The 143424-nt window shown below is 42.5% G+C and overlaps 1 protein-coding gene across 1 annotated transcript; it reads right to left on the bottom strand.

Annotated features, from left to right (window-relative positions):
• Positions 1-29100: 29100 nt before the first annotated feature.
• On the bottom strand, positions 29101-92000 carry slc39a10 (solute carrier family 39 member 10). The gene is made up of 14 exons (XM_080752991.1): positions 91967-92000; positions 73455-73532; positions 68502-68680; positions 66021-66145; positions 64736-65347; positions 63322-64089; positions 61140-61317; positions 42727-42902; positions 39362-39526; positions 36823-36943; positions 36011-36337; positions 34870-34950; positions 29761-29951; positions 29101-29257 (listed from the first exon to the last, which is right to left on the bottom strand). The coding sequence occupies exons 3-14, from the start codon at positions 68656-68658 to the stop codon at positions 29105-29107; spliced, it is 3054 nt and encodes a 1017-aa protein (XP_080609117.1). The 5' UTR covers positions 68659-68680; positions 73455-73532; positions 91967-92000; the 3' UTR covers positions 29101-29104.
• Positions 92001-143424: the final 51424 nt, after the last annotated feature.

The following is a 143424-nucleotide window of genomic DNA, read 5'->3' as shown; positions in this document are numbered from 1 at the left end:
TTTTCCCCTCTACACCAAACCTCTTTGCCAAAAATAGCCGATCTACAAGCTCACAACGCCTTTTGCAGCGCAAGGCGTTGTGAGCTTGTAGACCGTATATGAAATTACAATTGAGGGAAACACTTTTATCTCATTAAGTTCAGTTTGTTCCAGTTGTGGACTTCAGGCCTATTCAATCTTGATGCAAGAACAGCTGTTCACGCACACACACACATGCACGCATGCACGCATGCACACACGCCCGCTTGCGTGTTGGATCCTGAGGCACACACATGGAACGCCCACACACACGCACACAAGCCATCTTTGAATTATAATCAACGGAATCAGACATAACACTTTATCTAATTAAATCTGGTTTGTTCCACTTGTGCAACTCGCAACTCTTCAATCTTCATGCAGGAACAGCTGTTCAATCAAACACACTTGTGCACGCACGCACGCACGTACGCGCACGCACGCACACACACACACACACGCACGCACGCACGCACGCGCACGCACGCACGCACGCACGCACGCACGCACGCACGCAGTCCCCTAGACATTGTGAATAGGTGTGTCATTCACCAAACACCTGCCAACAGCATAGACAGGAGCTTCAGGACAAACAGAGCCTAGAGAGGAAATAATTTAGAAAAGTTTAAACACCCCCCCCCCCCCCCACACACACACACACACACACGCACACACACACAAGCACACGCACACGCACACGCACACGCACACGCACACACACACACACACACACACACACACACACACACACACACACACACAAACTCTCTCTCTCTCTCTCCATCTCCACCTCTCTCCCTCCTCCCCTCGCTCGCCCATCACAGATTGCCTCTCTTATCTCTTAATTACGTTGCTTAATCTTACTACGGGTCAATGAGAAGCCGCTCCTACCCTTCCCTTTCCAATAAAAAACGGGGAAAAAAAGAAATGAAAGGGGGGGGGGGGGGGATGCCAAATCGCTTCCATTATTTCGGTGGATAACATGATAATGACGCGGTGCGGATCGAACGCCCCGCCTACCTGATGAATGGAAATAACAGTGAGTTCCTCTGGTTACAAACAGCTTCGAGAGGCGCACGCATCTGAAAAGGGAACATTGCTAAATTACATTCTTTGTAAGTGGGAAAACTTGCAGAATGGGCAGACTCAGCGCCGTTAGAAGTTGTAAACCAGGGGGCCAGGCCAGAATAGTAAATCTTCGTCCCCCCGACTTTCGGCCCCCACTGTTGTGCTCAGATTCGTTGCTCCTGAAGTAGCTCAAAGTGGATCAAAAACTCCATATTCATATAGGTCCATATTCTTAAGGTTAGGTAAGAATCAGAGGCGCCAAGTTTTGTCCACGCCGCGGGGGGCTGAACTGAAGCCATATTGAGCGCTACTCCCCGCCCGTTTGCATACATGCATACATTCTTACTAAGAATGAGCCAGCACATGTTTATGTAAGTGACTGACCAACAGCTGGGGTCACTCTCACCCTATTTGTGGCTCTTTTCAAGGTTTGGGTCAAGATAAGCCCTGTAATAATTGACAGAATGGCTCATATAGGCCTACCGTAAGTAACACTGAACATGTATGTTTGTGTGTGTGCATGGACGGATTAACCCCAGCGAGGGCCCCTGGCCTATAATTTTTTAGGGCCCACACATTTATTTTTTAATTAAAATAATACATTTAATTTGAGTAAATTGTCAATGACCATGCGGTCCAGTTCCCCTAAGGGCCCCTGGCAACGGCCCCACCGGCCCAATGGTTAATACAGCCCTGTGTGTGTGTCTCCCACTGGGTGAGCCGGCAACGGGCTCTCTCATTCTCAGCTGCTGTCTGTCTCTGTGCCTAATAAAACTGATGGAAGAACCTGATTACCTGCCTGCTTCTCTCGTCTCTCCTCTCCAGCACAAGGCTAAGAACTATGCACAGCAACTTCGTACTTAATAATTCAGTCTAATATTTGTGTCACAACTCTCCGTTGTAGTGTTTCCAATACACTCCCAAGCTCCCAAGCCACGAGGGGCGTGAACTTTGGTAACAACCCCAGCCGATTCCAGTCCTCGCATATCAAACCGGGGGTCCCTAATTAAAAAAGGTTAAGAATCACTGACCTGCTTCAGAAGCAGCGAAAATAGACGATCTACAAGCTAACAACAACTCATTTCTAAAGTGACAATTTACTGTAAGGACTTTTTAATACCTCTAAAACTACAAATTAAACATTGGCCAAAATAGACAGAAATTGTGAAAATAGCCGATGTGAGCATGTAGATCTGCTATTTTCACAATAGAACCATGTTATGCAGAATGTAATGCCTCAACTGCTCGTCAGATGGGGGGTCCCCAGTTAAAATATGATTATTTGGGGGGTCGCGGCCGGAAAAGGTTGAGAACCACTGCTGTATGGAACACTCAGATACAGAATTGTTTATTTTGCTTTAAAGTAAAAGCTGTGAGTACTTCCACCACTGGCCAGAGTGCTGCTTGGCAGGGACTGGGATGGACCTATAGCTTTGGCAGGATGGACTGTGTGCTCCGTAAACCATCTCTGTGGAATGCAGTGCTTTTATGTTTGATTCAGTAACATCTTGGTCAGGGAGGGAACAGACTGATTTAGTAGCATCTTGGTCAGGGGACAGACAGACTGCCCAAGCTCGTCTTCTGCTAAGCGTCTCATTTATCTCCTGTTACTTTGATTGTGTTGATGGAGTATTTATATGTTACTGTTTTTCTCTTTCTCTCTTTCTCTTTCTCTTGCGCTGAAAGTGTGTGTCTGTGGGATTTATAAATATTTAAACCTATTAACAAGGATCCATTGGAACACAGGTTCTCTTTCCCTGAAAAGTATCTGTTTGCATGTTCTCCCCGTGTCCCCTAGGGTAGATCCCTCACAAAAAAACATGCAGTAATCCTGGTCTCTATACTGCCTCCCCCTCGCCAGTCAAGGGCGCCTGATGGAGGAGAAAGGAACTGGTTGGCATAACGTGTTCCATCCAAGTGTTCCATAACGTGTTACGTCCAACCGGGGAAGCTCCCCCCTGTCAGGCGAAAAGAAACGGATTGGACTCCTCATGCATAGAAGGAAGCATGAGGTCAGTCCGCTGCTCTCCCCAGGTTGGCAGAGGGAGTGTAGCACCCAGGATTACATTAGATACAGAGTCGAGATAGTTGACACCGGGTGAAAAATGGGTTACAAAATCGTGGGATAAAAATTTAAAGAGAGAGAGAAAAAAAATGAATATGCACCATTCCGCCCAAAGGATTCAGGTTCATACAGTAAATGTAGGCGTGTATGTTTACTTTAAACAACCTACTTGCCCTTCATCGGCGGATTATGGGTGTGTGTGTGTTTATTTGGCATACTCCTCATAGCTACACCAATGGGAGGTCTCCTCTCCTTTACACCCCCCCATGGAGAAACACACTCATCCAGCCACCCTCACTGTGGGTTTGAAAGCCTGCTTAAATGAAGGCCGTGGTGTAGAATAAAGAAATATCCAAAGACATGTCAGCTGGTGTTTTGCTTTACACAGTGCCTGCCTTCTGTACATTCATAACAGGTGTGCGTGTGTGTGCGTGTGTGTGCGTGTGTGTGTGCGTGTGTGTGTGCGTGTGTGTGTGTGTGTGTGTGTGTGTGTGTGTGCATGCGTGTATGCATGTAGTTAGAGTAGATTTTTGTATGGTTAAGTTGAGCTTACTCTTACAAATTATTATGTTATTTTGGAAAGCAACAACAACGTTGTCGGGTATCGAGATATGTTTTAATAATATATATATATATATATATATATATATATATATATATATATATATATATATATATATATATATATATATATATATATTTAAATTTACGTTTCTGTTGACTGCAAGAAAACATTTATGTGAAATGTTATAGTGAAAACTATACCAAGATCACAATTAACTTTTATTTAATTGAAAATGTTTAAAAGTATGACTTTAACCAACTGGCAGTTGAGCAGCACAAGAACCAATATTATTCTTTGTACAGTGCAAGGCTAAAATGGGTGAGTATCTGTAATGTCCTCTATACAGAGAGCCATTTGTAAAATGTCAGAAATCAAAGCAAAGTGCATTGATTTTTCCTGGTTTGTTTTGGCTTTTTTTTCTCATAAAGGATATTGTGCCTCTAATGGAGAAAAGTGGGGTTTTTCCGCTATCGTGTTTGTCTAAACTTATTGTCTAAAAATGAATGGCCAACGTTGTATGATTCAGTGAAAATAACAGGGTCATGTCAGTAGCTGTTTCAAGCCGATACTGAAGGTCAAGATTGATATTCATATTATCAGGAACAAGGTGCAGATTCCCTCTGCCACTAGCGATCAATGACACGCACACACATTCTTCATGTCTTTTTAATTAAATAGATGTCTCTCTCTCAATTTTCATGGAAACAAATATAGCAGGTTGATAGTTCATGGACACCAAAGGATACTACACCTTCTCCTCAACACTGACAAACTGCCTATATAGGCCTAACTTCTGAGACAGAGCAATATTTAGCGAGTTGTTTGGCCTTGCACAAACACACACACACACACACACACACACACACACACACACACACACACACACACACACACACACACACACACACACACACACACACACACACACACACACACACACATACACACACACACACACACACACACACACACACACACACACACACACACTACTAGGCATGCATCTCTATGCAGTATGCAGGTATTGACCGTGTGTACACATGCATTCTGACATTCACACAGTTTCCTCTTCATTCAAGTGTCCTCTTTCATCATCCATATTCAAAAAAGCCTCTTGACATTTTGCCACAGAAAGCGCTGGACCACTCCCCCAGTCCCTCCGCTCACCGCAGCTCCAAAACAAAGCCACGGAGAAACCCATCGAGAGGACCTTTGTTTTTTTTGGGGATGCGTTGACATTTCCCTCCTCTACCGCACGTCTCTCGTCACATTTGCAAGTAAAATCCCGCTCCGCAAAATGTCACGGAGCCGCACCGCCCGCATCCACTCGCCCGCCCGCCTACTCCTCCAGTCTTCGGTGTGAGTTCCGGCGAGCGCATGTTACCATGTATTGAGAAAGCACATCTTTTAGTACACACGGCTCAAAGAACGTCCGACATTAAGCAAAGTTCAGCTCATCCTCTTGAACACATCAGAGGCGGAGTCTTGAAGTACGAGGCGATGATGGGGTCCTTTGAATGTCATTGTGCGATGAGTCCATGACTTCCCGCCCTCACAGTAAGTGTATGTTCTGTCTTTCGGATCCGATGTGCTTGTATAGGTTGGCTGTTTTCGGCAGGGCACATTGTCCAGCAACCAAGTATAAACCAGGTTTAATTTACGGAGGACACGTGACAGACTGAGGAAGCTGCATCCCCAAATTCCCCAATACTTTGTTAGCTTGTAGATCAGTTATTTTTTTGTCCACTGTCATACTATACTCATTGGCTTCCAAAGTCCCACAGGACCATTGGATCAGCGCTTCTGGTTCTGGCTGGAGCAGCTCCTCTTGTGACTGTAGAGTCCAATATGGGAGTGGCAGTCCTTCTGACACAGCTCACAGATGAAAGAGGTGGCAGGTCTTTCAGCCTGGTTATATTTTTTGTGGGCCCTCTTCTCGTCCCACTGAAGCAGCAGGTGTTGTTCAAACCTCTGAAGTCCCTTCTGGGTTTCAAGCCTCCAGGTGTATCTTTGTTTTTTAGTGGAGGCTTCCCATGTGGTTGTGTTGATGTGTGTGGCTTTTAGGTCTTGCTTGCATAGATCTTTGTATCGTAGCTGTGGCCGAAGCGAGCACTCCATAGAGGAGGTCTTTAGGGATTCTGCCATCCTCCATACGGCACACATGACCCAGCCAGCAAAGATGTCTCTGTTTAAGGAGTTTGTACATGGAGGGTATTTATACTATACTATACTATACTATACTATACTATACTATACTATACTATACTATACTATACTGTACTTTAATCGCCACCTGAGGGCGAGGGGGCCTTGTTAAATGCTTCTTGAAAAAACATCAAAGAAATAATACTGTACATTATGTTAAGGTTCCCAGTTCGACCCCCGGCACTGTCCTGTGTAAGTGTAAGTGTCCTTGAGCAAAACACTGTACCCTAAAGGCCCAAACTGCTCCACAACAATGTCGGTGTAAGTAAGACAGACAGACAGACAGACAGACAGACAGACAGACAGACAGACAGACAGACAGACAGACAGACAGATTGAATCATTCCTTCTTCACTGGGACAGTGTAATTGATCGACTGTTGACCTTTAAAAGAAAAAGCTAAATGGGATTCTACATTTCTCTTTGTCCTGCGACTTGTGTTAAAATGAATGTTAATTAATAAGACAAGTCGGAGGAGCTGACTGACCTGTGTGTTAATAGACGATCAAGCATGAATGCCTGCGCCTTTCAGTTCACAGCCATTGATGCAGAAACATCTCTATCAATTACAGATTCATTGTGACTCATGGGTTTCTGACACATTATCTCTTGTCAGTGATTTCGACATTATACTTATAACGACTTATTAATGGAGACAATGTTCTGTGAAAGAGACTGAATGGTTCATCAACTCTCCGCGTCTCTCAATTATTACGCTGTGACTCCTCAAAGTTAAAGTTAAGACTGCACGTTGTGCATCTAGAGGCGGTGATACTTGATGCTTTTACCAAATGGCAATAAAAGTTTGCAACACACCGTGGTCAGAATAAATCTGTAATTCAACCCACAAGATATTCCTGTGATGTAAGCTGTGACAATAAGGCAACTGTAGCCTGTTGATTGATTATTATACTTTATTGTCAGCCTGGTCTGATATGTTTCTTGCAGCACCACTACAGCATGTGCAACACCAAATACAAGAAACAAGAGAGAGATACATAATGTACGTTTAACATAATATCACAATCACATATTTTATATCCAACTATGAATTTGCCAAATGTCCCTGCATGCTGACATCACTGATACTAAACGGTGTCGCCATGTTAATGCCCAACTGACATCAACAAAGCCCAACTGCCATCACTGACTGACATCACTACTATACAGTGCCCAAATGTGGAGATGACATCACAGACTGGCCTGGACACGGAACACCATATATGGGCATTAAGGAGTGCCAGCCAGACGGACGGATACAACCGGTATTGCACAGCTGGACATCGATGGTGACTATTCTGCCCAACGGGCACCGGTCTGGTTTCTCCAACATTACTTCTGAGACTCCTACATTCAATCCCTCATCGCACACCCCCAGGCACAGGACTAGTATTTTATATTATTTTAATTTAACATAAGCCTCTCCCCGTGTACCCTCTAAAGTCCTGGGTGTTAACTTAACTCTGAGACTGTACACTCTTACAGAGTTGGTTAAATCGATAACGTGCCTTCACTGCCTCAGAACTGAATGATAACTGTAGAAAATCCATGACATGTCTCTTTGTTTACACCCTGAAGCATGTTAAATGACTTTCACAGCTCCTTGGCAGTTTAGTTTGAGTCACCTTTAAAAAGTCATTACGAGACAAAATGTGTGTAATAAGGCACAGCGGGGCCACCCGCCGTCGCTAGCATTTGATATATTTGTGAACACAAGTCTAATCTGCGCTACACTCTATTTTATTTGGCATTTTCTCCTCCAATGCTGTGGCAAATGCAACCCCCCCACCACCCCCACCAAACGCCATCTTTTATTCATGAACTAGCATTTACATAGTCATTATTATAAATGTCAGCAATCTAAGGAGTCAACTTGTTTTTCAATGAGCCTTATTATTCTCGGTGTTTCCTGGTGTTACATTAGAAACCCACCTTGCTGGGTTTGTCTCTGCATGTGCTCTCTTGAGGTGGCAGCATTGGCTCAGTAGAGCAGCTGTTTGGGAATGTTTCCCGGTTTGATCCCGGGCTCCACCGGGCCTAGTGTCGAAGTGTCCTTGAGCAAGACGCTCAAGAACCCCTTACTCAGAGCCTTGCATGGTTTCCGTGTGTGTGTGTGTGTGTGTGTGTGTGTGTGTGTGTGTGTGTGTGTGTGTGTGTGTGTGTGTGTGTGTGTGTGTGTGTGTGTGTGTGTGTGTATGTGTGTGTGTGTGTGTGTGTGTGTGTGTGTGTGCGCGCGCGTGTATGTGTGTGTGTGTGTGTGTGTGCGCATGCGTGTGCGTGTTTGTAATGCACATTGTGGAGCAATTTTGACAAAGGTGCTAATACATTTTAGATGTATTATTACTACAAATTAACACATAAATGTTGATGCTCATATCAGTTATACTTTGTAAATCAGATGCATGCGGAAATTCACAAGCTACTATACTGAATATGATTAAGACATAACATAGAGGGAACAACGGAAATCTCACTGTGGTATATTATCAACCTGTGGGTACGGACCGCCAGGGAGGTCCCCAAATTATTTTTTGGGGGGGTCCCCAGATAATTAACTTAAAGGGATATTTCACTTTCAAAAAAACTTTTGGTAATTTTATCATCTAATCAGGCTTTTATGAATACCCTGAACAGTTTTTAATTAGCTTGATTGAATATTTAGATATTTGATGTAAATGTTACCAGGCCCTCCAGGCCCAGGGCCTCTCCCCACACACACCCATTGTAGCTTCAAACTTCATTTTAACCATGATAGATTCATTAAAAACACCCATTATTTTTTCTGGTGACTCATACTACCCTCCTAATATGTGAGCAGGCCGTGTTTTTTCAATAACCTTTTTCATTTATTTTTAATAATTATCTTTTTTCCATTTTCCCAAATAATTATTAAAAATAAATGAAAAGAATTATCAAAAAACATGGCCTGCTCACGTATTAGGAGGGTAATATGAGTCACCAGAAAAAATAATGGGTGTTTTTAATTAATCTATCATGGTTAAAATGGAGTTTGAAGTTACAATGGGTGTGTATGTGGAGAGAGGCCCTTCCACTGCTCCCTGTTGAAAGTGGAATATCCCTTTAATCTGAAACATTTTTTTCTCACTCAACAGTATGTGTATGGAGGGTATCTGCACATTTTTCAAGTGACAATTTCAGGACTTTTTAATACCTCTAAAATAACAAATTAATCATTGACCAAATTGTCAAATATTAGAGGCAGAAATTGTGAAAATAGCTGATCTACATGCTCATAACGCCTCACAACGCGAGGCGTTGTGTGAGCATGTAGATCGGCTAAACCGTTTTATATAAAATGTAATTCCTCAACTCTTAGTGCTTGTCAGGGTTAAAACATGATTATTTGGGGGGATTTTGGGGGATTGTGGCTTGAAAAGGTTGAGAACCACTGTGGTAACACGCCAACAGTCACTCTCTCAGTTCATCCCGGGTGTCCTCACATCCTCTCTAGAGTCTCCCGCCTGCTTTTATCAGTATCTGTGATTCTGTGCCAGACGTAAATATTTGATCGGCTGTCATTAAAATGTACCATGGAGACATTAATTAGAGGACCGAAAAATAAACTCCATCAATATTTTATATCTGTCCGTGGGACGATATCCCAAATAAAAGATGTGGTGGCTCTGACACAGCAAGTGACACACAGCTTGACACCCCTGGGCAGCTTTGGAGCACATTCTGTCATGTGAGATTATGAATCTACAAAGAACCGCACAAAAAGGCTATCCTTTTTCGCCAGGGCTGATCCATGGGCAACTTTAAGGGATTATAATACCACTATAAATGATGATAACGATTAAGTCCCATAGTCTGACCAGGTTTATATCTTGGTCACCCGTCTGCCAGTGGTCAAAAGGGTAACTGGTGAGGCATAATCTCGATATTCCGGCGTCCGATATTCCGGCGTCAGATAGTCCGACGTCCCATTAGTCCGACTGTGGGTTAGGGTTAGGTCTCTGGGCACATACATGTACATTTTTTAATTTACATGTATTTCATAAACGGGGGCCAAATACATATGCAATTTGGCCAGCGTTTAATTTGTCATTTTAGAGGTATTAAAAAGTTCATGTTGGTTTGTCTACTGTTGAATGAGAAAACAATGTTGCACATTTAGGCTAATCTTCTGAGGACCCCCCAAGTTGCACATTAAGCTAATCATCTGAGGACCCCCCAAAATAATTTGGGGACCCCCCTGGGGGTCCCGACCCACAGGTTGAGAGCCACTGCCCTGAACTACCAGAGTATGCTCACAATTTCAGGCACGGACATCCAAACTGCCACAAAAATGAATAAAAACCACCACTTAGGCTCCACAAGTTACAATTAGAGCGCAACGGAGCCTGGCGTTGATTCATACACGGCGCGTTCACCAAGATTAATAATGGCTTCAGTCATGTGTGAACTTTATTAGCAAACTGATACCGTCCCATCAGTCTCAATGACCGATAAACATAAGACGCTACGAACGGAAGCAAACGGCTATTTGTCATTGGCTGGCTGTAACCCCGGCACCATTAGCCAATGATTATCCATTACCAGTAGCTTGTGACCAGTGGCGGAAAGTAACTAAGTACATTTACTCAAGTATATTGTACACAGTCAACACAATCTTGAGGTACTTTTTCTTTACTTGAGTATTTCCATTTCCCATAATTCTACTCACTAGCCAAAAAATACATTTTAATCAACTACAATTATTTGAAAACTTTAGTTACAAGTTACTTTGTAGAATTTAGATTACTAAACGCACATTACCCAATTACGTATACAGAATCTATTTGAAAATAGACAATATACATGCTCACAAAGTGTCCCATCATGTGAGCTTGTAGAACTATTATTTAAGGAAAACAAATGTGTGTGTGATTGAAACATTAACTGAAACAATTTAATATATATTGAAACATTCTATCAACACAAATCTTGTATAGGGGTCCGTGGCACACAATACTTTCAGATGGGGGTCCGTACATATTCATTTGGGGAACCATGACATTAGTTTAGTTTAGTTTATTTGATTAACTCACATACATTCATACATGTACAAGTCATACATCCACATAATCATTGTTTCAGGTGATGAAAAGGAATAGGCTGAAGCAGGAAGCTTATCCTACGTATTCATGAAATAAAATACATTGATTAGTTGTAAAAGTGTTCAAAATTACCGTCTAAGGAGAATGTTAAATAGAAAGCATTTGTAATTTCATGCCCAAAATACTTCGGCCTAATAACAGATCAAGGAGTGCCTGTTCATCATGTTCATGATTTAGGAAGCAGTAATATGTTGAAGGATTTTACAGGCTCACCATATTAAAAGAAAAGAAAAGAAAGGAATGACATGACATGGAAAACGACAACCACTGTGATAAGCACCTTAAAAAAAAAGAGAGGTGAACTTGTGAAAGAGTTTTTGTTTTTCTCACTTCAGACCAACCACCAGACACACGGAAATGACCCAAATCCTACTGACGTCACAACATAAAAAATAACTCCACAAACACTCCATCGAACCAAGTCTGTCTGTGTCTGACGTACAAACCATGTGCTCCACTCTCCGCAAAGTGCTCCACAAGTATGTTTTTCCCCCGATTTCTTTTGGTAGGGTTGAGTGAGTGAGTGTACCGAGATGCTTCAGTCTCCCGGGAATGAAGTGCGAGAGAGGATGAAGTGAGGAGTTATCAGGACGCGTAGCTTCCCGTGGGCAGGCACCAAAGGGCCTCTCCAAACCAGATAAGAGTCCCCATTATGTGGCTGTCTCTCACCTCTCCGGCAAGAAGCAGTCCTTCCTCTTTTATGTGACAATCTTCCATCTCCCATGGTGTCTCCGTCACTTCCAAGTCGTCTCCGGAACGCTGCTCATGTGCAATGCGAGTGCCGGTGGTGGTGGTGTAAATTAGATGCAAATGCTATGCAATCCTCCACACACGGCGTGCACAAGTGATGACTGATTTCCGATTAGATCGCCACGTTCGCGATTACGACGTGTTCGTGTGTTTACACATGGATGTACTTTGTATTTGCATATTATGTACCCCTAGGCGATTCTAGCCTCTTCCAGCAGGGGGTGCACGACCTCTATTACCTCATGCACGCGCGCAGCGCGCGTGCACGACGTTCGCGTGCGCGCTTGAAAAAAATTGCGGATATTAGCGGTTTTGTAATGTTGTTTTAGCGGATTTCTGCAGTTAATTTTGTACCCAAATGTAACACAATATAAACAAAAAAAAGTGTAAAACAGGTGCTTCTTTTTCTAGACACCATATGTCTATCTATAGGATTTATTTACTTATTTTGCAGACAGAGGCAGCACAGCCAGGACATATAAAGCCAAACATCAAGTTAATCATCATTCATCAAGCAATCAAGCAGTCATTTACATTGGTGGTGTGGCACAACCACACCACCAAAGATCCATAACCAGCAGCTACCAATATTTACAAGCAAGTGAAGCAAGCATGCGCGCTCGCTCGCGCGCGCACACACACACACACACACACACACACACACACACACACACACACACACACACACACACACACACACACACACACACACACACACACACACACACACACACACACACACACACACACACACGGAGGAGAAGAAAACAGGCTGGCTAACTCCACAGTGAACAGATAGTTAAATAAAGCCATGTCTTACCTTAAGAAAATGACAAGAAAATATCCAATGTTATATTGAGGTGCCCAGAAGAAAGTGTTATTCCTTGGAGGCACAGAACACATCGTGTAATCCAGCCTCGTTGAGCAGCGCCGAAAACTTTAGTTCACGTATGGTAAATGTAAAAGCTATCCACATGTCCTATGGATGTCTGTAGTTAACCCCAGGTAGCATATTCCACTGTGAAACAACTGTTTAATTCTGTTATTTAGATAAATCTGCAGGTGTCATCATCTGCCGTTTGTTTTTCAGCTGTGCTGTCAGAGACGTTCAGACAGTCACTGTGATTGGTTGAGAAACCAGTAGTCCTATTACCTCCCGCCCCCCATTTGCTGTGATTGGTTTAGAAGTCATGCTATGGGTGCTTCAAAGGGTCAAAAAAGGCGAATTTGAGATGTTCTCCTCTTAATCATATTGCGTGTTTATTATGATCAAAAAAATCAAAATGGCCGCCTGGCGGCCAGGGGGTGCACGTGCACCCTAGGACACCCCTTAAAATCGCCTATGCCTGTGCTTACTTTGTTGTTGTAACTGTATTGGTGTGTGTGTGCGTGCGTGAGTGTGTGTGTGCGTGCGTCTGATTGCTGATTGGGGTTGTGGCAACCCAGGGGGGGGGGGGGGTGGAGGTGAGATTCACAATAAAACAGATGACACAGCGTCAGTCAGACTTAGCCAAACTTAACAATGAGGACATTATATTCAATCAAACAGCATTCCATAATCCAATCCAATCCATAAGATTCAGAATAATTACACAGCCAGATGAGCCACAAGGTATTATCTTTTGCTGTTGACATCCATCTTAACAGGGTGCGGTCTGTTACCAAAGTGAAATTATGTCCCAGTAGATAGTACTTTAATTTGTGTAAAGCCCATTTAACCACCAGACACTCTTTCTCTACATGCAGTGGAATAATTACATTTGTGTTTTTGTAACTTACGGCTAATATAGACGACTGGGTGTTCCTCCGCATCATGGACTTGGGACGGGACCGCCAATCTCTGTCCCAGAAGCATCAGCATGCCCAACGAATGGCTCCTAAAAGTTTGGGGTCCGGAGGACTGGCTCAGTGCATAGGGCCCGTTGAAGAGCTTCCTCTGCTTTGGCGGTCCACACAACATGATGCGGGAGGATTTTCTTTGTCATTTCATGGAGGGGGACTGCAATGGTAGCAAAGTGCGTTATAAAACAATTATAATAGGTCACGAGGCCCAAATAGGTTTTTACCTGCATGGCGCTCTGTGGCCGGCTTAGGCCAGGTTTTAATTGCCTCAACATTTTGGAGTTGGGGTTTCACACAGCCTCTTCCAGTTGTGTAGCCCAGATATTGGGCCTCCTCCAGGCCCAGGTGGCACTTCTTGGGGTTGGCTGTCAAACCAGCTTGCCGTAGGGCTTCCAGGACCGCCCTTAGATGGCCTAGATGGGAAGTCCAATCATGACTGTGGATTATTATATCATCTAAGTAGGCTGCCGCGTACTCACGATGGGGCCAGAGGATCCTGACCATCATGCGTTGGACCACAGTCTGTCACTTCACAATGGAGCTCATTATGGCTAGTATAAGAGCAGATTGAATTTCTTCGCTCTTTGGTCCATTGCCGGTACTCACCGCGAGTCAGCGGTAATTCCTATAAGGGTTTCCACATGTCCCTTCCACCGCCTCTCCCCAAATATCTGCTTGTATTTGGTCTTGGAGAATGGACATACATATCCTCTGTATCTGTGGACGGTTCAGGTCGGCGAGAAGACCCCAAAAATTGGGATGCCGTCACTGCAAAACAACTGGTCTCTCACTTGGGATGGATATTGGGACCCTGATATTGTGGCAGCCGGGAAAGAGAGCTTGAAGACTCCAGAGGGCCACATCGCATTTACTATTGGGCAGTTATCTCATATTTTAACTTTTTTTGTAAATGTACTTCTTATTAAAGAATACGGAGGATATGGGTAATTATAGTAGGACATACCGCATTTAGACACGTGTGAGCCTTGATTATTAAGCACTTTGTTTGTGAAATCTGAATGTTTGTGTAGCTGTAAGCGGCAAATTAAGTCGCTCTGCCCGAAACAATGTCAATCTGGAACCATGATGGTCGTGAGGTACGACCTTCATGTTTCAGGGCTACTGCTGCAGCATCTAACCCTTACATGGACCTGGACATAGTCTATGACTATGACCCACCACTGTAGAAGTGACTCAAGTCAAATTCCTGAGAGGAGAGAGAGAGAGAGAGAGAGAGAGAGAGAGAGAGAGAGAGAGAGAGAGAGAGAGGGAGAGAGAGAGAGAGAGAGGGAGAGAGAGAGGGAGAGGGGGAGAGGGGGAGAGGGAGAGAGAGAGAGGGAGAGAGAGAGAGAGAGAGAGAGTGAGATCTTGTCTATAATACATAACCACAGCAGGAATCGGCATTATCTTGAACCCTGTGAGAATGTTTGTACGCAAATAAAAGCATTTTGAAATGAATCGAATCCTTGTAGGCAGTGCGCGCACGCACGCACGTGCGCGCGCACACACACACACACACACACACCACACACACACACACACACACACACACACACACACACACACACACACACACACACACACAAACACAAACAGGAAACCCACCAGTGTTACAAGCTGTGGTAAAAACTCATGACCGGGCGCTCGCCACAGCAGGAGCAGTCATCTGACTCGTCTGATGGTCAAACAGACAGCATTCCTTAACGGTGGAATAAACCTACACACAGAGGTATGGGAACAGTGCTCCTACTGTATCCACTGTTCTGGCTACTGCACTGTGGACTGGCATGTGCACACAAAGACATCAAAGGGGGCTTGAGCCCCTGCCCTTTTATCCGTCTGTGAAAAGTGCCCACTCCAGACCATGAATGGAGTTTTCACTATGGTGCAAGAAATGCAAATGCCCTCTTTCCATGCCACGCCAAACTCTCCTGAACTTGAATGCAGCATCTTTATGTTGAAAGAATTGCCCTCTGTGTGTAGAAATCCATGCCATTACGCCACATCTCCAGTATTGACTTGCTTATTTGTTATCAAGCACTGAAAATAGCCGACCTCCAACTCACAACGGAGCTTGGAGGTTGGCTATTTTCGATATTTTCACCAAAAGGCCCTTTTAGACATTTCAGCCCCTGCCTCTCTAACACGTTCTCTGCACGTCCCTGACTGTGGACACGTTGGCACCATGCCATGCCTGAGAATCCAGAGGACGGCCTGAGCTGAATTGGAGGTAAAGCCCCGGAGCACAGACAGCCCAGAGGGAGAGATGACTGTGATCCTAGCAAGAAAGACAATAGATCATCAGGCAACGCATTACAATAGAATAGAAAAGAAGATCAGATGTTTTCCCATTGAGGACACCCAAATGCATATGTATTTGGCTGCAGACCCCCATGGTCCATCTGAAAATATGTTGTGCTTTAATATTCCATGTACTTTATGTATGCATTATAGCCTGTCAAAATCAATTGGAAATATTACATTTTGATGTGGTGTCATAATTAAACTTCACTGACTACTACCCCCCCCCCCCCCCCCCCCCCCCCCCAGCTGCTTAGTTGATCCCAGCATCATGAGCACAACCCAGACACTATGAACCTTAAACTGGATTCATGAAGGTGGAAACACTGGAGGATTTATTGAGGTGTGTGTAGAACAGTGTGTGTCAGGCACGTGCACACAGACATGACAGGGGGCTTGAGCCCCTGCCCTTTTATCCGTCTGTAAAAAGTGCCCTCTCAAGACCATGAATGTAGTTTTTACTCTGGTGAAAGAAATGCAAATGCCTCCTTTACGTGCCATACCTGAAGCAGCAATCAAGATAATTGCCTTGTCCAAACTCTGCTGATCTTGAATGCAGCATCTTATGTTGAAAGAATTGTCCTCTCTGTGTAGAAATACATGCCGTTACGCCACATCTCCAGTATTCACTTGATTATGCTTAGTTCAGTGTGGTATCACGCACCAAAATTAGCCGACCGAAAAACATGTCGCGCTGTGACATGTTGTGAGCTTGGAGGTCTGCTGTTTTCCATATTTCCACCAAAAGGCCCTATTAGAGAATGTTGCCCCTGCCTCTCTAACATTCTCTGCACGTCCCGGACTCAGACACTATGACCTTAAACTGGATTCATGAAGGTGGAAACAAACGCTGGAGGATTTATTGAGGGCCTGGACAAGGTGAGAGAGAGAGTGTGTGTGTGAGGGGGGGGGGGGTGGGGGGGTGGGCGGTGGAGAGAGAGAGAACAAACTTTTACGGAGAGGGAAACGACGCACTGGGCGGTCGAGGGCAGAGAGACAAAAACACACAGAAGAACTGATTGAAAAACCGATAGAACAAGCAACAGAGAGAGTGAATGCAGACACAGAGAGAGGGAGAGAGGCCTGCATATCAGCCCCTTGCTGCGGGACTCTCAATCAAAGCTTCCCGTTAAAGAGCTCATCTTCTAATGTCTCCTACTGGGCCTTCACTTCACACACACACACGCACACATGCACGCGTGCGCGCACACGCACGCACACATGCACACAGTACACATAGTTCAGGAGTCACATCTTGTGTGTGTGTGTGTGTGTGTGTGTGTGTGTGTGTGTGTGTGTGTGTGTGTGTGTTTGTGGTACTGGTTATGTGTGTGTGTGGGTGTGTGCGCGTGCATATTCCCGGCCGTGCTGGTGCCGCGGCAGGGTGCAGAGTGTGAGCAGTCAGCTACTTAAATGTATTCCTGTCTGTCTTCCTTCATGCCACAGTGCACAAACACATCAGAATGTGCATGTGACGTGCCTGTGTGGGAATAGTAAAGACTGGGAACTGTTTTTTTACGAATCTAGTTGTCCAGAAAAGGGTCTGTCTGTCTGTCTCTGAACCGTTTTGCACTACATTTCTTCCTCACACACTGCTGTTAGGGCGAGGAAGTCTGAATGCTGTACATACTATGCTTTAAGCAAGAGGTTCTCTACCTGAGGGTCCGGACCCCCAGGGGTGTCCCACAATTATTTTGGAGGGTCCCCAGATGATTAACTTAGAGGTGCGTTCGGAACCCGCACCGGGTGTGTGCTCAGTGTAGTGAGTGCAGTGGGCGTGACGTTGGAGAGTGCGTTCAGTGTGGCTTATTTACGAACGACCAGTTTTAACAGGCAGCTGTGTGCTTTTTCACTCTGAACTCTGAGGTAAACTTTCTGAAAAGCAGCAGTTGCTGTATGCTAACGTAACGTTGCTATTAGGAGATGTAGGTCTAATTCACAACATTGGCATACCTGCTGTTAATTTACATGTTGATGTGTGTGAAACTATCAAGCCCAAATGACCAATTAAGCTGCAAGTGCTGTATTTTGTGGTAATTTCCTCCATTGTTAACAGCTGAGAAGCATTCGAGACACGGCCATGAAAACCAACCAATCACAACACCGCACCACACAACCGCACCACACCGCCAAACCCCATCTTCTGAGTAGGGTTGGTGAGTGCGTGCATTCAACACACCAGTGCGCCGCGCACTGGATTTCCGAACGACAACGCACCAAGTGCACCGAATAAATGAACGACAACATGGCACACCAGTGCGTTGAGTGCGCATTTCCGAACGCACCGTTAATGTGCAACGTTGTTTTCTCACTCAACAGTAAACAAACCAACATAAAGTTCAAGTGTATAGAGGGTATCTGCACATTTATAAAGTGACAATTTAAGTACTTTTTTTCTAAATTAAACATTGGCCAAATTGTCAATAATTATTAGAGGCAGAAATTGTGAAAATAGCAGATCTACATGCTCAGGCATTGTGAGCATGTAGATCTGCTATTTTCACAATAGAACTGTGTTATAGTTGGGACTCTTCTCACTTCCTTCAAAGGAGTCACCAATACAAATGAATGCTCTGTTCTATTTCATGTAGCACAGTGGTTCTCAAACCTTTTATGGTCCCATGGTGCATTGAGGTGAACATGACTGGAGGCGCCGTAGCAGCTGTACTTCGGGATTTAGGAACCAGCCGTAGTGTGCTAATCCTGAACTAGTTCAGGATATCGTTTTATATTACATAACACTAGCGCGCATTGGGACTCGCTGATGAAAGAAAACTCACTGTGCGTGATCCCTTTCGGCGATGACGTAATCAGGGAAACGTGTAATCTCCACAGGCTCCTATATCATTGCAGCTGCAAAGAACAGCTCTATCTCGGAATCTTTCTCCAAAAATGCTTCGATCGCCGATAACCGCTTTTCTTTTTCACAGCGACACTGGGCTGCGCCGGTCGGCCGCGGCTACAATTGTTCTTTTTCGTGTGAAAGTAAACATCCTGATCTACAATCCGGATCCAGGGGCGGAGCGTCCGGTTAAGCTGAGTAAGCGGCCGCGTACAGGCCCGCGGACCCGCGGGGCCCGGCCGTCAGCCTCCGACTGACCGTCAGTCTCAGTCCAAATGACCGTCAATCTGCCTGACCGTCTGTCGGAGTCCCCCTCCCTTGCAATTGGGTCCCCTTTCTGTAGCGCGCTGCCTCTGTTACACCTATTTCCTGTTATATTAACCTGGGTAAAATGTCATGCATAGGGAAGAAGTAAATGGGGACACTTTATTGTGAAGGCCCGGACAACAGGAAGAGCATTCACAGACAGACAATCAGACAATGTTGTTTACGTTTAGTGAGAAGTGTAGTGATGGCTGCAGTGGAACCGCACACTTTCAAAAACTAATTTGTATCAATTAAAATATACCACAGACACTTTCAAATGAGACAGGCAGCGATGCACAAGCAAGCAAGGCATCAATCATGACGGTGGACATTGACGGGTGACGGGGCCCGAGCATTGTGGCTCGCATACCAGCCCGGTTCTGAATTGTCCCGCTAGTGTCCGGATCTGGTGAATTTCCACAACATGGACACGATCGTGGCTTCCGGGGGCTCTTCATAATAAAGCGCAGTGAATGGTGGCAGCGTGGCACACTGTTTGGATGATTACAAAAATAATACCACTCAAAGTGTGTTAAGTACAATACTTCAGTACATGTTCTTAGTTAATTTCAACACTGCTTTCTTATGACGTATCAGCTTATTTGAAACAGAGCTGGTTTCCATCTCTATCCAGCTGGTAATCTCCTGCGAGGTATCTCTCCCTTTCCTTTCATCACAGAACAATGTAGTCTGTGGGCCCCAGAGGAGAGAACGAACAACCAGTTGTAGAATAATAATAATAGCACTAGTTGTGGTTACACCCAGAAGGGTTTGGACTGGCGCAGTGCACGTTCACTCGCACGCACGCACGCACGCACGCACGCACGCACGCACGCACACACACACACACACACACCACACACACACACACACACACACACACACACACACACACACACACACACACACACACACACACAAAATCCTTGCTGCTTTTCTGAGTGGATGTTTTTTCTTTTTTTTTGTATGAATAGTATATTAAGTACAAGATGGAAATAAATGATATTGCCAGGAGCCAACTTAGCACAAAACCAATGGACAAACTTATTGCGGCATGAGTTTTTGACTACTTCTTTCTTTTCCTATTTTTTGGTTGTCTGTTTTTTTTCTAGCCTCTCCCTTGCCCTCACAACGTTATGAATAATGCACAGGACTCTGTTTTAATATTCAGATATTTCGGGGCAACTTATTAACGGAATCCATTTAGGTTTTTTTCTCTTTTTTCTAAGAGTAGAACTTAATTAAAAATGTGTTTATTATTTTGTGGTGGTGGGGGGGGGGCAGACTGACTCTGCTGTGGATGTCTTTGAAATGCAAATAGCTCTGAAGCTGCCCGTTATGGACACAGATGAATAGTTCTCTGGCTGCATTTCAAACTTTTTTTTTTTTTTTTTAAGTAGAATGACTTAGGGATTAATTTTTTGGCGTGGTCCAGTTTTATTCCCTTTGCCGAACCAATAGGTTCCTTTAAATCCCATAGTACTTCGTTTACCAGGATTTTCACTAAATGTTTGCCCAAGAATAGAGATGCTACTTTAGTTTTCAAATGTTGTTTAATGTCCTGTGAGGCTGACTGCTTCTCTTAACTACAGCATCAGATGTTTGTTCCTTTTAGCATAGAAAATCCAGATTAATTTGGCCTTGCTTCCAATTTCTACCTATGAAACCTGTATTGGTAATATGACCGGGGCAGAAAACAAACTCTTTGCCCTCTAGCAGTGTAATAATCAGACATCCCAAGTCTCCTGGAAGTTGCGGGAGTCTCCCAGAATATTAGCGTCTGCTCCTGGACACCCGCGAGTGGCTCCTGCAAATGTTGACCGCTCCCGTAAGTGCCATCCATGCCCGGGAACATAGACATAGAAAGGTAGACTCCTCCTCCGCTCTGGGGCGTTGGTAAAAGAGGACTGGCAAGCTTCCGGAATTCTGAAGGACGCTTCCTTGGGCGTCACAGAATGGGACGCTCGGTAGGCCAATCAGATGCGGGACTGGCGCTGGACTGGCGGGACTCCCTCTTTCCCACTGCAGGGGGCAGAGTGCCTTCCACAGTTCCGCACTTCCGCCAGTCTTGTTTTACCACTAGCGCCAACTATAGCGGCGGAGGTGGTATAGCTTTTTATATCTGTGCCCGGGAATAGCGGCACACATGAGCCACACACAGTCTGACACAGACCGGATCTGCGACCCACAATGCAATTTCCTTGTTCTCATTCGTCGTTGAAAGGTGAATCTGGCAAATGAATCATTGTCATTTGCTGTGGGAGATGTGGGCGTCTAAAAGTGACCAACCACTGGTCTCAGATGCAGAGGTTGAGAGAAAAAAAAGTGTGTCTTCAAGTGCGAAGGCAGGGGTATAATCAGCCGATAACCGTCAGGTTATTTCTTGGACTGTTTGTTAGCCTGATTATCAGACTGGAGCTTGGTGAAGCAGATAACTCAGTGGAGTGGACAGGGTCTACTATGGTCTGGAGCCAGGCTACTGCTCTGTAGCTTTGTCACCAATAGTGTGAATGGAACATAACCAACTGTGTGGTAGGTTCCAAAACCTTGTCAGCTCCATACCCACATAAAAAGAGACATTTGGAATATCCCAGGGACCTGAACTTACAATGCATTATGAATTTCCATAACATCCAGAGTAATTCATAAACTACTGGCAGTAGCAGTGTTCTACCTGGAAATGTACAATGTTTCTAGGAGAAAACATCTTTCTAAGGACATTTTATATAATAGGCTACTCATCAATATTTTATTATCTGGGTTTTCCAGACATCTTTATACTGTACTCTAGTGACTAGTTGTTTACCAGCATTTGGTTGGTGCATTGTATAGTGCATTGTTAATTTTTTCTGCACATTCTTATTTAGTCTTAGTCTTTTGAATAACACACCATTTAGTCTTAGTCCTGTCTTAGTCCTCTGTTGTCTAGTCTAATCTTTTGGGATTACTCTTATAGTCTTTTAATCTTCGTCTTTTGGGCTAAATATAACCACATAACTCTGAACAAGTCATCGTCAACTAAACCATACACAAAAGATGTACTTGGCTTTAATTTCATTGCAGTTACATGCCAGTGTAAAATTTTACAGCCATTAGTCTTAGACTTGTGAATAACAAAAAATAATAGTCTTGGGGCGCCCGGTGGCCTACTGGTCTAAGCGCATACCATATAGGCAATGATGCCTGGCGGTGTCACCGGTTCGATTCCCGATCCGGATGACCTTTGCCGCGAGTCTCTCCCCATCTCTCCCCCCGTTTCCTGTCAGTCTACTGTACTACGGTATCCAATAAAAAAAGGCATAAAAGGCCCAAAAAACAAAATCTTAAAAAAAAATAGTCTTAGTCTAATGCAATTGTTTTAGTCTAGTCTAGTCTTATCGACGACAAAATATCAAAATCTTGTAGTCTTTTAGTTTTAGTCGACAAAATGAACACTGGGTTGGTGGAGGGAGTCCCCCAGTGAATGGTATTGTCTGGTCTCTGGTTTGTCTGTTTTTGGAAATGGCTACACAGATTGACATGAACCTCAGATTGGACTGACCTCATGCTTCCTTCTATGCATGAGGAGTCCAAGTTGCTTCTTTTCACCTGACAGGGGGGAGCTTCCCTAACCGGTTATTCTAACCAGTTCCTTTCCCCTCCATCAGGCACCCCAGCTGGCCAGGGGGAGTCAGTATAGAGACCAGGATTACTGCATGTTTTTTTTAGGGTACCTACCCAAGGAGACACGGAGAGAACATGCAAACTCCACACAGAAAGGCCCCTTTGCCAACCCCACCTAGGGTCAGATTATTTTCTTTGCATTTCCTGAAAAATTGATATACAAAGGTTTCCACCCAACAGGGAAGATATGTTTTCCACATTTTATTTTCAGTTTTTAATGGGGAGAATGCACAGACAGACAATCAGCAAGAATGACGCAATGCATTTCATATCCAGGTTTTTCTAAACAATAATATATACAGCCAAATAAAAACCTAAACGAAACCATGGACCTTCATTTCTGACACAGAAGATTTGCTGCCCAACGGACAGTAAAGAGAGGAGACAATTCTTTGGGGCTTTGTGGCTGTAAATGTAGCTCCGTCCTCATCTAAACGCCTAATCTATGCTCCGTCGCACGCCGAAAACAGCCGAACCTACAAGCTAGGGATGGGGGATATGGTGATAAATATCATTGAGATCATACAATGTCTCCACAATATGCCTTATCAGAGATATCATACACGTATATATCGTGATACAATGAGGGAGTCTTATAAAAAAATCCTGTTCAATTGTTAATACAGATTCATTGCAGAATTCATTTATATGTCATGGTCTCCCATTAACTTGGACAGTATACAAATGGAACCAAATGTTTGGTTTCATTTGTATACTGTTAGAGTTACATACTTGTAAGGGTCAATTTAGACCTCCCAAAAAGGTTTGTGTTACCTTGTAGGTGGTTAATTAACTTGAAAAATAACCATAGAAACCAAAATGAAAAAGAATCGTGACAATATTGTGTATCATGTTACAGGTTGGACAAATATTGTGATATTGTATTTTTCCATATCGCCCACCCCTACTCAATGTGCCGCGGATGTGGCGCGCTGTGCTTGCGGGTCGGCCGTTTTCGGCGTGCGTCACCGCCATGCAACGGAGTATAAATCGGCCACCATTTAAAAAAGAAAACACATGACACTTATTCCCCAAGGATGATTGATAACAGAAAATTAAAACAAAAGTATGGACTTTTACTCTTGTAGCGGTCATTTAAATCCTTCTCCTTCAATGATAAAACGATCCTTATCTTAGAAATACAGAGTGGTACATTTTCAGGTAGCATTTCTATTTCTTAGTAGTTACATTTTGGAATAGAGAAATGTAATTGCCGTTTGTGCGAGTGGGAGAGAATTTAATTAATCTTCAACCTACTGTATATCCAGGTATAAACAAACTGTACTGTGGTTAAACATGAGAACATAAAACAGTTGCATATTTTAACACTTTTCAAATGAAGGCAAAATGTGGCAATAAAGCGCACATTCTAATTGTATAGTTCCCCGGAAACCTCTAATTTTGAATGTAGATCTCATATGTAGTGTGGGTGGAAAATAGCCCATGGGGCCCTATTTCCGTCCATGCTAAACCCTAAACCCCTAAACTTATTTGCCTTTTATTAGTATTTAGAAAAACGTTTTTAAATACTTCAATTAGCCGATCTACATTGACACGTTGTGAGCTTATAGATCAGACATTTGAACTATTTTAAAATGTTTTTCAAAATAGTGAAAAAAGGCAAAGCAGTTTAGGTGTTTAGCATGGACGGAAATAGGGAAATATGTCTTCTGTGCATTTCCACACCTGTGATGTCATGCACATAAAAACGATGCGCCCCATGACGCGGGGGGAATGCATTTGACGCCACAGGCCTACAGAGACATGAGTATTTTCCCCCATGCTATACATATGACATCAAAACAACGGGATTTAGTTTCAAAATCAGTTAAGTTTCCCCTCAAGTGGATAATACAATATGATTGGCAGCCAACCAATACAAATTATTCTCAGCCACCAAAGACCTCAATATGATCTTCACCATCAAATCATGAACATAATAAGAGGTACTGTATATAAAAAAAACCTAAACGAAAAGTAACACAAAATCGTGAATGTCTGATCTTCCTGTACAAAGAGGAAAATGATTTACACCCAACATAACGTCTGTACCATTCAACTCATGCGTCATGCATGACTCAGTCTGATCAAAAGTACATTATTTTAATGTGACAAAGATGATGATTCAAACCCAGTTAAGACAAAGGCGAAGAGATGTCACACGGTGACAGGATAAAAGGACGTCTCACAGCTCTCGTGTGTGTGCGACTTCCCACAAACAGGTTGAAGCCAGCGGCTAGCTGGCCTGCGTACAGCGACATGAGCAGCGGAATGAATGAACAGCCAATGGAATGTCATGGAGAGGAGGCGTGGCAGAGACGAGCAACAGCCACTGTTTTTAAAGCCGACTTTAAACGTACCGCCGCTTGACAGTGTCGCGCTGCCGAAGCGCGAGTAGGCAACACAGTCATACAACGGCGTATAAACCGAGAATTAGCGCATAGATCTGTGGGTAGGATAAAGCCGTATTTATGCCCCATTCACTCAAAATACGTCTTTGTTCAAAAGTTAAACCTTACTGACAATAAAGAGTTAGTCGCGGTGCAGGAGATGATTGACAAAGCGGCCTTATCATCCTCCCCATCTGTCTCCAATTCATTATGTTACCCTGACTTGTATCTATGCAGTATACTATATTTAATTACTTGAGCCAGCAGAGTGCTTAAGTACTGCGTTCGGCTGAGTATGTAGGGTATGTATGTATGTGTGTTTCTGTGTGTGTTTAACCCTAGCCCAATCAGGGACCAGCATTTCTGGCAACGTCATCATTAACAGCAAATGAGGGACCAGCATTCCTGGTGATGTCACTGGCATTGCCAGTGGTGAGCGCACTGCTGCTGCACAAGTACTTGTGCACAAGACGCAAGTTGGTACCTCGACAGTGTGCAGTTCTAGTTTTTATTTCAAGGATCCACAGTTTTGGCCACAGACCCCCATAACTCAAAAGTGTACAAATGGAACCAAATTTGTGGTTCCATTTGTACACTCTCTGAGTTACAAACATGTAAGGGTCCATTTGGTTCGTAACTATCACATTTAGGTGGGGGACACCCTGGAACCCCCTTAAGGACCCCTGTTGGTCCACGGACCCCACTCTGAGAACCACTGATATACAGTATGCGCTTGAGTTATTTTTGGAGCATAAATTCGGCTTTGTTTCTCCACAAAGGGGCCAATCATTTTGGCGCACTTGGCAAAAGTGTTTGTGCACCTACATCAATAAAAACAAAAGAGAAACATAGAATTAGTGATTTAAAAACATAAAAGGAAAAAAAGAAACAACAACGGCTGAATGTCTGGCTGTCGTGTGCTTCCAACGAGGAGGGATAAATATCCGTTTAAGTGCAAAGAATGCTAACAGTAGGAGACACGTGTACAGTTCTGATATGATGGCTATTACTATCGCTTGGTCTGTTCTAGATTGTCAGGATCAACAAGTAAACTAATTTAGTTGTTGACAAAAGTACTTTGTAAATCAACAACTTTAAAAAGCGTGAATGATTGGATTACATTTCAGCTGCACAATAGCTGACGTCTTTGAACGATCAGACGCATTTTTACAAAACTTCATTCGTTGATCCTAAATTTGACTTGCACAGCACTGATGTGAAAATGTGTACTCTCCCTTAGCCTGGGTGCCAGCCTGTTCGCTCCGTTCCACGATTTGTTTTGTCTCTCCGCATCACAGTCTGGAAAGCCTCCTATCTCCAAGGGGAGGTGGGACATATAAGCGGTATTCACACATCCGTGACTTCCGATTGGTCTTTGGTGATGTCTGTCAAACACACCAGTGTGCTGAGTGTGTTTATGATGACGTTGCTACGAAAACCTTACTCTGATTCGTTGGAACAACATCCAATCAGCAACGATGACGCATACGTCACAACTTGCTTCCTGAAATACGAGTCAACTGAATAATTTCCAGACTGTGATGCGGAGAGACAAAACAAATCGCGGAACGGAGCGAACAGGCTGGCACCCAGGCTAACTCTCCCTAGTTCGACCAAGGAACTGTCGCCAGCAGCGCGGTCAAATCTATACAAAGCACCTCTTGAGGACTTTACTCGCCAACCTCCATTAACTAGTAAACTACAAACACTTTGTATGCAAAAGAAAAGTTCTAAATTCACATTTTAAGCTGCTGACTGTAAAACTAGATAATACAAACGAAACAAAACAAAACATAAAAGGCCTAACAAGGATATGTCTCATTTTGGCTACAGACGGATTGTCAACCCCCTGAAAACCAGCGGCCTGACAACATTTTCTGATAATTAAACAAAACGCCAAAACTTTGTCTTTCGTCTCTGATGATCTTTGTGAAGGCCTTGGCAGCAGCATTTCTTAACACTATGCGCATAACTTCAATACTTGTGATGATCATATCACATAATATAAAATAGCACAATTACCAAAATATAAGGTGTCTAAATATATATATATATAACAGAGAGAGACTTTGCCACCATCTAAAGCCTGATTTATACTGGGTGCATACGTGCGTACGATGGTGTCGCTTGCCAAAAGTAGCACATCTACAAAGCAACTCAATACTTTTTTGAGATTCTAGATTGTCTATTTTCGGCATGCGACAACGTTGAACAACAAAGTACGAATTAACACTGAGCTCTAAGACGCTTCATTTTATTTAAACTCCAAAGATTTGTCGCCGACAACAAGTTTTCAGAACGATAAAGCAACGGCTATGGACTGCTGTTTTCATCGATATTATTGTTACATTCTGCCGCAGTGCCTCTTCAATGGGCAGAGCAGGGCTCAGTGGCGCCGCTCCAGTGGCCGAGGCTTGGCACTGCCATCGCCCGGTAACGCAGGACGTTGTGATACAGAGTGGGGAGTTGGGTTGACGACGGGCTGATTGATGACGGATGACGGGCGACATAAACAAGCCACAGGTGCACCAGACATGGTTGATGGGACACAGCACAGGGTTGACAGGGGAACCAGGGAGCAGGGAGGGGGGACAACGGCACATAAACACCTAGGCTGAGATGGATGAGTGGCGGGCTGCTGGGCTGAGACAGGTGCCTCTCCGCAGGGGGGCGCTGCCTGCATCTCCTTAAAGGCCAAGATGCAACTTATTTGCACGCAGGTGCAAACAAGTACCTGACTTAAGTATAAGTCAGATACCGTACTTTAAATCTCGTGGCACTGTTCACATTAGCAGACCGTCCACTGTCTACCAACCACAGATGATGATGAGACTATGATTCATGGCTATGATGCAAACCTATGAATTTGATGACTATTCACAAGGGCATTATATGATCCCATCAACGGGACCCGCTTAAAATATGCCTTCCTGGTTTGGGTTTGATCCGTATTTTCAACATGAGAACACCACAGGAATTGAATTGTTGTTTTTTTTCCTTCTCTTTTTCACTTCTATGGTAGCTGTTATTATGGCCTTGGTGATAATAAGCTCTGAGCAGAGCTGGATGTTTTCTTCAAGCATTCCTTCAAGCAGCACAGCTCTGTGGTTCACAGAGAACGAGGGGAGGGAGGGACACAAATCGACGCGGAGCACAACGTTTAACGGGAGGAGGGGAGGGGGAAGTGTAAACATCAGCGGCGTGGCCGTGAGATGAGGAGAAGCCACTGGCTTCAGGTTTGGAATGGACATGAATGAATGAATGAGGGGCATGAATGAATGAATGAGATTCAACACACATGCAAAGACTGGACCGGCGGCAACATGGCAAACAAAGTATGCTTAAGGCTGAGAAGCACGACATCGACACGTCCTTCTGGAAACCTCCCTTGGCCCAAAAAGACTCCCCCCTCCTAGCTCTGGTCCAGAGCGTTAGTGAGGTCTCACTAAAGCTCTGACAGGTGGCTGACTCACAGACAGGACCAGGATTTCTCTGCGCTACGAGGGCTCAACTTCAGTCAAAATAAACAAAACTACTTCGCTACTCAACTAAACAAAGGTAGTTTTGCTAAACCTCTCAGCACCCCACCCACTTTGTAAAATACATTATTTTTGTCATGAAATAAAACGCATTCCAAATCGACCGCAGCTTATTTCCGGGTTGTGTCTGCGGTGGCGCGAGGTGGGTGCATTTTATTTCATGACAAAAATAGTGTATTTTACTGACTGGGTGGGGTGCTGAGAGGTTTCCCACCGCAGAGAATAGACTTTCAACAACACAAAACTACCTTTGTTTAGATGAGTAGCGAAGTAGTTTTGTTTATTTTGACTGACGTTGAGCCCTCGTAGGGCAAAGAAATCCTGGTCCTGTGTTTGAGCCAGCCGCGTGTCAGACCGTTAGTAAGACCTTGCTAACGCTCTGGACCAGAGCTACCCCAACCCCACCCCACCCTCTGTCCCCCTGTGTTTACTAGAAGCCAAAGTCGAGGACAATTTGGTCTTCAAAGATGGCGATGAGCAGCATGATGGCGAAGCCGGTCAGCAAGCCCATGTTCTGTAGGACAAAGTGACCCATGTGGCAGCGCTTGTGTTCCTCGCTGTCCCCGTGCAGCATCTCTGGCAGCTGCAAAAAGGAAGAGAAAAACAATGATTTGGATGTAAAAGAAAAGATTTTCTTAAAGTAGCACTGTGGCTTCATTGGCAGGGTCACTTAGAAATCCCTTTACAGATATGCCAACAATGTTGTTTTGTTAAGATAATAAGTGTTAATTGGCTGTTAGAGCATTGTTTCTCAGACCCATTTTTATGGGTCACGAGTAAATAATAAATATATATATATATTTTTTTGTTTCTTAAAATAATAAAATAATACGTATATTATTTCAAAAGTTTAAAAAGAAGTTCATAACTTTTCATCAATTCAAACTTAATTCCAACATTTTTCAAAAGTATTTCATAGATAAAATTAACCCAAAAAGATCACTTAATGACCTTTAAAATCGTTACACCCCTGAACATTAGGATTCAAACGTGACTAGGTCCAGGCTTAACTCGACCTAATGTTCCCCGAAAAATGAAACCGACTGTTATAGGCATCACGGGAGCATAAACCATGCCAGCTCTTACCATATCCACCAGAGCCACGTAAAGGAACATTCCAGCAGTCACAGCAAATATCCAGTTGGTGACGTTGTGCGTGTTCTGGCCCACGGCTATGCCAATCAGCATGCCAATGTAGGCCATGAGCGCCGACAGCAGGTTGTAGACAATGGCCTGTTTTACGGACATCCCCGCCTTGATCAGCACGGCAAAATCACCTGTCGGCACAGGGGGGAGAAGTCGTAGACTTGGGGTCAGGTTTGTTCAGTTCATTCACATGCACCAAGGTTATTATAGTTTTTTTCTGTGTGGAGTTTACATGTTCTAGGGTAGGTACCCTCACAAAAAACATGTAGTAATCCTGGTCTCTATACTGCCTCCCCCTGGCCAGCCGGAGAGCATGATGGAGGGAAAAGGAACTGGTTGGAATAACGTGCTCTTTCCACGCGCTACGTCCAGCCAGGTAAACTCCCCCCCATCAAGTGAAAAGAAGCGGGTTGGACTCTCATGCATAGAAGGAAGCATGAGGTCAGTCTGTTGTCTCCCAAGGTTGGCAGAGGGAGTGTAGCGCCCAGGATTACATAATTGACACCGGCTGAAAAATGGGTTACAAAATCGTGGGATAAAAATTATATATAAAAAAAAATATATATATATATACAGTATTTTCTGGACTATAAGGCGCACCTGACTATAAGGCTCACTGTCAATGAATGTTCTATTTTCAAACTGTTTTCATATATAAGGCGCACCTGACTATAAGGCGCACATAATAGATGCTACCGTTGCGTTATGCATCCAACAGATGGAGCTGTGCTAAAGGGAATGTCAATGTCAATGAATGATCCATATATAAGGCGCACTGGACTATAAGGCGCACTGTAGTTTTTTGAGAAAATTAAAGGCTTTTAAGTGCGCCTTATAGTCCGGAAAATACGGTATATATATATATATATATATATTTTTTTTTTCTCCATTAGGTTTTATTTAATGTGTTATTTATTTCAGTTTACTTTTTGTTTTGTGAAAAGGCTTAGATTTAGTTCCTTTCTTATTCGTTTTAAGGGATAGTCAGGGGTGAGATTGCAAAAGCTTAGAAAAATAGTCAAGAAGCCAATCTTCAATGCGTCACAATTTCACACATAAGAATTGCATCAAATGGCGGTCTTTGGCCTAAATAATGCATATTAAAATGTGGGTCCTTGAAATTAAGTTTGATCAGGAACGGAAGACACAAACAAAATAATAATAATAAAATAAAAATCACTTGCTCTAACTTTAACACAGAGATTTCACTGTGTAGCTGCTATGTTGGTGTTTTGTCTTTCATAGATTAAATGTTTAGACTATCAATTTTGTGTTGCCTCCCATGACCCCAGAAACCCTGGGAATCCATCAACAAACCTGTTGTTTTAATCTTGGAAATAACGTTTCCGTTGATAAGGGCATGAGCGATTTCTTTCCGCATCGTCTCTAAAACTAAAATACTTTGGGGCTTTTGTTGGAGGGTTTCGTTTTCCTGACGGCAGCAAAAACGTGCCTGTCAATATGTCAGTCAGCGTAGATGATAAGCGCTCCCCCGGCGCTCGCTGCTCGGTAAACAAGGATACGCTGACGCATTCATCCCCCCCACACGCATGTCACGCACTCTTCTGTGACAAAACAAGGGCCTATTGACGTTTAAAGTTTAATTCAGCTAGAGAGAACATTCGTGTTTGTACCTTAACACCAGGAGGTGGGTGGGGTGTGTATGTGTGTGTGCGTTGATATTTGTTTTGCTATACTTGTGAGGGCCAATTGTCTAGTAGAAATTGAGAAACAGACATTGTTTGAGAGGGTAAAACAATGTAATGAGAATAAAGATTGCATTTTTCAAGCACTCGGGTTGTGGGTTTGAATCAACCGTGGTGCAGCCGGTTTTGTCGGGCGTCTATGCGAACACAATTGGCCCATGTTCAGGGGAGGGAAGCGAGGAAGGTGATATTGGTCATTGCATGTACTCTGCTGGGGTACCCCCGCCCGGGGCACCTGTCAGCAGGGAGTGTTGGGCGGGAGGAGTAGGACGAGACCAAGGCTCTACGTCCTCCCGGTGGGTGCTCCTCACTGGCAGGTGAGTCGGTAGGATACAACAATACGTCCTCCCGGTGAGGGCTCCTCACTGGCAGGTGAGTCGGCAGATGAGTCAGTAGGATACAACAGTACGTCCTCCCGGTGGGGGCTCCTCACTGGCAGGTGAGCCAGTAGGATACAACAGTACGTCCTCCCGGTGGGGGCTCCTCACTGGCAGGTGAGCCAGTAGGATACAACATTAAGTCCTCCCAGTGGGGGCTCCTCACTGGCAGGTGAGTCGGTAAGATACAACAGTACGTCCTCCCGGTGGGGGCTCCTCACTGGCAGGTGAGTCGGTAGGATACAAACAGTACGTCCTCCCGGTGGGGGCTCCTCACTGGCAGGTGAGCCAGTAGGATACAACAGTAAGTCCTCCCGGTGGGGGCTCCTCACTGGCAGGTGAGCCAGTAGGATACAACAGTACGTCCTCCCGGTGGGGGCTCCTCACTGGCAGGTGAGCCAGTAGGATACAACAGTACGTCCTCCCAGTGGGGGCTCCTCACTGGCAGGTGAGCCAGTAGGATACAACAGTACGTCCTCCCGGTGGGGGCTCCTCACTGGCAGGTGAGCCAGTAGGATACAACAGTACGTCCTCCCGGTGGGGGCTCCTCACTGGCAGGTGAGCCAGTAGGATACAACAGTACGTCCTCCCGGTGGGGGCTCCTCACTGGCAGGTGAGCCAGTAGGATACAACAGCAGTGACAACACAGAAATGTGTGTGGGGAGGAATCAATTGGCATAAGGACTACATTTGGGAGAAAAAGGGGTAAAAATAAATAAATTAAAATTACTGTCCTAAAATGTTCGTGTCCTCACAAGTACAGTAATATGTGTGCATGGGTGTGTCCGTGTGTCTGAGATCAAGATGAGAAGAGAATTCCAGACCTCAGATCAGCAGTAATGATGAGCCTTATTGTACAGTGTTGTATAGCCCTGCTATGTGTTAAGTGATAAATGGAGCGGTGTCAGCCACGCCACCACAGCCCAGGTAGTGAGTGATTAAGTGCTGCCTACCTCCCCCTTGTGTTGACTAACAGCATCCTACTATTAGTGCTGTCTGGACGGGTACAAATGTGGAACGGCCCGGGCCACCGCGCCGATGGAAAGAGTTTGTGGAGCAGAAAAACCAGACTAGTCATTGGTGTTTGGGCGCGGTGCCGACGCCGGCAGGAACTGTTACGAAGAAGTGCTTTTTTAGTGGCATCGCACTGCTGCCATGTGTTGCTATCTAGGCTACAAGTTGTTCTACATAAGAACAAAAGCTTTTTCATACACTCAACACCCCCCACACACACAGCGCTTCCCTTCCTTTCCTTTGTGTTTTTATGTTTTATACCCTCAGCAAATATATAATTAATTATTAAGGAACACAAACCCTGTCTCCCACCACGGTGACATGTAAACGTTGTCATCATCATGTTATTCACATGTTGAGCCAGCATCTAATTTGCAGCCTCCACCACCAACCCGCTCCATACAAGGCCAGTGTTTAACAAAAGCCGGCAGGTTTTGACGAGAGCGCCTCTCGGGTTCCACCTCCAGACAAAAGACGCCCCCACACCGCCCACCCCACCAGCCGAGGCGGCGGCAGCAGCAGCTGCAGCTGGGAGGCAGCGTTGATGATTACGAGAGCTCTTTAGCCTCCCAGAGTGAAGCTAATTGGCAATGATGTGTGTGTTAATTGCGGTGGACGGGGCGGCGGGTGCGTCTCTGGGCGCATGCCGGAGCGGAACCGGGGGACCAAGAGAAGGGAGCCTGAAGAACTTTGAAGTGCGACGCGGAACGCAGTCCCACCCCTTCCATTCCGTCGTGCCTCTCTTTAACTTTTCGCTGCCTGTATCCCAGATGATGTGATTGATGGATAGAGAGAGGAGTTGGTAATATATTCATTGCGGTAATTAGCAAGGAAAAAGAGGCCGCTCGTTATACACTGTGCAGGGAATGTAGGCCACCCCCTTTTCTCTTTCTTCTTTCTATTCATCTCTTTCTTTCCAAATCCAGGCCGTTTCCGCTGAGACTTACTAGAGCCCTTTTCTACATCTGGGATGGCAGAGATTGAAGAGGCTAGAAAGGCTACATGCATACATGTGTAATCATGACTGGATGTGAAGGGACATTACTGCATGTTTTCTTTTGTCCTGAGCTTTAGTTTCTCTTGTACACTTTTGTCCAACGGAGATTAAAGGGAGCAACCAGTGGCAGGTGTGGGGAGTGGGTTTCAATGTGGAGGTTTAGTTGGGCACCAGAATGTGGAAGTAGATTGTGAAGTGTGTGTGTGTGGTGTGTGTGTGTGTGTGTGTGTGTGTGTGTGTGTGTGTGTGTGTGTGTGTGTGTCAAATAGGGATGGGACGATAAGAACATTTCATATCACGATTATTGTGGCAAAAGAAATCGCGATTTACGATATTATCACGATAATCAAAATCCATTATCCAGGGGCGGAACATTTCCAAAAAATAGATCTACAAGCTCACAACAAAGTGACGCGTTGTGAGCTTGTAGATCGGCTATTTTTTGGCAAAGACACGTGATAGAGAGTGAAAAAAGACTGTATCAAGTATGTACATTATAAGTACCTTTTACCAATTATAGAGTGTTTAAGTGGTACCGGATAATGCAGCTCGGCAAATAAAAGGTGAATTGATCCCAGTGCATGACGGAGGACAATATCACGATAAATTAAATCTGTTTTTTATCACGATAAACGATAATATCACGTATCGTCCCATCCCTAGCGTCAAACAGACAAACATCTGGCTTGCACTGCAGCTTCACGGAGCTCTCAGCAGCAGCCCCATGCAGTCATTATAGGCCACTGTGAGACGTCTGATGCTGCCTCGTCTGTAGCGACACCAAAGGTGGGCAGAATACAGCCGTGCACAAAAGGATCTAAAATTGAGATATCTTAACAGGTACCGAGCACATGCTTAATTTGCAGCACAGCATGTTGGCTTGGGCATACAGCTTCCGCCGCTGTCTATAGATGTCTTTGTTATCTGTGAGGTCATTGGAAATAATATGACTTACCCAATTCATGAGGCAACTCGTGGCAGAAGACGGCCACAGAAGTGCTGATGCCTCCTGTAGTGTTGGCACTGAACGCTGCACCTGTAAAAAAAAAAAAAAAAAAAAAAGAGATGTCAACACGTCGAACAGCCTGAAAATGACAGTTTAATTCCTCTTGAGTTTACAAAATGGATACATTAACCCAGGATTTTACTGTGTGCGTGTTAATAATGTGACAATTAAAGTAATTATAATTGTGATTATAAGAATGGTTGCCAGTTTGCCTTTATCCAAGTGAGAGATGAGTAAAGTTTGTCTTTTTCTTTTTTTCTTTTAATTGGGTTCCGTTACGATGGAGCTTTTAATCAGGCTTGAGTCTAACCGTGGCCGATGCTAAATGCTCAGAACACATAATCAAAGATAATTATTTGACTGATTGAAGCTGTGACCAAATGGGGGTAGGGTGATGGGGAAGTGAATGTTTACTGGTGAAAAATAATGGCCAAATAATCACGTTAATACTTGCTCTAAGTACAGCTGAGAGGTATGCATAATTGCGAAGCCACGTCTTTGTGGAGGAGATCAGAGACGGTCACTGTCCTTTGGCTGAGTCTGTTAAGTTAGGAACTAATGAAACGGAAAAGACTTTGAACAGAATATCTTATTCGTATAAATGATGGCTGGTAGAACTCCTCCATGCCTGTGTGCCTGGCCTTGATGATGACAACACACGATCTATCTACAGTTTTTCAACTTTCTGGATTCATGTTTCTCAAGTATTGACTGGAGTACTGACTGACTGACTGACTGACTGACTGACTGACTGACTGACTGACTGACTGAAGGCATTTGTGGAAATAAGTACCAGGCCACAAAGGCTTTTTATTCATTTTTTCCATCAAAGAATCTACATGGAAAACGTTGAATAGAAGATGTTTTATAATCAACTAAATTAACTCTGATCAACCACTTAACACTTGAGATGCCAATATTTTTGTAATATGGTCGGCCACGTTTGAAAGTAAACATACTGACCGCCATTACAACATTGTGAATTTCCACAACATTGACACGATTGTGGCTTCCGGGACAAAAATAATAGCATCCCAAGTGTTAATGGGTTCAACAGATCAAACAAGCGTTGGGACTCAAACCAACCCACCTATGGCCAGACCATCGCTGAAGTTGTGCATGCCGTCGCCCATGATCACCATCCAGGCGATGCTGGCGATGCCCGCGTCCTTCATCTCCTGGTCCGAGTGGCAGTTGGCGGCGTGTGAGTGGCCGTGCCCGTGGTGGTGCCCGTGCTTCTTGGCGTGGCGTCCGTTCTCCTTGACGGGCGAGGAGGCGTGGCCGTGCTCGTGGTGGTGGTCGGTGTCGGCCGGCGCCAGGGGCGTCTTGTTGGTGGGAGAGTCGGGAGGCTGGAGCTCTGACAGCTGCGTGTCGTTGTGGCCGTTGTCGCACGACGAGACCACGGTGCCGTCAGGACCTGGGGGAGGGGGGGAGGAAGGTTAGGGCACCAGGGTAGGGCCGTCATGATTAAGACATTTTACATGACGATTAATTGTCACTCAAATACTTACGATTAACGATTTAATTGTGTTTTTGTTGTTGACAATTACATTTCTGTTTGGCTTTTAAGCTTTGAAGTTGCACATGGCAGATATGACACATGACCTAAATATACAAAGAAATTACTGACATATTTGACAACTTTATACTTAAAAAAGAACATTGATAGTGGAAATAGACGAAAAAAGTTTTTCCTCACCATAATATGTGATGTCATTCACACGTTCATTCATTCATCCAACCTTCTATATAAATCAAGGCTTTCCTCGTAATACGCACAAATAAACAAAAACTAAACTAGTAAAAATAGTAAATTCTTAAAAGTAAACTTCCTATGCAGTCATAACAAAATAAAACAAAACCAATTAATATTTCCTATAACTATAGTAACTGGTGTAGCACCTTCGGTCAGAGGTTTGAGGTTGAGCCACTCTGCGTCTGAGCGGCGGTTCAGTTTGTGGTCCGACAGCTTCCTCCCGATCTTGGCCTCGTCGCCCCTCCTCTTCCTGCCGCACAGACGTCCCTGTGAGGAACAGAGGCCATCAGTTCAGCTGCTCTCCGTGGCATTTTAAATTGGGACGTTTGGCACCGCGCTCGTTTGGGGTTAATGACCCTGTTTTCTCAAGAGCGGCGCTATAGCGGCCTCAAACTTAGAGAAGTGGGCTGACACAGGTAGGGCACAGGAAAAGGAAAGGCCCCTGGCCTACAACACACCAAAGTGACTTGTCCTGATTACTACAGACTATGAAACAGCCAGGAGATCAGTAGGGTCAGGTGTCGACTCCGACTCCAAGTAGCTGTGCACACGCTAAATAACTCCCTGCCAGGAGGTGGCAGTATTCTGCAGTGTAAATAAAAGCCAAGGAGGGTTTCAGAAGCATTGCACAACAAAAACAGACAGACAGCATGTCAATGCTACGCCTTAGACACACACACACACACACACACACACACACACACACACACACACACACACACACACACACACAAACACACACACACACACACACACACACACACACACACACACACACACACACACCGTTTCAACTCTTCAGTATTTACAGCTGTCCTGCATTTTTTCCCCCGTTTTGGTTTCTTTCCCTGTTTTGCCTTTCTAATTTGTATGCTTTGTATCGTATTTTTGCAGAAACTTGCAAATGGCAGGAAACCACTCCATTACCATTGAAAAGCAGAACCACCTTCATAGGTATATTTAAACTTTCAAAGCAAGAGGTCATAAAAAAAAGAGCTTATCCACAAGCTCAATGTTCAGCAAAATCCCCTGAATATAGACTGTCTTGCCAATGGCAGTACGTGTGACGTTTTGAAATGGCACATCTGTACAAGTGTGTTTCTGTCTGTATCTCTCTCACCCACCCACACACACACACACAACCAGAGAGCACTATCCCCCTGGCCTACTCTTATCGAGGGAGACACCCATTGCTTTAGTTGTTCGCCAGACCCTTTCGAGTACAGAACCCTCAGTACCACTGACGGCCGTGTGCACACCGGAACATTCTAACAACATATTTTGTGCCACAGATATAGACAGACGGCCCGACATCAACTTACTGTAAGTGTGTCACAGCCTTGTTATGGGAAAGGGAGTATTTTCTGCTCCCCAGCGGAGGGTACATAACTACACCCAGCAGATGGCTGCTCAGATAAGGCATGATGAGCGCACAGGCCAGAGCTGTTAGGGGTTAAAGGGATATTCCACTTTTGGTCATTATCGTCTACTCAGGCTTGTGTGGACACCCTGGACAGTTTTTAATTCGCTTCGTTCAAGATTTAGATATTTGACATTTTATCAGACACTCCCTATCTAGGGCCCATTCCTATATGGGCCCTGGATAGGCCATGTTTGCCCATTCATATGTACGTATAGGAAGGGGCCCTGGGTGGCGAGTGTCAGCTAAAATTAATATCAAATATCTAAATATTGAATCTAGCAAATTAAAATCTGTCCAGGGTGTTCACAAAAGCCTGAGTAGACGATAAAATTACCAAACTTTTTTTTGAAAGTAGAATATCCCATTAACACATCGGATGCCCACGTGGTGTCTACAAGTCAATTTCTTTGATGTCGCTGGAGGCCCACGACGCGTTTGACGCGTTGTACAGTAAACTATACTGTACTGTAGCTACTGCACTTGGCTACCGCGGTGATGAAACAAACTCCATTTCCCAACATGCAGTGCGCAATTACGTCACCCGGACGTGCTGTGTGTCTCGTTGACTTCCTGTTTAGCGGCTGCACAAAAATCTCCTAATCTAGCTTTTAAATCACTTTCATTTCAAAACGGCAGCCTCTTCTACCTGCCGTAACACAAACACTGTGGCTTAGAAATTATAAAAAACGGTCCTGACTGAAAGAAAAGATTTTCGCGAAATAAACAGGACATACTCGGATTACATTTACTCGGATTACTTTTCTCGCCAGTACTCTCGCCGGTAGGTAAAATGACGCGTTGCCATGGGCACCAGCAAATTAAGACACGTTAACCACGTGGGCGTCCGATGTGTTAAGCAACTTGCTCAGGGACACTTCTACACATGGCTGGGTGAACCTAGGGTCGAGCCAGCGGCCTTCCAATTTCTAGACAGCCTCTCTAAGCCACTCGGATATAAAAATCTGCCCACAGACAAAACACATGGTAAAATCCTGAACAGGGACGTGAAGACAATGTTAGAGAGGCAGGGGCTAAAACTTCTAAAGGGCCTTTTTGGTGGAAAATCGAAAATAGCAGACCTCCAAGCAGACAACCCGTCGCACTGAGCTTGGAGGTTGTCTATTTCCGGTGCGTGATACCACACTGAACCAAGCATAATCAAGTCAATACTGGAGATGTGGCTTAATGGCATGGATTTCTACACACAGAGGGCAATACTTTCAACAGAAAACGCTGCATTCAAGTTCAGGAAAACAACTCACCCCTTGATCTTTGTAGTGCTTGAACATGCCGATGCAGTGTTCGATGATGAAGAGGAGGTAGATGCCCGACAGCGCCGTGAGGCCCTTCCACACGCCGTCAAACTCCACCAGCATGCTCTGCTCCCGAGGCGCTCCCGGATTGCTGTGGTCGTGCTGCCCCTGGGACTGAGAGAGCGAGAGAGCAAGAGGGTTGCAGAGTGGGGATAGGGATAGAAGGGCAAAGATAAAGCCTGGTTTTAAACTATGCTTTTGACTTTTAAGCCAACAACACTAAGCAAGCGTTGTTAGCTTGAAAATGTGTTATTTTTAGCTATCAACACCACTTGTGCGACATAATCTATACCTGCGTTGTAACTAAAAACTAAAGCGGTCAAATGATTGTAGGGGAGTGAAAAAGTACAACATTTATCTCTAAAGTGGAGTGAATAGGTACAGTATTAAACTCAGAGATGTAGTGGAGTATAAGTAGAAAAAAGTGTAAAAAAATATATATAAAAAAAAAGAACTTGAATCAATGCACTTGGTTACTTTCCACCACAGTCAAGCAACGTGGTTTAAGTAGAGCCTAGTGGAGGATGATTGGAGGTAATTGCGTGAGCGGGACTGTACGCAGGGGGGCAGCTTGGCAGGGAGCAGTGAATTGTTTTACGGAGCGGTGGTCAGGGTAAGTGGCAACTGGTGAGCGACTACTGGACCAATGGCTGAGACAGAGGACACGAGAGTGCTGTGGAACATAGGAGGAGGATCATGCCCCTGGGTCAACCCTGGCTACTGGAGGGCCATTGGAAATTAAGTTTCATTCCACAAATGAGATGAAAAGTGAAATTCAAACAGAGCTACAGTATGTATAAAGGCTGGGAGATATTAGGAAAACCTTTGAATACCTCGATATCAATATTACTCGCTATATATTAGTAAAAACAATTGCATTATATTGTGTTTAATGTTTTTTTTTCTGCTTTAGGTCCACTGCCTGCCTAGTCTCGCGTGGCCAAAATGTTGACTCCGCGATTTGGAAATGCTCCCGTCATACAGTCTGGTGCATCGAAAGAAGAACGATGAGTACCGGTTAAAGCGGAAGTGAAGCCTCCTAGTCACTTCCGTTTTCCGGCTCACATTGCACACATTTATCATTATATAAATAAAAATCATATAAGCATGTTTAGCTTGCTGCTTAGCAGAAATGACATTTTAAAATATATTTTCTTGAACGGTAATGCCCGTTTCCATTACTCGCCGTTCGGGAGCTGCTGTTCCAGACTCTATATAGCATTCAGAGATTGTGGAATAGTTGTCTGGCTACGCGAGACTACTGCCTGCCTAACCCACATATCCATGCATGCACATTGTACAGTAAATGCCTTATTTCCATGTTCTGCTTTTTTGCATGTGCCATGTGCATGCATAGTGTGTCTGTTAATTAATGTGACACATACACCAATACCTAATTTCAAGCCGTCTTCATCGGTATGTATACCTCACATGTTGATACCTTGATGAAGGTACAATTTCAATATATTGCCTATAGCCTTAGTCTGTATCCACTCCACTAACAGACAAAATTAACTTACTGCATCGGTGTTACTGAAATATTGGTGTACTAACCAAACCACATAATAAAAGGTATAAATGAAAACCTGCACATATAATTGTAAAGCAGAATTCTGAAGTGAAAGTTAACACAAGGTTTTATAGCTTTTCTGAAAAAAAGTAAAGAAAGAAATGGCACATTTGAACAAAGTGAAACTTAGTGCATATTATTAGACTTTGATCCTGATATATATATAGAGCAATTTCTCCAAGTATGAAATAAGTGTCTAATGAGTGTCTGGATGTGCGTGATTTCATCCGAATCGAAGGAAACACAATGTATTCACTTCTAAATGAGAGTGTGACATCCAAGAGCGCAACGTTGTCACACCCAATTAGACTGCAGGTTTTGTTGGAATTGCTCACAGGAGGCTGTTAGCCGATTGCGCTTATAATAATATCCACCCACTACACCACACTGTTTTAAGAGAAAAGTCTGTGGTGTTTTTTCTTTTAGCTCTCAGAGACAAGAAAGAGAAGGCTTTTTCAGAGCGCTTTTATTTCTAACATCTAAAACGTGGGGTTCATTCGTGGGGCGCTTTCTTTCTTGATGTTGCTCATCTGTGTCACAGACCCGCTGGGATGAGAGCAGAGAGCACCAAGAAAATACAATAACTTCCACTGTTTTAACTCGTGTTTCACTTTTACCACCCAATTAGTCACATCACACCAGTTGCTCTGCATGGCAGGAAACTGTGATGAGACGCATTGATACGGCAAAACCTTCCACCGCACCGGGTCTTGTTAGGACCGAGTGGTCTGGCTTTCCTGGACAGTTGGGTCAATATTTCTCAACTTGAATGAGTCTCTTGCAATGCTCAAATTCAGCACCATGACTGTGAAGTGTCTGCCGTTTAGTCAATTTGCTTTAGATGCCTTTGTTCCCACTGTATCAAGCTTAGCATTCATTGCTTTGCTCAGAGCTAACATTCTCGAAAAAGGCAAATCTTTCTGTTCGCCCACGAGGTTGGAAGAGTCCTTAGATTTCATTTCATAGTAATGTTAAACCGTTAAACCAGTGTTCTTGAAATCCCCTTGTTTGGATGCTAGTATTTATACTATACAACAGTATAATAAACTTTTTAAACACTTCCGGGCTAAACAGTCTCATGCACGAGCGAAGAACTCACATGGGACATTTTTCAGTGTTGAGTGACTAAGGACGATGCATACTCCACTTTTAGAGCCAAGTTTCAAACGGTTCGGTTCTATCAAAACTACAATATGACGTCATGACGCAGAAATCCTACTTAATTAATGGACTTTATGACTAAAGCCCAGCGGATCTCAAAAGATCAGTTCACTTTGACTCAGATGCAATATAAAATGATTTATTTACAGCGCTGTAACATTCACACATCAGACATATTGCTTCAGGAAGGAAAATAGATGGACTCACTTGCCCTCCCTCTCACAATTCATTATTAATTCGCTAAAACAAAACATCACACTTTCCTCTCTGCAGAGCGCATTAAAAGCCAAGAACCTTATCTCTTTCACACAGCCATGAAACAAAGAGGCCACTATGTGGCAACTATGACCACCTTACCTATCCTCCCTCATCCCTACCAGCAGCTATGTCTCAGCGTCATGCAGCACATCAAAAAAATATAATAATATATAATCCACCTCATTCATTCAGAGGTTCGGGTACCATCATTACGTCAGCTCTTCGGTGCTGCCGAGATGTTGTGACACCCCAAACCGGTTTAAACTTGTCTCTAAAAGTGGAGTATGCATCGGCTCTTAGTCGATTGTTGTGTGTTGGTACTCACATGGGGCAGCAGGTGAAGGAGGGCGTCACCGCTCAGCGTGCCCACTGCCAGCGCCACCAGGAAGGTGAGCAGGTACTTGAAGCAGGACTGGTTGAGGATGGGCACCAGGATCACACCCAGCAGGGACAACAGGCTGATGATGGTGATGGACACAAAGCCCCACACCCACACATACACTGAGAGAGAGAGAGAGAGAGAGAGAGAGAGAGAGAGAGAGAGAGAGAGAGAGAGAGAGAGAGAGAGAGAGAGAGAGAGAGAGGGTTATTTCAAAAGGTAGTTCAATAACAGGCTAAGAGGAGAAGGGTCTATCTGCAATCCCCTTCTGGGAAGGCCTAAAGCCCAATTCATAATCCACTAGGACAGACGAAAAAGTTCAGTAACATAGACCAGACCAATACTGGGCCCTGATTAACTCTTCAGGGTGAGGAAATGGATTCACAATTGAGCGGGGCCAAATCTGACCAAGGGCAAAAAGCGAAATTTGCAGCGTTGGATTGGTCGATTCCAGGCTACATTAGAAGGGGAGTTCCCATAGAATGGGCATTCCCTTAAAGTGCCTGCAGTGCCTCATATAACCCATGCTCTGGTAAAAGACAACAACGTTCAGAGGGGACTCAACTCCACGTCCTTGGGAGGGAAGAGGAGGCCAAAAGCAAAGGCAGTAAATTGATATTTCAGCAAAATCCCCCGTCGCCTCATTTTTCATTCAAGTCTGCCGACAGGAGACGTGAAGCAGAAAGAAGGAAACGAAAAAAAAAAAATCAGAAAAGCACACTGTCATGCAAAGTATCTGTCAGCGCTGCCTGCCAAGGCCAAAAGGAAAAAAGAAAAAGAAGAAGCTCCTAGCGCTCTCGTTACAGAGGGCAAAATGTTTAATGTTGTGTGAAATTCAATGTCACACCAGAGCTGCTGGTGTGTTTGCTAAACCGTTACCAGACCCTGCACTGCTGGCATTCAGATATGGCAGTCTTATTGACAGAGAGACAGCAGTGTGTGTGTATACTTTATATGTGTGAGGGTCCAAACGTCCCCACATAGCACAACGTAAGACAAATTGTACAATTATCCATTTATAGTACTATATGGCCACGGCTACTATGATTAAGGTACAATGATCACAATGTGCTTGCGGAGGATGTCTAAGGTAAACACACGTTATGTATGTACGTATCTTTTCGCTCTCAAAACACCATATAAGGCCTTTATTTAACTATTTCAAATGGGGGAAATGCATCTGGTATATATTTAATAACTATTCATTTAGCGAATGTCTGTCCATCCGGCATTCGCCGTCTGACCGTCTGTCTAAACAGTGTTGTCACCATGGTAACAGCTGAGTGCTGAAACAATGCCCAAATTCGGAGATGAGCGTGCTGACATCACTGAGTGATAATAAACAGTGTCACCAGCATGGCTGTCTGTCTGCATGCTGACATCATTCTCTGACATCAAAGTACTGATATCACAGACTGGTACAACGGGTATTGCACAACTGGACGTGACTGTTCTTCTGCCCAGCGGGCACCGGTCTGGGTTCTTCAACATTACTTCTGATACTCCTACATTCAATCCCTCATATACTGTGCATACCCCCCGGGCACAGGACTAGTCTTAAAGAGATGTTTGTTCGGGATAGTTCCTTGGATGTGTTTGCATGACGTTTGTTGTCCATGTTGCCTTTGGGGGTTAGTTCATAGTTCATACCATAGTCAGCCTTGTGACTCTTTTGCCCTATCATACTATTCTTCAGATTCTTCCTTTTCGAGCAAAATGCAAAACAGAGGTCTGCAGAATGTGATGTAAACAAACCTTTTACATTTGATCAATTCATGGCAGAACCAGTCACATTCCTTCTGTCGTGGGAGTTTTTTTATCTTCTGAAAAGCTTGACTGTCTAAGCGTTAAAAAAAGAAAAGAAAAAAACGTTAGGGTGGTTCATAGGGAGGTCACCCTTGTGATACGTTTTCCTTATCTTCCTGTTCTTTCCCCTCCTCCTACAGCAGGGGTCAGCAACCTTTTTGAAATTAAGTTCCATGTTTTTATTTTCTAGATACAGTAGTGTGCCATATCAACATAGATTTGAATAACACCCCATCAATATATATATATATATATATATATATATATATATATATATATATATATATATATATATATATATATATATCTTTTTTTGGATTGTTATAACAATCATTAGACTCTCCCCGACTCGCTCCCAGTCAAAGTTCCAAATTGTAATGAATGTAGAATTATTTGCAGGATGTAATTTGCTGACTTAATTTAATTGACCTTGTTTAAAACAATGTTTGATTTTAAAATAAAAATCCTCTCTCACACTTCTGCCAGTGTGCCAGTGATCACCCTCCCCTGTGCCAATGTTGGCACCCGTGCCTAAGGTTGCCTACCCCAGAGGTCTGCCGAAAATTATTTAAACAATTCACATAGAAGGTCACAATCCTTTGATATTATTGTGTTTTTTTTACATTTTAGAACACCTTACTTACAATTTCATTAACTCTGGTATCCCCATTTAATATATTCTGTGATGCATTGTGAGCCTGTAGATCAAACATTTTCCCTATTTGTTGTGTGACAAAGTGGTAAACACACATGTGTGTTTACACGCACAATTACACTGTCAGCAACGTAGCTTAACCCATTAGCGGGTACACATATCTCTGTCTCCACTTTAACCATTATTTTATGCTTTAACTATAAAAAAAAATAGCAGATATACAAGTTCACAGCACGGCACCGAATGCCGCGCAGCGAGCTTGTAGATCTGCTATTTTTGAAAAATCTTGAAAATGTGTGCAAATCTTTTTAAAGCAGACATTTGTAACGCAAATCCTTCTTTCTCTTGGTCCCTGGAACTTTCAGATGGGGGTCAGTGGTCAAATACATATAATTCTAGGGGGTCCTTGACATGAAAAGGCTTGAGAACCACTGACAGAGAAACAGGTTTTTCAGAAACTGTTAGGATTTCTTATTTTCTTTAGGTATTTTTCAGCCTAAATGGCAGAATGGCGAGTTAAGTGCCTTGCTCAAGTGCACATGGATTGGACAATAACTGCTGGGTCATGGACATCACTAGGCATTCACATTTCTGTACACAGTATGGCAGTTTAAAAATTAGGGAATAATGCATAGTTGGCACACATAAAGCTTCACTCAATTAAACAACAAGACAAAAAGGCTGACACGTCGCCTAAGGGGGAAAATGTCTTTGACTAAATACCAATTATCGTTTGGGGAAATCACATTATGGATGGTAGGCAGACATGCAGCCTTCCTCGTCCCTAATCAATCCCTAGCGATGCGAGTTGTGAAGATGAGATATAGGAAGCGGCTTGGCGTTTGATGGAACAGCCATGGAGGGGGGGAGTGAATCAAGCTGTTCCTGTCCCATTAAACAGCTGGAGGATTTAAAATCATTACAAAAAGAATGTCCCCAAAGGCAGTGAGTCCGCTTCGAAAAAAAAAAAAAAAAAAAAAAAAGCACAAAAAAAAACAGGAGGCTAGAGTCCCCCCTGGGAGGGCAATCCTAATGAAAGAGGCAGGGCTTGACGTTTTAAGTGCTAATTACACAGCCATTAGCCATTAGCTTTTGGAAGCCTGCCTTGTAGCCTTGACACTGCGACAGTTTGACATAAATAGGGGAAGATGGTTGTGTACACATCATCTATCCAAGTAATAGAACTTGTGTTACCGTTTCTCCCCCTCCCCCCTTGCAAACATTTTCACTGTAGCTTACCGAGTGTGTTCACAGCACATTTAGTGCTGTCAGTTCTGAAGGAGCACTGAAGCACCAACCCAGATAAACCGAATACCAGTCTGTTCACCCTCCCGGCCGTTCGCCTTGGGCGTCTATTTGGCGGAACGGTACATGGTCTCTGCCTCATTGCCTGGTATTCCTAAACGTAACCTCGTTAAACCTAAGTTTTCAAATATTTTAGTGGAGTAAAAGTATGTAACTCTAAACTGTCTAACCCTAAACTTATTTCTCATCTTATCCTCAGTAAAACAAATTATACAAGTATACAAAAACCACCCCACCCCACCGTGCGGTGAGCGTGAGATCTGCGTAAAAGAATTAGGGCAAACAGCCGGGAGGGCGAACAGATTGGTTACCGATAAACCCATGTTTACTGTAGGTGTGACTGGGTCCACACAGGTTATCCCAACCAGGTCTGCCAACCTATTCCCCACTAGGGATTTATGTGGGGGGTCCGATACTGCTCAGCTGTGGTATTAAAAAGACAGAACTTCCTCTTTGTATCTCTATGTTTCTATTAAGGCAGCTCCACTGATCAGAGGAGCACTAGCAAATTGTACCAAGAAAAGTGAAAAAAAAAGAAAGGATTGTGTGGATTTCTCCCAGAGATAACGCCCGTCATGCAGCCACCTCAACCTTGCATGTTGCGAGGTAGACTGAAAGCAACACGGCAGGCAAAACAAACGTTCAGATTTCAAAAATAAAGTGCTTACCCAACTTCAGAGCATACGAGCGGAGTGGAGCGCGAGCGGCGCGGGGAGCGGAGCGGGCCGTTTTTGACGTGAGCGTGAGCGAGCGACTTTTCAAACGGGTCTGAGTGGCTTCGGAGCGAGGCTTTTCCTCCGCTCCTTGGAGCGCAGACCTCCTCCGCTCCTGGCCGACCCTGTTGGGGCCACGCACCGCAGGTTTCCAACAAAACAGTGCCGGGTGCAGTAGTGGCAGTGCAGCCATATGTCGTTACCGCGGAGAGGAGAACAGACAGAGAATTCCCTTCATCAAGATTTCACAAAATGTATCTATATCATCCACACAAGTAGGCTACAACTAGGCTATGTTATAATAAGTAGCCTACCTTGTGTCAGTTAAGCCAGTCAAAGGATACGATTTTAAACGCAAGTGAGGCTGATTTTGCTGAATGAAAAACACACGCCACGACTCGCCTCCCTCTCTCGGTTGTGGTGATTAGCCTAATCAATAACCAACAGGATTTAATATTGCCCGTCTTAAAATACAATGCCTTAGATTGCCTAGACAGATCTCCATCAAGCCGAGGCTCACATTACCGCAGGCGTTTGTGTTGGATGGGAACACACTGGCGAAGGAGAAAGTGTTTCGGACTTTTTTTTGCTGCTTTTTGACGACCCTGAGCGGAGCGCGGAGTGAGCGGTGAGCGATACGCAAATCGAGCGGAGCGGCGGAGCGGGGGGGAGCGGAGCGGCGGGGGGCGCGACATGAGCGAAGAGTGAACGGTACCATAGACCCCTGGAGCGCGGAGCGGCTTTCCGTCCCGCTCCACTCCGCTCGTGTGCTCTGTACCCAAGTTTCATTTCAGAATAGATGCTGTTCAACCAGAATTAAACGCCACTCCCGTATTTTTAAATAAAAAGCATTTTTATCAGATTGTTTTCAGTTTTCCCTTGTATTTCTGGACCGGTTTGTGCAAGGCCACGTCCACATCTCAGTGTCAATAGATGGGGTTGGAAATACAAGGGAAAACAGAAAACGATTGGATAGAAATGCTTTTTATTAAACAATAAAGCGTCATGTAATTCTGGTTGAAAGGCATCTAATGTCAACCTGCACGTGTCAAATCGTTCTTACAAACAAACATTGGGCCCGATTCACCAACCTACTTACGAACGTTCTTACGAAGAAATTTGTTCTTAGACCCTTTTAAGAAGTTTTTTAAGAAGATTTGGCATACACCAATGTTTTCTTAGCTGCGATTTGTTCTTATGTTAAGAAAAAATCTACGCACACTGTAGAGCACTCTTAGGGTGGCCTTTTAGTTCTTAAGTGTGTCATGCTGTGCTAAAATAATTTATTCTTTAGGTTTCTTCAATTCTACAGTTGTATAATAATATGATTTAAATCACCAAAATATTTGTATCATATCTTTAGAGCAGTGGTTCTCAAAGTGTGGTTTGGGGACCCCCAGGGATCCTTTAGGAAGTTCCAGGGGGTCCACTGTAAAACGAGGAAGAGTTTTACCATTTTAACCCAGTTTTAAACTTTGTTTGAAAATAGCCGATTTACAAGCTCACAACGCATTACCATTACAGCCCATTTTGAGCTTGATCGGATATTTTTTAAACACTGATAAATCTTGAAAAATCTTCCCAGGCAGAAAATATTTTCAGGTGGGGGTCTGCAGAATGCATGTCAATGTGGTGGTCCTTGACATGAAAATGTTTAGAACCACTGCTTTAGACTAGTTTTCAACAGGTCTGAAAATTGCATCCCAAACCAAAATGCCCCCCCCCCCCCCCCCCCGCCAAACCCTTCATCGCCCCCCCAGCCCCCCCCATAACCCAACTCCCTAAACCCTCACCCCCATATCCCAACAGCTGCCACACGCCCATTTTCCTGTCCCCTTCCTACCTGAAAGCCCCCCTTGCACCATATCCCAACCACACCCCTACCCTACTTCACCCCATTACATACCAAGCAGCAGCTAACTTAAAGCCTCTCTATACCCACCCACCAGCTTTCAGTAATACAATGTTTTATATCCACTAATAATGCGATTTCCAAACATGAAATATGGATAACATTCTAATTTCAGCAAATTTACCTTGATGTCTATAGTGAAATAATAAAATACATTCAATCATTAAATACAAATAATTAGCTGTTCACTTCAGAAGTACATAGTATTGATATATATCTTTTTAATGTTTGGAGTCTAGTGTTCCACCATCTTTACACTTTAGGGATTCTTGACTTCATTCTCTCAACTTTATTTCTGTGAGTGATTTCTTGTGATTTCTGTGTACAGCAATCAAACACAGGTGTGACTGCAGAGAGTGTCATGAAGTCGTGCCTTATATGGGGATTTGTGGGTTGCTCCCTATGGTAATAGGGATGCAAATTAGGATATGTGGGGCGTCTACCTATGATAATTAGTATTAGCTGGCACACCCCTTCAAGTTACGAGGATTGGCATTCATCATGAAAAGAACATAGTTAAGAACAATTTTGCCTTCCTAAGAACGTTTCATGAATCAGACTCAACTTCACTTAGGAATTCACTTAGGAAGAAATTTAAGAACAGGTTAAGAAGAAAGTTAAGAACTTATTGGTGAATGAGGCCCATTGGTAGCAGCTTCTTCCAACACGTCTGTTATAAATGAGCCCACTTCACTGAACATGCCACTGTGTTATCTTGTCACAACACCTCAGAGAGAGTGGATCAACATGAACAAGATGGGGGATGTGTGTATGCTATTCCCACTGACAAATTATGAAAAATCACATTCTGTCCTCCCCATTATTTTATCTAAAATGTTATTTAATATTTTTAATTGATTAGAAAATGTTTAAGTTATTGACAAAACGTGTAAAATGTGATTGAGGACCCTAAATGTGTCTGTCTCTAGCGTGTATTTGGTGTTGGAGGGCTGCTCCAGCTGAGAGGGAATGAAAAGGAGAAGCGGAACCGAGGAGAACCAATGGCCTGTGTCCTATGTCCAATTACTAGTCTCCCGCAAGCTGTGGCTCAGAAGAAGAAGGAAAAAAAGGCCCTCGGTGTCGCTTAGGCTCTCCTAATTGGCAAGGCGCAAAAAGAGAGACAAGAGGGAGGGGAACTGCGGAGGGTAGGGTGTGAGCGGCGTGGGGAGTAGAAAGAACCCAAAATGCAATTTTCTGAGGACCCCCAAGGATGTCAGTGGGAGGTAAATGAGTGTTAGCTGCCTTGGCATGTGGTGGTCTGGTCCACCTATGGTTGTGTCTTCTTGGTGCATCGTGGGAGAGAGCATCTACTGCCTCCAGTTCTCTGCTAATGAGGAGTCACCGGCGCTGCCCTTTTGGCTTCTATATGCCATCATCGAACAATGTCATCAGCACTTTTTTTATTTTATTTTATTATACAGTAGCTGTCTTCAGTGTTAGCACACTGCTGCCTAGAGCTAGAAGTGTTGAGGCTGTCTCTGGAGTGTGAGTGTGTAATAATTAAAGATTTAACAGGAGGGTACTGTCGTAGGGACTTCCTCCATTCCCGGCCTGTAACTTTTAACACATGCTTGGTCTGACAGCATTATTCAGTTCTTTAGTGGAAAACTTTCTAGACCTTTATTTTTTTTTTACATTTTCTTAATAAGTACAAGTCTGGAGGCATTCAGTCCCACAAGACCTCACCATGTGCTTTGGTATTCATTTGGTAGTGGGGAGAAAATAGCACAAACTGGAAAATAATAAAAGGAAATGCTCTAAACTGGAATTGAAAACAAGAAGAGGTCTTAAAATGAAGATACAAGAGTCTGTAAAAGGGAAATGGGTTTAAAGTCCAAATAAAACAGCAACTTACTTCCTTATCATGACATTTTTCAACAAAGAAAAAATAAAATCAGGTGGGTTGCCAATTACATCCAATCAGGAGAGAGGACCCATACACAACATTTTATAGTGTTCCAGTTCCAATTTTGTCTGCTTAATTTGTGCTGACATCACTAGCTATTTAACTTGTTTCTCTTGAATGAGTTCACTCTATACAGCAATGTTGGCCATCAGAATATAATTTAACAATGTAAATGATTTTTTTAAATATTATTCCTTTAGATTTTATCCAAAAATCAAGCAATTCACAGTATCTCTATAGTCATGTGATCAAGACAGATCCGTCCGATATTTCATATTCCATCCTAATTGGCTAACATTGGCTTCCAAAGTTTGCAGGATTGGTCCGTTTTGAACAAAATGACTTAAATCATGAACGCAGCTTGTGATTACAGAGAAATACTGCACTCACATTCCCACTAGGTCAAGGAACAAATGCCACTCGTTTCACATTGGCCTGGTATAGCGCCACCAGCAGGTCGACTTTTGCCAAACTCAGTTTTTGAACAAATTTCCTCAAATCATGCATGCAGTGTCACATTGCCTTTAAGGACCGAAGAAGACATGGCACCCCTTTCACATTGGCCTTCCCGGCGCCACCAGGAGGCCATAATTATAGCTGACCTGGTGGAGACCTGTCCTCAGAAGAGCACTGCTTCTAGTATAACACTACTTTTATAAAAAATATATCACTTTGATTGATGGAGGATGTTATTGATTGATTCAAGCCTAAATATGCCTAAAAGGCATATTTCATTTGATCTCGACTCTTAACCACTTAAAGCCTACAGTATATACTTCCCTCTAGTCTGGGCTCTATACTAGGGCCACTAGTATTTCCCTACACCTAATCTCTTTGCTGAAAATATCAGATCTACAAGCTCACAACACCTCACAAACACAAGGCATTATAGGCTTTTAGATCTGCTATTTTTGACACTTGTTTGACCCAGAGTAGGAACCTTGGGGTTAATGTGGTAAAAGGGGCCAGGTATAATGCCAGGTAGTGTAATGCTAGCCAGTTAGCTGTAGCCAGATGGCCTGTATCTATCTATTGTGGCTAGTCGTTTGCTCCAAACCGTAGTACCACACACACACACACACACACACACACACACACACACACACACACACACACACACACTCACACTCACACTCACACTCACACTCACACTCACACTCACACACACACACACACACACACACACACACCTCAAGGAAAATGCTGACTTCAGTTTAATGCCAATGTATGGCTTGTTATTTTTCCCCTAATACTGAAACTAGGGCTTTTATACTGTTGTTTGCAGCAAGCCTTCGACTTTTATGGTTTTATGAGAATTTCATGACCAGGCATTCGTTAACTTTATAACATTGATTTGTCAGTAAATTCTCATAAACCACAGGCCATCATGAGGCCCCAGAGTTATCCTTGCTGTTTGGTATGCAATGACATGCTCATCTGTACCTGACACGTCTGAATACGCCAATATAACCTCCCTCCCGCTTGTGGCTTTTCTATTTGAACGGTATCAATTCAGCGATGTGGAAGCAAAAAAAGAAAAAGGGCTAATCAATACTTTGAAAAAGGATCACCAAGCCATTGCCACTGGAAATTATGAGGAGGGATAGAAGAATACAGGAAGGCTGTAATATTCTATTATTTTATATGAACTGAACGCGTCAAGATCAACCCAAAGTGGACGTTGATCTTATGGCCGGCTTTACACTGCCACTGAAATCTAGCCTGAATCAGATCTGAGTCACATCAAAAGTGGAATCCGATTTTTTTTAAATAGTCTAAATCCAGACAGGTCACATGCAGGTCACATGAAATCAGATTTTGAAAAACCACATCCAGAGGTGGTTTCAAATCCGATCCGGATCTGAGGACATCTGTCTCAGTCTGAAAGCAGTAACCACATCCACCCCATAGAGTTATACGCAAGTCACATGCAAGTCACATCAAACTGTCCAATCGTCACTTGCTGCGCGACCAGAGCACGGAGCGCCACTGTAATGACGTCATTACAGAGCGCGAGTATTTACTATTGATTTGATTTCAGCGCGCTGAGCACATGAGAAAAATCAAACCTCGGTTCGAAGTGAAACGGTGAATCTTAGTATAGAATTGTCTGGAGAGCCGGTATGACAGCCGGTATAATAGGTTTTAAAAAAATATATAAAAAGTCCTGCTTGCTGGTCTCTTAGTTGTTTGTCAACTGCATCCCTCTATAATTATTTCAGTTTCTGTTATCTTTGTGGCCTACTAAATTCTTCAACTTCTGCTAGATTTTCAATCTGCGTTTTTAGTCAATCCACTGACATGAAAATGTCTTGCGCGGCTATTTGTCATTACAAGACAGATAAAACCTGAAGGCCAAATTATCATGTGAAGCTTGACCAATCCTCAAAGTATCCATTCATCTGACCGGGAGGGACACCGCACACATATTTTGGACGTACAGGACAGATAAAGCCTATTCATTCTGAACTGAAATGACCATATATGGACATGGGACACACATTTTGCTTTTTGAAAAAGCCTATTCATTCTGGACTGATATTTTGCACGTACGGGACAGGAAAAACCTGTTCATTCTGGCCTGGAGTGACCATATATGGACATGAGGTGACATACATTGTGTTTTTGAAAAACCCTGTTCATTCTGGACTGATATCACCATATATGGTAATTAAACGGACATTCTGTTTTTGAAAAAGCCTGTTCATTCTGGACTAAAATGACCATATATGGGCGTGATACACACAAAGCCACTCATTGGAAGCGGTTTTCACCACTTCAAAAACAAGAAAGGAGAGAGAAAACACGTGATCTAAATAGTTAAACCAGAGAGAAGAGCGAAACACAGGAGTAAAGAAAAGAAGAGAGAAAAACAATATTGTATGTAACGTGTGTTAGTTTTGGGTTACTATGGTCTATAATGTCACATTTCCTGAACATGATCAACTAGGGTCAATGTTGTGACGTAACGGCATGACGCCGACGTTGTTACCACGGTAACCACAGCAGATAATATGTCGCCGCAGGGCAGCTTTGGGCTGACGCTGTCAAAATCAGTCTGAACGCACAGATCAGATCTGTGTCACTTGCAAATGCAATGTGAAAAGTCGGGCCAAAAGATCAGATTTGAGAACCAAATCGGATTTGGGCTGGATTTGACTGCAGTGTAAATCCGGCCTTAGAGGGAGAACAGAGGCCTCTTTGACATTGTGGTGAACCCATTTAGACCTGAACAAATCTGTGTCACTGTGTCACCATTATTTTATGCTTTAACTATAACAAAAGGATCTAAAAGCTCACAGCGCGGCACTCTGTGCAGCGCTGTGAGCTTGTAGATCTGCTATTTTTCAATAATTAAAGCATGAAATAATTCTAGGCCTAAATGAGTTAATTGTTCTCCTTCTTTTAGGGCCAAAATACATTTGATCTTGTATGTATGACATCATGAACCTAGCATTCTGTCCCCATAATCAGAATTGTGTGGTTTGTATGCACCACATACTGTATCTGGTAGAAACACACAGAAAAATGCTGGTCTGCTTGGTTCTTTTAAATCAAAGCAATGAAACAAAACAAAAACACTTGGGTTTGCTGCTGCCTTTTGAGATTATTTTAATCATTCTTCTGCACTGTAATTGTACACCTCATTCTGTCTTATTCTGTTTTCATATTTTTATTATATTCAAATGTCCTCTTATAGTGTGTTTATTTTGTCTTTGTCTTAATAATGTAAAGCACTTTGAACTGCCTTGTTGAAATGGGCTGTACTGTACAAATAAACTTGCCTTTCATTTTCTTTTTAATCTCCCCCTTTTGAATTGTCTTATTTTAGAAGGCCATGTTTGTTATGAAAGGTGATTTTCTTCTTTTAATTGGTCTTAAGTCACATGCCAGTGGAATCTATGGAATGCGACGTGTGCTGCACCACTCTATTAGCTACTGTGATGCTATGGTATTAGCTAGTGACAGGTTTGTCCTTACTACTACTACTACTGGGCTGGAGCCTATCTCACGTTTCTGTAGCACAAGACAGCTTAAAGGAAAATTCCAGGATAAAACATAACCCCCCCTTAATCTGCCTTTTACCACGAGTGTACATACCTGCTGTGATGGATTTCTGTTATTGTCGTCCCCATTCAAAGAACACGGGACTCATCGCGAGCCCTCTCCACAGCAAAAACAGGGCTAAATATTAGTCCTGCTAAAGCGCTAAAACATAACCCCCCCTTAATCTGCCTTTTATCACGAGTGTACATACTGTACCTGCTGTGATGGATTTCTGTTATTGTCGCCCCCATTCAAAGAACACGGGACTCATCGCGAGCCCTCTCCACAGCAAAAACGGGGCTAAATATTAGTCCGGCTAAAGCGCGAATTTTCACTGCTCCAAAGGCACTTTTCTCTTCATAAATCTTGTATTTATAGTTCCAAGTGACGCAGTAATCCAATGTTTTATCCCGACTTTTTCCTCGGAGGGGAATGGCGACTGTTTACATTCCCAATAGCACTCAGAGAAGAAGAATGAAGTCTCGCCGTCTCGCGATATTTCCAGTTTTACAGTCTATGCTCTATGGTTTAACTTATTCCCATGAATATATTATTTATTATCATATTACAGCCAGTATACACAACAAGGCATCGTGGTATAAAAAATAAAAAATAAAAGAAAGCAGAAGAATATAATCTAGTTAGTCTGTTGATCGCTAGAATCTAGTAATTTGAATGAGAAGAAAAATAAAAAGACACATTTCTGTGGTCGTAAGGTAATTTTACCTAAAGTATATTTTGGTGAGGCATTGCACATTATTTCAGAATGTCTTGAGGAAAAGTCCACATGCCAGCTGACAGTGTTCCGGAAACTGTTCCAAAAAGGATAGAACCGTTTCTGGTTTCTTAAAGGAGAATTTTGTCCCAGAAGGCAATCTTAGCTTTAAAAGTACAAATGATTGTCCAGCTGTTCTTTTTTCAAAAGATCTGTCTTACCCGACCAGGACTTCAGACAGGAGCAAGTGGTTAAATTGTTAATCTGCTTATTTGTCTCACTCGAAAGTCCATTTTTCCGCTACATGTCTGCGGCAGATAATGCCTTGAGTCAGTAAACATTGTTTATTTCCACCCAGCGCCGCCATTATTGTCGTGAAGCCGTGAACTTCCAACTCAAGTCAAAATGTCATCTCTCGCGTGACTTCAGGCTGTGAATTCAACCAATGCAGTGTGATAAATGTACTTTTGAGCGAAATAAATAAACAGATTTAAACAATTTAACCACTCGCTCCAGTCTTAAGAACAGCTGTACCATCATTTGGGGGAGCAAATAAGTATGTTTAAAGGTAAGATAGCCTTCTGGGCCAAAATTCTCTTTAATGATGCTATATTAACTAATTTTGCTGGGGAGCCCCTGGAACTCCCTCAAGGACCCCTGGGGGTCCCCGGACCACACTTTGAGACTCACTGGCTTATAGGATGTGGGCTTTGGTCCAGAAGATCACAAGTCTGAATTCTCAAAATAGGAAACAAACTTCCCTTTGTTTATTTTTCTCACAGCAGTTGTCTCATTAGCTAAAGCCAGAACGTGTGAATGTGTGCTACTGTATGATTATGAAGCACACAGTAATGTGCTCAGCAAATCCTCCCCTGGAGGAATAATGTTAAATAATAATAATAAAAGAAAAAAAGTCCTGAGGTTTTACGTTTGTGTTTTTAACCTCTGAATGAGATTACTTACTTATCTTTATTTTATTATTGTTTAACTTTCGTAATTCAATATCATCATTGTGAATTAGAGTAATTCCTCATTGGTTTCTTACTTTAAACTAAATGTATAAGATGTCCTAATGAAGACTGCTGTGGTGATGATATCGACTTTAAATTATATGTTTTTCCTCCCCAAAATGTCCTGACAGCAGATCTTTCTCTAGGTTTTTATATTACATTCCCATTGATCCAGGAGCACCTTGAAGACTTATAGCCTACTCTTTTCCCTTGTTTTTTATTTTATTTGTATTTTTACGATAATGTTGACGATGGAGATGATGGTGTACTGTAGAGCCAAGCATTGGTGTGCGTGACGCGAGATGGTCAAAGGCAATCTTGAAAAGAACCAACAGCCAGATCATGTGACTCGTTGTACAGCGCACCGCAGATAAACAGCGGGAGTGTCATAAAAACTCATGAAGGGGGGCTGCTACTTGCCTGACCTTACGACTGGTGCACGGCCATCACAAGCCTGTCATTTTGCAATCTCAGGGCCATTACAAGGCTGCGGTTTTTCCATCCCGTCTATAAAAGTTAATGATGCATCGGTGTTGGGATGGGGGGAGGACGCAGGAGGCATGAAATTGGTAACCAACAATGGCCAATAACACCGGGTTTTGGGCTCTCTTGATTGCATTCTCATCTTACTTAAAAAAAGGCAAATAGCAGCACTTTTCAGGACTTAAGTATCTTTCGTTCCTGTGCCCTGAGACAGTTTGAAATGTACTCGTGAGCAACGTGCGCTGATCTGTGTCATTTAGAGAGAAGAACTCGTCCCTGCTCTGGGCTGTGCTTCTGCACCAACAACCACACAGAGAATTCAATAGAACATAGCAAGTGCACTGCAAAATCCTCAGTTTTCATTAACTCTTAAGACAATCCAGGCGATTTGTGACTATCTGAGTCACAAATGGATATATCAACACTGAGGATTTTACTGTGTGCATCCAGGGGGGGACAATGGAATATTTTATGTAACAGTTCAATTATTACCACCATAAAACTAATATTTTAGCTCAGATAAGAGGCAGCAGTGGCTCAGGAGGTAGAGCGGCAGTTTGGGAATCGGACGAGTCCCGGTTCGATCCCCAGCTCCCCCTGGGTTAGTGTCTAAGTGTCCTTGAGTCACTGATCCCCTAACTGCTCCCAATGAGCAGGTTGGTGCCTTGCATGGTTTCCTCTGCCGTTGGTGTGTGAATGGCTGAAGGTAATACACATTGTAAAGCGTAAAGCACTTTTGACTCACAAGCTCCCTTCAGGAGGGCATTAGGTTATGCATCTTTATAGCATTATGTTATGCAATCAATGGCTTAGAAGGGTTGATACCGTGGTTTTCATTATAATACAAGAGTTTGTTGTGTCTGTCTCATATCTTTTCATGATGGCCTGTTAGACAATCTCTTCATCATTTACCAGACATGCAAACAGCCCCAAGGTGAAAAAGGTGACAACTTCTTATCGGGATAAAATGTGCGCCTCAAAAGGTCAACATTTTTGACCTTTTTTGGGTCGGGTTGGGTGAATTTGCACAATTCTAACTCGGTTAAACAGTGACTTACTCATACATATCATACATATACATGCAGCAAAATTGGACTTGTTGCCTATACCACCGATTGTTCTAGATATAATAAAGAAAATTAAATCTACAATAATATAGCCTACAGATATACCGGTAGTTATAGGAATATCCTAATATTTAGGGACTTGCCTTTAATAGACAGGCATAGACAGTGACACAATGTGCACTGTGAGCTTGTAGATCGGCTATTTTAACTACTTCTTAAATAGGCCTATTTGTTTTCTAAGATCATTTCTTAGATCATTTGTATTTTATTTATTCATGAAATTAGAAAAATAATTTACTTATTTTTTTTAATCATGAAATGTTTAGCTTTTTTTGGGGAGGGAATGTTAGAAATAATTAAAAACGAAATGTAGGAAACCAAAATTGAAGGGACCCATAAAATGTGTCAGGGACCCAGTGTTTGGGAAACACAGTTGTAAATCACAGATGATTCATTTAGTGGATTCTCCTGGCTGACTTTTTGCAATTTAGCTAGCCATCATCGTCAAAGAAAAGGTCGATCCATTTCACTTGTAACTCGAGCTCAGTTAGTCCGTTCTTAAGTTGAGACCAGACTTTTTGTGACTTGTCTCAGCCTCCTTCTGTAGGCAGAAGTCACGGCTCTCTAGCGTTAGCATGTAGCTAATAAGCTATTGTAGCGCATCATCGTAAAATCAACAAGGCTATAACCGATAATATCACGTCACGGCATCGATGCAGAATAGCGCACGACCGCGATGCAAGCGAATCAAACAGCCAATAGTCCACAGTCACTCCACAACTACGGCAACTTTGCGAGCTATGAGACTTTGAGCGCTCGGCTCTGTCTGTGGCTCGCAGTGCAGTCAGTCAGTGTTTACTTTTAGCGCTGCCAGTTGACGACGACGTCACATGCAAGAGAAGGGACTCAGGAAGCGCTTGATTTGTTAAAAAATAAAACGACCCACTTCCCCATCCACCTTCAACACTATTGTACTGACAAAACGGACGGCGCCGAGAATAAGAAATAAACGCTCCTCTTCTCACTGCTGCTCTAACGACACGACACCCCCCCAGGCCCCCACCCCCCTAAACATTTTTTTAACGAATCTGCACGATTCACACAAATGACAAATTTGGATTCAAACCGGCGATTTTCGCCGAAAAGCTACACGTTTGCATGCCTGATTTCCGGTATGCATTGTCTAAGTATTTTCGGGTTTAGTGTGATTTTACTCGTACGTGTATCTACCAAATTGTCTTCATCATTTCCGGTATTCATTGTCTAAGTATTTAGTGTGATTTTATGTGTACATTATTCTTAGGCTGTGTATCTACCAAATTGTTTCCAAATGCCAGAGTTGAAAATAGCTCTCAGCTCTCGGTAAGCAGATAGAAATGCCACATGTGAACACAAAGGGCAGAACATGCGCTGCAGTCCAAGCACAGCTAACTCAGGTTCGTTTTACTAGTCTCTAGAGCAGGGGTCTGCAACCTTTTTGACATGACTTGCCATATTTTAATTGGTAGATAGTCAGTGTGCCTTTTCAAATTTGCGTTTAATTACAGCACCACATGAAAATGAAAGATTTCCAACAGATTCTGATTGACCATAAACAAAAAAAAATGTTCTACTTCCTTTTGAAATATTCACATCCGGACATTGTAATTTGTAAGGATCATTATTTAGAATCAGAACAATATCCTCCTAATCTAATATCCATTCCCAAACTCCCTAAAGAGAGTTCAGCGTTTGAATTAATGTAGAATTATTATTATTCATATTGACTTGAGTCCAAAGCAAGAGGAATACCATGCATGAACGTGTAAATTAGAGTGGTAGCATCGTTTTACTTCAACAGTGTTGATTCAGAACGGAATGACAAGAGCTTCTGTGATTGTATCCCACGGTTATTGTTTACTGAAGGGTCTAAACAAGGCTGTGACTTGATCCATTGTGCAAATAGAAGCTCTACAGTACAGTCACGTCACTGATGAGCTTAAACAATGTGTCAATAGACCTGTGAAACACCCCAGCATTAGTGACATATTGCTCTAAAGCAAAGGTCTTCAACGTTTTCAGGTCAAGGACCCCTTAGTTGAGAGAGAGATGAAGCAGGGACCCCCACAACCTTCTCATAGATTCCATATAGTTTCTTCGTTTGACAGCACAATAATCAGTGTATTTTGGATTCATGTCAATCTGTGTTTTCAGATATTTAACCACTTGAACCGTCAATACTTAATAAACTTGACCTTTCACTCTGTAATTAGTCTGTTCTTTTACCCCTCTACACCAAACCACTTTGCCGAAAATAGCCGATCTACAAGATCACAACGTCCGCTTGTAGATAGCTAGTATATATACTACTTGTAGCTAGTATATATGGCAACTACTAAAATGACACAAGAGGCTTTCCCAGCTAGAAAGGTATAACAGCGTGTACTGTAGGTGTAACAGAGGCAAAATGGTGACTGTGTAAATATGGTCAATGGCTCTTCTTACTAGGGGTGGGCTATATGGTGATAAATATCGCTGAGACGATACAATTTCTCCACTTATGCCTTTTCAGAGATATCGTATATATCGTGATACAATGAATCCTGACAATACAAATCCTGATACAAAAACTCCTGTTGAATTGTTAATACAGAGATTCATTGCAGAATTGATTTCTGCATTTTGGTCTAAATCAGTAGCTTAGGAAAATATCATCCCATTGCCCACCCCTATCATGGTCAATGGCTCTTCTTCTTCTTACCGGGGTTGACATGCTCCAGGGCCGCCTCCTCCACCTCCATCTGGTGGTAGTGGTGGATGCAGACCCTCATGTCTATCTGGTAGAGCAGAGCGGGACACAGGAAGGTGAACTGCTCGGGGGAGATCAGCGAGTCAGGGCTCAGACCGTAGTAGGACAGAAGCTGGGTCAGGTTCAAACACTGCAGGAGGGAGGAGGAGGAGGAGAGGTGGAAAAACATGTCTTACTTCAGTAAATGTATCAATACTGCAATATAGAAGAAATATTCTGTTGCAAGTAAAAGTCCAGAATTCAAAATGTACATAAAGCACCAAATGTAAATGTGCAAATTGTTTGAAAATAGCAAGGTATAACATAAGGGTTTTAAGTGAATTAATGTTTTATGATCATTTATATCTGCAAAGTAACTAGTAACGTAGTAAGTACATTTTTCAAATAAACATAGTGAAGTAAAAAGTACAATATTTGGATCCGAGATGTAGTGGAGTAGAAGTAAAATAAATTGGAAATACTGAAGTTTAAGTACAAATACCTCAGAATTGTACTTAAGTACAGTACCTAAGTAAAAACACTTAGTTACTTTACACCACTGAGAAGGAGATAGACTTTATCCACGGTCGAAGGGCTACAAATGGGTTTTACTGCACTACGAAGCTTTGTAGTCAGGGGCTTTGATACATGAACACACTTTGGACGCTGCCCCAGAGTAGCTCTGCTGCTGGAGAAATTAGGGATTAAGTGACTTGCTCAAGGGCACAATCATTACCAATCCTTTAACACCAAAAAATATAATGATTAAGAGACCCTGGGGGGAGAGGGATAGATTCAGGCAGAGAGGTAATTGTGCTTGGTGTTTATCTACTCTACCCAGACACTCTGGCAAGTAACAAACTATCATTTTTGTCTGCTCTGTTCGGGGAAAATCTATTTTGATGGCAAATAGTGAATTTGGGGTGGGGTGGGGTGGAGGGATGCGGGTAGTAGTGTTACTAGTAACTGTGGTCTGAAGATAAAAAATGGCCTTGGCTTGGATGTAGATTTAAAAAAGCAAGCATCACTGCAACAGGGAATCAATTCTAGTAAAGTATTTGCACATGACAGAAAAGCATGCAGACCCAAGAAGTCATGAATCGCAAACTCAAAGGCCTATATATTTTTTTTTTTTTACATTTGAAAAGTTTTTCTCTCTTTATCAGTTTTGGAGAACAGCAGAATACTCTTTGGATTTGCGGCACCGCTTGTATATGCCAATGGATTTCTGTCAAATTACCATGGAAGGCTTTCCCCTTCATTCTATAATAGAAATGGAAACTCAGTATGTGGTTTGGAGAGAAATTGAGGTTTCAACCTCATTTAAGTACAATCATTGGTAACAATCGTTGCTTTAAAGAGACTGTTGCCAATTTAACCCCACCCCCAAATACAAAAAAATAATAAAATAAAACTGAAGTGAAATGTGAAATCAATGGGACCATATCTAATTATCCTTCCACCATTACATATTGGACCAGCATAACCAATTATCATGTCAGAAATGTTAACATCAAAATAATGCATTTTTTGAGATATTTCAGCTACAGCTAGTTCATTGACAAGTATCCTAATTTATTTGTCTGCTACTTAAGGTAATTGTTCTGGTTAGAAACATTCCAATACAGAATAATCATACTGCTTGCATGCATGCATACAATACATTCAACAGCACCCTTTCATAACAATCCCTGCTTGTTCCACTGCTTCTTGCATCTAGGCCTAGGCCTGTAACAATTATTATATAATTGTCTAATCACAATTATTTGAGGTAATCACAATTGTTTTTTATAATCGTTTCCATGTTGAGAAATGATCATATAGTTTCAAACACTTTAAAAAAAAGTAGTGGAAATAGCAGATATAAAAGCTCAGCAAGGTTGTAGATCGGCTATTTCCACTATCAATGTAATTTTTTAAGTATAAAGTTGTCAAAAAGGTCAGTAATTTCTTCTTATATTTATGCTATGTGTCATATCGGCCATGTGCAAATTCAGAGCCTACAAGCCAGACAGAAATGTAATTGTCAACGACAAAAAACACAATTAAATCGTTAATCGTAATTATTTGAGTCACAATTAATGTCATGTAAAATGTCAATCGTGACAGCCCTTCTTGCATCTTCAAAACTAAAAGTAAAAAACGGAAGTCTTACCTCCTCGTGCTGGTGAAAGATTCCGTCCGGATGCCCTTGCAGAGCTGGCACGGTTGGCTTCACAGGCCCACTTGGTGCCTCCCTCTTTTTCTTACGGGAATGACTGCTATGATCATGGTCATGGTCTCGATCATGGTTGTGATTCTGTTCGTGATTGTTATCACGGTCGTGGTCGTGATCATGTTTGAGCCTACGCTGCCCTACAGCATGGGCTGCCGCAGTGGTGGGCTTCACTGGCTCGCCTGGTGCTGCTAGTGCCTCCCTCTTTCTCTTATGGGAATGGCTGCTGTCGTGGTCATGATCATGGCTGTGATTCTGTTCGTGATTGCTATCATGGTCGTGGTCGTGATCATGTTTGAGCCTACGCTGCTCTACAGCATGGGCTGCAACGGTGGGCTTCACTGGCCCGCCTGGTGCCGCTGGTGCCTCCCTCTTTTTCTTATGGGAATGGCTGCTATCATGGTCGTGGTCATGATCATGGTCATGACTATGTTCGTGCTCGTGAGTCTGTTCATGATTGTTATCGTGGTCGTGATCGTGTTTAAGCTTGTGCTCTACGGTGGGTGGCGGGGGCGAGACGGGTACGGCCGTCTTGTTTCGCCCTCGTTCCCGGACCTTGCCCCCCCTGGCGGGCTTCCGGCCGGGCCTCTTGGGCCTGCTGTCTGCTGCCGGGACGGTGGGGACATCGGAGACCTCGGAGCCGGAGGAGACGAGCGACGACGGGGTGCCCGCTGCTGTGGTCTCTATGGGCTGCTGCTCCTGTGGGGCCTGTGTGTAAGTAGGCGGTGCAACGGTTAATGGAACAAATCCAAGTAATTGATTATTTAACCCATTTAGGGCCTGGAGTTATTTTATACTTTAGGTATTGAAAAATAGCAGATATACAAGTTCGCGATTCTTGAAAACAATTTGCAGATATACAAGCTCACAGCACAGCACCGAGTGCCGCGCTGTGAGCTTGTATATCTGCTATTTTTTTTTTTTTTTTTTTTAAATAATGATTAAAGTAAAAAAAATAATAATAATGTGTTCCCAGCCTAAACGGGTTAAACATAATTTAAACATTGATAATCCATACATTTATAAAAAATATCTATTAATAATCTAACATGTCTATTTTGGACATATATTACGTATATTATCAAATATATTATATTTTTCAAAGAAACAAAAAATAAAATCTGAAAATACGTGCAACTGATCTACAAGCTCCCAATGGGCTGCAATGTGACACGTTGTGAGCTTGTAGATCGGCAATACTTACTATATTAATAATACTGTGTGACTAAGAATATGAATAGGGCTTTAGTGGTTAATCAATGTGTCGATATATACAAAATGGGCACTTATGAATCTATTATCCAACGAATCAAAAAAGGAAGAGCTATGATGAAAATAACAGTTGTAGGCCTACCTGCGAGGGCTCCAACTGAGTGGATGGTGGCTGCTCCTGGCGGATGGGAGGATCGTCAAGGCTCTGCGTTTGATGGGGAGGTTTGCGATGATCGTGATCGTTTTCATGTTCGTGATCGTGGTCATGCTCATGATGACTGTGGTGCTCATGGTGGTGTCTGTGATCATTTTCTTCATGTTCATGTTCGTGAGCGTGAGAGTGTTTGTGTTCGCCTTTCTGGACCTTTGTCTCCTCGCGCTCATGGTTGTGTTCTCCTTCGTGCCCGGGACTGTTTTCATGATCGTGGTCATGGTTATAGTCATTCTCATGTTTATGGTCATGGTCCCTCCTTGGACCAGTGCCCGACGGCGGCGGCCTGGCACCGGTCGGCACCTGCCGGCTGCCCTGTGTGGGTCTCTGTTCTGTGTGCGTGTGGTCTGGCCGTGATTCAGCCTTCTTGTGCTTGTGCCCGTGGCCGTGGCCTCCTTCATGGGTGGGTAAATGCGAGTGCAGGCCCTCCTGCACCTCCAGCACGTCCAAGTGGGCGACGTGGTCGTGGCCCAGGTCCTCGTGCTCCAGACCCACCACCTTCAGCTCGCCAAGGCCCAGGCTATTCAGCAGGCGTTCGAAGCCCTGGAAGTAGGGGAAGGCGTGGGCGATATGGAAGAAAAATACAATATCACCATATTTTTCCCAAGCTGTATCACGATACACAATCTCACGATTATTTTTAATGTTGGGTTTTTATGGTTATTTTTCAAGTTACTTAACAGTACAAACACCTACAGTTCAAGGTAACAAAACTAAAAGAAAAAGGAGCAACAGAACATTTAGACCAGTGGTCCTTAAAGTGGGGTCCAGGGACTCTCTGGGTTCCTTTTGGGAGGTCTAAATTGATCCCTACAAGTATGTAACTCTTATACAGTATACAAATGAAAACCAAATGGTCCCTTACGGGTATACTGTCAGAGTTAAGGGGAGACCTTGACATTTTAAAGTTTGAGAACTACTGATTTAGACAAAAATCTCTCTTCGTACCTTTTGGGAGGTCTAAACTGACCCTTACAAGTATGTAACTCTGACAGAGTTAAGGGGAGACCTTGACATTTTCAAGTTTGAGAACTACAGATTTAGACCAAAATGCTGGTTTAAATGAATTCTGCAATGAATCTCTGTATTAACAAAACAGGATTCTTTTATAAGTCTCCCTCATTATATCACAATATATCCGATATCTCTGAAAAGGCATATCGCGGAGACATTGTGTCGTCTCAACGATATTTATCACCATATCGCCCAGCCCTACCTGGAAGTCCAGCCTGTCCTTCTGGCCGTATCGATTGAACAGCTGCTGGATGTAGAAGCGCTGCTCTTCCTCCAGTGTAGCCTCTCCCGGGGGGCTCGGCTTGGACCCCGGGGACAGAGTGGTACCTAAATATAGGGATGGCGCTTGTTAATTTTTATTGCTAATGAGCACCTTATCGATCCTGCTTATTGAGCCGGGCTTTTATCGAGCCCACTATTGAGCGTTTCCTAAAATTTTGTGGAAAGGTGTGAGACAAATTCTGAACAGAACTGGTACGTTTTTTATTGGCCAGTTGTTGTGACTGAGTTTGTGGCTGACCACCATCTATGAAGATGACAATTGACAAAAGTAACAAATATTATCATTAAATATCATTAAAACAATCATTCATTAGTGTGCAATAAGTGTTAAATGGCTTTATATTATGAATAGTATTGTAATAATTTCTTGATCGCCTCTTGTCTTGATTGTAGGCTTGATAAGCCCAAAGCGTATTGATACCGGCAGAGTTGGGATCCGTTACTCCAAAAAGTAGTGCACTACATATTACATATTACCTCTGAAAAAAGTAGTGCCTTACACTACTTCATTACTTCCTGGAGAAAGTAACTCGTTACACTACTCGTTACACTACTTTTGCGTTACTCCATAAAAAAGCCTGAGATGCATTGCCAACATATATTAGATGTATTAAATATTTATTATATATTATTATAATATATAATACAATACAGTTATGTTGTTCAATGAAGTGAGCAGGGCTCACTGGTGGTCATTTGAATGAGTCTAATAATAATAATAATATTAATAATACGAAGTTATAATAATTAATCAAAATTATAATAATTAAATTATTTCTGAGCCCCTGTGGCCTTATTTAGCTCACATATGAGTTTATTCATTTATTTATGGACATACATGGTTTCCACCTGACATTATAGCCTATAGTTCTGTATCCATATGTCAGTCAGTTTAAGCAGATTTCATTCCATTTGGCTCCTATGAATTTTCCAGTCCAGGGGTGGACATGACCTGGCGGAGATTCTCCCCCCACAGAGCGCAGCAGGTCATATAGTAATTATTATAATTTGTATTAGTAAGTAGGTAGTTCTGTAGTCAAATACAGCTGGGGGGCTTATTACCCCAGGGGGGGCCTATTCCCCCACTCTACCCTACTGTAGCAGGCGAAAGTGATGGAACTACAATGAGATGACTCCGTGTGCAGCAGAAGCACTAAAACAATGTCAAACTAATTCTAGCAGCGGAAAACTTCCCATTTGCTTAAAAAAGCAACATGCAGCGATGGTTTTGCATAAGGAATTATTAATTGTCCGTCATCATCAGCTCATGTCAGAGTCTCAGAGCAAAGGTGAGGTGCTCTTTTTCCCTCTCTCTCTCAGCCTACCGTACATTTCCAGTAGGCTAATTCATTCTTGTGGCTCGCTGGATATTTAATACTCACTATTTGGGGGTTTTAATGTATCTTGTCACGTGTAGGATATTAATCTAGGCTGTGATTCAAACGTCGGCTTTGCGCACCTCGTGATGCGCTGCCGTGCCACTCTTTTTTTCTCTTTTCTCTCTCTCTCTCCCTTTCTCTCATGGGCAAAAGGTAACTCATTTCTTTGCTTGATATTATAAATATCCGTATTTGGGGGGTTTGCTGTTTTTAGTCCCTTGTATTAATCTATATGCGATGGTTATCAAATGTCGGGTGGCTGCTGGCTGCGGCTTGATTGCCACAGTGTCACCGTGACCTGCTGCTGCGCTGACAATCAAATGTGTTATCAAATGTGTTTGATTACCTCTTCTTTGGTTAGTTATTTTAGATAAATGGCAGTTCCAATGTTTTAAAAGACAAGTGATGATGTTTACAATCGGTTCCTGCTGAAGGCAGAAGCAGAAACTGCAGGCACGAAAGTAGCGAGTAGCGAGTAACGCGACCAGGCAGTATTTGTAGTGTTATTATTATTTCGGAGGAGTAGTACCGTTACACTACTCGTTACCGAAAAAAGTAGTATTATTACAGTAACGCGTTACTTTGTAACGCGTTACACCCAACTCTGGATACCGGGTACTCAATACATTTGTTATCGGGTTTGTAGTGGGCCCTTGTAGGTTCGCCAAATGGAGACATTTTCGGAAAATCCAATTGCTGTTTGATTCTTGATGAACAAGCTTGTCAAGTTGTCTCTTGTCAGCAGCGTGTGTGTGTGTCGCAGACAGATGCATGCATGGTTACACAGACATTGGTGACCGCACAGAAATGTGTGACTGCAGGGTGAATAGTTGCATGGTGATGTTACACAGACATTGATTTCGGGGCTTTTGGTGTGACACACGACGCAGATTGACTTTTTATTTTATTTTATCGGTCACCATTAACCGTTAGCGCTTACCGGTAATCAAATTCTTAACGGTTAAACGGTAACGGTCAACTGTTGGCGATCCCTAGGCCCTTGTTTCCAGCTCCATCCCTACCTAAATATGGCGCCTGGGAGATCTGCCGGTCGTCGTGGGTGTGGTCGTGGTCGTGGTCATGGTGGTGCTCCTCTTCGCCATGGCAGTGGTTACACTGATGGAACAGGAAGGTGAGCACGCACAGGAAGCAGAACTTGGTGTGCACGTGGACTCGCATTGTCCCCTCACTTGCTGGCCCCCTGTGGGAGAAGGACAAATTGATTCAGTGAGCGAAGAATTTATTAGAAGGTTGCATAGGAAAAAGTAGTTTCATGACAGTAAAAATCACTGGTACACGGTCAACTAAATGGAGATCCTAGTAAGCTTTCCGGCTTATTTACAACCACTTTATGTACTGTATCTCATAACACTGAAAGACAGACGGATAGAACACAGTACTTTATATAGGATATCATCAATAACAAAAGGGAAAACAACATTCAAAAAGAAGAAAAAAAAGGAAAAGAAAAGAAAAAGAAAAGGAAGAAATTTACAGTGGAAAAGGTGAGGTAAGTATGGGCTAAGTCTATTACAGGTTTCGAGTAGCAGCCGTTTGTAGGTGACTTTTCAGACCGATTTTGAAGGAGGTTAGGGATTTACACTCCCTTAGGGCTTGCGGTAGGGCGTTCCACATGATAGTGGTATAGCAGAAGAACGAAGTCGTTCCTTGAGTAGTTTATAATACATAATAAAGTACAGTAGTATCAGTCCAACTGAAGTCCAATGAAAAAACAATGAGGAATTAGCTTTAGGGCAATGTTGCAAAAACACTGATGATTTAATAAGCAGGATATTTCCTGCAAGGGACAGTGCATAGCAGAAAACAATAGACCATATAGGCTAGAGACCACTCGATAAAAACACAACATGATTCATAGCACCTAGTTTCCACATGAAGCTCCCAGCAACAAGTTGGATAAAGATAACAACTGGACAAATGAGCCCCCAGGAACACAATAAACTCTCCACTGAGAACTGTGTAACTAATTGCTTGTTTTTCCCCTCCAACTCTAAAAAAGCCAGAAGCAACAATATCACTCCAGTCAAATGATCCTCATAAGGTCTCCAGTGGAGCCTGTGGGTGCTTGAGTAAAGAGAGGGGGAGGGGAGACAGCGGGGCCATGGGAGGGAGAGGTTGTCTAGGGAAGACTACTTAATAGTAGTAACAACAATAATTGTAGAAGCCAAACTTTTTCTTAAAAGAGGAGGCAGAGGCAGAGAGGACCACACAAGCCTCTAACAAATTGCCCACCAGGGGTATACAGAGTCGGAAAGCAACTCTGAGGGTTCAGCTGTACCCCCCACCCACGCTTGCTGTGGACATGTAACGAGTTCACGCTTCTCTGAGGCAGCGAGCTTGTTAGTGAGCCGGCTGTACTGTACATGTGTCACCGGAGACTTGAATGGTCATCGCAGAGGTCACACAAACCAAGCTAATGTTGAAAACAAAAAAAATAGGAACACAGGTGTCAAAGCAAGCTGTAGCCACAGATTGCACACATGGTGTTAACAACGCCGAAGACAACAGGTATGGCAGAGTAGTGTCAAGCCACACAGATTGGGGGGAGGGGGGGTGTGAAAGCGAGAACTAACTTTCCGAGCACAGAGATTCCTAGAGAACAGTAATGCAATACTGCACAAGAGCCTCACTCACAAATAACATAGTTTTAAAAGGTGACACTGATGACCCTTGTGCAACTTCAAAAGGCAATCAACAGCACAGTGTAAAGCAAAATACCACAAAATAAGTATCCATGCCACACCTCCCGAAAACCCATTTAAGCTATATTATGCTCTCGAGGTTTCTTTTTGGTTTTATAACCCGACTTTTAAATGCCTGACTCTGCAGAAGATTCGGTATCAGCAAAGAACTACTAAGTAAAGTGTTATCGGCTTTGTAGGTGGAACTTTTGGCACAGAGGGCTCTGTGTGTGTGACTCAAAGCCTTGATAAGGCAGCAGACGAGATCAGAGCTTATCAGTCAGCTAACTATTAGCTTACTATGCACTTCCTTATGTGTGCACCTTAGCAGGGCCAAGACACGGTGCACAAAACTATCTCGCTACGTCAGTTCACAATATCAAAGAAAGCATTACCATGCACTGCAACTCTGAGGGTGTACAAATGAAACTAAATGCACCCTTACGGGTCCATAAATTAACATCATGAACCATTAACTATTAACAACTAAATATATTAAGAGCAGCTTCGACAATTAAATCGCCCCATTGTACTTCAAACTTAATTAAACTAAAATCAAAATAGACACACAAGGCCCGTCTCATTCACTTTTTTTAAACTGCTGCTATTCAGCACCTTTAAAAAATTTGAATCCAAAAGAAAGAACAAGTACTTCAAAATGCTGTCCAATAAAATCAATGACATACAGTTGAATGTATAAGGAGGCTTCAAATTCCATTAAAACAATCCGTGGAAAATTGAGAACAAGGCTACTTACTGGTGCGTGTGCCTTCCTTTTCCTTGACCGAGTGGTGTGTGAAATTGAGTTGGGTAGAATAGCGTTGTGTGTGTGTGTGTGTGTGTGTGTGAGATGGTGTTATTGGCTCTAGGTCGCAGGCAGACATACAAGCCTACTTCACGGCTGCCAATAAGACAGTGTTTATAAACACGAGGCACCACTGACCTATGAACCCACGACTACTCGAGATGGGATGGGGCAAGAAGACCGGAACCTATTTTAAGCGTGCAAGCCCGCCTGCAAAACAACAACACAACGTGGTGTGGTCACCGTCTGAATGACATCTTTGTGGTAAATATGAAATTAGAGGGAGACAAGCGAATCTGTATGCAGTTTGCAGTAGATGTAATTTTAAGAGTTAAGTAAACAATAATCTCGTTCACGGTAAAATAAGCATTATAAATTTGTTGTAATAATAATATGATGAGTGAATTGTGACTTGTTTACTGTAGAAAAGAATCAACCGAGACTCATCTAATGTCAATTAAATAAATGCACTTTACAGCCTCAAGATAATAACTCAGCTAAAAAATATATATCAAATGACATACCGTATTGTACTGTATACTCTCAAGCCAGACAACTTCCACAATCTTAAAATTCTACAGTCTAATTTTGCATCGTAAAGGTTATGCACAGGAAGGACCTCTTTAGACAACTGCAAAGGCTAAATGGAACTTGGGGAGGACATCCGCTTTGTCTTCTGCAAATTGTCACATGTCTGTCAGGAGAGACCATACACTGTCAGCAACACAAGACCAGACAAGGGAAATGACAACTCAATGCCATAATCCTGTGACTCCCATTGTAAACAAAACCAGTAAAGGGACGTTTATAGTTACGTATGCTTGATTTTGTGTACGTTTTGGGTGAGAGAGTACGTACAGTAAATTCGTCGACATGCATAGTTCCTCTACGTTATTCACGTGCCGACCCGCTCTCCGCTCCAATTCTGCTCCCGTTGGGGCCGCGCGCCACATGGCGCACACACGTGTAAACCGAAGCATTTAGCCAAAATATGTAGAACCACAGAATATTTTGACCCGACGTGATGTTTGGTATAATACGTGGTAACAGTCTGGACTGGTTCTGCTGTCTGTCTGCAACGTTATCGCGGTAAATGCAACTCCGCGAGGGTACAGATTTAACCACATGCATCCGGACCCGGAGTAATTATAACAAAACACACGCTCAGATATTGAACACAATTCCCAAGTAATAAATGAGCCGCTGAGCTAAATCATCTCTTCTTGTGTGCCTCGCTGTCTGTGTTGTGTGTTGCTGCACTGACTGTCAGTAGTGCACCCGCCTCGATGTTGGAGGAGAGGAGGTGTGAGTGTGTGTGCGTGCGTTGTACCTTGCTCTTACTGTACTTACTGTACTCTGTACTCTGTTCTCGTTTTTTCTTAATCTTTTTCATACTTCTCTAACTTTGTAAATAACCTTATACTGCTGTGCTGCCTCTGGGCAACTGATTTTCCCCCTTGGGATAATAAAGGTATCTATCTATCTATCTATCTATCTATCTATCTATCTATCTATCTAATGGATTTAAATCAGCACATTTAAAAACAACTCTCACAGCACAACCAACGTGCTGTAGAGACCATAAGTAAGTAGCCGTTCTCGGGCCATGTGGCTCATAGGCCAGGAGCCTACTGTACCTCCTGTTTCCATAGCGTGAGGCACAAGTGTTAAAGCCAAAAAATAAATACAAAAAAATCCCAATATGTGATTTTTTAAAGATGGCGCACGCAGCACACATCAATATTTGGGGTGTTTCCCTGAAGTTCTGAACTGCCTTCACTGAATGTGACTGTGTGCCAATCCATGGTTCAATTTATAGAAGTATCTTCTGAAGTTCTGTTGTATTCTATGCTAGTCTGGCACAATTCAAATACTCATATCTTGAAATTTGTATGACTTGGCTGGGGATTAAAACCCTGCGACCTCTCAGACACAGGGTGGACAGTCGGACAATATAGACCGATTATTCAGAGCGGCAACCATAACTGCGGTGTCAAGCGGCATCTATGTGTGTGTGCGCAACACGGGAGCACTCTGGAAAAAAGATCTATAAACACAAGGCCACTGAGCTTGTACAGACCAGAGGAGGTAGCAAAAATACAAGAAACACAGACATCTGCGTTTCTATTAAAAGGCCACCAGGTCATGATGTAACAGCACATTACCTTAAGTAATTCCTCTGTATTCAGGAGGTTGTAATCACAACATGTCCTTCTTTCACTACAATCAGGATTGACGATACCCACATAACACTTACATTTAAACCAACTGTTATTGTGTGTTATTATTTTCTAAATCCTGGGAATAGAAATGTGTATAGGATTAGGAGTCAATGTTCTTCACAGTAAAGCTATCATCAAATGACATGTTTAAAAAAAAAAAAACATCCAGTTATGTGACAATATGCAAACAAACCAAGTAAAATACAGCAAGATGAGAATATGGTGGATAGTGGTGACTTGACTTACTGTAATTCTTTCCACCTTCTTGGCCCCCCAATCCTGATGCTGTGAGGGGATTTCTTCTTCTCTTCACAAATATGCACCCTGGACAGAAAATATTTCAATATTATAAGAATGCTTTTCATAACATTTCAACCACAGCTATAATATACATGCCACACACACCTACAGTCTACACAGAACAGTTTCATGTGCGTGCATGTACACGTGCGTGCGTGCGTGCATGGGGGGGAGAGAGAGAGAGAGAGAGAGTTAAAATGGAACACAACCATTGGGTATATCCCTGCAATGTCTGCATTGACTAACCTTGACACATGAAAACTGTTTTACTCACTTCAATTGCACATATTTTGTTTTGATCGTATTGTTGCGACCACAGGTCCTATGGGTTTGTCTGTGGTTCTATGGGTTTGTCTGTGGTTCTATGGGTTTGTCGCTCAGACATCATGCTCTGATGTCACTCTGTGTGTGTGTGTGTGTGTGTGTGTGTGTGTGTGTGTGCGTGCGCGCGTTACTAGTATTGTATTGTGTACACTTCTGCTTTGGCAATGTAAACGTATACTATGTGTTCTCATGCCAATAAAGCCCTTTGAATTGAATTGAATTGATTTTAATTGAATTGAGAGACTGGCCTGTATAAAAAGATTTTGTAGTACTTAAAGGGGCACTCCACCACTTTTCAACCTATGTTCATATATTTGGTCCTCACTCAAAAATAGCTTTTTTCTTTTTTTTTTTTTCTCAGAGGAGGGCTGTGGGCAGGTCAGAAACCCATAGTCTTGTGACATCATCGATTGTCAGTCCAGCTTATAGAAACTGCAGGCTTTCTATTCCTGAAAAGTTGCAATTTTAAAGTGGAAGCCATTGTTCTCGTACGGAGCCCTGGATCGGCCTTAGCAGGAAAAAAAAAATTTTTTGAAAAAAAAAAAAAAAAAAAAAAGAATTTTTTTGAAAAAAAAAAAAAAAGCTATTTCGTGGCCACGAAATACTATTTCGTGGGCACGAATTACTATATCGTGGGCACGAATTACTATTTCGTGGCCACGAAATAAGTTTTTTTTTTTTTTTTTTTTTTTATTCGTGGCCACTAAATACTATTTCGTGGCCACGAATTACTATATCGTGGGCACGAATTACTATTTCGTGGCCACGAAATATTTTTATTTTTTATTTTTTATTTTTTTTATTCGTGCCCACGAAATAGTATTTCACGAAATAGTATTTCGTGGCCACGAATAAAAAAAAAAAAAAAAAAAAAGATGAAAAAAAAAAAAAAAAAAAAAAATCGTGGCCACGAAATAGTAATTCGTGCCCACGATATATTAATTCGTGCCCACGAAATAGTATTTCGTGGCCACGAATAAAAAAAAAAAAAAAAAAAAAAAGATTTCGTGGCCACGAAATAGTAATTCGTGACCACGATATAGTAATTCGTGCCCACGAAATAGTATTTCGTGGCCACGAATAAAAAGAAAAAAAAAAAAAAAAAAAAAAAACGTATTTCGTGGCCACGAAATAGTAATTCGTGCCCACGATATAGTAATTTGTGCCCACGAAATAGTATTTCGTGGCCACGAAATAGCTTTTTTTTTTTTTTAAATGTTTAAAAAAAAAAATGTTTTTCCTGCTAAGGCCGATCCAGGGCTCCGTATTCTCGCGATAATAAAAATCTAAATATTTTTTTCAAAAATATTGATTAATTTTTTTTTTCGGAAAATGATGATGTCACAAGACTATGGATTCTGAACTTCCCACAGCTCTCCTAGGAGTCTTGGACTGAGTAGAAAAAAATTGTGATATTTTATCATGAACATTAGTGAGGACCTATTATAAGAAGACAGGTTGAAAAGTGGTGAACTACTCCTTTAAGAACAAGGTACCCCTTAATGAATGTAGCCTATACATGATAAAACAAATACTTAACTGGCTTTCGCTAGCTAATATTTGTTAAACCTCTGTGTTACATAAGTGCGTAGTAGTAGTAGTAGTAGTACTAAATCTACTACTAGGGTCTCCATAGTGCAGACCATCGGTGTTCCAGTTATGAAGTGTTTTCTTTAATGTTTACTCTCGTCCAAATGTGCCATTCAGCTGCTCATCAGCTGCTATTCACTGGCTGCCGCTACCCCGAGTCACTGGCCAATCAAGATGATTGCATCCATCAAGACCATGCTCACACACATGATCACTCAATTGTGTCCCTAATAGACGGTTGTAAAATTCTGTACTAAATCTAATTTAACAACAACAAAATCTTGGCATGATCTTCTCAAATGGGGGGTCTGCGGCCTATACCCGACACAGTTTGGGGGTCCTTGACTTGAACGTGCTTGAGAACCACTGACTAGCTCTGAATTTAGAGCCGTTATACTAGCCTAGATCAATAACACGGATGAACAAAGTTAAATTGAAATCACTAACATTACAGTTATAAATATTGCCTAAACACAAGATTACAGTTACATTAGGTTGGACTACTAAATATTTGTATATAATGCACTCTAAATGATATTCACTCAAAATGCAAATGCAGGTATTTCTTGTACACATTTGTATTCTGCCAATGTGTGAAGTTACAATGTATTTTCTTTGGCATACACAAATAAATGAATACTGCATGTACACATTTTATGAATGCCAGGCTTCTACAGTAGTAATTTCTAAACATTCAAAGGACTGCACCATATTCATTGTAGTGAAAGATAACTTTTCAGTTTATTTAATCTTCAGTTAGTCGACTAATCTTCTAACCAATTAAGACTGATATAGTTCGTTGACCGGGGTCCTGGGGGGTCTGTACTTGGCCCCTTCCTTTTTTCTAACCAAATCTCTTCGCAGAAAGTAGACGATCAACTTCCCCACAACACGTCACCAACAACAAAATATAGGCATCAGTATCTATTTTTCAGGATTTCTTTGACCCAAGTTATAGAACCCTCTCTCTCCATCACTCATTTCAGACATGGGATGCGATGAGCTGACTAAGACCCTTAAGCTGCCTCATATGACCCTCACACGGCCATGCCAAGTCCTTCCTTCTCTTTCCAGGGTCAGACCAGTGTCTACATGACTGGAAGAATGAATTAAATGTCTCCTTTCAAGTAAAACAATTTAACAAACTAGAAAAGTGTGTTCCTCTGAGCGCAGGTCTCCGCCAGGCCAGGTTGGCTACCCAGGGCAGTCATAGTCAATTGGGATGTAATCTGAAAATTCTGACTTGATCACATGATTGTGATGAGGTGAGTTCTGGACCGAATATGTTAGCCTATGCAGTGATATTAGTCTGGCCATGCCAGAATAAAAATCTCAGTAGTAGCAATGTTTTGAAGAAAATGCTAAATGTTGGGAAATGTAGTCTGGCACAAATGTCCGGGTCGAGTCCTATCTGGGGAGTAGCATAATAATCCAAGGAATCCTGAGGGGGAAATTTAATCTACAACCTGAACCTAGAGATTAAGAGTTATAGTTCCAAAAATGTGGCCTCCTTGAGTGTGCGTTTAAAGTTTCACGCAGATGCCGGAGATTAGTGGCTCACAGACGCACGTGCTGGGTGCGTGCTGGCTAGGAGCAAAAACATAATATCCGGCCTGGCACAATTATTACATAATCGTCTAATCGCAATTATTTGTCATAATCGCAATTATTTGACATAATCGCAATTATTTGACATAATCGTTTCCATGTTGAAAAATTTTCATATATTTTCACTTTCAAAAATAGTGGAAATAGCAGATCTACAAGCTCAAAATGTGTCGAACTTGTAGATCGGCTATTCCCACTATCAATGTTCTTTTTTAAAGTATTAAGTTGTCAAATATGTCAGTAATGTCTTTGTATATTCAGGTCATGTGTCATATCTGCCATGTGCAACTTCAAACAAAGCCTCCAAGCCAAACAAAAATTTAATTGTCAACGACAAAAACACAATTATTTGAGTGATAATTAATCGTGACAGCCCTAGGTATGCCTATAATAAGAATATTACAGAGTGGATCTTCTATATTTCAGAGTGGCTATTGAATGGTGAAAATGTATTTTTTGTCTTCCCTAGATTATCATTTTTCATTGATGTATCGTCAATGTTCTTTCTTTAATAAAAATATTGAAATAGAAAATGTTTCATGTTTTAATTAATGTGAACCTCGGAAATATAAGCATATCCTCTTCCATGCGTTTTACACAGAGTACAGATGAACAGAGTGGTAGTCATAAAGGAGCTAAAACCTCCCCAAAGACTTTTGCCTACTTTCTCACATTCTTGCATAATTCAGTCATCCTGCAACTGCTACAATTCTAACTGACATTCCCTGGGTATAAATCAAGACATAATACGATCTGCTACCGATACTTTTTTGAGCTTTGGAATGCAATAGTTGCTCATAAAGTGGTTTCTCAGACAGATAGAAGATTTCCAGCTCCTGAAATGCCATAAATCCTCACAAAGGCAATGTGGTTTCTGAGTTTGTGGTGCATATATCAAAATCAATTGTGCCTCCACTTTTTCTTGATTCAGCATTGACCAAGGGACTTGCACAGCAGATATAGCCAGGAAACCAAAGAATGAATTGTGCCAAATGAATTCACAGACATCAGGATGTGCATTTTCTTACTAAAGCTATGAGGAGACCAAGGGCCGATGTCAACATGGACCCAAGACACAGCAGATGGTCTGTGGGAATCAAGGAAGGACCATGGTGGAAACATGGCAAGGCAGAAGACTATGGGTGCATTCGGAAATGCGCACCCGGTGTGTGCTCAGTGTAGCGAGTGCAGTGGGCGGTGATGTTATAGAGTGCATTCAGTGTGGCTTATTTACGAACAACCAGTTAAGGGGCAGCTGTGCGCTTTTTCAGTCTGAACCCTGAAGGAAAACCTTCTGTAAAGCAGCAATTGCCAACATAACGTTGCTATTGACCGAAGGTTTTGTTATAATTCCTACACATTTGTTCACAGTTGAGAAGCGCTCGAGACATGGCCATGAAAACCAACCAATCAAAACACAGCACTGACGCACCACACTGTCAAACCCCAACTTCTGAGTAGGGTCGCTCACTTGCTCAGTACGCGCACTGAGCACATCGGGGGCGCAGCGCACTGGATTTTCGAACGACACCGCACTGAGTGCACCGAATAAACAACCGACAACATGGCACACCAGTGCGTTGAGTGCACATTTCCGATTCGATTTTAGCTTTTTTCATTTCGTTATACTTCGATTTTTTAAGTTAAAAACGATATTTCGATACAGTTACTATATCGTTACACCCCTACTTAGACACAGATGGACTGTTCATACAAGCTTCCTGACAAGAAAGTAAATAGACTTACACAAATATTGCATACTGTATTGTTTTCAGGTCATGGCGGATAAAGCTTTGTTACCGTTATGTCCCATGAAATTTAGTGGCACAAGTGTAGGTAGTGACTGGTCGTGGTCAGACTCACAGAAGTTTGAAGGGAATAACATGCATTTAAAAGTAAATGTAGATTAATTGAGTATTTCTCAAAGAGCACAAGCAAGTATATACTTATTGTATAATCATAGAACTTTGATTATGAGCTATCAAAAAAGGTGCAGTAACATGCACCACAATGACAACACAGAATTTAAGGTTAAACCATGTCTTAACTAACTAGCAATCCCCTGATAAAAGTAGGAATCTGTCGTAAGATGTGTTAAGTCTACTGTAAATCTCCTCACTTAAATAACCTGGTGTATGCACAGGTAAGCAGGTATGTATAATGGTACCCTAAATCTCTTAACAGCTAGCCAGATTGCATGCAATTTACACAGTAGCAGCAGGCAGCCGGTAGGCAAATAACCCAATGACTCAACATTGCTCAAGTAAAAACATAACAGTCGCCATATTAATTGATTATCACATTGTTAAAAAAAGGTTTCTTCCTTTTTTTCCCCTAAATCATTCTGTAGTTTCCAAGTTTTTTAATAAACCAAGGATGCTTAAGCATCAAACAAGACTCCAGATGTTGGATTCTGTAGTGGCTCAGATAAAAGTTTGAATTGGGATATCATTTTCAGTACGTTCATTTCCCTTTTATAGCACCTCAAACATGTACTTGTTTTCAGAAGGAGGTTGTGAGAACCAAAACATCTTTCAAGAGCATGCCATTCCTGTCAACAACTGAACATTTAACTCTTAAGATACAGGCATCCCCCGCAGACTCTCTCCACCACAAATAATGGGAATAGAAAGTCTCCTTAAGAAAACACTCATGTGAGAGTTGAGAAGCAGGTTAAAAACTATCAAAACATCTCTGTGTAGTAAACATACACTCTCATCATGTCTCTTCAGACAACAGCCTGCCTCTGTCTGTCTGGCCTCTGGAGGATGGAATAACAAGGCTTGTCAGCCACCGGGAGACACAGAAGTTCATGCAAAGGTCATAATCAGCAGGCCACAGCCACCACCTGTACACCTTACCAAGAAGTCTAATAAAAGGTTCACACCACAGCAGCAAGCCAGCAAGTACCACATGAAGGTCAAGTCGTGTGTGTCATGGTCCCTGATTCAACACTGTGGGCCATCGGAAAGATCGCAGATGAGAGATGAAGTGGTTTGAAAGGCTCCTCGTGTTCTCTCGGAGGGCAGCATAGACAGTACAGAATAGCGTGAGATTGCTGGGGTAAGGATACAGGTGCACGGCCGATGCTACAGCCTGGGAGCCAGTTAATCATAGCACATAAAGAGGTTAAGTGCGCAAGGCTACACCAACAGACGAGTAAACAGAATTATCAGCTGTTAAAAGTACGCCGTGTGGTTACCAAGCAAAACAATACCTTGAGGCGAGTGCTGCATACCTTCTGTGAAGGTCAGGACTTAGATGGAAGCAGGGCAACGGCGGGGACTGTAAATATCCACTTCTCCTAGTACTCAAAAGGCTCTTCTGAGGCTAACATAAGGAACAGGTTGGAGGTTCTTGAGTCAAGTGACTCAAATAATGGGATGTGGTTGTGTGTGAGGTGGATGGGTGTGTGTGTGTGTGTGTGTGTGTGTGTGTAGCAGGAGCCGTTACTAGGATCAGAGTTAATTAACCACTGAACCGGCTATTTACCACTGAGAAGGGCCCCCCCAGAGGGGGGGGGGGGGGGTGGAGGCTAATATCTGCCAATGTTCTGTTTGCAGTGGTTCAGAGCATCTGGATAGGCAGCAGGCATGGAGTTAAGACCATGGTTATGCAACAGCTGCCAAGTAAAGAGTGCCGGGTGAGCGAACACAAGTGTGCATCATAGAAAGATGAGGCAACATGCTGATGTTAGAAGAGATGTCTTAAGCTGGTTGCACACTGCTGCGTTTTTTCGTTGCATTTTGGAAATCCGAAATTAGCAAGGCCAAGAAGAGAGAGAGCGAGCAAGGGACCCAGTGGCGATAGTTGTGAAAATCGGGAGAAAAATCAACCCTGGTCCGAAAATAAATACGAAACGGGCGGCAGTGTGCAAACATGATTGATATAACATGAGGTCGATCATTTTATTTACCTGATATTCGTCCGAAAAAATGCAGCAGTGTGCAAAGACTTCACAGACTGTAAAACCACAAGAACCATATTGAGAGCTGCAAGGTTTTCAAGTGTCAATAATGATTGGAAAGAAGAACTGAGGATGACGCCAGAGGTCAAAGTTCCTGCAGATTTTCCACGCACTGTAAGTGGGACACGTACCATGGGAACAACGCAGGCAGTATCATGAGAAGCGAACTCACTGGGGCAGCAACATCCAGCCAAGACACAGAAGCAAAGAGAACAAAAGGGGCATTTCTTTTTTTTTTAAACGATGTGGGGGAGTGAAGTCAAAAGGAAAGGTGAAGGAGTGAGGTAGATCCTTAATCTGAAGGGGGGGATTTTCAACGCTTGTCAGCTTTTATTTGCCAGCTTGACTGTGAGAGCCTTTGGAAGCCCGCACAAAACCAACGGAGGCTTACGCACCCTGAGACTGAATGCACACACTAACACACTAGGGTTACTTAGCCCCAAGTCAGACCAGGTTCATCGACATGCTGACAGAGGCCCAGTCTTGACATTGAGGGGGGAAGTGAGAAGGTGGATGAAACACTCATAAACACAGGTTTATTGAGAATACACTGTTCTTTATCGTAAGTGATGTGGCCAAGAAAACGGCAACAACGGTTTGTCATGATTGTGACAAAAGAAATCGCAATTTACGATATTATCGCGATAATCAAAATCTATTATCCTGGGGCGGAACATCTGCCAAAAAATTGCAGATCTACAAGCTCACAACATTTGCGACACAACATTTTCACAACATTTTTGGCAAAGACATTTGATAGAGAGTGAAAAGAAGACTGTATCAAGTATGTACTGTATATTATAAGTAAGTACCTTTTACCAAACAGGTTTAAATGGATATGCAGCTCGGCCAATAAAAGGTGAATTGATCTCAGTGCATGACGGAGGATGATTTCACGATAAATTAAATCTCCACAATACGATTATCGTGAGTGTTTTTTGTCACGATAAACGATAATATCACTTATCGTCCCATCTCTACAATGGTTGTTGATCAACAACATACGCTAGTGTACATAATATAAGATATAATCAAGAACAGCTCAGGCCAAGTTTTGTGAGTCTTCTTGCTTCTCAACTACCAGTTGAGGCTTAATCCTGGCATCAAGGGATTATATGGTCAAACACTACAGATATAATATCAACATACCTACCTCCTAGCAAAACATAGTGACAGATCATTCTACCCGGAGAGCTCACTCATATCCTGTTGGCAACTTCAGTTCAAACTCCCAGCAAGGACACGGACCTTCAGGTCATGTGTTTGCTGTGTATGCATTCTAGTAACCACCAGTAATCCAAAAATAAGCAACAAAGACCATTCATTCCGCAAACTGCTAAACATACAGCCCAGGCCCATGTTAGTTATGAAATTTCGTAAACATAAGCAAACTAGCTTACAGTAGCGTTTTAATGAGCACTGCTGAAACCAAAACAGGCTACTCATGAAACTGCATTTCAGATGACACAACTAAGTGGGAGTTGGAAAGTTAGTTATACTGTGACACACTTGGTAGATTTACCTTCATCTGCTTTTTCTTTTAATATTTATTTATCTGTGAGATGTTTGCTGAGGGTGCACACTCGTTTACAGTACCAAAATCCCTCACAATTATACAGTCGCACTTCTTGCAATCCACATTTTCTAAGGCCGATTCAATGAAGTTGTATGGGCCTGCTAGAGGTAAGCAAAACACAGAATAAATTCAAATCTGCTGGAACAATTAATTTGGCTATGATATAATATAAATCTGCACACAACAGCCTACCTTTAAGCTATACACTAATGCTACACATTGCAATCATACAGCTACATTGGCATATAGCCTGGACATGGAAATTATAATTTTACTAAAGAAATCAACGTTTTGTGGCTTTGAACTTTTTGTCTACTCAACTGTTCAAAATAGCCTAAAGGTGAGTTCTCTCTCATGCTAAAATTGGCATCTCAACCTGAAAATGCATTTTCTTTTCACTAAAGAGCTGGTTACTTAACACTCAGCAATAGGGACGTGATAAACGGTATCACGATAAACGATAATATCGCTTATCGTCCCATCCCTACTCAGCAATAACTGTTATTGGAATACTGAGCTATTTAACACTTGTTTTAAGAAATCATGCACTCCCTTTAATGAAATCTGATTGAAACAGAGCTTACTGAACTCATGCCTGTTACAGTGTTTACATATGATGGCGTAAAACTATAGGCTACTCAAACTGATTTAACATCACATAAAATAGCTCAGATATCCAATCTTCACTCAGATTGTAAGCTCTTTGTAAAACAAATACCCTCTGTGTTATTCTGGTTATCTTAAATCAATATTGTTGAACATGTACAGCTCTCTCGACCACAGAGAACCAAGCCTCCTAATCATTGATCTTAACACCCTACTAAGCCAGATCTTGTGTGAGAAATAGCAAACAAATATCAGATCTACATGCCCACAATACCCAGCTCGTATCACAACTAGGGATGGGACGATATGTTTCCAATTATCGTGATAATTTCATATCACGATTATTGTGACCAAAGAAATCGTGATTTATGATATTATCGCGATAATCGAAATATCCTTAACATCCATTATCCTGGGGCGGAACATTTGCCAAAAAAATAGCAGATCTACAAGCTCAAAACAACGCATCGAAACGTGACACGTTGTGAGATTGTAGATCGGCAATTTTTTGGCAAAGAGATTTAGAAGTAGGGATGTGAAAAAAAATCGGAAATCGACGCGTCGATCGACTCACGCTCACCGCGACTCAAAAAGTACGAGTCGAAAAGTCGAAAAATATATATATTTTTTTTATTTTTCAAAAGTTTTTCCCCCAAAAAAGGTTTTAATCGTTCAAAAACGTTATAAGCGTTAATGTTTTCCATATGTGAGAGGACCGTGTGTGTGTGTGTGTGTGTGTGTGTGTGTGTGTGTGTGTGTGTGTGTGTGTCGGAGACGAGTGCATGCCTGCATGTGTTGTGCATTCGCATGCATGCGGCGCTAGTCAGGTCCGCGGACTACTGGTTGAGAAACACTGCTGGACCGGGGCACCGGGCTGATGTGCGCGTCATAGCAGTGCGCGCTGACTTGCCTGGACTGGATGCTTTTGTTTACCTCCTGCCTCTGCATGCACGCTTGACACGAAAGCTCGCTTGTTAATGGCAGCGTCGCCGTTGTGTGCGATGATCACAAACCACACGTCGTTAACGTTAATGCGACACACCGGGGATATATGAGAGCGAGCGGTCAGCGCTCCCGCACGTTCCATGGACTTATTGTCACTCCGCTTCTAGTCTCTAGAGAACAGACTCCATGCTAACAAGGAAGAGCAATTATGTATTATCATTATTATTAGGGCTTTGATGCAAGTTCTGATGGGTGCAGCATACGTTGTGTTGTTTAAAGTAATGCGCCGTTGTGCTGCTCTCCTCTCAGCTGCTGCTTAGCGGAAAAAAAAGTGAAAAAAGTCGATCGACGCGTCGATTTTCGGCCGCGACGCGTCGATTCGCCAATAATGCGTCGATTAACATCCCTATTTAGAAGAGGGAAAGACTGTATCAAGTAACGTATATTATAAAAGGTGAATTGATCCCAGTGCATGACAGAGGACGAGATCATGATAAATGTAATCTCCACGATACGATTATCGTGAGTGTTTCTTTAATCACGATAAACGATAATATCGCTTATCGTCCCATCCCTAATCACAACCCGGTCATTTTGTGGATTTGCTGTTTTTTATATAATAAAAAAACAATGCCACCAACAGTACTGGACTCAATGTTCATATACCAGTTAGTTAGCCTACTGGTCTAGCATGTGTATGATGACAAAATGTATGCTCTTGTCTAGTGTCCAGCATCAGTGGGATTTATTCTATCATGCTCATAAATGTAAACACTGCAGGCTCATGGGAATAGTCTATTTGTGAAGTCTATTTTACACCCTTTAAGGGTTGTTTTCTCTCTCTCTCTCTCTCTCTCTCTCTCTCTCTCTTTCTCTCTCTCTCAAGAAATTAAAATTACAATAACCATGTGAGGGGTCTTGTGGAATTTTCCATTATATACCTACTGAGCCTTACATGTCACATACAATGAAAAGAGATGAGGGGAATGCATGGCACGGCTTAAGTAGGAGTGTAGCATACTGTCTCCCACGACCAAACTTTACGTCGGAAAGTGTAGGAGACCTTTCCAATTTAAGGTTCGGTGGTCGGAGACAGTATGGACAGGCCTTTACAGTCAATCGAAATGAATAGATTATGAAAAATCGATAATTGATCATTTATTAAAATAATTGTATAGGTGAAAGGCTTAAGAACATTGGAATCGTGTATGTGTGTGTGTGTGTGTGTGTGTGTGTGTGTGTGTGTGTGTGTGTGTGTGTGTGTGCGCGCGTGTGTGCGTGTGTGCGTGCATGCTTATTTATTCAAGTAACATTGGGTTATTATTCCTTCAAACAGTTGGCTCTAATAGAAACGTGCCGAGATCAGATCAAATACGCACACTTGTCCACACACGCCTTGTCCAAAATCATTTGAATATCTAGGATTGTCAAAAACCTTTAAGACAAGAAATGAGCATTTCAGGTTACCTATGACCAGAGGGCCTGTCACACAATCATACAATGCTCTGTAGGTGACATAAACAGAGCATACATTTTAGGGTGACGTCCCCTTAAGCTTAAAGGAGTAGTTTACCCAAAATTGTTATTTTCTATCAATTACACACCCCATGAAACTTTTAATTCATGGAGATGTTTGTTTTTGTCACATACCTATGCCAATAATTTGATCCAGTAGGAGACTTGCAGAGTCTCCTATATCTCCTACTGACCGATGACCTGGTCATCAAATTATTGACTTAGGAATGCAACAAAAACAAACAAAACATAAGAAATAAGTCACTCCTTTAACACTCATACAATCTTATTTATTCACCCCAGGTGGAACAGTTAATACCAAGATGTTCCACCTTGAAAATCAACAATGGCCTAAATGCAAAACTAAGGTCAGAGCAAACCTGTGAATCTGGGTAAGAAGAATCATCACCACTTCCTCTATTTTGAGCTGGATGATAAAAGGTGATCAACACTCTTGCATAGCCTACATGTTGTGTACTGACTAGTACATGAATAAATGGTTCACCAATCACCATCCACCACCATGAACATACTACACCAATAAGACTCCCTAATCGGGAGATAAGCGACCGTTAGGTCAGCAGTGTCCAAAAATGTGTTTGAAAAAGTCTGCCTGATGGTGGTGCTAAATGGGACAGATCCATGTTGATGACATGACTCTAGACATACTGTGAGGGTGTACCACTTTGCGTGATTTTAGCAGTGTCCAAAAATGTGTTTAGCAAGAATCAGGTGGCGCTAGAAGAGGGCCATGTGAGAAGGTGGAGGTTGTGGTTTGGCAGCCAAGGAGTGTGTGTGCAAAGTTTGGCATGGATAGGGGCAACGGTGGCGGAGATATGAGTAGGGGAAAAGTGTGACGTGACGTGACTGACAGACAGCCGGTGGAGGTTTTGATAGTAACTGCAACCTGGCGGTCGCAACTATTATGTTCTGTAGTAGCCTTTTCAATTGTTACATACTTATATCGTAGATATTACAAATGTAAAATAAAATGTAGTATCAACAACCACATAGAAAAACAAAAACAAAATGAAACTCTATGCACAGCCTACCCATTTCACTGCCCAAGAACTCACCATATTTAGATATTATTGTTCTTCCGTGTCCAATGTCCATGCCCTTAATATGTCTATGCTGGACTTGTTTGGGGAAATTAAAGATTTTCCCATTTTAAACCGGCCACAAATGATTCATAACATAAAAAGCACAGCTATTTAAATCAGGTCAGGTGTATAGTATATTTTGTGCAAAGAAAACATTTGACATTGTATTAAAAGTAAAAAATAAATAAAACACTTTTGATAAACCAAACGATGGATAGTTTTTTCCTTTGTTTTTAAGTCATTGAAGAGGTTCAGCAGCAAGACTACGTTGATACAGCTTAACAGTTTATCTGAGCTGTTGTTGGACATCGGAGAAATCGTGGGGTCGGGGACACACATTTAAAGCACACATTTTCTTCCCCCCTCCTCCCCCAAGGGCAAGCACAGGGCAGGTGCTTTAAATGTGTGTCCCCGGCCTGGGAGGTCTCACAAGAACGTGACTCATCCATTCACATACTGCCAATTAATTTATGTTGTAAGACTCTTTGTCCTGTAAATTCTGTAATGTCTAGATCCTGTGTTATGTGAGAAACCACCTTGCCAAATACATGATACAAATGTGACTAAATAATCCATTCTTATTCTGCTTCTGAGAGGAGACACTTTATGATTCACTTCCAGGTGACACAATACGCCAATTCAAATTCCCTAGACCTACAAGACAACAACCCCATTAGCAATGGTTCCCCATTGATTTCAGTTTGTTTTGGTCAACAAAAAAACATTAAAACAAACAGTGAAAACACCAAAGTACAGCAATACTGCAGGTTAACAACACCACCACCAACTCCAGTGCTGGTATAGAGGGAAATGATTGGTGAAATTTTGTTTATATATATATTTTTTTTATCATGTTAACACAGGGCAAAGTTGCATAGTATGCAATGCATACTATGTCTTTAATTGATGCACTTTAATTATACGTGAATTTGGGGAGGGAGAATTATACTACATACGTGTAGTTTTGACCCTCTGACACCTGCTTTAATGTATGCACACAATGTACAGTATGTGACGTGTACATCTCAGCAGCACTCGCGGCTTAATACGGCTACACTTTAATTATAAGTGAATTTGGGGAGGGAGAATTATACTACATAAGTGTAGTTTTGACCCTCTGACACCTGCTTTAAGGTATGCACACAATGTACAGTATGTGACGTGTACATCTCAGCAGCACTCGCGGCTTAATACGGCCAAAGTAATATCAAGCTGTGCAGCTCATACTTGTAAAAAGAACATTTATTAGGTGTGACCATCAGAACCTGACAAACGGATCAATGTCAAGTAAAAAAAGTAATAAAATAAAAGAGCCTTCTAAACCAGCATGAAGCAGCTCAGCTGGGGCAGTGCCAACCTTAGTAGGCTGCTGCATTTGGCAAGATTATCTCGTCAGTTAATTTCACCACTTTTGGATTCACCATCATGGATTCAAACAAGACAAGAGGCTAGATGATGTGTAAAAAGTGTAAGCAGCTATTTTTTAATTGCCAAAGAAACAAGTTACAATATTCTTCTCTTACATTAATTACTTCTTCTGAATATTTGTTCAATTCGGAAAATACATTTATACATAAGGATTATGAGTGCTATTTGTCAATAAAAATAAAGATAGTAAAATGTATTCTTCTCTCTCACCTGCTCACAGAACTACACAATGCAGGCCTGCTGGTAGTTGTACTTAGGCTCTTTTAATAGATCAAGTGAATGACATTTTCATGAAGGCACTAATGACTAACTCGTTACTATTATTATAGATACCGGTAGTCAGGGTGTTGAAAGACCTACTCAGGATAGTTACACTATCCATTTCCTATTTGTGTGTGTGTGTGTGTGTGTGTGTGTGTGTGTGTGTGTGTGTGCGCGCGTGCGTGCGTGCGTGTGTGTGTGTGAGAGAGAGAGGCTGGCACATTGTGGGAGGTGTGCTAATGTTACATACACACATGAAGCAAATCTTTTATTTGCTGAACTCAATTTTCCAGCCCAACCAAAGGCTATAGTTGTGGTTTATGCTATAGTGCTTTTGTATAGCGCCTTTATCCAAGGCACTTTACATAGATTGGGTGATGCATTCACCCATTCACACACACATTCATTCATACACCGATGGCAGAGGAAACCATGAAAGGCACCAACCTGCTCACCGGGAGCAACTAGGGGTTCAGAGTCTTGCTCAAGGACTCTTCGACACTAACTCTGGGGGAGCCCGGATTCTAACTGGGAACCCTCCGTGCTCTAATGACGGTTTCTCTACCCCTGAGCCACTGCCACCCTACACTGCAAGTTACCATGTAAAAGCAACCACCACATACTATTGCTACACTGAAACTACTTTATATGTAAATGTGGTTGGTAATATGGTTGTGGACATGCTGACATTTGAGTGACTAATTAAAGCAAACAACTTCATAAAACCTATGCGGATGGAGAATTATCTTTGATGTGATGACAAACTGCACCCAAAATTAATGTGTTTTGCAATTAGTCCAATTAGATGTTGATGTGCCGCTGTAAACATAGTGATGGATCATGTTTTTTTTGTTCAAGCTACTGGGCAGAGTAAAAGAAAAAGAAGCTTAAACTGGTTAATTCAACCTTGAGAGATAAGAGTGCCACTTTCTCATAGTTTACAAAATGTACAGGTTCCATTTGTACACTAACACTCAAACTACCATTTGGAACACTTTTTATACTTTTAGCTACACAGCATCCTTGTCTCAGGCATTGTCATAATAATAGGCCAACCATACACGAATGGAACGAAGTGGACCCTCAAAGGGGTCCATGGGGGTGCTTGCTCCAACACATTTTGCTAGCCTAAGATGGCTCACGGTAGGAGACAAACAACAGAAAATGGGATTGGCTTTCAAAATAGTTAATGCGACTCTGCCCTAATGCGTAAAGAAAGATCTGGTAACCCCCACCCATAATACAAACATGGGTACATTCTCCTTCTACAGCAATGCCACCCAAGTGTGGAGTGCCCTGACCCCTTCCCTTAAAACATATAGTTCACTGGCTTCCTTCAAAACTGCCCTGAAAATTCACCTTTCAGGGGGTTGACTGTACTTGGGCTGTACTACATTTTTGTCTAATAAAATAATATTCAATCAATCATGAAATGTAGAAGAAATTGAGAATAACTGGTGTAGAGGGATAAAGGGAGTGGTGCGGTCAAGCATAGACCATTGGCAGACCCCGGTATCCATCCACTGTAAATATCACTGTAAATATGTAAATATAACCGTTTTGTCCACCCAGGGCGGAGATGCGTGAGACTAGGAAAGTCTTTTGTACCGGCTGCTCTCAAGCTGTACAACGAGACACACAAGGGCGACGGTAGCCTTTTTCTTTACTGGAACTATATCTGCACTGACTCTGACCTCTAAGGACCTTCCAGGGAGGGTGCTCTTGTGCGTCTTGCTGCGTCACCCTTTTTTTCTTTTTTGCTAGTTGTTTTTATCGCTCTGACCTTTGGACACTGCACTATTAGGTTGTGTTAGTAGTTTTTTTTTAGTATTTCTGCTTGTGTTTGATATGGTGAGATACTTGTTGCACTAACTAGCATTGACTGTTATGGTCACTTTGATTTGGGCACTATATTATATTGATAGTTGTGCTTTAGGACACTTTGTGTATATTTATGTATATTATTCGTTCCCTTTCTTGTTGTACCTTGCTCTTACTGTACTTACTGTACTCTGTTCTTGTTTTTTCTTTTTATCTTTTTCATACTTCTCTGTAACTTTATAAATAACCTTATACTGCTGTGCTGCCTAGTTGACCTTGTACCAGTGAACTGTACTGTATTGTCATGAAACTGTACTTTTTCCTATGCAACCTTCTAATAAAGTCTCCAATCAATCAAACTGGCTGCCCACCACTGCCAGCCGCCAGGTCCTGCTTGTGCTAATGTGCTTGCCTCTCCAGTGCTTTAATGCTGGCATCATACACGTGGTGCGCATAATCAAACAGTAGGCTAGCAATGCTAACGTTAGCTTCCCTACTCCTCCAGTCACTGCGTGGGAGAAACAGAACGCCCCCCTTTCAACAAAAACCGCAGCTAGCGTTCATCCTTCCTCCTAAAAACAACCAAGTGGAATCAGTCATATGATGCTGTCTGGTGACTGAACACAAAGTCCACAACGTTCCGTTTCAGCTTAAAACCACCACCACGAGGCGCGCGCGCGCAGACACACATATCCCTTTTTAATGAAGATAGCTTCGTCTTGGTCAGTGGTGGGAAATGTACTCACATCATGTTAAAGTACCATCAATCAATACTGCAACACTCAGTTACAAGTAAAATGTACTTGAGTAAAAGTACAAAAGTATTGCCATGATCATGTACTTAAAAGAAACAAAAGTAAGGGTAGCTGCTCATTTATTACGCAGAATGTCCCATTTGAGGTTTTCAAATGTATTACAAATCTTTGGAAAAATAGCAGATACACAAGCTCACAAGGCTATTGTCAAATGGCCAAAAAGTATATAATAGGGCTGAAGAAGTGGTTAATGTACGTTTTGTAATAACAATCAAAATCTATAAAGTAACTAGTATCTATCTAAAGTGTTCAAGTTGTGTAAATACCGATGCCTATCTGGACACATCATCAGTTTGTAGTAGAGTACAAACAAGTACAACATTTTGATCCGTACTGAAATTTGGAAATACTCCAAGTAAAAGTACCTAAAAATTGTACAATATCTGAGTAAATCTACTCGGTACTGTCTTTACACTCAGTCAGTGGTTCTCAAAGTGGATTCCAGGGACTCTGTGGGGTCCTTCACAAGTCTATACTCTGGCAGTGTACACATTTGGTTCCATTTGTACACTGCCAGATTAAGGGGGAAAGCTTGAAATGTAAAAGGTTTGAGAACCTCTGCTTACACCACCGCAAGCTAGCTATAAATTAGCTCAACAACATAACGTCAAACAAACCATCCACACACAGGACAAGCTAAAGCTAAAGCTAGCTGCTAGCCAGAGCCAGACACAGAGAGACACTCCGGTGTGATTCACAGGAAATTAGCTCACACGCTACCAAGCTAATATCATCATAATGATAAACTCCGTCCTATAAACGCATGGAAACGGCTCCCCAATAAAAAGAATAAAGTAGATAGAAAAGGTGCGTGTTGTTGTTATAAAAGGCTCGGAGCGTGGCGGCTCCACGCTGCAGTGGGAGTGAATGAAAACAAACGGGCTGTTTTATATAGTTACCTCAGCACAGTGCCGTGTGCAGCTCCTCTCCTCTCTCCGCTCGGTACCAAAAGAAAATGTCTGCTTCCAGTAGCCTTCCACCCGGCCCCTAGCTCTACACTACACGGTTACCCAAACGGTGGGTTGCGGCCCCTAGCTGCTCCTCACCGCGGTCACTACACTGTTTCCCAAACAGTGGGTCGGGACCCATTTGTGGGACGCTGACACATTCTTATGGGGTCCTTTTGTTTTTTTGTTTCCTTACTTTCCTACTTTTTGTTTCTAATGATTATTTCAAAACATTTAAAAAAATGATAATAAGAAAAATTTATTTCTCATGAATTGAAAACTAAATTCAATTAATTTTCAGTAATTTAATTTAGAAATCAAAGAAAAAAATCGAAGAAACCTTTAGTTTGTCGTTTCACATTTGAAAAAAAAAGGTACAAATAAAAAAAATCCATCTGAAACTTACTGGCCTTAAAGATTCTTCTGTGATGAACATGTAAAATAGAGAGATGGCACTTTGGTCCTTCAGGTAACCAGGCTTGAGAAACGCACACCTGTTGGAGTGGAAAGAACATTGTGCGCGTGTGTGTGTGTGTGTGTGTGTGTGTGTGTGTGTGTGTGTGTGTGTGTGTGTGTGTGTGTGGGGTCAAGCCCTGTTATCTGTATCTAGACAGACATACTGTAAAAGAAGCACGAGTCCTGTTTGGGTTTTGTGAGTGTAAGTGACTACCCTTGGGAAACAACCATTCCAGAGCCATGTGTCACATAGCAGACAGGAGCCTATCTCCCGTTTCTCTAGCATGAGGCAGCTTGATGTACAAGAACACCCCCTGGACATGGTGCTAGTACAAGTACACCCCCTGGGCTGGACATGACGTTTGTATGTCACAGGGACTTAACCCAATCCAACCCTTGAGTGCCAAGCAGGGAGGCATGGTACCATTTTTCGAGTGGCGGTCACACCATCTACTAAGAGTGACTTGGTCCATACATTACTTGGGGCAGCATAGCTGAATGGTTAGGGAGCCCGCATAGAGAACCAGAGCCCCTGGATGTCCCAGGTTCGATTCCAAGCCAGGGTAACAATGTTGATGTGTGTCCCTGAGTAAGACTCTTTAACCCCTAATAAGCCTTATTCACGGCCCCCCGGGTGCTGACATCAATTGAGAAGGGGAAACTATAACAGAAATAGCTGGACTTAAAGCCAACAAATCATTATTTCGAACGGTATAAGTAAATTATAATGCTTTGTGCCTTTTACTATCTTGTGTTCTTGATCATGCTAGCCGTATTTTATACTTTACTATTCGGAAATTGCATTAAATTTGCGATTTCTGTGTTAACTCTATAGGCTAAAGTAGGATGTTCCCCTTCAAAATGTGGAGTGGGCGGGCCGTGAATAAGGCTAATTGCTCACACTCTCCTTGTGGGCAGCGAATCAGCTGGGTTGGGCTGAAAATACTGAATTCCCCTCCTGGGAGGAAATAGTAATCTATTATATGACTATGCATGTATGTTACTACTATCATATGCATGTATGTCTGTCTGTAGCATAAGCTGCAATACTGCTGATTAAGTGGCGCTGTTGAGTCACGCACGGATATGCACACAAACGCACAACCCTGAAATGAACTTCTACACACACACAGCCACGCACACACACACACACACACACACACACACACACACACACACACACGCACACACACACACACACACGCACACACACGCACACGCACGCACACGCGCGCACACACACACACACACACACACACACACACACACACACACACACACACACACACACACACACACACACACACACACAACCTCTCACTTCAACCGCACTTGTTATCATGACGCTGACACAGTATCCATACATCGGCATTCCCAGACATGGGCTTAATATTGATGACATCAGGGATCTCTAGATGGGGAAAAAATGGGACGAGTACAGAATTAATTAAAGTGTGGTTGCCGTCACGCGAGTCACATTTGCAAATGAATTGTCTTAACGTTTGAATTTGCCCCATTCAAGTCAAAGAGGAAAATTACTTCACTAATACATTAGTACAGTCGTGTTTTCCGACGTGCAAATTTCTGAACTCTCGTTCGGTCCAATGCTTTTCAGAAGTCCCGAGGGATATCATTTTATGGTAGAAAAGGAACTTTTGACCAAAAACGGCGGTTTCGGTCAAAGTATGGACAGGCCTTAAGACTAATCAGAACCTTATCAAAACCTTATCCAAATAAGAATTCACTTCCCACAATGCTTTGCGTGAAGTGGCCGGTGTCACTGCAGACCAGAGGCTTTGATGTAGACACGCCCAGTGGCATCTCAGCACTGCCCATTCTGTCCTATTGGTTGGCGGTTGAACCCCGCCCCTTTGTCTCATCAAGGCTATTCCCAGCAGATTGGCTGCTCCTAGCAGCTGGCCTACAACTTACCTAATGAAAAACCTTATGAAAACCTTATGAAAGTTTCCCTGTGACTTCCATAGGGAACTAGAAGCAGTGCTCTTCCGAGCACAGGTCTCCACCAGGCCATGCATCCTGGTGGTGCTACTGTATAATAGGCCAATGTAAAAAGGGTGGCATATGTTCTTCACCTTAGACCTTTCTAAGGTGGCAATCGGACGCTGCCTGCATGCATGATTTGAAGCATTGTGTTCCAAAAAATGTATTTTGCTAAAGTCTACCTGCTGGTGGCGCTATAACAGGCCAATATGAAAAGGGTAGCATTTGTTCCTTGACATAGTGGGAATATGTGTGGCAAATTTCACGGTAATTGCAAGCTGCGTTGATGATTTGAGGCATTTTGTTCAAAAACGGAGTAATCCTGCAAACTTTGGAAGCCAATATTAGCCAATTAGGATGGAATATGAAATATCAGACGGATCGGACTTGATCACATGACTATAGAGATACTGTGTACCGATTTGCATGATTTTTGGATAAAATCTCAAGGAATAATAGGAAAATTGTGTTTTACATAAGTCGGCCTCCTGGTGGCGCTATAAAAGGCTGATGTGAAAAATGCAGGGAAAGGGTTTTTCCTTGGCCTCTAGGGAATGCGCTTACAAAGTTTGAAACTGATCGATGGAGTTATAGGTAAAACCACAAATGGGCCTGTTAGAGCGCCACCATGAGGCTGATTTAAAAATTTGAAATGGCATTTCTTCTTCGACCTAGTGGGAACGTGTGTGCGCGATTTCATGATAATTGCACTTTGCGTTTGGGATTTGAGGTATTTTGTTCCAAACGGCTCAATCTTACAAACTTTGGAAGCCAATCTTAGCCAATCAAGATGGAATATGAAAAATCGGACAGATCCGTGTCGACCACATGACTGTCGAGAAACTGCCTACCGATTTGTAGGATTTTTGGACAAAATCTGTAAGAGTAGTGCACAGAAATGTGTCTCGCGAACATCGGCCACTAGGTGGCGCTAGAAAAATCCCATTTGAAAAATGTAGGGCAGAGGTTCTAGATTGGCATCCAGGGAATGTGTGTGCTCACTTTGGCAGCGACCGGGCCAACGGCGACTGAGATTAGCTGCACACAAACTGCGAGGACACACGGACGGACGCACGCACGGACGCACGCACGGACGGACACACGGACGGACGGAGGGGAAAACATACTCTCCCCCATGCCTTCGGCTGGTGGAGACAATGAATTGAACAGAACCTTACCCCCGCCTCCCCCAGGCAGGGCCGTAGCGCGTCTGATCAGCGCTCTAGGCGAGCTCTCTCGAATGCGCCTTTCTCCACTCACAGGGTGTTTAACCGTACTTGTACTGTACTACATTTCAATTGTATTGACCATACTTGTACTGTTCTCCATTTTAGTCTAATAAAATAATCAATCATTCAATCAAAAACCAACAGTTTTGGTGGAGCAACTGAAACTGTTTTTTTCTCCTCACAGGGGATAAGACTGAAGTCCAAATATGGACCAAACACTCTATTATAGTACTCAGAACATAGACCAATTTTGTCATTATTTGAATTAAATGAAATCAGCATATCTTTAAAAACTTTAATAAGGTGCCTGCTTGGCTGTTTTGGTTTTATTAAAACTATTCAAACACACTTATGAATTCTTATTGTACATATCATTCCCTTACGCTACACACAACGGTGTCACTTGACCCTCAGTGACGTGGAAAACAAGCCAGAGGAGGAAAAGGTCAACTTGATTTTTGATTGATAAAAGTTCACAGCTTTATAGCTTGTGGCATTGCCCAGGTGTCAGCTGTGAATGACGAGTAAATGTATTATTGATCTGGGATTTGTCACAAAATGCTAGCTTGAAATAAGCTACTTTTTTCCGCTGACATCATGGTTTGCACTTTGCAGTTGTGTGTGTGTGTGTGTGTGTGTGTGTGTGTGTGTGTGTGTGTGTGTGTGTGTGTGTGTGTGTGTGTGTGTGTGTGTGTGTGTGTGTGTGTGTGTGTGTGTGTTTTATGAGAGAGAGTGAGAGAGATGGAATATTAAACAAGGTCTGCTATACATGCATGGTGACTATAATAAAGTTTTATCTTTAAGCACTATCTCTGCCTCTGCTGCAGCTACTGTGGTAATGATATTGTTACAGTTACAACTGAAGCACCATTTACTGTTCAACTGAAATATTGATCAGGTTTGTTTTCTTTTTGTTTAGAAAGGAATGCACTGCTGCCCTCGTTGGAGGTGTGTGGACCAATACTATAGATCTGCTCTCTTAGTTCTTTTAGCTCTATAAAGGCCTCATGAATCTCACACAGGGACTCAATCAACAATCATACCCATTTCTCAATAATTTGGTTCATAGCAATTCATATGTTGATGAAAGTTCTGCCTCGGAGCGCCCTCCCCGGAGGCAACTTTGCCATGCTGAACTTCAGCGCTTTGAAGATGAGAGGAGTGAGGCGAGGGAAAGGAAACGCCAGGGGAGGAAGATGCACACTGCAGCCAAGATCACAACAAATACTAACTTCATATTCCCCCACTGCAACAGACCATGTGGCTCACGCATTGGACTTCACAGTCACGTCAAAACTCACCAAAAGAAGTAGAAGTCGTCATCGGATACGATGGACTACCATAAGCAAGCATCTGTGTGCTCTGTGCAGTGTGCATGCGTGTGTTTTTCCCTTAGACCTAACATAGCCTATATATTTTTTGAAGTGGGTATTTTGAATGTGTGCATGCGTGCGTGCGTGCGTGAGTGTGTTTGTGCGTGCGTGTGTGCGTGCGTGCGTGTGTGAGAGAGAGAGAGAGAGAGACAGAGAGAGAGAGCAGCTTCTCCATTGCTTCAGTTGGCATCATCAGCTGGCTCCTCTGACCTACAGTACCCCCTACACCCACTCTCTCTCTTCCTGGAGGCCAACCACTGATCAGAGAGAGAGAGAGAGAGAGAGAGAGACAGAGAGAGAGAGAGAGAGAGAGAGAGAGACAGACAGACAGACAGACAGACAGACAGACAGACAGACAGACAGACCCCACCTACATGTGAGGAGTGGAATCGGACTGGGTTGTTGCCAATGGGAGGCTCTCTCCATTCCGACATGTCGCCACTCCGAAATTGACTTCTTATTGTCGGAGTGGCGACACTCCCATGGGCCTAAGGTTTAGGCCGGGTTAGGGTTAGAGATAGGGTTAGTGTCGGAATGGAGACATGTCGGAAAGGAGACATGTCGGAGTGGAGAGATGCACTCGTTGCCAATGTTCACGCCCCTCGCGGCTTGGGAGCACGGTCAACTAAAAGGATACCTCAAAAAAGCTTTTGTGCTTGTTTTGTTTCAATTGGGGTGAACTTTGGTAACAACCCGGTCCGATTCCACTCCTTGCGACAGAGGCAGACAGACAGAACCCCCCGGCCCCTACACCCACCCCACCAAAACTCCAACCCCACCCACCCCGTGACCCCCCATCTCGCCCCCATCCCACCACCGGCTGCCTCAGCTGATCACGGGGAGATTAAGAGACATCGGCGGGGGCCACGTTGCCACTTGGCACTCCGCTCATGGTGCCTCAGGGTCTCCAGCAGTCGTAAAGCCCTGGTGGAAGTGCCGCCATAGCTCTTCTGGCTGTCATTTAGCAGGTATCCAGCGCCAGCACACAGCCCATGAAACGTGCCAACGGCCGCACTGAATTACGAGCTGGACCCCCGCCTCCCAACCACATACAGTAGCCTATAACCCAGTGCAGGGAGCCGTTTCCCCGGCACTGAAAATGCCTCTCGCAGCAGATTACCAGGGTAATATCCCCCTGCTCTGGAACTAGAGTGGTTACGGTCTGTGGAGCGATCTACACACAGTAGAACCCTGAGTGTTCTTTTAACTCTGAGAGTGTACAAATGTGACCAAAATGGTGACATTTTTTGTACACTCTCACACTTTACAAATGGATAAATTAAATTGTACGCCTGACATGGCCTTTGGCCACAAACAAGCAATGCACTTGTAGTACTGTACTAGTACTTTATTGCACACACGAACACACTTGCACGCGCATGCATGCACACACACGCATACTACATTTTACTTCTATATAACTAGCCTGTGTTATTTTTAGGGTCATTTTTCAGATTAAAACAAAGTAGTGCGGGGAAGATACTGTATGAACCTCATTATCAACCACCCGCAGAACTGGAGACAAATCTTTTAGGCCGGCGGTCTTTGCTGTGTCCCTCTATTTATGTGGTCGGACGCAAACCCAAGAGGTATACTGTACACAGTCTGACACGTGTGTGTGTGTGTGTGTGTGTGTGTGTGTGTGTGTGTGTGTGTGTGTGTGTGTGTGTGTGTGTGTGTGTGTGTGTGTGTGTGTGTGTGTGTGTGTGCGCGCGCATGCGTGTGTGCATGCGTGCGTGCACGCATGAGTGCGTGTGTTTCTGTTCCCTGGCTGCATTCTGCTGATGCCACACACAGCAACGTTGGCACTGCAGTGCAGAATGAGCAGCCTTTGGTGCAGAACCCTGTGACACTCTTCCTGGAGGGCAACCACAGATCAGAGACAGACAGACAGACAGACAGACAGACAGACAGACAGACAGACAGACAGACAGACAGACAGAGGCACGTGCACACATAGACATCAAAGGGGGCATGACCCCTGCCCTTTTACCCGTCTGTAAAAAGCCCTCTCCAGACCATGAATGCAGTTTTTACTGTGGTGAAAAAAAACGCAAATGCCCTCTTTCCATGCCATACCTGAAGGCAGCATTCAAGAGAATTGCCTTGTCCAAACTCTCCTGAACTTGAATGCAGCATCTTGTGTTGAAAGAACTGCCTTCTCTGTGTAGAGATCCATACATCTCCAGTGTTCACTTGATTATGCTTAGTTCAGTGTGGTATCAAGCACTGAAAATAGCCAACCTCCAAGTTCACAATGCGTCGCAGCGCGACACATCGTGAGCTTGGAGGTCTGCTATTTCCACCCAAAGGCCCTTTTAGAAGTTTCTGCCCATGCCTCTCTAACATTCTCTGCACGTCCCTGGACAGACAGACAGACAGACAGACAGACAGACAGACAGACAGACAGACAGACAGACAGACAGACAGACAGACAGACAGACAGACAGACAGACAAAGAGAGAGACACACAGAGATAGAGGCATATCCAGAGAGAGAGAGAGAGAGAGAGAGACCCATCTGCATAAGGCTGAGAGGCTTAGCTTTAAATATAACCTCATTGACCACCTGTAAGGCTATCAGATATGGATTTTTCATTCCCTGTAATGGTGTTAACTGTAGGGAGAAGAGACTATCGTGCTCGCTTGTTCCCTCACAGGGCGTGTTGTCCTGGAAGAGACTTTAATCCCAGCTCATGATTCCAATAAACACCCAGCAGCCCGCCATGCACCATCGATCCATGTGAGGGAGGGGGTTAGAGCACTAAACTAGCCTCATCTAGCTGACAACTGGTCTGTTTGAACACCCGTTGACAAAGCAGACTGGTAATTAAAGTATTGATATGCACGGTGCATTAACTCTGCACCTGATCGTTAATTGATGTTAACAGTCGCATGCGGTGTTCTGTGGTTAGGCCCATGCTCATTATAATTTGATGTGCATGTGGTGGATTACGGGAGTCAATTCAATTCAATTCAATTCAAAGGAGATTTAATGGCATGAGAAAACATACATTTACATTGCCAAAGCAAGTGTCAAAACATAATGAAAAACAATTCAAAATGGGGAACATACATACAGTTGGAGGGGGTACAGCATTGTGTAAAGAGAGCTACCGGTATGTCACATGTTGGCGTTTTGTACAGTATTGGGTATGAACCCTTTTGGAACAAATAGCAGCATTTCTTTTTTCTCTCAATACGATTTCAATAAAAGAAAATAGAAAATCCTCAAATTTAAAACGTGTTTAAAGGTGGCAGCTCTGTTTACACTGTATGTGCAGTAGGTCTGGATGCCATTCAATGGTTTGTAGTCCTTAGGGTGGTTGTATTCCATTCTGTAGCCTTCTTTTATCGCAAAAGTTCACAAATCTTGTTGCTGTATTCGCTGTTGTTCATTGTTGTATTTCTCCCATGCAGTAGGTATGGGAGGTCGTTGTCGTTGGTCATGTTTTGAAAACACTTTGGGTCCAGGGTCCGTGTAATCTGTGGGAATGTGTCTCTGATGTTTTGGTATTGTGGGCAGGTGGTTAGAAAGTGTAGCTCTCTGCAGTCACAGTTGCATCTACTACAGCAACTGACCACTGTCAGCCTGCATTCCCTAGTATATTTTGTTCAAAAGTAAAGGTTGCACAAACGCAGTGTTTTTACTTAACACAGTGTCAGTACTCAGTGCAGTACAAGCATTCGGCATATGGTCTTTATCCCCATATTTTGGTCATGTCGTCATTATACAATTTGTCTAAATCGTTGTCACACAACACATGTATTATGCAGTGAGAGTTGTGTGAGAGTTTAATTATGGACACATTTCTTATATTGCTTTATACTGTCATTATTGGACCTTCATTTCATTTAGTAAAACGTTCTGTTTTTGGATTCCTTAAAAGTCTTGCCACAAACAAAACACATATTCTCATGAATAGAAGCTATCACAGACTGAGTCATTGATTTGGGGTTTTAGTATTCTTTTAATCTACTGGCTGTCAGTACACAAGTGCTGGGACATTGTGAAACGCTGATGGGAGCTGACTAACAGCTCTCTGTTAAATGAGATTCCTCAGTAACACCTAGAGCTGACTGTCCTGGCCTGACACATGGCCTTGGGAGCTGCATGCACTCCACTCCATATCTCACACTGTCCTCTCCTTCACTGCAGAGACACAACCTGACTGTGTTGTTATGCAGGGGTTCTCAACCTGTGGGTCGGGGCCCCCAGGGGGGTCCCCAAATTATTTTCGGGGGGTCCCCAGATGATTAACTTAATGTGCAACATTGTTTTATCACTCGGTATATGCACATTTCTAAAGTGATAATTTAAGTACTTTTGAATACCTCTAAAATGACAAATTAAACATTGGCCAAATTGTAAAATATTAGAGGCAGAAATTGTGAAATCTATCTGTTGTGTTATTATATCGACATAATCTTATTCATATTTCAAGTTGAAAAAAGGCTTCACTATTTTCACAATACAACCGTGTTATACAAAATGTAATGCCTCAACTCTTGTCAGGGTGGGTGGGTGGGGGGGGGGGGGGGGGGGGGAATATGATTCTTTTGGGGGTCACGGCCTGACTGTGTTTATGTATTGTACTTGCTCATTTGATATCATGTTAGACAGAGTTGATCGTTGGGAAATTCCTGGCTCCAAGTTGATCTAGCATACTGTACATTAAAAAACACATGGGTTTGGATGGTTATATTTGTTAAATCTACAAATGTATTCCTCCAGGAATTTACATTTACAAAGCAATTCCTATAGTATTGTGTTTGTTGAAAAATGATACAGGAGCTTGCACGCACACGCTCGTGCACATGCGTGCACAGCCACACAAAAATATTTCTTGAAGAACTGTGGTTCAGGAATAAAGCCTAATTTGTAGAGCCCTCTTGGGGTCAAGAAGAGAACTACAAAGGATAAGCTTGGATTCCTATACAGTCCTATGATCCACATGAACACTTTATAGGTGATACATAACTGGGGATATTATATTTGGTAGTCTACATTATTGACAGGGGATGTTTCAAATAGTTTTGACAAATACTATTTATTTCAACCTGTTTACTTTGTTGATATTAAACCACTTGAACCCTATTTACTTTCTTGACTGGGGTCCTCCAGGGGTCTATACTTGATACACTCCTTTTCCCCTTCTACACCAAATCTCTTTATCAAAAATAGCTGATCTACTTCTGCATTTTTTCTAGACTTGATCATCAGTGAAAGCCATGCACTGGGACTGGAAGGAGACACAGACATTTCAATGACAAATCCCACAATTTGCTCTCCCCCAAACCCTCAGAGATGTCCCCACCCTCCAAACCTTCAAAACCTCCCTCAAAACCCACCTCTTCCATATTGCTTACCCCAGCTAACTCTTTCCACTGTCTTTATGGTTTTATTTTTTAGTATTAATGTTTTCCCTAATTAAGTTGTTGTTTCATGCTATTGCTCCCATGTAAAGCGTCTTTGGGTACTTAGAAAAGCGTTACATAAATTCGAGATATTATTATTATTTCAGTAAACAAATAGTTCAGCATGTGTATCATGGGGCAGGACACAGCGATGTAAGTTCATGTAAAATCACTCTCTTCTTCAGGGACTATTTCCAGGTACATGTAGCAGGCTACATGTTTCAAATCAATCTGTGCTTTAAAATTGATTTTCCATTTAAAAAAAGAAAACTTGCACAGAGTTACAAAGGAGGATGTTACTATGTGTATTGGACAACATTTGATCAAATCAGTGAATTTAATGATGTAATTGTCCATTTCTGTCACTGAAAGATTCACATAACTGTAACAAAATAATGTGTTGTGATGTCCATGAGCAAGACAGGGATAATAATAAAAAAGGGATACCTGTCTCATTTCAGTGATTCATCTCCATACTTGCCAATAATTCCTTATTTGTTTATCACAGACATAAATCTTTCTTAATCAAGGTGAGAGATGGAAATACAATAGACCAAACAAGATAAGGTATCTCCCCCTGACTTAATTATCTGTTAATTGCAATATTAATATGTCCATCAAGGCTTTGGCAGGTATTAAAAAACCTAAAAAAACAAAAACAAAAAAAAACATATATTAGACGTTATCTCCGGGCCAACTCGGGAACAATGTAAATAGGGGATGAATGCCCTGCCCTTTAATGCAAACCCCATTATACCTGTTGTCATAGGATCTGTTTTGACCATCTGTTTGCGTGTGTCCATTTATGCCCATATATGGGGATATCTATCTGTCTATGTCCATTTTATGTCCATATATGGAGATCTCTGTAGGACCCGTTTTGACCATCTGTTTGCCTGTGTCCATTTATGCCCATATATGGAGTTATCTGTCTGTCTGCGTCCATTTTATGCCCATATATGGAGATCTCTGTAGGACCTGTATTGACCATCTGTTTGCCTGTGTCCATTTATGCTCATATATGGAGATATCTGTATCTGTCTGTCTGCATCCATTTCATGCCCAGATCTCTGTATCTGTTTGTCTGTGTCCCTTTATGCCCATTATGGAGATCTCTGTATCTGTCTGTGCCTCCGACTGTGTTGCAGACACAGTGCTGGTTCCCCATTTAATGCAAACCCCATTATACCTGTTGTCATAGGACCCGTTTTGACCATCTGTTTGCCTGTGTCCATTTATGCCCATATATGGAGATATCTGTATCTGTCTTTTTGCGTCCATTTTATGCCCATATATGGAGATCTTTGACCATCTGTTTGCCTGTGTCCATTTATGCTCATATATGGAGATATCCGTATCTGTCTGTCTGCATCCATTTTATGCCCATAAATGGAGATCTATGCAGACACAGTGCCCGTTCCGGAAAACCCTGATGTCAGACATCAGAATCCGAACCTTTCGTGCTGGTTCCAGAAAATCGCGTATCGGATCGGGTCGAGGCCGGGCACTGCACTACCTGCTGCGGCGGGGAACGCGCGTGCCGAATTTGAAATAGGGAATGAATGCCCCACCCTTTAATGAAAACCCCATTATACTGTTGTCATAAGAGCCGTTTTGACCATATGTTTGCCTGTGTCCTTTTATGCCCATATAGGAACATCAGAATACGTAACCATGGCATTTTTTTGTTGACTCATGTGGCGTACGTGATCTCAGAGCCTTTTATGATGTGATGTCACAATGAGTCAGCGCTTGCGCCGATTTCCTCCGGAACAGCCTGATGTCAACAATCAGCCCGCATAAGGAGATTCCGAACGTTTCGCGCCGGTTAGGGAAAACCGCGCGTCGGGTCGAGGCCCGGCACTGCACTCTGTGCCGCGGCGGGGAACGCGCGTGCCGAATCTGAAGCCGGTGGGACAAACGGTTCTCGAGATACGCGGATTACAGACAGACACGCAGACACGCAGACACGCACGCACGCAGATACTTCTCGCATTTATAGATAGATAATGTTATTAACCTATTTTCACGGATGCATGTAATTGTGTAGGCCAACACTCAAATCCACGTGTGCGCATGTGTGAGTGTGCGCGCGTGCATGTATGTGTGCGCATGCATGTGTGCGTACGCGCATGCATGTATGTGTATGTATTGTGTTTGTTTATCCCTATTGTTAATAATATCCTTGTTAATTTCAACAGGAACAAATCAGGCTGCATGTCTTGAAAAGTGTTCATTTGACTCTGAGAGTGTCCAAATGGAACCAACTGGACCCTTGCAGATGTCTAACTCTATTGTACAAAATGGACCCCGGTCCATTTGGTAAATCAACACTCAGGATTTTGCAGTGTGGGGTCCACTGCTCATCAGAGCGTTGACTACTCTGTAATCCATATGACGTGGATGTATCTCAAGTGTGACAAAGTGAAGATAATTGGCTCATTAATTACGGTTAATTTATCTCCAGAGCTGCCTGAGTGAGTTCAGGAAGGTCGCTCTGTGACTTATTAGTAAAACTGTTACTTGTTTCCGATGGGACTTCCAAGGAACAGTAGGCCTAAGCCAGTCGTAACGTCTTTAATTCCTCAGTGGTAGAACACCCTCTCTCTTCGAGATAACTTGCTCTTTGCAGCTGTTTCTTTGATCGTCAATTAGCAGTGGTGGAAAGTAACTTTACTCAAGTACTGCACTACAATTATTTGAAACTCACTCAACTTACTTACAGTAAGTTACTTTGTAGATTTAGATTATTATCAGGAGCCAGAAGCTCTGTTGTTTCATCGCGACCTGACGCTCGCTTCTCAACCTTAGGGCTTCTTACTTGTGTATGTTAGAGTATCCTAAGCTTCTGACAGTGCACAGAGACAGACACACAGAGACGCACACGTAGCATTTCATGTGAGAGTCAATCAGCGATGCGCCACAGAGCCATGCATGTGAGTGAGTGATACACCAAATGTGTCCTGTCTTCATGGATGGAATGGGAGGGAGGAACTGCAGTTGATAGGTAACGAAATGTGTATTGGCGTGACACACTTGGCGGACGTAGGGACGGGCGGACGGACAGACAGACATACATGAGGTGGACGTTTTCATACTAAATGCAAACTGACGGTCGCGATCAACCAACCCTATTCATCCATTTTTGCAATGTTTTGAAAAAAGTTTAATACATTAAGTATATTTTGATGTACGTAAGTACGTAAGAAACCGAATATTTCCACATTAAGGAGAATGAATAGTCCTTCTTCCACCTCTGTCATTTAGATTGGGACTGATTGACATGGTGGAGATGGATTTGGTATGAGATCAGCTGGCAATAGAAGAACATTCCTTCAAGTCAAAATGTCTTCAGTGTATCACACATGGGGTGCTCGTGATTCCTTGACAGCCCTGACATTTTTCTTAAATCCAATGGCAGTCGCCCTGTCAATAATGTGCAGCGTAGCGGATTCTCAGTCTCAAGAAATCTGGGACACTCAAAGGACTCCCAGCATGAGCTGAGAAGAATCTCTTCAAAGGTGTGCATGGGAAATGCCAAGGCAGTTCAAAGTGAATTATACTTAATTTGGCTTTTAATGATGTGACAGGGAAAAAAAGAAGACCCATGGAGCGTGGCAGAAGCAAAAGCAACTTGCCTGTTAACGTTAGTACCTCCTTGCATAATGGTGACACAAGTGTCACAGAGACTGCCTTGTGTTCTGCACACCTGCATCTCTGTCACTTTAGATTTGAACCACTTTAAACATTATTTTATGCTTTAACTATTAAAAAATAGCAGATATACATGCTCACATTTGTGAAAGTCTTTGAATATCTTTGACCCGATTTTATAAATATCTAAATCTTTCTTCTAAATCAGTGGTTCTTCAAACCTTTTCATGTCAAAGACCCCCAAAATTACATGCAGACCCCCAATCTCAAAATATGTTGTTCCAGAAGCCCCCCAGAAGCAAATACTTGAGTTACAAATGTTCGCTTTTAAAAAGATACACGCAATGACTTTCAAAAATAGTTTTCAAAAATAGTAGATCTACAAGCTTGCAGCGTGGCACTCGGAGCCGCACTGTGAGCTTGTATATCTGCTATTTTTCAATAATTAACACATTAAATAATTCTAGGCCTAAATAGCTTAAATGGGTTAAAACCTGCAAGCAACAGCCAATGTTCATGAGTCACAGGGCATGAAGGTAGATTTTTGGAATGTGGTGGAAAGTAACCAAGTACATTTACTCAAGTACTTTCCATTTCTTTATACTTTATACTTCCACTACATCTTGAGGAAAAGATTGTATTTTTCTTGAACTCCACTGCATTTATTTGACAGCTTTAATCAGGCTTCTAAGTTACTTTGCAGATTCAGATGATTAATTATTGATCCAATTGTCTTCTAAATAATTTGTACACTCTCAGAGCTATGTTAAGGATTTTACAATGTAAATTGGGGTCTGAGAGATAAAAAAAAAAAAGTATTAAATGGGGGTCCGTGGCTTAAAGATGGGGTGCCATGGTTTGTTTCCACCTGGGCCTTGCTTGACTCAGAGGCTTTCAGCTTTCAGGAAGAAACCAAAATTACATAGGGAAGACATTGAATATTATAACCACTGGGGGTCTATTAGAGTAATGTTAACTTCATAGACACATACAAAACAGAAAAGGTGCAACAATATGGCCCCACCTGACCTCTTTAAATCAAACTGAGGGTCCTTGAAATGGAAAAAGGTGGAGAATCACTGATCTATCGCACAAATCCAGCTGAGCCAATCATTGATAGAACATCTGTCTGTGTCCATCTGTCTGTCCTTCTGTCTGCTCCCCTGCCACTTATTCCCTGTGACACCTGCCTGCTCCGCGTTTCTCAGGAGATCACGCAGAATTATTTATGAGGCCTGTCGCTCTGAGGATGGATTCCTTCCGACAGCCATCCTTTACGCTCCTTTGCATGTTTTTATGCGCCTCCTCCGGCGACAGCCATGGCCAGGGGCGCCGTGTTTTCAATCCCCCGTTACATACAGTACGTCCGTCCGTAAATCTGTCTGTCCGTCCGTCCGTCCGTCCATCCAGCCATCCTTGAGTCCAAAGTGGAAATTGTGCAAAAGTTGGAGAAATTCCCTTGAGGTGTTCTAAAAGCTTTGCGTTCACGATGTTACAGTACATCATGAACGCAATATGTATGGAACACCTTGAGGGTATTATTTCACATTTTCAGGAATGGACTCAAGGATGAACTGATTAGAAGGCCTATTTGGTGGTTAAAGGTCAAGTTCACTGTGACCTTAACAACATACAATACTAGTGCGGTTCCTGCTATCAAAGTAGGCCTACTTGGAGGCCAGTCTAGAGCCATACATAATGTGGAACTCCATATTTGAGCATAACTATCCTATTTAATGCAGCAGTCCAAGGATGTGTCCATATTTGGGCAAAAGCTGTGAACACATTTATAGATATTTCCACACAACAGCTGATCCGCCAAATCCCATTTGGCACTGCACTCCCGCAGGTACTCGCTGATACGTGGCAAGTTTGAAGTCGTTCAGAATGTTCGGGGGATATGCGAAGGAAACACACACAGACAGACAGACAGACAGACAGACAGACACGCACACATTTAACACACACAGATATGCAGAGATTCTGCGCTTTTATAGAAAAATCACACTTGTGTGAACTGAGCGGTGGAGGCTGCGCGCGCATGTGTGTGTGTGTGTGTGTGTGCGTGCGTGCGTGCGTGCATGCGTGTGTGAGTGTGAGTGAGTGAGTGTGCCTTGCCTGGCCTGGCCTGAACAACAGCGCCCCTCCCTTAACATGTGTGGTCAGAAAAGCAGGCTACATACAGACAGAAAGACAGACACGCACACACACACACACACACACACACACATCGATGAAACGACAATTAGTTAGTAGAGGCATACAATGTCATCTCTTTCTTTCTTTCTTTCTTTCTTTCTTTCTACAACACACATTTGCTAAAATGTGTGTATTAATATCACTACACACACGCACGCATGTGTGTGCACACACACACACACACACACACACACACACACGCACACGTGCACGCACACGCACGCGCACACACGCTCGCACACACACACACACACACACACACACACACACACACACACACACACACACACACACACACACTGCGGCCTCCCTCTCTGAGGTATGACAGCCATCAGAAGTAGGACGGATTGTGTCTCAAAGGAAAAAGAAAACATGACATGGAAAACTTGTTTTCGTATTTTCTTTTTCTCACTCGCAAGGAATATTGTTTTTACTCTCATTGCTCCTTTTCTTCGAAACAGAAGGAAAGCATATTTCTATAACTCTGCTGTCACAGAATCCCTCCCTGTGCACACTGCATAATGCAGCAATACAAAAGGTGATTTGATAGATATAGATTTCATTATGCTACCCGATCGTTATCATCTTTTTATGAGTTTTCTGTCACATCTGTTATGGGAACCTCTTCTCAGATCCCCCCCTGCCATACACACGCCCAACGACCCAAATCCGCTTCACCGCGGTGCATGCATGTCGTCACGACCCGTCAATTTCATTTGAAAGATCGTGTGCGTACTTAGCCGCAAGCGCAGGGTGTGTTATTCAATAAGAAGGCCATGCTTCATCGTTTATCTGTCACTGCCACGGAACCAGCGAGTGGAGGAAAACGCGTGAGGAGGAGAGGTATGCGTCTTCCTTATCACCCCCTACACGGATGGTTAACTCATGGAACCTGCCACTTTGAGATGTACAGATATGGACGCGGACGGCTCAGAGGGTCACAGATGATGTACGGAAGGTCATAGATCAACCTTGTGAGGCCTGTGCGTCTTCTTAACAGAATGGATGAGGCGAGATTGAAGAATGATGCATGTGTTGAGAGATGAATTGCGATGAAGGGATTTGAACACGCGGTTGAGACCTTGGGTTATGTCAGTGCTTTTACATGACTGCGTTTGTGCGAATTACACATTATCAGTGCTTGAATTCCTTCACTCAATTACTCAATAGAATTATAGGCAATCTAGCTGAAAATTGTCATCCTCCTAACTCAGTGGCGGCTCCAGGGGGGGGGGGGGGCTTGAGGGGGCTTTAGCCCCCCTGGTGAAGGCTTAGCACCCCCTAAGCCCCCCCACCCCACACACCCAATTGTAATGAAAAATATTTATGGAATACATAAATTAAATATATATGAATATGTGAAAGACAATTGACTGACTTCTATGTCAACCATACTAAAAAACTGTACTTTTTATGCTAAGAAGCATCTTCAGCCTCACAAAAACCCTATTCGAGCTGAAAACTGCCAATGATCTGGTCTGTTCCGTTATCCATACCCTAAGCGAGAGAATCGTGTTTGTCGTATTAGTACTAGTCATTATTGTTTCTTGCCAAAATGAATTAGCCCCCGCTCTAAGAAAGCCAGCTCCCCCATAGCCCCCCAGTCACAATTCTCTGGAGCCGCCGCTGTCCTAACTTAAAGGGATATTACACTTTCAAAAAGACTTTTGGTCATTTTATCGTCTACTCAGGCTTTTGTGAACACCCTGGATAGATTTAATTTAGCTTGATTCAGTATTTAGACATTCATTTTATCAGACACTCCCCATCCAGGGCCCATTCCTACAAACGCGTTGTAACTTCATATTCCATTTGAACTATGATAGATTCATCAAAAACACCCATATTTTTTCTGGTGACTCATACTACCCTCCTAATATAATACGTGAGCTGGCCATGTTTTTCGATACGTTCTTTTTTTTTTTTTTACTTTTAATAATTTTTATTGTTTACATTACATTACATTTTTTCCATTTTCCCCAAAAACTTTTGAAAATAAATGAAAAAAGTTATTAAAAAAACGCTTCCCTGGGGAATGAAAACATCAGAAATGCGGCAATGCCATAACACTGTAGGCCACCAGAACTTTTCTCAAACAATTCTGGTAATCTGAGAAAATTATTGTTCACTTGTAACCTTAATTGCCTTTAAAGATTCTCATGATTTATTGTCTCATTTTGCGACAGAACACATCACATTTTTGTCGAACGCTTATGAGTTTCATACCCAAATGCAATTTGTGCAAGCATGAATAAAGAATTTGACAACTGCTGGGAAAAATAATAATTACAAGAGCAACAAAGGCACATACCCATTGAATACACTTTACTTCTCTGAAGAATAGACTCACTGTCACTTCAGCTGCAAGGAAAGTTGTTTAAAATGCCTTTTATCTGGGGTTTCATAATGCCTGATGACATTTAGATTGGATGAAAAGGGCTCTCTGTTTGACTTCATTAATAAAAGTCTAAAACACAATGAGAAAGCAGATAACTCTCCGCTATGCCTCCAAAAGGTCAAGTGCACTCCGTGTGATTATTGAGTGAGAGACAAAGCAACAAACTCCAGGGAATTCATCAGTGGCGTCATTTCAGAAAAAGCTAAGGTATTTCAACATGACTGGTGTCTTGCACGCGCGCCTTTCGCGCGCGTGCAAGACAACAGTCATGTTTCCACACCTTAGCAACAGGCATGATACATTTATTTTAAGTACATTTTATTTTTTCCCCTAGTTCTACGGTTTCTTGGGCTGATATGGCAGCCTGGAACGGTTGTTCAACTTGGCATGTTAGTAAACGTGCCACAATTAACGATAATGAATTGCACCTGTGCAGCTGACCTACGGAACCTGGGAATATACCATTTTGTCAAGATGGGGAGAATACAAGTGTGGAGAATATAGGCTAATTATAATACCTTGTTAAAGTGACCATTTTGTAAAATCTTGCACATAATAACCAGCACAGATAGAAATTAACTTTTATTTTCCCCCCTGGACCCAGGGTATGGCAGCTGCATACCCCTGCCATACCCAATTGACGCCCCTGGAATTCATCAAAGGAGAGCAGAGAAGTAAATAAAACAGAATGCGGGAAGAGAACAATCACCTCACCAAGTATCTATCTAGCCATCTCTTTCTCTCTCCACCCAGCTCTGGGTTCTCTCTCTCCTGGGTTTAATGACATGACAAAAGGCCTTGCAGTGTGGAGTTTATGTGTTCTAGATCAATGGTTCTCAACCTTTTCAGGCCGTGACCCCCAAAATAATCATATTTGAACTGGGGACCCCACCACCCTGACGAGCACTTGGAGTTGTAAGATATTATGAAGGCATTACATTTAGTTTAACACGGTTCTATTATGAAAATAGCAGATCTACATGCTCCAACGCCTCACACAACTTGCGTCTTGTGCACAAATAGGCAAATGGTAAATGGTGCATTTATATAGTGCCTTTATCCAAGGCGCTTTACAGAGATTGTGCATTACATTCACCCATTCACACACACACACGCACACACATTCATACAACGATGGCGGAGGAAACCATCTGAGGCACTAACCTGCTCATCGGGAGCAACTAGGGGTTAAGAGTGCTCAAGGAATCGTTGACACTAACTCTGGGGGAGCCCGGGATCGAACTGGGAACCCTTTGGGAACCCTCTGTGTTCTAATGACGGTTTCTCTACCCCTGAGCCATGTATGGCCTATTGTGCGCCAGTAGAGCGCGCCACGAGGTGCGCTCACCACTGGCATCACCACTGGCGATGCCACCAGGAATGCTGGTCCCTCATTGGCTGTTATGATGATGTTTCCAGAAGTGCTGGTCCCTGATTGGGCTATTGGCTTAAACACGGGCAGACATCGACGTACATTCGCAGCCGAACGCTGTACTGCTGGCGCAAGTAAACTAAATGTTCCTAATGGTTAGAATGAATTAAATGACTGCTCCTAGTTAGGATGAGTTAAATCACTGCTCCCAACACTTAGGGTGGTTTAAATCACAGCTCCTAATGGTTAGAATGAATAAAATCACTGCTCCTAATGGTTAGAATGAATTAAATGACTTACTATACTATTAAATGTTACTATTAGTTAGGGTGTGTTACCATAAATCGGTTTGGATTTATGCAATGGACGCAGTCCCAAGTATAAGTACAAACCTCCTTGGCAAAGAAATAAAACAAACTATATATAGAGAGATTATCTGCTTGCGGAGCTTGGTGGTCGTAGCCTGAGCATATCAGGCCGAGGACAGGCATATATCAGCTGAGATGACTTCGCCCCAAGGTTGGATAGGATAGGCTCCAGTGTGTCTTGGTTCCTTCGCCCCAGTGTCTCAGCTGTGAATTATACCAAACCATCCATAGTAACCATGGTTGACAGCCATTCTGTGTGTGTGTGTGTGTGTGTGTGTGTGTGTGTGTGTGTGTGTGTGTGTGTGTGTGTGTGTGTGTGTGTGTGTGTGTGTGTGTGTGTGTATTTTTATGCTTTATTTCAGATAGTGTGCAGAGAGCCAGAAGGGGCAGGAGAGAGGGAGAGGGGGATTACATGCAGAAAAGAGCCTTGGGTCAGATTCAAACCTGGGCCAGCTTTAGGAAGGACTTTAGCTTCATTTATATTTATATACAGTATGGTACATGGTCTTACTCAGTGAGCCTCCTCTTTGCCCGTGTTTGACTTGGTGGGTGGGGGGGTTATGCCTTTATTGAAAGTAGACTGACAGGAAATGGGGAGAGAGATGGGGAGTGACACGCAGCAAAGGTAGTCGGGATCGTGACTTGAACCTGGCATCAGAGCCTATGTGGTATTCACCTGGACCGCTAGGTCAGCGGGCGCACCAAACATTTCTTCCTAAAAAGAAAGACATTTCAAAAGTAATGGAATGGAATTTTATTCAAATCTATGACTATAACAAAAAAGAATTGCTGAAAACATCTTGTGACCTTCAACAAATGGCTGTGTGAGCAGTTGGATAGCTCCCATGTGTGTAGTGGTGGAGATACTCAATCCCAGTACTTCAGTCAAAGCACCCACCAACAGGGGGTGGTAATGTGCGGACTGATTTATCAGGCTACAGTATAGCGATAGCCTATACTGGTCAATATTACTCAATTACAAGAGAAAGTTGCTCTGTCAAACTTGTACTTGAGTTAAAGTAGTGGAATACTTTCTTTAAAAAAGAGACTGGAGTATGCTTTTAAACATACTTAAAGCTATACTGTGTAAGTTGCTCAACTAGTGGTCAGTAGCGTCCGCGTCTTTCGGCCGTTTTTCGCCGCGGACCGGGCCTCACACCCCCGCGTCACCCCCGCGTCTGACCTCGCCGAGATCTATCTTTGGAGGGGTCCCTGGTTCCTGTGCGTTCAGGCATTCCGGAGAAACGGAGTGTTTCACCCGAGTATAGATAGAGACACACGGGCGCCTACAAATATGGCCGCCCTATTGTGATAGCTAGCGACCCCACTTCAAGATGCGCTGTGATTGGCCGGCAGTGTATAACCCTCGCTGTGATTGGCCGGTAGTGTATGATGACGTCATTTTGCCGGGAAATCCCGCCCCTGTCACTGCTAGAAGAAAATATATAAAGAGAAGGCTTCAGAAGCTGAAAATAACGGAGTGGGTGTTCTAAAACTTTAGCGATTTAAGAGTTAGGACAATTTTAAGATTTGTTTTATAAAAAAAGTTACATGGTATAACTTTAAGTATTGGTAAGAAACACCCACTATACACATTGTGAGCTTGCTGCTATAGTTTAACTACAGTATAGGTTCAGGCCACAACGGCGCACCACTCACATCTACGTCGCACCATCAATCCAACCAATATACACATATATTTTATATACATCTGTCAGTCCTCGTCCCTTTCATGCCCATATATATTCCAGGGAGGGTTGCTTTTGTGGCATCTTGCTGTGTCACCCTTTCTTGTTTTTTGATTTTTTATTTATTTGTTCTGACTATGGACACTTATTGTTTGGCCCTGCACTATTGGGTTGTGTTGGTAGTATTGAGTACTATTGCTGTGTTGACATGGCGGTGAGACACTAGCATTGACTGTTATGAACACTTTTGTTTGGCACTGCATTGTTAAGTTGTGTTTAAGTATTGCTATTTGTGTGTGATGTGACACTTATGAGCGTTGAATGTTTTTTTACACTTTGTTTATTTTCTTCTTTTATTGTGATAGCTTTTTTGACACTTTATGTATACATTCGTATTATTTTTTTCTATCTATGGAGATTGCTGATGTAATATATGCCCATATATGGAGCTGACTGATTTTTTTTTTGTGCCTGATGCCATGACGAGTGATGGCACATTGAGGTTAGACAGTACACATATTTGGGTGTAGCCGAATTGGGAACTCCTTATATAGTTATGGCTGAGTCATAGTGACATCATGTGAGGTCCAATAATAAGCCAATTTTAATATAGGAAGAAGTTTGAAATATGACTATATTTGGCAATATTTGTCTTTGAAACGTACTGTAGTGAAAGGTAGTGTCCAACATACAAAGACTCAAGTAAAGTAAATGAACTGTTGATCTCCACCACTGCGTGTGTGTGTGTGTGTGTGTGTGTGTGTGTGTGTGTGTGTGTGTGTGTGTGTGTGTGTGTGTGTGTGTGTGTGTGTGTGTGTGTGTGTGTGTGTGTGTGTGTGTGTGTGTGTGTGAGAGAGAGAGAGAGAGAGAGAGAGACACACAGAGAGACAGAGAGAGAGAGAATGGAGGTCATATATATATATATATATATATATATATATATATATATATATATATATATATATATATATATATAGGTGATACAGTATACTGTAGTTATTATAGTTCCCTGCTTGACAGAGTGTGTCTGTGACCTATGTGAGTATTTGTTCTGTAACACAAGTGAAGATGTATGGAGTAGAGAAAACGTAAAGACAATTGGACCTGTAAGGGGTTTAATGCATACCTCACTTTATATGCATTCTATGTTCATAAATCTCCATTTGGTTCCATTTGTACACTGTCAGAGTTAAGGGGAGACCTTGAAATTTGAAAGTTTGAGAAACAGTGCTGTATATGTAGAGCCATTAGATGTGACAACTGCAGAGAACGTGTCGTCGCTGTTGGGTGGAAACCTTGTATGTGCAAAATAGTTACTTTTCAGAAAATGCAAAAAAGAAAGAAAAAAAAAGAAGAAAAACAAACAACAACAATGGTGTCCACTGGATCCAATTGTAGTTATTATTTTAACCACTTTCACGTAACTTTTCAGATAGCTGATCTGTGGACAGATCAGCTATATCTGCTACTTTTGTGCGACACTTTGTATGAAAAAGTAGTTTCATGCCCATATATATTCCAGGGAGGGTTGCTTTTGTGGCATCTTGCTGTGTCACCCTTTCTTGTTTTTTGATTTTTTATTTATTTGTTCTGACTATGGACACTTATTGTTTGGCCCTGCACTATTGGGTTGTGTTGGTAGTATTGAGTACTATTGCTGTGTTGACATGGCGGTGAGACACTAGCATTGACTGTTATGAACACTTTTGTTTGGCACTGCATTGTTAAGTTGTGTTTAAGTATTGCTATTTGTGTGTGATGTGACACTTATGAGCGTTGAATGTTTTTTTACACTTTGTTTATTTTCTTCTTTTATTGTGATAGCTTTTTTGACACTTTATGTATACATTCGTATTATTTTTTTCTATCTATGGAGATTGCTGATGTAATATATGCCCATATATGGAGCTGACTGATTTTTTTTTTGTGCCTGATGCCATGACGAGTGATGGCACATTGAGGTTAGACAGTACACATATTTGGGTGTAGCCGAATTGGGAACTCCTTATATAGTTATGGCTGAGTCATAGTGACATCATGTGAGGTCCAATAATAAGCCAATTTTAATATAGGAAGAAGTTTGAAATATGACTATATTTGGCAATATTTGTCTTTGAAACGTACTGTAGTGAAAGGTAGTGTCCAACATACAAAGACTCAAGTAAAGTAAATGAACTGTTGATCTCCACCACTGCGTGTGTGTGTGTGTGTGTGTGTGTGTGTGTGTGTGTGTGTGTGTGTGTGTGTGTGTGTGTGTGTGTGTGTGTGTGTGTGTGTGTGTGTGTGTGTGTGTGTGTGAGAGAGAGAGAGAGAGAGAGAGAGACACACAGAGAGACAGAGAGAGAGAGAATGGAGGTCATATATATATATATATATATATATATATATATATATATATATATATATATATATATATATATAGGTGATACAGTATACTGTAGTTATTATAGTTCCCTGCTTGACAGAGTGTGTCTGTGACCTATGTGAGTATTTGTTCTGTAACACAAGTGAAGATGTATGGAGTAGAGAAAACGTAAAGACAATTGGACCTGTAAGGGGTTTAATGCATACCTCACTTTATATGCATTCTATGTTCATAAATCTCCATTTGGTTCCATTTGTACACTGTCAGAGTTAAGGGGAGACCTTGAAATTTGAAAGTTTGAGAAACAGTGCTGTATATGTAGAGCCATTAGATGTGACAACTGCAGAGAACGTGTCGTCGCTGTTGGGTGGAAACCTTGTATGTGCAAAATAGTTACTTTTCAGAAAATGCAAAAAAGAAAGAAAAAAAAAGAAGAAAAACAAACAACAACAATGGTGTCCACTGGATCCAATTGTAGTTATTATTTTAACCACTTTCACGTAACTTTTCAGATAGCTGATCTGTGGACAGATCAGCTATATCTGCTACTTTTGTGCGACACTTTGTATGAAAAAGTAGTTAATTCATTTACAAATAAATAAATGAAAAAGCTTCCTGCATGACAGCAACAGTGTACCGCAGTGGTTCTCAACCTTTTCAGGCCGCGACCCCCAAAATAATATTTTAACTGGGGACCCCCCACCCTGACGAGCACTACTTGAAGTTGGAGGAGTTGAGGCATTACATTTAGTTTAACACGATTCTTGTGAAAATAGCCGATCTACATGCTCGCAGCATGTAAATTGGCTATTTTCACAATTTCAGCCCCTAATATTTGACAGTTTGTCCAATGTTACATTTTTCATTTGAGATGTATTAAAAACTGGTTGAGTGAGAAAACATGTTGCACAAGAACCAGGTGAGTCAGCGCCGCGGTTGGTCGGGCCCAGCCGGACGGACGGACGGACGCCCTGCCTGGCAGGCAGATATATTAAATAGAGCACTCTGGAGAGCGGGTGGCGTTTAATAAAGAACCACTCTCCGTCATTCCAGACGTGGAGAAAGCGGCGTGTGGTACTTCATAAAGGGCATGCCCTTTGAGCCAGTGAAAGGCAATAAAGAGCCGCGTCCATGCGGGCCACATGGTATGATGTCCAGTCCGAGGCCCTCGTAAAAAGGTTGCTAATGTCCCTCTCTGTGGGACGCGGTTGTATTCTTGTTTACACACACACACGCACATACACACAAACGTGCGTGCGCATACACACATGCACACGTCCACGTCCACACACGATTCCATTTAATGGAACACTTTTCTCGGACACCTGAATGAGGCCAGGTCACCTGTACAGCCCCACTGTGCTTCCATAAGCACATGGACATTAATTTTAAGGTACATGTAAAACCATGTGCATTTCAGTTTGTGTTTGAGTGAGTTTGTGGAATGGACAAAGTATGGAGGTGAAGTCTAAACATGAATCATTTTAAGAGGATATATAAAAAGATCATATTTAAGAGGTATTCGGATGAGAAGGGGCTATGTTAACCTATTGAGTCAACACACCCTTGTTTCCGGTTTTCAGTTTGTATAAATGTTTTTATTTTTTTTATTTTTTTATTTTAAACTATCTTTTCTTTGAATATGCTGTGAAAATATTTGTATTGGCAAAAGGTAGGAGCTTAATAAGTTTTACACGTCATCCTTTTCGGACATTGTTAATGTTGTTTTTTCTTCTGTTTTGTATTTTATTCTTTATTTTTAATGTTCGAAATAAACTCATTCATTCATTCATTCATTCATTCATTCATTCATTCAGTCATTAATTCATTATTGTATCATCCCCATTTCTGAGCCAACATTTGGCAATACATATATTGCGCAGGGAGGCTAATATCCAGCGAAGAGATTCTTTGGTGTAGAGAGAGGAAAACAAAGAGGGGGGCCTAACATAGAGCTCTAGGGGGGACTGTTGAAAGGTTCTCGCAAATAATTCTCAGGACATGAATAAATAAGCGTTTTATGAAACAGAGCCGTGCACGTTCACTCCATTTGAACCAGTTGACATCACATCACAGCACATACTGCAGCTTTTCGGTGATTTCTCCTTGGACTTTCGAGCTCCATGTACGCGTCGGAAACATTTTGTTACACTTTCCTTCCTGCAAGCGGCAGAGCGTGAAACAAGTGGTTTCAAGCTTGATAAATGCAATATCCAGACAGAGATATACCCAATTCATTATGTATAAGCAAGTTTTGGCACAGAAGAGCTCGTGAGCATCTCCAGTGGTTCGAGCGAGGAGGCAGAAAAGGCATCGCTAGCCCAGAATGTAATTCGGCCATCTGGGAGGTAACAGTCTTCCTGGCTGGGTACAGATTGCACATCCTGAAGCCATTTTAGGCCACCATGAATAATTAATGGCGATACACAGTGAGGCCCGAACGAGCCGGCTAAATATTTCATCCCCCCCCCCCCCCAAAAAAAAGTCCTAAAATGGACAGCTGTGTGAGCAAGGGGTGGAGGGAATGGGTATTCATTTTAAATATCATTCAATGATGAATCGATCACACCACTATGATGAAAGGGGCAGCAGTGGCGCAGGGGTAGAGTGGCCGCTTGGCAACCGGAAGATACCCACAGTTCGATCCCGGGCTCCTCCAGAGTTAAGGCCTATCCATACTTCGACCGAAACCGCCGTTTTCGGTCAAAAGGTCCTTTTCTACCATAAAATTATATCCCTCTGGACTTCTGAAAAGCATTGGACCGAACGAGAGTTCGGAAATTTGCACGTCGGAAAACACAACTCACCGAACATTTCGGTCGAAGTATGGAGAGGCCTTTAGTGTCGAAGTGTCCTTGAGCAAGACTCTAGAGTCTGAACCCCTAACCCTCCCAACGAGCAGGTTGGTGCCTTGCATGGTTTCCTCCACCATCATTGGATGAATGGATGAATGTAATGCGCAATCTATGTAAAGCTTGTGCATATACCGGTATATATATATATATATATATATATATATATATATATATATATATACTGCTCAAAAAAATAAAGGGAACACCCAAAAAACCCAACATAGACCTGCCAGTCCATGTGTTCTCTGGCAAATGTCAATCGGGCTGCACGGTGTTGGGCTGTGAGCACAGGCCCCACTTGTGGACGTCGGGCCCTCATACCACCATCATGGAGTCTGTTTCTCACAGTTTGAGCAGAAACATTCACATTAGTGGCCTGCTGAAGGTCGTTTTGTAGGGCTCTGGCAGTGCTCCTCCTGTTCCTCCTTGCACAAAGGACCAGATAGCGGTCCTGCTGTTGTCCTCCTACGGCCCCCTCCACGTCTCCTGGTGTACTGGCCTGTCTCCTGGTATCGCCTGTGCCATCCTGGATGAGCAGCACTACCTGAGCAACTTCTGTGGGTTGCAGATACCGCCTCATGCTACCTTTAGTGGTCAGGGCACTGGCAAAATCCAAAACTAACCAAAAATCTGCCAGAAAGGATGAGGACAGGCAAATGGTCTGTGGCCACCACCTGCAAAACCATTCCTTTTTTAGGGGTTGTCTTGCAAATTGCCTCATTTTCACCTGTTGTCTTTTCCATTTGCACAACAGCAGATGAAACTGATTCATAATCAGTGTTGCTTCCTAAATGGCCAGGTTGATATCCCAAAAGTGTGATTGACTTGGAGTTACATTGCAATGATTATGCGTTCCCTTTATTTTTTTGAGCAGTTTTATATATTATTCACCATTTAAATTAAGGGGACTTGAAATAGGTGTCATGTTGTGGCGGGGGCAGCTGTAGCATTGGTGAGTTTTTGGTGCTGTGAAAATTTAAATTTAAATTTTACTACTCATCATGTAGCCAGACTATAAGAGATCTCTGGATTCTCCGCATGGCGATACGTTCTGGGGAAAGCTAGTATTCAATATGACTGACAGCAGAGGATAGAGGGCTGACGAGGTATGGCTCCTCAGAGCACAGCTCTCCGCCAGGTCAGGTAGGTTATTGTGGCCCAGCAATGTTCAGAATTTGCCAATCAGGATGGAATATGTAAAATTGGACGGATCCGTTTTGATCCCATGGTTATAAAGACACTGTGTACCGATTTGTGTGATGTTTGAACAAAATCTGTAAGAGTAATATAAAAAAAAATATATATATAGAAATCGCAAAAAAACAGCCTCCTGGCAGACGTTCTGCACTGGCATCCAGGGTGTGTGTGTGCACAGTTTTGCTGCAATAATTTATTTTGCTGCGAGCTGCTTGCAGACGGACGGACGGACACAAGGACGGACAGACAGACAGGGTGGGTGCAAACAATTTCTGTTGGAACAGGTCACCAATTGCAGCTGGTAATGGCCGCGTGCGTTTCAAGCTGTTGTGTGTCTCGCTTTCAAAAGGCGGTCTGGCACGGAGCAGACGTCGATAAATGTGCGGGTCCCACGGAAGATCCTATTCAGCCCTCAATCCATTACTCAAAGGTCTTCCTCAAAGGTCATGTTGGGATGACGTGCATCACAGCCTGCCTCATTCAGTAGGGCCCTGGGTACAGGGGTCTCACAAGGGGGGAAATGTGGGACTGAGTTACTAGGGCCCATAAGGTGGAGGGACCTTCATTATTTTATACTTTAGCTATTGAAAAATAGCAGATTGTGCCACGCTGTGAGCTTGTAGATCTGCTATTTTTGAAAAATGTGTGTAAATCTTTGAATATACTGTATGTATTTTTTAAGCAAACATTTGTAACTGCTTCTGGGGGAGGGGGGGGGGGGGGGGTCCTTGCAATGGAACTAAATATTTTGAGATGGGGGTCCATGGTCAAATACATATCATTTTGGGGGTCCTTCACGTGAAAAGGTTTGAGCACCACTGACAGAAACGGAAGGCTTTATAAGACATTTATAGAATCGGGTCAAAAATATTCAAAGACTTGCACAAATGTTATGATTTTTCAAAAATAGCAGAACTACAAACTCGCAGTGCGGCACTCGGTGCCGCGCTGTGAGCTTGTATCTGCTATTTTTTCAATAGTTAAAGCAAATGCGTAATAATGCATTCCCAGTCTAAATGGGTTAAACATTCAAGGGGGGCCCGCAGTGAATCCTTGTACCCAGGCCCCAGGATTTGGTGTGACACCCCTGCCTGGGTATATGACCTAATGTAGGTGACATGAAATGATTGCAGCAGAGAATGTGGGCAATTTAAAAAAAGAAAACAAAAATGTATGTTTTATCTTTTCATACTGCCTCGTTTCATGTTAATATTGATCTTTTAGCTGTGCTAGGCAGGCACGTGCACACATAGACATCAAAGGGGGCTTGAGCCCCTGCCCTTTTGTCCGTCTGTAAAAAGTGCCCTCTCAAGACCATGAATGCAGTTTTTGCTATGGTGAAAGAAATGCAAATGCCCCCTTTTCCATGCCACGCCTGAAGGCAGCTTTCAAGAGAATTGCCTTTTCCAAACTCTCCTGAACTTGAATGCAGCATCTTTTGTTGAAAGAATTGCCCTCTCCATGTAGAAATCCATGCCGTTACACCACATCTCCAGTATTTACTTGATTATGCTTATAGTTGGTCCCAGGTTGGCAGAGGGAGTGTATTGCCCAGGATTACGTTAGATAATTGGCACTGGGTGAAAATGGGTTGCAAAATCGTGGGATAAAAATGATATATATAAATATATATACAGTATAAATATATATGTATATATATATATATATATATATATATATATATATATATATATATATATATATATATATATAAAGATTATGCTTATAGTTCAGTGTGGTATCAAGCATCGAAAATAGCCGACCTCCAAGCTCATAACATGTAGCGAGCTTGGAGGTCTGCTATTGTAGATATTTCCACCAAAAGGCCCTTTTAGAAATGTCAGCCCCTGCCTCTCTAACATTCTCTGCACATCCCTGGTGCTAGGGCAAGTGCAGGGATCTAAGGATGGCTATGACAGCTGACAAATATTAGAGTCCCTCTTCCAGGTCGTAGGCGGGATGCAATAACAGCCTAGGTTCCTGTGGTTTGTCTTTTTGTCATCAGAATGACCTTTTTAGTCCTTCCACTCCGTTGTGTCAAACTTGTCAACCCATCAACTGCAGATAAACATTAACGTTACCACCCGTAAAACTAGAGGCATAGCTCTTGTTTTCAAGTTTCCTTTTTCACATCTCTTTCTTTTTACCTTTTGTTTCGAGTTATCTCCCTTTTGATTTATTTGGTTCTTTATTGAATATATTATTTAGTTGACTGACTGACTGACTGACTGACTGACTGACTGACTGTTTGATTGATTGATAGACCTATGTTAATTATGGCAATAATTCCACAAAGAAGAATGTACAACCTCGATTTATGATTGGATTTCATCGACCAGAATATTGCCTTAATCTGGGAATTACATATTATTGTGAAAGTAAACAAACACAGCTAATTTATTTGTATTAGTGGCGCTCAGACTGTGGATGAAAAATATTAATGTTGAAGAATGACAGTAAAAATGGAATGGCAGACAGAGTTTATCACAAAGGAACAATACACATTGTTGCTTAGCGACTGGTAATCCTTGTGTCTGCCACATTCCACCAGAGTAGTCTTGACAGGTTGAGAAAGAAAGCAGACGTGTTATCAAAGTACTGAACTGAGTAATGTGCAGGTATCACAAAACATCCAAAGACAACTAACAATTTTACTGCATTCTACTCGGGTCACAGTTTAAGCAAAAAGAGCAAAGGGAGCAGAGAATTGTGCACATTTCTTTGACGGCTGGGTCGTGTTTGTTGTCAAACAGTGCTATGTGACTGAAAAGGAACACTATTTATTGAAGTTAACCCCCTTTGGCGCTTATTTCTATATACCAGCATCCAGGATAGGCCTATATGCAGAGAATGTTAGAGTGGCAGGATCTGACATTTCTAAAAGGGCCTTTTGGTCAACAGCAGACCTCCAAGCTCACATCTATTTTCGTTACTTGATACCACGCAAAACTAAGCATATTCAAGTGAATACTGGAGATGTGGCTTACGGCATGGATTTCTACGCAGTGAGGGCAATTCTTTCAACATAAGATGCTATTCCATTTCAGGAGAGTTTGGACAAGGCAATTCTCTTGAATGCTGCCTTCATATGGCATGGAAATTTACATTTACATTTCTTTCACCATAGTAAAAACTGCATTCATGGTCTGGAGACTTTTTAAAGACGGGTAAAAGGGCAGGGGCTCAAGCCCCCTTTGATGTCTATGTGTGCACGTGCCTGACAGCATCAATACATGTCATTGTTTATTCAAAGCTTCTGACATGCTGTATACAACACTGTTTCACCCACAAAAGTCACACATCATACATAAACATTTTGTCATTGATGGCTTTTTATTTTTTATTCTGCATGTTTACACTTTCTTCAAAGTCATTAAAGCAGCACAATGTAACTTGTTTTTAATGAATACAATTAGAGTTTGTCCAATCTATAATGGTAGGGTACAGTATACAATATAACTTATTTTGTCGTCTCCCTGCTCTTCTATTTACGGTACATTACATTACAATTAGATTGTGTCAAAGGTCATGTCTCCTATAGACACAGGATCTGACACAAAGTTTGACCTAAAGGTCAAGGTTCAATTTATCCCCTGAGCAAGCATGCAGGCTCTATTAACTGAATGGTATGAATGTCAACACTTGCAGGAAACCGTGTTCAAATCCGTGGAAAAAAAAGAAGTTACACAGTGCATGCTTCAACACATTTACTGACTTGACTTCTCACAATAATTGAGTCAATGTTGTCTGCAGGCCAGTGCGTGGTTATTAAGTCGTAGACAGACTTTTCATTAAAACAAAATGTTTACCAAAAAATAACGGCAAAATGTGTATTGGATTACAAATGTCTGGAAGTTGATTTTCATACTGTACTGAAATGATCGGATCGGCCGCATGGTATTTGAGAATAATTAGTACAACCACTTCTTTGGTCCCTTTAAGCTCACTCATAGGCTACTCAGTGGTTCTGTTAGGAATCACTTGTGACATTAGTTAAATTAGTTGACAGCTACGGTAATTACATAAGGAGATGGCAGAACATTTTGACTTGATATGGTCCCATTCTGGAGATGAGATGACACATGATAAGATAAGATAACCATTTATTGACCCCCAGAGATGGGGAATTCATGCGTCATATCAGCGTCAGCAACAACATGGAGTGGCCTGCCAGAACTATGCTATCAACAAGTTAAACTTTGAGCTTGTTGTTGGGGGGGAAATTGCTTTTCCAGTCATGACCCTACATGCTCTGTCTGCCAGCGAGTCATACCACAAATGTGCTCCTGTATTGAACAAAGAAAGGCATTCTACCACAGAGTGATAATTGCCTTCCTGCCTTCAGCGTCCCTACGATCTGAAGTACTACATTAACTGGAGTTATTGTGCTGTCATTGTCACTGTATTGCCCTGTGCGGTGTTCTCTGTGTCGGTCATTGAATTCCCATTGGAAGCACCTTTTTTAAAAAGGGAGCATTGTTTTAAAGGTTTCTTTCAATTTGTATTTACTCTAACACCATGCTCTCCTTTGAGGATACTCTCTTGTACAATGTTCAAGGCTATTAAGTGTGTAAATTGGGAATTTGTGGAGCCAAAGCATCCCTTATGTTATGTTTTTGGGAATCAGTCATGGTATTAAAATCAAACTGGACTTTTATACCACATAGCAATTCTTCAGTGAAATTCCCTGCGATGTGTCACATTAGCACATCATAAGTTTTTACTAAGCTGCAACGCAAGGATAATACGTGACAGTATCAAATATTGACTCAGGTATTTTAATTTTCCCTATTGGAACCTCTCATGTTTATTCATGTTCTCAGCAGAGCCCGCTCTGCTCTGCATCCAGCCAGGCAAATCCAAGACGGACACGGTGGTCGGCAGAGCATGGGGGAGAATTTATTCACAACGCTCATTAATAGTCCAAAGCATTGGCTCTGTCTAATTATGAAGCTCATCCATCAAGCATAACAAGGGCTGTCGTCGATATTTAGCCGGGCAGAAAAGCCACAGCTCTCTGCTTTGTATGCTAAGCCGAGCGCCACAATGAATTTGCAGGTTCCCAATCTTGACACTAATGGCTTTCCATAATCTAATGAATGATGTATTAAACTTAGGCGGGAACCTCGCAGAGGCCATGGAATGAGCTGGGAGACACAAACAAAAGTCACCACCGGCGGCGATCTACGTACTTGGGAAGCTCTTGGCGGATCGGGAGGGAGAGGGCCGGCCGGAAACGTGCAACCTTTGGATGAGTTAAGCGGAGGGCCTCGGGTGGTCCTGCTTTGCAGGATGTCATTGGAATGCATGAGCCACTAGTTCTGACTGATGTTAATTAACACTTTTCAGTTAAAGGCAGGGGCGTCACAAGGGGTAGGAAAGTGGGACTGAGTTACTAGGGCCCAAGGTGGTGGAGGGGCCTTAATTATTTTATACTTTAGCTATTGAAAAATAGCAGATATACAAGCTCACAGCGCGGCACCGAGTGCCGCGCTGCGAGCTTGTAGATCTGCTATTTTTGAAAAGTCGTGAAAATTTGTGCAAATCTTTGAATATATGTATTTCTTTTAAGCGAACATTTGTAACTCAAATTTAGCTTCTGGGGGGTCCCTGGAACTAAATATTTTGAGATGGGGGTCCGTGGCCAAATACATATCATTTTGGGGGTACTTCACATGAAAAGGTTTGAGCTCCACTGACATCGAAACATAGATTTTTCAAAAAACCTTAGAAGGATTCAAAGATTTCCATGATTTTTCAAAAATAGCAGATCTACAAGCTCGCAGCGCGGCACTCGGTGCCGCGCTGTGAGCTTGTATATCTGCTATTTTTCAATAGTTAAAGCATAGGGGCCCCACAGTGAATCCTTGTACCCGGGGCCCAGAATTTTGTGCGACACCCCTGGTTAAAGGAGTTTGGGATCAGCCATACATTGTGGGTAACGAGAGAGAGGAGGAGACTACATAAACAGGTGATGTTGTTAGATATAAGCTGCAGCAGTAATTACACATGGGAGCATGTCGATATTTCGACATGCATTTTTTTCGACGTCCCATTTGTTCGACGCGGGTGAATGTTAACCTGGTGAAATGCTAACCTGCCGACGCTGGTGAATGCTAACCTGGTGAATGTTAACCATTGTGCCTAAACCTATAACCCAAACCCTAACCCTAACCTCAGTAAAACTATGCCTAAACCAAACCCTAAAACCTAACCCTAACCTTTTGTCGAAATAATGACATAGAAATAGCGAGAATTGCCCATTACACATGTATAGATCCTCTTGCAGTAATTGTCATAGTCCAGACACACATTATTTTGTATTTGTAATATACTTACTTGAATCTAGAGATAATATTGATGACTGGTATATTTTAATTACGTGATTTCCTTCCGTGCCACAGTTTGGTTTTAATGCATATCATATGAGGCATATAAAAAAATTAAAACTAGAATTGTTGCTGTTATCTCAGGTAGTGTGGCAATGTGCACCAACACAGGAATACACATGCATTTTAATTTCTGCTTACAGAGCCGCAATCCCCCCCACTAATGAAGCCATTATTTTTGCCTGTATCTAGTTTGGTAGTGTGAGGTTAATGGCTTCATTAAGCAACAAATCGCCACGCAGGGCCCTCTGCGAAGCGCCGAGGCTCTCCAGTCCCGGCCATATTTCATCGTTTGCCATCTATGCTTATGAAAATATTAAATTACAGGAAACAGATTAGCCAGGGCTAACAACGTGGAGCGTTTTTTATTGCAGCCGTGTGTGATTCAGCACCACTATTTATGAGAGCGACTGTGTCTGCGCAAGTGATTTAGCATCCTGTGGGCAGCATGCCACAATGGATGTGTCTGAGGAGGTTTTGCTATCAGACAGAGAGAGGAGGAGTGAGAGAGAGAGAGACAGACAGACAGACAGACATGCAGAGACAGAGAGAGTGACAAAAAGAAACTCATCTCCTCAGAAAGAAACTCAACTGGATATAGCCTGAGGTGTAAAAACCAACCCCTGTATGTTTACAATGCTTGTAGTTTTTCCTCCACATCTCTCCTTCTGCTTACAAAACAAATGTCACGATGCTGAAGTGAGTCTCTCAGCTTGCATCCTCTCTCTTGCCATCTGCACAGATGGCGTTCAGTGCCAGGTTGATGGCTCTCCAATAAAGTGCCCTTTGGTTGGCAACACTTTTTGTTTTTTGTTGGTTTGTTAAATGAAGCTGATTGGATCATTAATATACAGTGCAACCGAGGAAGGAGGAAGCAGGCCATGATGGCACTGCGTCCACATCTTGGTGGTGAATGAACTGAGTTGGCCTGAATGCTGCCTGGCTCTGGAAATACTCGCATACAGAAAGAAAATATCTTTGGAGAGTTTCTTTTCAACTAAGAAAGAGGCCAGAAACAAAAGTAAAATGTTCTCATATAGTTCATTCATAACTTGACCCAGGAACTATGCTCTATTTGTGGCTCCACAAAAATACCAGTCAAATTCACCCAGGACAAACAACACTCATTGAATCAATAAATGTAAAATCAAAATCCTCAGTGATATAGAGACGCACTGTGAACTTGTAGATCTGCTATTTTCACTATTATTGAGATATATTTTTAAAACATTGTATACAGCTATGCATTGATATTAAAAAGGAAAATGTACTTTGTATTGTGTGCTTTTCAATACTGAAGTATTTTTTTCATTAATTACATTTTATCTTTTTGGAGGAGGGTAAGGAGTCACACTTTTTGATGTTTGTTGGAAGGGCATAGAATGTGGATTGAGTGAAATCAGCGGAGCTCCCTCTGTGTGTCTTTTACATTATTGAAGTAGTCTGAAAGGTACATGGGTAGCCTGTCAGATCCCTGTTTCCTTGTGTATATTGAAGGGGAGCGTGTCAATATTGCGACATCATAATTCTTTTCAACATTCCATTTGTTCGACGCTGGAGAATGTTAACCTGGTGAAATGCTAACCTGCTGACGCTGGTGAATGCTAACCTGGTGAATGCTACTATGCCTAAACCTAACCCTAACCCTAACCTCAGTAAAACTATGCCTAAACCTAACCCTAACCCTAGCCCTTAGTCGAAAAATGAAACATAGAAATATCGAGATTTCCACATATTGAAGACCGCAGGCACATTGCAAGTTGTCCTACATCCTGAGCATAATGAGCAGGGTTAGGTGAGTTCTGGGTGTGAGGCCAAGTAGTACAAGTTTGTTTTGAGAGGTCTCAAGCTTTATTTGTAATGCCTTTGTGGTGCTAAAGTACCAGAGTTGCATGCATAGTGGAAAAGACATTGGATGAGTGCTCCAGCTAGTGTCCTCTGTGTGTTCCTACTGATGACACACCCTGAATAGAAATCTTGTTCTTTGTTGAATTTTTGAAACATTGTCCTCTAAAACCTCTAGAACACGACCCAGGTAGGTAATTTCATTTCTTTGTGATAACACTCATTTTGACCATGACGTCGATGGCCTTGCAGAGGTATTCTGAACCCAAACATAATGGGTTCAGTTTTGCCATGCACATGTAATGATAGTTAGTTATCAGTGAGGCAGGTGCAGATTCTACCGAGTTCAGACTAATAGAGCATCGCAGCGGAAGTGGTTTACTGGTGCCACTAAAAATCTCCCATTCATTTTCGCCATAGACTTTTACAAAAATATTTATAACAATTATGTTAAGCCTAGAACCAAGCCATCCAGGATCCTGGTGAATCATGACCATAAAACCTTTGGTCATCAGAACGGGGGATGCTGTATCATTTATGTATCATTTTGGTGAGAGAGTCATGGTGTCATGGTGGGAGTCAGGGACACTTGACCCTATGTGAGCCTGTGAGACGCCATGGTCTGTTACTTGGCTACTCCAAATGTGAGGAGGCAGCTAGGCTCAGCGCCGGCGCGCGATTATTCCGTTCAGCACTCCGGAATGGTTATGATATGATTTTCTGAATGTTGATATGTGCCAGCCATGTGATTTGTCCTGCTATATCTGCAGATGTGAGCAGTCAAGCACAGAAAATGTATGGTTTAGCAGCAGGCCCGGCCTCTCACACAGCGCGTGTGCGCACTTGCGCGTGTGTGCGTGTGTGTGCACAGCTGAAATGTTTAATTCATGTCTGCGTGTGCGGCTGTGCGCTAGCTCGATTCATTCCCTTTTTCAGGCGAGTTTTTTTTTTTGGGCCAATCGAGAGCCCCTGTGATGGAGTCAGAGGGGGGGGGGGGGGGGGGGGGGGGTTGGTGGCAATAAAAATGAAAATGAAATGATAGACAGAGCGAGGTCTCTCCGCGAGCGAGGTAAATAACTATGACGCTGAAGGGGTGAGACAAATGACAAACATTCTCTCAAGACTTGAGTGTTCTCTGGCTTTTGATCCCCTCACTCTAATAAAAGGGCACGATAATAAAAATAGGAATGACAGAAATATTCATAGGTGAGTCCCCTGGTGAAGGAAGTGGCCTCTTCTCTAATAACGGGAGCGTAGTGGGTGATTTATATTAGTTGTGGGCCGGTGACTACACGCACCCAAAACAGCTGCGACGCCTTGTGAGCTTGCAGATCTACTATTTTCGGTGCACTACACTGCCACACATAAATAAGGCATAAGGCATCGTCTGGCAGCATGAAACCTGCTCTGTCTGTTGCAAATACACCACTCACAACTAGATAGATAGATAGTTGAAAAAAGGCTAAATTATTTTGTTACACTTTCCTGTAGGGTAAGGATACACTATGCCAGTGTTTCTCAAATGGGGGTACATGTACCCCTATGGGTACGCGGGGGTAATGCAGGGGGTACAGGAGAAAATGGGAATATGTATTTTACTACTGTTACTGTATGGGTAATGACAACACATTGCCAGTCTTCTCATCTGTAAATCGTTAAACCAAATTACATCAATACCTTGACAAGTACAACTGTTAATGAATAGAAAGCAATGTTTATTTGCCTTTATGCTGTTTTATTTTGAATATAATTGGCATTGGAACTGGACTTTTGATGTAAATGTTATAAGAAAAATGCAGCAGTCAGGGGAAGTGGATACTTGGCTTCAGAATTCAGTATAAGGGGGTACTGCTGCCAAAAAAGTTTGAGAACCAGTGCTCTATGCAATCGTGTGGGCAACATGGCTGTAAAATGCTGCTGGGAACAGGACAGCACAGTGTCCATCAAGTCACAGTAGGTCAACAATCAATTCATTTCATAACGTACAGTATAATGTACTGTGTTTCTTGGAGGTAACATTCCTCCAAGTGAATAAATCAACCATAAAGTGAACTTGTTGAATATACTGTATACTGTTGTGCAACAGACTTGCCAAAAACTGCCATTAGTGTCATAGCAGTCCAACACCGGTGACTTGAAGCTCTTCCTCTAGTCTAGTTAGAGCCAGCAAGAGGCTAGTTCTGGGTTGGACCGCTGAATGAGCTGGAATGAAAGAAGAAATAAAAGTAATTATCAACAAAAGCCAACGGTATAAGTTTTAAAGCAGTGTTTCTCAACCTGTGGGTCGGGACCCACAGGGGGGTCCCCAGATGATTAACCTAATGTGCAACATTGTTTTCTCACTATTAGATGCAGAAATTGTGCCACTGCCTGAGGTAAACAAGGGCTGACGACAACAGGTTGACAATAAAATCATGTTATAAAGAATGATCAGACCATGGACGTGCAGAGAATGTTAGAGAGGCAGGGGCTGAAATGTCTTAAAGGGCCTTTTGATGAAAATATCGAAAAATAGCAGACGTTCAAGCTCACAGCTTGGAGGTCGGCTATTTTCGGTGCTTGATATAGCTCTTTGAGGCGTCGCATTATAAAACAAAAACTTAAAAAGTTGAAATATAGAGATACAAGGTTTCTGCCTGACAGCAATGAATTGAGAGTGATTATGGTCCATTCACATTTTATGGAGGTGCCACATTAGATTCAAAAGTTATATTGCCTATCATGTCATCCTCCCCTGCAGTACTTCTCAGTTAATTATGAACAAAATGGTCAATATGTGTACTGGCACTGTACCACATTAAGTCAGCCTTACATTACCTCAAAATCATCCGTTATTGGAGCTAAAGTCCAGAGTTGTCTTTGACTTTAACCACTTGATCCCTCTAGTCTATAGCCTACTTAGTTAAACAGACCTGAGTGCATTGGTACTTGGTGTGCTCTTTTTTCTAAAGTACACCAAATCTCTTGTGGGCTTGTAGATCTGCTATTTCTGCCGAACGTTCCCCCTAGAATAGCGATGCTTGCGGTTCACACTTTGTTGACCGGAGTCGTAATTTTTTCCTCTACACCATGTCTTCACCTAAAATAATCACATTGTGTTGCCTCATAACGTAACGCAACACATTGTGAGCTTCTAGATCTGCTATTTAATCCCATAATACAGAACAAAAGTTACAGTAAAAGTTACTTACTTACTTCTGTTGTGCCAGTTTAACTGTGAATAATGTGTTTTCACCATGTTGATTAAATGATCTTTTGAGTAATTTGTCTGACCTTTTTTAATCTCGCCCCTGACAATTATACGCCATATATGAAAAACTAAAACTAAAAAACATAGTAAATCCACTTGAATCCAACAAACTGAAAATAAACTCAATGTGAAAAACAAAAAGACAAAATGTATAACACCTTATGAAAAATGCTAAACTAATAATAACCTTGTGGTCAAAAGTACACAGTGCTTTTCAGGATAACCTCACTGGCTCCTCTATTCATTCAGCCGTAGCGCGAGGCTGTAGACCGAGAATTACCACAAAATGGCTTGTAAAGATGAAGCGGAATTTATCTTAATTTCCCTCTTAAACAAAATATAGTATGGTGCTAATAGTTAGAAATTATATCTTTATTATGATGAAGTATCCACAGAAAGGCTGTGTTTCGGCGCTGCATACGGTAGCAGGGAACACAAAGAATGAGACAGATATGAAACCAAAGCTAAAGTGACTGCAGAGCGAGCACCAGCAGTACATATAATAATGATTACAGAGGAAACATAGCCTGTGGCTTTTTACCACACATATAGTATTATAGTCGCTGTCAGGTGGAAACCTTGTATGTCCAAAAGTTACTTTTCAGGAAATAGAAACAAAAGAATGTGTTTTCCAAAAGAATGTGTTTTCCAGTGGATCCAGTTTATTATTCAGTCACAAGCTCTTGTTAATATTCTTCGTTGGTTAAATATGTATTAGTCTCGCGTGGCCAGAATATTATCTCCCACGATTTTCAAATGCTCCCGTCATACAGTCTGGGGCAACGGAAGTCTTAGAGTATGGGACAAAGCGGACGTGACGCCTTGGTGTCACGATAACAAGTACTGGAAGCGCTGTCTTCTTTCAATATTTTTGGGGCGTTATTTCGTCTTTCTCTGGTGTTGTTGGTGTTACCTGCATAACTGTTTATTAAACTATACACGCATACCAAGAATATGCCGTTCAAATGACTCTGTCTGTGCTAGTGTGTTTCTGTTATGTTTCCAATGGGACTACACAGTTCTGTGCAGCAGTGACTACTTCTGATACTCGCCGTTCGGGAGCTGTAGTTCCAGACGTTATATAGCATTCGGAGATGGTGGAATAGTTGTCTGGTTACGGGAGAATAAATATTTATAAAACCCACACACAGACTTAACCACTTTCCACCCGGTGTCCCTAACCGTGACTATGGAGATATAAGGTTTTTGCTCGATATACAGTACATTTTCCTATAGGTGATTCAACAGGGGGTCCTCAGAGTTACTTGGTGCCAAATGACAAATGTTTGAGTCATATAGGATTAGGAATATTTATGTATTATAATATCTGAAAATCTATATGAACATGAATACAACATATTAATACTAGCAGATATTTGCAAGATATTGTGAAAAACAGACACTGATGATAGTGCTTCTACGAAAACCAGCAAAACTGAAACATATTTTGGTGGCAACCCATACTAAAAAACAACAACAACTGTGGAATACCTACAAGGTAGTCTGAGATAACTCAGTGGTAAACAGGCATTGATGAGACAAACAGATAAATATGGATGTAGCATAGGGGTCCCTGCTTACTTAATCTCTCAGGTAAGGGGTCCTTGGCCTGAAAAACGTTGATGACCCCTGGTCTAATAGATGAAAATGGTCTTTATCTGACCAGTAATGAGATTAGATAAGGTACGAGACTCAGTTGTAGTTTAATAATGTGAATGAAACTGCTGATAGGACATAGATACATCTACAGTATTCATAATGTGTTTGTCCGTCTGGATCTTGGGGAACTGTGTGCATACTCTACGTGTGTGTGTGCGTGTGTCTCTGTGTGTGTGTGCACGCGTGCGTGCGTGTGCGTGTGTGCGTGCGTGCGTGTGTACTGTATGTGTGTGTGTGTGTGTGTTGTCATTAAGTCTCTTATTAACTGCAGCTACATTCTAAAAATGAAACTACTATAATTATTGTTGTAACACAATTGTGGAATATAACATGAATCAAATCCATATCATTAGTTGTGCAGCCTTCTAAGCTCAAATATACAATGGGCTTCTGCATTCCAGGGGAGAATATTAACCGATATTAAGGGGAGGATGGATTTGATCTGGTCTTGTTCAGTTACAGGGAAGTCGCTCATAGTGCCAGTTGTTCATCACAGGCAATTTAGCTGTGCTGATTTGATTGATTGGCCCTTGGCAAGATATGCCTTTAGCTCGTATAGTGATTGGTCAGCTGCTGAACTGTATACCTCCTAGAGAAGATCAATCCCCTCCATGCACAAATAAAGGTTGAATATGTGATACAGTAAATCAGCGTTTCTCAGATATTCTCATGTCAACGAGAACATGAAATACATGTACTGTATTTGTCCGCTGACACCCATCTGAAAACACCTTGAGCCATGCAATACAAGATCTGTGTCAAGAAATATAAAACATTTTGGAACATTTACGGATGGACGGATGGATGGATGGAGCTGACATTTTTGTCAGTATGAAAAATATAGACACATGTTATTTCCGGTTTAGCTACACAAACAGTTTGGGATGTACAGTATAACTGAGTGACGCAATATGAAGTAATTTTATTGACTAGAAGTGTGCTGTTGTTGGCTGTCAGACAGCCAAAACAATAATGTCTTACTAGAGTTATTCACAGTCACTCACTCACTGGCTGAATGTCATGCTTAGGTTCTTGGCCCACAGAATGTTGCATTGATTAGAGGTAGGTTTGATTCACTGGAAACCAAACAACATTTGGTGAAAAGAAAATATGTTCCAAAGACAATTTGTGAAAACAAAAATTAACTTGAAAAATGTGCTACTTAGAGCACAGGCAGGTAAGGTAGCTTGTGTGCCAGTAATGTATCATGGCCATTGGACGCTGCCTTCATAATTTGAGTTATATCAAAACATGTGTTTGGCCTCCTGGTGGCGTTATAATGGGCCAAATATTTGGGGCAGCGGTTCTTCCTTGGCCTCCAGGGAGTGTGCGTGCAAAGTTTCATGCCGACCGGTCCAGTGGTGCCGGAGATTAGCTGCTCACAGAAATCTGCCTGTTATGAGGCTAATTTGAAAAGAGGAAGAAAAAGTTGAAATATGCACACAAAGTTTCACGGCAATCGGACGGCTGCGATCATGATTTCAGGTATTTTGTTCAAAACGGGCCATGCAAACTTTGGAAACGAATCAGGATGGCGCATGAAAAATCTGACAGATCCATCTTGATCAAATGGCTAGACAGAAAATGTGTACCGATTGGTTTGATGTTTGGATGAAATATGTAAGAGTAATGTACTTTTTTTTGCAAAACTGGGCCCACTGGTAGCACTATAAGCGGCCGATGTGAAAACTTTGGGGCAGAGGTTCTACTAGGGCCTCCAGGGAGTGTGCGTGCACAGTTTCATGCTGATCGATTAGTAGCTACAGACAGAATGACGGACACATGCACACACATTGGACGGAGTGAAAACATATTATAGCCCCATTTGCACTGTAGGGCCAACCCAGAACTAGAACCAGAACTTTCCAGAACCAAGAACTTTCAAGAACCAGTGAAGTTCCGGGACAAAGTTCTGCTTTCGTTTCCATATAACCAGAACTAACCGGGAAGGTCCCAAAAAAAGACCAAGCAGCGCTGCTGGCCCCGCACATAGGTTCCCAGAACTGAAGATTAGTTCTACCTCAGGAGCAGGACCTAAAAAAGGCTCCAGGAACCTCCTGGAAAGGGCCATACGCAATGGAAACAAAACCAGAACCAAAAAAATAGGTTCAGGTTCCTGAAAGTTCTGGTTCCACCTTGCAGTGGAAAAGGGGCTTATAGTCTCGGTCACACTTTTGGCCTGACGGAGACAACAAAAAACTACTTGCAAAAGGCTACTGGCACCAGTGTATCAGGTCTGCACCTCTCTCTCTCCACAATTTAAGGACTTTTTAATACCTCTAAAATGACAAATTAAACTTTGCCCAAATTGTCAAATATTAGAGGCAGAAATTTGCGAGGCGTTGTGAGCATGTAGATCTGCTATTTTCACAATAGAGCAGTGTTATACAAAATGTAATCAACTCTTAGTGCTGGTCAGAGTGGGGGGTCCCCTGTTCAAATATGATTATTTTGGGGGTTGTGGCCTTAAAAGGTTGAGAACCACTGCTGTAGGCAGTCTCATCATCATCATCATCATCATCATCATCATCATCATCAACAGTGCTTATCACTGTCATGATTGTCTTCAGCGAACTTGACCACTAAGTTGAAGGTATACATGGACACAAAGTCATGCAGAGTGTACAGGGAAGAAGGGGGCACACAGCCCTGGGAGAAGGGTCGCGCAGAGAATGTTAGAAAGGCAGGGGCTGACATTGCTAAAAGGGCCTTTTGGTGAAAATATCGAAAAATATCAGACCAGATCTTTCAACATAAGATGCTGCATTTAAGTTCAGGGGTGTTTGGACAAGGCAATTATCTTGAATGCTGCCTTCAGGCATGGCATGGAAAGAGGGCATTTGCATTACTTTCACCATAGTAAAAGCTGCATTCATGGTCTGGAGAGGGCACTTTTTACAGACGGGTAAAAGGGCAGGGGCTTAAGCCCCCTTTGGTGTCTATGTGTGCTCCTGCCTGCCTGGGGGGCTCCTTTGTTGAGGGTCAGAGGGAGGGAGGTGTTGGAGATCATCCTCAACCTCCTGGCGTCGCTCTGACAGAACGTCCAGGATCCAGTTGCACAGGCTGGGGTTGAGTCCACCAAGGTCTGACCTTGGTGTCGAGACTGGAGGGGACTAAAGTGTTGAACGCTGAGTTGTAATCTATAAACAGCATACAGTACTCACATAGGAATTCCTCTGGTGGGAGGTGGGAGAGGTGCATTGTGCAGTGTTGTGGCTATAATAATATTGGATCTGTTTTGCATACAAGTGAATTGATGGGTGTCTGTGGGTGGTAACATGACATGAATGGTCATAGGGGCGGGGTGGCAGTGGCTCAGAGGTAGAGAAACCGTTAGTAGAACTCTTGACCTGAAGGGTTCCCAGTTCGATCCGGGGCTCCCCCAGAGTTAGTGTCGAAGAGTCCTTGAGCAAGACTCTGAACCCCTCGTTGCTCCCGGTGAGCAGGTTGGTGCCTTGCATGGTTTCCTATGCCATCGGTATATGAATGTGTGTGTGTGAATGGGTGAATGTAATGCACAATCTCTGTAAAGCGCCTTGGATAAAGGCGCTATATAAATGCACCATTTACCATTTAGTGGCATGTGAATGCATTTAAATCAAAACCCTTAATCAAAAAAGTGTATGTTTCCTCTTGGTACAGTGTCTGTACGAACGTGTGTGCCTCCATTGCAGAGCCGCGCGGTTAAATGATAAATGGGAGCTTTAATTAGTTCTATGAGCCTTTGTTGATCAAATCCTCCTTCCCCCGAGTCGACCATTGTTCGTACACCGTGTCCTCGCACGGCACTCCTGTCTGCACGGCTGGCGTTAATGAACCCCTTTGAGGCCATGATATGACTGGAGACAACAGATTACGGAGAAAAAGCTCAAATCAATGGATAAAGAATACCAATCAATCACTGGGAAGGAAGGGGGAAGGGGAGGGGGAGGTGTCTGTGGCACCTCAGAAAGCCGCTCCTGGTCGCCGCGTTCCTTTGATTAATGCCTTGTCTCGCCCTGTGCACGGACCAAGGCTCCCACAATGCATTGCAGACTCACCGGCGTCTGGAGACTTCATTTCCCCCCAAACCACCTATCCACCCCCCCATACCCCCCCCCTCCCCTGCATCCCTGCGTAGCTTTACTTGATGATGCCTCCCAGCTGACCAAAGCAGTAATGCGACCATTAATAGTGTCGCCATGGCGATTAATCACAAACACTGACCCAGTCAAAGCTATTTCGGCTGTTTTGAGAAAATAGATCATTTGCTGCAACAGTTTTTTTGTCGCCCTTGGCCTGACTCCCCCCCTCCTCCCCCCCTTACACACACACACACACACACACACACACACACACACACACACACACACACACACACACACACACACACACACACACACACACACACACACACACACCTGTGAGGATGTTCAAAGCGTGGCAGAGGTGGATTTAATTTAATCTACTCGTGATAAGGTTTGTGTATTCTGGTTCCATGTCATTTCCACAGACCCCAGCAAACCAACAACAAGCTAAAAGAGGTGCTGACCAACCACGTTGCAGAAGATTTCAGAGGCCGCTCCGCTCGCATAGCCACGATGCAGTATTTCTATGATAAACAACCAACTTTTGGACCAGACAAAGTCTTTCTTCAGGGATTGATTTCCACAGACCCTGTCATCTTTTGGAAAAGAGTTTGCCGGTTATTACGGTTGTGTTCTCTGCAAAAGTACAAATCAGCAGATGCAAAAACCTTCTGCAATTATACAGTACTACTTTAAATGAGGTGGTTGGTTGGTGACTTCACACCTTTGCTGCGGGTTCATGCTGTGTGCATCATTATCAGCTTGTGGTCACATAGGAATAAAACTGAGCTACTGATTTCTTTAAAGTAAACTGTTCCAAATGCTAGAATTATCATTAAAGGAACATGAAATCCTCGGCTGGTTTTGTAGTTTGTTTTCTGGTTCAGGTTCAAAGCTACTGCAGTGTGCAGATTACAGTAAATGCATGTCGGGCTATAGCAAGCAACGCAGCTAATAAAATGAATAATGGGTATGTTCGATAGATTTAGATGTGCCCATAGGTGTGTCAATGTGCAAGCATAGACAGTAGTCTACAGTATGTCAGTCCAAGGTCAGGGGTTCTCAACCTTTTCAGGCCGCGACCCCCAAAATAATCATATTTGAACTGGGAACCCCCCCACCCTGACGAGCACTAAGAGTTGAGGAATTACATGTTATTATGTGAGTATTCGCACATACTCACATACATACATACTGTAAATGTGTAGATAGTCTCTATACTTAAACTTTATGTTGGTTTGTTTACTGTTGAGTGAGAAAACAATGTTGCACATTAAGTTAATAATCTGGGGACCCACCAAAATAGTAATTTGCGGGGTCCCCAGATGCCGACCCACAGGTTGAGAACCACTGTCCTAGGTCAGCATTATGCAGCCTAGCTGCCATGTTTGAGGTTTCGTCACCCTTTAAACGTGCCTGGATGGTCAACAGGCTACAGACCTATGAGGTTTGATGCATTCGATTCCTCATGGGATCAAGTAATGTCTCTGCTCTGTCATATGACGTCCTATAGCACAGTGTCTGTGAACAGATTTACATCAAACTTCTAGTGAATTATCTGCTCTGAACAAATGTTCACTTTGGAGGTGGAAAGGTCAAGGTCACAATCAAAGGTTGAGACCATGCATAAGCAGGATTTGCACCCCCAGGTTTTTTGTTAATTCAATCTTTTATTTCTGCCATCATTCAAGGTGGCAAAAATAGCATATTATGCAAGTTCAAAATGTGTTGCATTGTGCCACATTGTGAGCTTGTAGATCACTTATTTTTGGCACAGAGATTTGGTGTAGAGGGGTAAAAAGGAGCAGATCTGTATTATAGAGCCACTGGGGCCCTCCGGTGAATATAGTACTGTTCGATTAACACATTACTAATTACAATCCAATAATAACTTACTATTGTGAAATGGGTCATTCTGCAAAATAAGTACTTTTACATTTGGTGCTGTAAGTATTTGTTGATGCCAATTATTTTAGTAATAATATCAATTAATATATATATATATATATATATATATATATACACAGTACTTTTACTAACATGAGCTATAAGCAGTCACTCATTCAACATTATGGCCAACATTATTTTATTTATTTTATTTTATTACATTAGTTTATATTGATTTACTATATGATTCTTCACTTTATATGATTTTGATTATTTATTATTATTGATTATTGTTATTTTTTTTATTTTCTTTACTGTATGTGCACGTTTTATTACTTTTATGATCAATTTACATTCACTGTATGTACATTTTTGAAATTCTTTACTAGTAAGACACCTCAGGGCGACATGCGACCTCGCCCTAAAGGATGAGGTCGCGCCAATTGTTGGCCATCTGGCCAGTGATGTATATCGGACCAGTTACCCATGTATGGAGATCCATGTACATCCCTTTTATGCCTATACATGGAGGTCCTTGTCTGAACCAGCAGCACAGATATGGGCTGTCTTCCACCACATATGGGCATTCCCATATGAAGTCCTGTTAGATATGGGCTTAATATTGATGGCATCAGGGATCTCCATATATGGGCATAAAAGGGATTATGTTAGAGTGGTTCCCATGACATCACAACATACAATATATTTTATGCCCATACATGGAGAAGAGATCCCTATCTGAACCAGCCACACAGATATGGGCCATGTCTTGACCATCTGGCCAGTGATATATATCAATGACATCATATATGGGCATAAAAGGAATTATGGCTGGGGAATACCCATATATGGACTTTTACATAGGTGATGTCACCTGTGATATCACCTGTGATGTCACAGTGATGTGTCAAGGGAACCAACCCATAGACTGTAAAAATGTGTACACACACGTCTACACAGACGCAGACAAGCTGTGACATTTCTCATGGTAAACTTTTTGTGATGATGATGTTGATGTATAGTTTTCTGTACTTTTTTATTTGTTCAAGATAAATATAGATCAAATAAAAAAAAAAGTACACAATATCTACATTCTACCCAAGTAAATCATCTGAGTACTTCTTCCTGCTCTGCATCCATTCTGATCAGCGGGACAGTGCATTTAAGGAATGCCAGGCTTTAAACTCTACTCCGGACCGGAAGTAATCGATGAGGACATCACTTACAACCAGAGCCAGCTCCTGAGTCGAGTTTGTGTGTGTGTGTGTGTGTGTGTGTGTGTGTGTGTGTGTGTGTGTGTGTGTGTGTGTGTGTGTGTGTGTGTGTGTGTGTGTGTGTGTGGAGGGGATCGAGGGGGGGGGGGGGGTTGTTTTTCTCTGAGAAAAGTGTGCTTTTATCATGACCCGCTTAAAACGACTGAATATAGAATTATTGAAATGGCTGGCATACATCTTTGTAAGTGGCCTTTATTGCCTTCCTCCCTCGCTTTGGGGGGCACGCCGGGGGCATGCCAAGAAAGCCCGGATTACGGCGTAATGGCGGGCATCAATATTACTGTAATGTCATTGTGTGATGCATCCTGGTCGTTACCGGGCCCGGGAAAGAGGGGTCCCCGGCTCGCCATAATGGCCGGGATGTCAGGAAAACAAATGTTATTACTCACATGCTTTAAATATGGCTGTTATTTCTGTGACTGAAGTGGAGGGGTGGTTTCCTGAGTCAGATGAGAGTATGGGAGGAGGTATACAGTATTAGTCTGTAAGCAGCCTGTATATGGCTGAGTGCTTTCACTATGGAACAGTGGTGTATATGACTGAGAGCTTTCACTATAGGGAACAGTGGTGGAAAACACACTCAGACCCAACCTGCTGATTTAGAGTGGTGGAAAAAGTGCTTGCATTATTATTATTTATTTTTTACTTCAAAGTATCAATACCGCAAAATACGTACCCTCACCAAAGTACCTACATTATGAGAGTGGAATCCCCATTCCGCCAATGCCTTTCAATGAGAATGGAGTGTTTTTTTTGCAGAAATCATCTACTGGCAAGAAACCGCTCCATTCCCATTGAAATGCATTGGCGGAATGGGGAATCCTAGGTACTTTGGTGTGGCTTCAGCCTTACAAGTATAAGTCCGTAATTCAAAATGTACTCGAGTAAAAGTACAAAATGGCATCAAACTGTACTTAACGTACCAAAAGTAAAAGTATTATAAAGAATGTCCCATTTCCCAAGTTTTCTTTTTTTTAATTTTTTTATAGCAGATCTACAATCTACAATGGCTTACCGAGTAGAGAAAAACATTACCATAATGGTATGAGTGAGGACAATAATATGAAGATCGGTTGAAAATGGGCGAAGTGGTCCTTTAAGTAAAATAACTTCTTTCTTCCACCTGCAACAGAGTGAGTCCAAGACATTGAATTATACTTTATGTGTACTGTATACTACGGAGTCACCTCTGTGTGTATTGCGTCAGTGTCAGAGTCAATTACAACTATATTTACTTTTACTCCAGTAAAAGGTTAAATTTCAATACACTTCTATATATATATATATATATATATATATATATATATATACACCACTGACACAGACAGCAACACAGAATATAGAGGCATACTTAATAATGTCAATATTAATGAGATAACTTGTGAGAGTGCAGTGAGAAGTCACTGGGATTGTACACCGCAAAATCCAGAGTGTTCATTTCTAACGCGGAAAGAGCGCACAAATGGAACCAAAATGTAATCAAAATGGACCCATTTGGTTCCATGTGTGCGCTCTCTGTGTCACAAATGGATAAATCAACACGGAGGATTTCACTGTGTATCCTATCATGTCATTATTCAACATAATGTTCTCAGTAATGGCCTCAGGGTCTCATTATTCTAGCCTCCTTTTCTCGGATAGATCTGATTTGAATGAGCTCATTTGGGAAAACTGACCTTTTATGGGGTATACGCAGTTTGTCTGGCTAACATGTAAATTCTGCTAATGATGAGATGCCCTCCAGAGGTCCTTATGCATGCCTAGTGTAAGACTTTAGACATTTAATTTTGCTTGTGTGATCTGCTTATCCTCCAATGGAGTACTACAATCTGAAAAAAGTCTAGCAGGATTTCCCTTTCTTTTTGTAAAATGCCTTGTCTGTGTTAGCACCGGTAACCCAACCTTTATTTCTGCATCAGGGCCCACATTGGTCATACATTACTCTGAGCTAACGCGGACATTCTATGCCCCCGGTAAATTTCACCGGGTCCTCCGGCATCTGGAATGGACAAGTAGGGGGACATGACTCCTGCTGCTGTCCGCTTTGTAAATGAGGAAGTGATAAAACGAGTGATGATTCATAGCGATTTTATAATTATAATGGATAAGCCTAAGCAAACCAGTTCGCAGATGCAGATGTTCTATCAGTCTGTAATAGCCAGTGTCCTCTTCTTCACAATTGCTGCTGGGGAGTGGTCACATGAAGGCTAGCAGACACAATAAGCATAAACAGGCTGGTGAGGAAAGATGGCTCTGTCGTTGGGGCTACACTGGACGGGGTGGAGGATACCGAGGAAGCTGCAGGCCATCAGGGCCAACCGCTCCCACCAGGGACGCAGAGAATGTTAGAGAGGCAGGGGCTAAAATGTTCTGACCTTTTATAGAAAATATCTGAAAAAAAAGCAGACCTCCAAGCTCACAACACGTCGCAGTGGAAGTCGTCTATTTTCGGTACTTGATACCACAC

The sequence above is a fragment of the Nannobrachium achirus genome (genome assembly GCF_963921795.1).
Source record: "Nannobrachium achirus genome assembly, chromosome: 22".
In the NCBI taxonomy this organism is placed as follows: Eukaryota; Metazoa; Chordata; class Actinopteri; order Myctophiformes; family Myctophidae; genus Nannobrachium; species Nannobrachium achirus.
This window is presented reverse-complemented; position numbering and strand designations above follow the sequence as displayed.

Excerpts from the sequence above, each read along its gene's own strand:
- slc39a10 (XM_080752991.1), bottom strand. The coding sequence starts at position 68,658 with ATGCGAGTCCACGTGCACACCAAGTTCTGCTTCCTGTGCGTGCTCACC. Across the intron at positions 39,527-42,726 it reads TCCTTCACCTGCTGCCCCAT|TCCCAGGGGCAGCACGACCA; the intron begins GTGAGTACCAAC and ends TCGCTCTCTCAG. Across the intron at positions 36,944-39,361 it reads AGCACTACAAAGATCAAGGG|GGACGTCTGTGCGGCAGGAA; the intron begins GTGAGTTGTTTT and ends TGTTCCTCACAG.